The sequence below is a fragment of the Diadema setosum genome, chromosome 21 (assembly GCF_964275005.1).
Source record: "Diadema setosum chromosome 21, eeDiaSeto1, whole genome shotgun sequence".
Taxonomy (NCBI): domain Eukaryota; kingdom Metazoa; phylum Echinodermata; class Echinoidea; order Diadematoida; family Diadematidae; genus Diadema; species Diadema setosum.
Genome location: NC_092705.1, coordinates 998,364 through 1,112,148, shown reverse-complemented (window position 1 = coordinate 1,112,148; position 113,785 = coordinate 998,364). Strand labels below are relative to the sequence as shown.

Below are 113,785 nucleotides of genomic sequence, written 5' to 3'. Positions count from 1 at the left end.
AATCCCAGAGGCTAAAAAGTAATCATTTGAGCTTAGAATGGGTCGACAGTGATATACACGCAATGGTCAGACCAGCATAAACTCTACAGAAATTATTTGCATGTACATGCTGTTTTGAATTCTATAAACCTGCATAACAAGGATATTTGAACAGAAATAGACTTGGGTTCCATTTCATAAAACCTGTTATCAATAACAATTGCCACATTTCTATGACAAATTTGCTCTCAGCCAGTCAGATGCAAGGATTTGAGTAGCTTATATCAACGATCATAACTTGTTACTGATACTGATTGTTTTCTGAAACACGGCCCTGGTATAAAATATATGCCAAATAATGTGATTGCACTTTGTTGAAATGAAACAACCCCCCCCCCCCCTCACTCTAATTTCAGGGCAATTGTTGTAAAAGTCCATGTCATCCCAAGGCTGGAAGAATGACGATGACGCAAATGCTGGCAAGGCCCGTAAGTACATTGTATAACATGCACCTCACGTGCATTTGTGTCTTTCTTCCAGGCAAAAGACATACAAGCAATACTGTGCCTGCAGTGCGTATGTGTTTATTTTATGCTGTGAGCAAAAAAATTGCCGAGTATCATGTATGCAGCATGCATGTACACAAACACTCATGATACACAAATTACATTTCTTAACTACATTGGAACCACCTTCACAGCACAAGAAACAAAACTTCAAGGCACTATAACATCATAACCAATAAATACACTTTTGATTAGTCCCCTATATGAAAACAGAATGAGAGGGAAAAAGGAGAAAGAAATGTGATCTATTTTTCATAATAATGCTCAATATGAGTACGTCATAAATGTTCTGACCTCCTTGTATCACTCATAGTTATATCGTTCAAAATACTTTGTTCAAAGCCATTCATACAAAACATCTAATTCTCCTCCTCCTCCACAGTCTGTTGCTATGGCAATCATGCTTAAAGTTTGGGAGACATCTATCAACAGCAATCACCACTTCGATTCTGAAGGTTCATTTCACAGATAAAAGATCAAACCTTGTTGGGTTTGCATTTCAGCTATTAGAAAACAAAAAGACACACAAAGGTAGAATGAAGAAATAAATGGATGAATTCATTCCTCCATTCATTGTTTGACAGAGAGACATCAATCGATAGATATTCAGTGAGTAATTACTTAAATCTCTGTCTTGGTTGAATAGAAGGTAGACAGACAAATGGATTGATTGATGAATGGAATATAGAAATATAGACAGATTGATTGCCTGATTGAAAAAGAAAAGAAGCCATATTTGAATTATCTCCCCATTTTTTAGCAACCAGACTAGTCTCCCAGCATTCTGTGGAGACCAAGATATTTTAAGCAGCAGTCAGGCTGCCTTCATAATACACACAGGGGAATGCCATCTTTTTTTCTTCTTTTTTTAGAAGGTGGGCAGGCAAATCAATAGATGGCTGACCGTTCATTAGCAGATTCCTTGATGCCCACTATCAGCCCAAACGATTGCTCATCATCAGCAAGCTCGCTGAATGACCTCGAGGTATTGCTTACTGGGTAGACTTGCTGGTGATCGGTAATTCTAGTCGTATTTGGATGCATGCAGCAGGTTAGGAATCCATACTGCTTTTATTCCACCAGGACGAAAGGATGAAGCCCCGTGAGTGCTTGGGGCAACTTGCGGTGGTCAGTACTTTTGGATGGTCAGTATTTTCTAATGGACATACTCAGCCCACTTTAGTAGGGCATTGTGTAAAGTATACAAGCTAGCTGTACTCATCATCAGCTTTATATAAAACTAACGTCTTCCCATGTTTTTTGCTCTGTCTCTTAATCACCCAAACTAAGAAGGGAGAAAGATAAAGTGAGCCCCAACCTTCTGGACGTTGTCTTGTGTTAGTGCTCTAATTTTGGGCAGTATAAAATGAGGTAGTTCTTCCAGAGAGCTTACTGTAACTGACTCCCCCCCCCCCCCCCCCCCCGCAACAAAAAAAAACAAAAAAAAAAAAAATCTCATAGTTTTGTAACCCCTCCAAGTGCAATGAACCCTTAACAGGTTTGTTTTAATATACCCCTTGTCATATAACACAAATCATAAGAGGAACAAAATCCCAAACAAACAAGACAGAGCTGGAATATAAGATTTTTAAAAAGATTGATGTAGATTTGATGTTGTTATTGGATGACTTGATTAGTAAAGAATAATATCATCAATTTTCAAAGCCAAACAAACATGCTGTTCCTTCCATGTGTGAACACTCTTGACAGGGATCTCCGTATTTACTTTTTTTTTTTTTTTGCCTCATGTCATGTTTATTACTTATTTACTGGAGCAGCTCTCACCAATACTGAAATGAAATTTGCTTCTGCTGAAACTCAAAATGCAACAGGAGAATACTGTATGTCTGCAGAAAGGAAAGGGGTGCTAAAAAGAGAGAGCATTCTTCTTCCTTTCCAGAAAAGCTTCCAGTCATCAAACTGGTTTGTTTTAAGGAGATCCCAGATGTCCTTTCAAAGCTAATGTCTTCATTTATCAAATCAATGAATGAAAACAATTAGGAGAAAGAAACACATGTATACAATACTACCACAATGATATATTACATACAACCTATTGCACTGACTTGTCATAAAGAAGCACAGGAACATGTTTTAATTGTAGTCTGAAAAAAACAACAACAACATACTATGATAGCAGAAAAATCAGAATTTCACGGAAAGTTATTTTCGGGTAACAAATAACTTGAAAAAGAATTCCCAAAGTACGATGAACCCAAAATACATGGGTCCTTAAACACAGAAAGCTCTCATGTTGAGTACTGAGCAAAGGGCAAGAGGACTCTATCAACAGGTGGTCTTTACAGGCAGGTTTAACCCTTTGAATATCACAAGCTCCCAGTTTGTTTTGTTTTGTTTTGTGTTTTTGTTTGTTTGTTTGTTGTTTGTTTGTTTGTTTGTTTTTTTTTGGGGGGGGGGGGGCTTATAGACCTGTTAGCATGGGCAGACTGTGTATTGCAAAGGTTGGCCCAATTTGGATACTAGTAGGCTACTCGAGAATGAAACGAACTGTGTATCACGGCATTTTACGCAGCACATGTGCAGCTGAAGAACTACAACCAGAGTAGAACACTATGAATAAGCTTGTGCTTCAATGCACATAAACGCTGACAGCCAATTCTGTTCGGGCAGGCCTGCACTAGTCGCCGTTTTATGATGCACCCCAATGAAGATTGATTGAATTTGGGTTGACCATCTCTCTCCTCCATGCTGCCAGGTCTTTAACAGGCTGGCTATCTACCAGATGTGCTTAACAGGGCAACAAGAGCCATCCAAGAAGACAGCAAATTAAATGTCTGCATTGGTGCAGTCATCCCTGATGCTTATTAACTCGCCAACAAGAGCTATCTTAACCCGTTGAGGACGGGTTGATATTGTTACAACACACATTTCTCATAGACACCTGCCCGAGTATACTCACGACTGGTCTTCAACAGGTTAAGGAGACTGAAAAATTTCAAAAAAAGGAAGTCATGTTGGGTGTAGTGCAGATGCTGATATTTCCGGCAAGTAATTCAGTCAAAAATTAATTCAAAAATGGCTGAAAGCGAAGTGAATGACCTCATATTTTCTGACTGTGATTCCTCGAGAGGCGAGAAACTTTCAAAACTTCACTTTGTGGCATGCAGTCACCAAGCAGTGAAGGTTACATCTTGTCATATTACATAAGCCTAGCAATCAATTAGTGATAACTGCCACCTTGTAGACGACACTATTATCAGCTGCCAGCTTCGTGCGTGCGTCAGGGCTTGTGACGTTCTACTGACGCGAACTGTGAATTGTGTATTATTTGTTTTATTAATGGCTCATTCTCTTGAGCAAAGATGACAATTAGGGGCATCAGAAGAAGGCTTCGAAGTGACGATTAAATGGCTAGTTTGATTGCTTCAGGAGGTTCACCCCAAGAAGTAAAAATGTTGCACTATTGGAAGGAAGGGATGACAGCATAGCATATCAAAACATGAAGGGACAAAATGAACTTTCTTGAAAGAGTATTACCATTTCCAGGTGCATCTAAAGAGAGAAGGTATAAATAACCCTGGCAGCAAAAGATTGCAGGATAAATTGTGGCACATCAAAGAACACTTTTTCTGGTTCAGGCACATCCTCCACTCAAGCAAAGTATTTTGTCTAGATATGGCTTTACAAGATCATCAAAAGCTGGATCGACGTCCAACATGTAACTGCCTCATTAAAAGAAAAATGGTTGCATTTCAAGGATTTCCTACTTCTGTCTGCATCTCTTCTTGATATTAAAGGGAGGGTACAGTTTGGGTTGAGACCTAATTTCAGGTTTCTATTATTTTCTGGTGCATGAGATAATGAGAAATCTCCTATGAAATATGAAAGAGCATTTAATTCTATGAGGAATTTAACATTTATATGATGAAAATCGGTTTTGAAATGGCTGAGATATCAAAAAACAAACTATCCTGATAAAGTGTAGGACCCACACTTTATTACGATCGCTTTGTTTTACTTTGATTTTGGATGTTTCAGTCATTCCAAACCCGATTTTCATCAAATAAACTTTGGCTCTGTACTATATCATAAGTGCTTTCTTGGTATCTCGCAAAAAGTTAAAAGCCCAATTCTCATCTCCACCAATACTGTACCATCCCTTTAACTCTTTCACATTGGCTTTATTGACAACCAGTAAACTATACTGTATGATGCTTTCTCTTGTCTAAAGAGACTCTGGAAAAAAAAAAATTAGGAGGCATCAGTAACGACGATGATAATGATAGTGATAATAAAATCATGGTGATCAGGACGGTGATAGTATTAAATGATGACGATAAAAGCAACGATCGTAATAATACAAATAAAAGTTGTATAATGTGTTTCTATCAGTATTTGTTGCTCGTCTTGGAGCAGGGTGAGGGAGTGACTGACCATTACTGTCACCCAACCATTACCAGGTCTCCATTAGATGTCAGAAGTAAAGCATCCAATCCAAGGACGTCCAGCATGTCCAGCAGAAGTTAAACCACACAATTCCTGCTTGAAAGTTCAGAACACATGGTCTCAATATTCATCTGGTTATGACTTCAGTAACTTTTGACTAATTGTGTTCTGAAGCTTCTGCTTTGTTTGAAGGACCATTGATATTAAATGTGGTATGCATATTTGCCAGTGTTGTAATTCAGAGCTGCACATTAACCCAATTTTTTACTGGTCTGACAGACAGGTCAGACCAGTGGATACCCAGTTTTTCCATGTTTTGCTGCTCCATTCCTGAAAAAGTTACTGGTCCGACAGTGATTTTTACTGGTCGGGAACCATCTCAGACCAGTGTAAGTGTACAGCATTGGATATACGTATTCTTTGCTTTAGATAATCACGCGAAACCACAGCTGCACCTAGAGGGCAGGGATCCTGTTTGTGTTACAAGGAATATCTTGGTAATTTGGTAGAATAACACTGTAATGACAGGTAATTTGGTCTCATATTCCCCACTGTGCCTAACTACTGCATTCCATACCATGCAAGGCCAATAAGCAGCATTTCTCATTTTCTCATGCTGGGAGTAACTGCTGCTAAATCTTGATCATCTTACATGGCCTCAACATTTATCTGGTCATTTTAAACTTGGGTGATATTTTATCAGTTTCGCTCCAAAGCTTTCAATTCACCATAACATTTCAAAGTCTGTACATAAAGGGATGGTATGGTTTTGGTTGAGATGGGGCTTCAGGTTTCGAACTTATTTCTAAGAGGAATTCAAACTTTATTTGATGAAAATCGGTTTTGAAATGGCTGAGAGATATCCAAAAACAATGAGGTCCTAATAAAGGGTGGGACCCAACTTTTATTAGGACTACTTTGTTTTACTTTGATTTTTGATATTTCTACAATTACACAGCTAACTTTTATCAAATGAACTTGGAATTCCTCTTAGAATTGTATGCTCTTTCATATTTCGTGAGTGGTTTCTAATCATCTCCCAAAAAGTTAAAATCTGAATTCCCCATCTCAACCATAACTGTATCATCCCTTTAAAGGACTGCCTTTTTAAAGGATCAATGGCATCAAATCCAATACTGTTGTCAGTTGTAATAAGGAAGTCTTGTTGTAGCATTTCCAGGGAATGTTAGTCATATTTTTGTTCCTGCAAGAGAATGTCTGCCATATTTCTGTCTTCATGAACGAACAGACAATAAATACTCATATCATATCATATCATATTTTCACAGCTACAGTTTCATATTGTTAAAATGGAACCCTATTTACCCTTGAGGTAAATATTCCTTTCTTCAGTCAGTCACAATTGACCACAGCTGTTGTGGGGCTTCTGTGAGTATTACACTGGATATCTTTGTAATTTGGTAGAATAACACTGTAATGATGAGAAATTTAGTCTCCTGTTCCCCGCTGTGACTGACTGCTACTTTTCGTGCCTTGCCACGCCAACGAGCAGCACTTGTAATATTCTCATGCTGGGAATAATCGCTGCCCAATCTTGATCCTAGGCAAGGGATCCAATGAGCCGCCTGCCTGTCACAGGATCCACTCACGCATCAAGCTTTGCTTCATTTCACCACACCACATTATGGTCTGAAACATTTTAAAGCACAAAAGCTTGTCCTTCTTGTAAAGATTGTAACATGCTAGTCTTAGTTCAAGACTGGAACATTTTTCAACTGAATTTCTTTGCTTAGGGCACATGTGGTGTGCAAGGCCTTCAGCCATTCATCGCTGCATTGTCACAAATAAGACTAACAATAATGCACATTTGGTATGATTTTGTATGAATTTGTGTGCTGGTTTGACATTGATTTGATACACTGGTTCCTATATCATCATCAAGAAATCAGATTAATGCTTTCCAAATGATTGACAGGAATATTACGATTTGGTTCTAAAAATATTTGAAAAAAGGCACATGTGTGTAATGAACAAAGAGATACATTAGACATATGCAGAAGAGCTCAAAACAGTTTTCAAAGGAATGCATGATTACAGCCCATTAGGCTGATCTTGTAGACTATCTCAGACAGAAATTACTGAAATGCAAAAATAAAGTCCCTAGGGCATGAATTAGTTCTAATATGACTGCTATCTCTGATTAGAGCCCCTTTATGATAGATGGATCTGTCTTCACAAAAAGAGAACACAAAAACCCTACACAGAAGATAATGGAGCCAGAATGAAAAGCCGAAAATACACACCAGCACTGAGCATTATGCAGACAACACAATTCCATGGAATATTCCTGAAGGACACTTAATTCACCAAATTCTTGGTCACTTTTACTCCATTCTAAATAATACTATTATTTCAACTAGTGTGCCTCAATAACATGTGCCTTTTTCTAACAATCAGGGCTATAAGAGTACTTGCAGCAAAACATCTGAATAAAAAAATCTGAAACTTATGAAAAAAAAAAGGCTGAAGTGCATTGAACTGTGAACATTTCAATGGATCTGAATTGCCAAAAAAAAAAACCTGAAAAGTGTGTTTTGGGCAGACTGAGAAAATCTGAAATCAGATTAAACTCTGAACTCTTGCATCCCTGGACAATTTACAAGAAAGACAGTAGAATGACAGGGCACTGGGTGTCATGCCTTTTAAATGACCTCAAAGCTAAATGAAGCTGTTACAGTAGACTAATGGACAGTGACACAATGTAGCAGAGACTTATTAATGATCCAATCATGTTTTCCGTGTTTGGCACAAAGCGCCAGGCAATTAAGCATTCCTCCACTATAAAGCCCAAGTCTGGGCAATGTGTTCTGCTCTACAGAATTATTTAGTCATTAAAAGGTGTATTGGAATGCCTTAATTCCATGTTCTCCTACATTTAGTGCATTTGCTATGGACAAAATGCCCTAATGTTATGAAATATTACCCAAATCCAAGTGTCAAACTAATAAATGAGCTTTTTCATCCATCTAATTAGAGATACATTCAGTGCCACCACTGTTGGATGAGAAGACTACAACAGTTTGTGATGTCACTATATGACAACGATATGAAGAAAATATACCGGTACATAGAATTCAACATATCTTCATATTTCCAGCAAAATGAAAGCACACTCGACTTTCCTCTTTTAGAATGCAGAGAGAAAAATATTACCCTTATCATGTGCCAGTAACAACAGCAAACAACAGAGAACAACAAAAATATTACCTTTTCATAATTAAAAAAAAATAAAAAAATGAAATAAAAAAAAAATAATAATAAATAAAACAATAAAACAATAAAAAATAAGTTTGTTTAATTGTCTTCATATTTTCTTTATATAGTTGTCCTGCTGTCATGTCCTGCTGAGATGTAACAAGTTTTAAATACAGCCTGAACCACAATATTAAACACCATGGGCATTCACATTTGAAATACCAAGATATCAAACACCATTAAAGGACATTTGAAATACCAAGATAATAAACACCACAGATATTTGTTGTCAACAATCTCATTGGTGAAATTCCAGGGTAATATAGGATAGGGTAATTCACTTGGTACCGGTTCTCATTGCCGAACACCATGGTATTTCTGGCCCAGGAGTACACTTCTCCAAGGTAAGCACTGCACATGCGCATATCTCCCACGAGGAGAGATGTAGGAAGTATGTCAGGTCATGTAAGAAATACACCCCTAGATATGATTGGTGGTATTTTGTGATATGGTTCACACTCAATGACGCTCATGTACTATATAGGGCATACATCTTCATGCATACTTTGAAATACCACCTCAGATACCACAGCATTTCGCTATGTATGTGTATTTCATGGGATATTCTAATTTACATTCCAAATTACTATTCAACTATCATGTGGCATTTCACCGTAAATGTGAACGCACCTTCTTTGATACTAATTTAAATGTCACTGCCTTTATTAATGCCCACACATACAAAATCCTCATCTTCAGCATTTCTACCATGTGAAATTAGTCTTTGAAGTTATTTCTCCATTCCCTATTGTCTAGGCTGAATGAATATTATCTGACGGGCATAAAAATTATACATCAACGCATCTTTATGTCTAGCATGTTTATGAGCACATTTGTCTGTCAGCCAGCATCCTGCATCTTCCTGTCCTTGCGTCCCTGCATCAAAGTTATATGTATGTATTTTTGTGTGAATATAAAGTGTACAACTGTATATGTGTGGGTGTGGATGTGTGTGTGTGTGTGTGTGTGTGTGTGTGCGTGTGTCTAAAGCATTCATAAATTGCTTCTTAGGAGTCCTGGCATATATTTTCATACTTTGTAATGACCTGTAAGTTGCATATTGTTTAATATTTTGCCAAAATAAATTAATGAATGAATATTTGTCTGCTATTGTTGTTTTCAAAGATTCAGAAAGCCACAGGCTCAGTTTCTCATGAGTCATGGAGTAAAACAGGACATTAATGGAGATAGGAACTCCTTTGTGACAACCCTGCACACTACAAACCAGCAACTAAACCAAGACCAAATCAGGGCATCTTACAAGGCACTAACACCCACAGGGATGTTTACCAGGACGGCTGTGTGGTAAAGATGCACTCCTGTAATCTATCAAGAAATGACCCAAGGACCCCTCAACTAATTATTAAGTGTGGCTCCATAAGGGCTATTCCCTTCAGCGATATATCATAGCATGACCTTCATTGGGTAAGTTTAGTTTTCAGTTTGATACCGCATAAGGGGGGGGGGGGTGGGATACCATACTGCATCTTTCATAATCCCCTCCCTTCCCACCCCCTCCCCCAAGGAAAAATGGCAAAAATACCCCAATACCATAACATTCACAAAAATGTATGAGTTTGGAAATCTAAATTTCAAATCCAGAAGATTTATCATTTCACCTATGCTTGTGCACCAGGCCTAGAGGGGCAGATTTCTTACTGCTACAGTATACTTGTGTGCATAATCAATGCATTCATAGTATCATTACAACCACAGAGCGTGCCAGAGGCTTGCCCTACCTAACAACAACTGATGAATGCTAAGTGAATTCCTTCCAACGAAACTTAATTGGAGAGAGCAGGTAAGTAAAATGGTTGGTTACTACCCTGTAGGAAAAGAAGCATTCATGGCATTTCATAACATAAATCAAGGCATTTCTGCAGCATGAAATTTTTGCCATTTGGAGCACACAGCCTTTTTCGCGCCATGAAACTTTCACAAAGTGCCACTGGTATTCAATGCTTAGTGTAGATTTCCCATGTATTTTAATTTTGTGAATCTTGGCTCTCGCGAAATTCACAAAATCAAAATGCACGCAAACATTTCTGGTTTTACAGTACATTACAAAAATGGTCTATTGCATTGTTTTTGTTTTTCTCATGTTCTTTGGCCACGGCATAATACCAAGTTTTAGTCATATCAGTCTAGACATAACGGCCTTGTCAGTTTCCCACAGGGTACATCATGCTGACCCCCTTTATCTACTCCGAACGATGTATTTCAAACACCTCCAGGGGATCATCATGAGCACCTGAAGATAAACTATCAGCTCACTGATAATCCACAAGTAAAGCCATAATGAAGCTCCCATCGAGATAGTCAAGTCAAACATTAATGCACAGAATTGCATTTTCTCCTTTTGTTTCTGTTGGTTTGACTTTCATGTCACTGTCAGCCTATAGGGCTCACACGGATAAATATTTCCCCATAGACACATGTGTTACAATTCAAAATTCAAAAAATTCTGTAAAATAGCTGAGAGAAATTAGGTGTTCCATCTTCACTAACTTGGATACGTGAGACATACCCTTTCACCCATCAAATTTCCAAGGGGGAGGGGGGGGGGGGGTTCTTCGGCTCAAACTCTATCCAAGAGTTCGCAAAGCCAGACTACGAGTTCTCTTCACTCAAAAAAATCACCTAATTTCTGAACATGCACCCAATGAAATATAGTCCCTTCAAATTCCATGAGAAAAGCTTTCATCTTCCAACCAAAGTGCAGTTTGTAGAGAAATTCATACTTAATATCTGCAGCTTTTCAGTTTTTTGCCAAACTTCATTTCTGATTTTTAATTAATTTTTTTCTTCATTTATTTTAGTATCTTTGGTCCGATTCTGTGAAGCGGTCAGGGACATTCCACTTTATTTACAGGTGTGAGCCCTATAGCTAATTGAACTCGTGAAGTTACACTCATACCCCTTTTACACTAGTCACATGGGGGATCACCTGAGAGATTCAACAGGGAACATCCATGAAAATGCTCTTTCAAACTAGCGAATAAGCTCCTGGGTGAATTTCTGTCATCTGCTCTTCTGCAGTGCAAATATACGACATATGGCACATGTGTGAAATGGCCCACAAATGCATATACCTTTGCTTTTCACCCCGCAGTTTACCCGCAATGCTTTTAGTTTCACATAACAGCGTCACCTGGGAGTTCACTGCGGCTCTTGCAAGTTTAGCAGGGATGGATGCAGGTAAAATTTTAACAGTCGCCGAGCATTTTACCCATGACTTTATCCGAGAGACCTTCCATACTGCAAGATCTCCCAGGTGAACCAACAAGATCTCGGCATGAAAGGGGTATTGAGTAAATGTGTGCTGAGCACTGGAGAAGAGGTTGGTAAGTGTTATTGTGTGGTCACTCAATGGTCAGTGGACGGAGTGGAGAGAGAGTGAGAGAAGGAGAGAATGGGGGGGGGGGGGGTCATCTATCCAGTATATCAAATGCGGTGACTTACAATCACACAGGGCTCAGTGCTATTAGAAGCAGGCAAGGTTACAAGTGGACAGGAGAGTGGCTGAAGTGGACAGAACAGTGGCTGAAGTGAGCGGAACATGACCTGTCCGAGAGATATGACGGAAGCTTTCTAGTGTTACTTTTCTTGCGCTACCATAACAAACTCCACTTGGTGCTTCCTGCTCAAGAGATTTCATACAGATTCCATGCCTTCAGAGCAGCACTTCACACTTTGAGAGAATTTCAGGCAGGATTTTTTTTACGAAGATCACACTTCTTGGATGCTGTTTTCTCATATTTTCATCTCCAGGGTATATAATTTCACAAGACTTGATTTTCTTGATGGAAATATTTCATGTTGGGAACTCACTGATCCCTCCAGTGGGAGGAACATGTGTCATGCATTCTGCCATGCCTTGAGGAAATATTGATATCTACATGCTGAACAGTAAGTATTTACCATTGACTGGTCAGTTAATACATGATCTATCAAAATTTATAGCACTGTTGAAAGGAGAGACATATTCTAACATACATTTTCCTTATTTGATTTTTATGCAATCTTCATTTTAGAAACAGACAGAAAGTTGAGTCAAAATATTTTCATTAATCCACCTTTATTTTTTTTTCATTTCACGAGCAAGCACACATACCCAGAATGGTCATTCCAGTCATTGTTGCAGATGACCACTCATTTCAAAAAGTTTGGGAGATTACTGAAAAAGTGAAAATTTTCCTGGGGGTAATTTTTCATGCTTGGCTGCATATGATGAATTACTTATGCTTCAATTCCACAAAAACAAAATACTTTTGTATTATCTAAGCAAAAACATTGGCATGCTTTTATTTTCACACTAGTTTCTGTTTTTGCGAAAGGCACAAAAATTCTCACACCATGAAAATTACCACTTAAATTCTCACATTGTGAAAATTTCCACTTGTATAGTATCTTTCAGGAGGCAAATACCCTAGATGCAATAAAAAGAGTACAAACAAAACAAAAACAGAGCTGTGTATGCTAACACACACACAAAAGTCACAGGCATTTCAGAACATTTCACATATGGTCTCACAGAAGCACAAAATTCAGATTGTGATTAGTGAAGTCTGAGAAGATAAACTCATTCATTTTTTTTTTCTAGTCAGTCAAGATCTCCCCCCCCCCATCTTTTGATTGTTAAAGTATATTTTTTTTCTCTCTTTTTTTCTTTTTTTTTTCCCCAAATTTTGCAATGGTTCAGAGGGTGTGAGTCAATTTTTGTAAATTATTCTGCAAGAGAATTCTGTAACTTTTGGCAAATAAATGTCAACAATAAATAGAATTCTAGAATTAGTAAAGTTAGAAAAACATTCTTGCTATTTATTCATCACATTCCAAAACTGAAACCATTTCTGAATTGAAAGAAATGTAAGAACTACACAAGTACTTCATCAGATCATGGACCTAGATCTATTCTAACTCACTACATGTACAGCATGTATTTCTGCGCTTTATTTTGAAAGTTTTATGTTCACTACACTTTTTCCCCACAATTAAGCATGGTCGCACAATTTCACAACATTAAACATCAAATTTCTCCTGTCAGCCCATGTTGTAGTTAGACATTTAACTCGGCCAAACACCATACACTGATTACTTTATACTCTTTGTCATACTAACTAGGCTTAGCATGCAAACAGCTGACAACCTAAACCACATCTGCCCAACTATCCCGGAACATTGTAGGAGAAAATGATGAGCAGGAATGCCACATGGCTGCCAATCTGTCTGTATTCAAAGACTCTATTTTTTCTTTTTCTTTTTTTTTTCCTTTTGAGACACATGGAAGCTAAAACTTCATTACATCATTTCATTAGTATCTCAGTCTACACTACAGAACATTTGTCCTTGGTAACGGTCCGTTTCTATCATTCACACACTGAACGTCGTTGCAGCTCTATATCTCATTATCAACATATACTAACAGTTTCTAAAGAATAAATTTATGTCGTATGAAATGGGTTATCACTAAAATGAAAAAACAAAAACTTTCACTTTTTCTTTGGATTGTCTCTTAGATGGGGAGGGGTTGATTTACCTGCACAAAATGGGATCTGGGTTATAGACTATCATAAGGCCTCACTCAGTCTTTTGAGCTTCCTGATACGTTGTTCCTGGTTAAGACTTTTGAATCAATCACTACATTGAAGCATTTTGGTGACCCTCCCTTGTCTCCTCACTTTGAGATCCTATTTCCTTATCAATTTTATAATTCATTGCTTTATTTTGCTACGCCATTGTGGCTGTCCTTCCAGTTTATCTGTGTTTGTGTTTGTGTGTGCATATTCCTAAATAAAATGCTGTAAACTATTTCATTTGTTTACGCTGCGTCCCACTCTCCAGTTTGCATACGTACTAAGCTATGGGGGGAGGGGTGGATGAATATCGTCAAATGTTCCACCTTTCTCAAGGAGGAAACGTGGATAATTCAGTGCCATAACTATGTCACGTGACCACGTATCCACGTTATCTGAAGCACTGCATGATTGACGGACACAGTGTGGTTGGAAATATCATGGACCGTCCTTCGGCCTTCACAGACAGACCTTGATGCATGCCAACAGCCTGTCTCTAATCATCAAAGTACCTGCCTTTGATACTACACCCAGTTAGTAAACAGCCTGTTCCACATATTTTGAATTGCAGAGGCTATACACGTTTTCAGGCATTACTCTCCAGTCTGTGAAACATTCCTCAAACAAGCTACGTGTACGTCTTAATTACTCTCTGACACAGACTGTGCCATATGTTACATACTACCACATCACCTGCCTATTCTTCATCACAGACTGAATCAAACTCTACGCATCACCCAAAGCCTGCCTTTGCCCTGTCCTCTATCACAGCAGAGAGAGGGAGAGAGAATTTCCTTGCCTTGTATTCCATTCAGACAGCAGGCTCATTTACACAGACAGAACGTTGAGAAGTTGATCACAATCCCAATATCAAGATTTTTTTGCATCTTTTAGACAGACAGAAATATCCTGTTTATTACAAATCACAATAACTGTCAATCAAGCTGCGCATATACACAAAATCTACCGAAATGGTGACCCTTAATGGGATGAATAAAAAAATCTTCAAGATTATTTGCTCCAGTGTACACTCAATGGGCACAGTGCAAATCATTGCGCTATCTCTCAAATACTCGTGATGATTCTGAAAATAATCACAACATATCTTGGGATATGGATTGCAATGCCGATCATTCTATTCAGTGAGATTTTTACATCTTCACTAGCAAAAAATTGTATGGATTGCAACATAAATCCTGCTAATTTGTATCAGTGTTATTAAAAGCCACTGAAGTGAAGAGTTCTCTGCCTACACCATATCTACTGCACTGAGTGGAGTTTGTTCTCTCCACATGTGGGCAATATGGACTTTTATCACTGGCCCTTGTAATTGGCAATGACCATAGTTAAACAGGATATTTTGAAATCTATTACTCCCACTACACTGGTTGGGTGACTACATCTTTTGATTCTACCTCTCTTTGAATAGAATACTGTACTGCCTATACACACACAAGATGAAAACTGGGGATAATTCTTATAAAAGTAATTGTTTTAAGAATTAGCATGTCTTCAGAGCCACAACATCGGTTCATGCAGTCTAACAACTATAGCACAAGCAATCACTTCTAATGATGCTACATATTTAAAGAATGGTATGATATTGCATATCATTCCTATTACAGTTGTAGTTGTTGTTATTCCATAATTTCCATGAACTGACAGTGATGGGAGAAGAATGCTAGTTTCACACATCAGCTAGATTCCTATTCAGATAATCATCACAGCTCTAGAAACACTTTAACAGTCAATTCTTAATAGTTCAAAGCATTACACATGACATTTTGCATAAAGTGGCCGGGGAATATTAAGGCCAAGCATCCAAAGGTGTAGGATGCGGTAATGCTGGAATCACATGAATAGAATGGAGGCAATTTTCTTTCTGACTGCATGGTCACACACACAGGTGCTTAGGCAGCCAAGAGTTGTGTACGTTGACACAAAAGGCAGCCAGACAAATCTAACCTACAGTCTGATGGTGCCTTTTGTGGGTTACCTTTTGTGATGAAAACCTGTTAATCCTATTTCATTGCCTTGCTAATGCCACCAGAAAAAGAGGAGCACATTTCACAACATTTTGCCCAAATAAAGAGACGTTCCATTATCCCTGCAAAATCATTAAAGTCATCACCACCTGAAATCTTTTGAGTTGATTTCTCTGGATACTAAACAATGTCCAAACTAGCTTTTTTTCCTCCCTTTTTGTCTTTGTTTATTTTTGGATATGTAGTACCATGAAGGAAGTGTGTCTCATGAGATTTTATTTGCTAATGAAAGGTGCTTTTGCATTACTTTGTCTGCAACTAATTTGTTTCATCATGCTTTATTTTCAGGTTTGAGGAGTGAAGGCTAAAGAAAGAGATGACTAAAAGGAACATCCAAACCAGCAGTGATTCTATCTGTTGCTGAGACACCCTTGTCAACAATGGCAACCATGCAAGACCCTGTCTCAATTAGCAGTCCAGTCAGCCCTACGTCAAACTACAGTGCAATGGTCGATGCCAACATGATAGAGGGCGCTGTGTATGGTGATCACAGCTGGGCAGTGGTGCTGCTATTACCCATCATCCTTTGCTCCGTGGTGGGTAACCTCCTGGTGTGTGTGGCCATCAGCAAGGACACAAAGCTGCAGAACCTCACCAACTTCTTCCTCTTCTCAATGGCCATGGCAGACCTCATGGTGGCGCTGCTCGTCATGCCATTTGGCCTCACAAAGGATCTTCTTGGTATGTGGGCTTTACTATTTTTTTCATATAAGTGCTAAATTTCTCACTTTTCCTTAAATATCCAAAACTCCTCACAGATTCAAAGTACTGCACAAAGTACAATTCATAACACGAATAAATAATACAATTATGAGAGGAAAAACAAAAGCACCTTACAAAGTGCTGCAATTTCCTAATTATCCTTGTTAATAAAATAATGAGCAATGTATAAAAGAACTACTTGAATTGTAGCATCTTCAATTTGGTTGTAATTTTTCTCTGCAAAAATCTTTGGTACAATGAAAGATGGTTGTACACTTCAGATACTTCATCAGTTTGCAGAGATTACGATACTTGTATTTTTTTTAATTGTCTATCCTGTTCAACCATACATGTCTGTTTATTATTTCTGCTCCAATTCTGCCAAATGCAGGTTACTGGCCACTTGGTCACACGATGTGCAATATTTGGACCACACTGGACGTCTTCTGCTGTACATCCTCCATTCTTCACATGTGCATGGTGAGCATTGATAGGTACATTGCTATCAGTGATCCTCTACGCCACACCCGGCAACCACGCACCCGTTGTGGGATCACCACCAAGATCTGTATGGTGTGGATGTGTGCGGCTTGTCTGTCCAGCCCCCTGTGCATCATGGGATTCCTTCAACCCGCGACGGTCCTCAACGATCATCTCTGCGCCGTGACGAATATCCATTTCATGATTTACGGCTCCGTCGTAGCATTCTTCATCCCCCTCTGCATCGTTGTGGTAACATACTGTCTGACAACATACACGCTCTACAAGAAGATACAATTCTGCCAGGGAGGGAGTCAAGGGACGGGTGATAGTCCAACGTCTCCGCGAAAAAATCAGAAGACTTATCCACGCTTCATTCTGCATGTGATTAAACGGAATGGCTTTGAGCGCGTTTCCACCAGAGATGTGAGTTGCCGCCAAGAAAGCATCTCTAGTAATGGGGAGCTCCGAACATCTTGTGGCTCATTGGAGTCTGACCACAGTGATAACAGTATTTCACGGAGCCTGCCCTCTCTAGAGCTGCGCAGGACACTGTCTCGTGGAGGCCAGTACGGCATGAAGCACCTCAACACAGAGCAAAGAGCTAGCAAGGTCCTCGGACTCGTCTTTGCTGCTTTTGTCATCGGGTGGACGCCTTTCTTTGTGGCTAACATGATTGTAGCCCTCTGTAGAGACTGTCATGTCACAAACAGGGTTTTCATTGTGTGTACATGGATTGGCTGGGCTTCTAGTATGGTCAACCCATTCATCTACACCACATTCAACAAGAGGTTCCGACAAGCCTTCATTAAGCTGTTGTCTTGCCAGGAAATCCAATCCCAGTCGACGCTCAATCGCAGCCCAACAACGGCCAACAGGCAATCAACTCTCGACAGGTCATCTGCACATGGGGATTCTTGTCGCCGAGGTAACAAGCTATGGACATTGCCTGAGGCCTCAATAGAAAATTCTGTAATATAGGAAGTTTTGTGCCAGATTATGTCACAACGGACACCTTGGAAACTTTGTTCATCTCTAACTGTTCCTACGGTTGGTGTGAGAGTTGCTTCAGTCTACTTACTATATAATTTCTTACTCTCAGACAGTGAAGGCAAACACAGTATGAAAACTCATCTTTTTTTTTAATAAGTTGTGGAAGGCTGCTCACTGTATCACTGTAAATGTCAATATTTTCAAGTGATTGATTTTTTGTGCTGAATGGCTCAAAAACATATTTGCAGGTTTTTGAATTCGCGCTGCACAATTGTCAACCCATTCAAAATCTGCAGAGAAAATTGTGAAGATATTTTTGAAGGTTTTAGAATTCGTGCTAGCCAAAAGCAGCGTGAAATAGGCAAAAATTAATGTATCACAAAAATTTCAACAGTTAATGTATTCAAATTCAGCTGAGAAATACAATTCTGCATGTCTAAATGCAAAATTACTGAAACTTGCCTATTACTATTGAGTAGAGTGCTATAAAAGGTAAATGTTACTATACTAGTTTGCCTACATATGTCATGTGTTCATCTAGTACTACGCATAAGATATTTACAACATTTCTTTGAGGCACTAGCCTTACTCCAGTCTTTTATTCACCAATCAACATTGTCAGGATAGGTCTAGAAGACAACACTTCATGACAAAACAATATATATCAGTCAAATACAATGATGGTTTAATGGATGAAAATCAATACTAGCTTGCTGGCGAAAGGCTAGATCACAGCAGAAAGTCATAACTATTGACAAGTACTTTGTGGATAGAATACCACACGGAAAGAAAGACAAGATGTTAGGCTGCATTGACTTAAAACTTATTGCCTCTTATGTTAATGTACAGCAAGGACTACCAGGTCCTTTTTGATATCTGTGTATAGAGGTAAGATAGAGCTATTTTCTTTAAATGTGTCTCAAAAGTATTTTGGCATAGATACAAAGAGTTGGTTTTCTTGCATTCCTAAATGTAATCTCTCATATTGACTAACGTTGTTGCATAACCTGATGTTATCAGTCTGTCTTATCAAGTGAAAACTTGGCAGGGTATGATAAAACTTAAATACATTTGTTTTCATTCATTTATTTAAATCTATTTATTGCTGTACATATCACTCCCGAGAAAAGTGAGGAAAATTAGATGTATGGAGATAATCCCAGTTTACTGCCAGTGATATTCTTATCAAAGGAAAGACAAAGATGAAGCCTTTAAATGGTGAAACTTGAACAGTACTCATAGGAAACAAGTTTGAACTTTTTCTTATTCCTGTATAGCCCGGGTAATAGTGAAAAACATAATGTTATTGTGCAATTACAAGTGCAAGTTAAGAAAAAAAGCAGCATATTCTTGATCCAAATAAGGTAATCCCTTTAAGTTCAACCTCTAGGCTTTATCAGATTATATTTGTAAGTTTTACAGTAAAAAAAAAAAATCTTAATGAGATATTGATAAAACTGTGCTAAGTAACATTCTAATATTACTTATGTTCACTGTTTACTTATCATGTGGCTTTATGGAATACATGTCTAGATAGAGAATTTCTCTCTATCAAATAAAAGCAAGAAAAAATATACAAAGTTTAATTATCTCTGGTTGTTTCTCACACTTTTCAGTCCATGAACCAATTATTTTGTAATGGCGCTTTATTTAGCAACTACACTGATTCTTTAAAATTCATTTACATGTGTCTACATAGCTCTAGATTGGGAACAAAGTTTGGCAACAATGTAACTATCTATCATTCTTATTAACCATGAAAAGAAATAACTACGACAACATCAACAATGGCATGTAGTAAGACTGGAGGGATTTTAAATTTGAAATCACTTCACATTTTCAATTCCATGCAAGGTGATCTATCAAAGCATGAACTCATGGTTTAAAAAATGAGAATAAAATTCTCTTATTTCCTGTTATTTTCCACAGTTCATAACATCATTTTTCTGTTTCCTTTTTGGATCAGACCATATATCTACATTTTTACTGGAATCTTGGCATACTGTGTGCAGTTGCCACTTCATGTTAAAAGAATAGGCTCATTTTGATTCAGCATCTCACATAGTACTCTGTAAACAAGGCTTGATGGCTAAATCAATGAATGACAACCTTTAACAGCAGAATAGTGTGGAAGTCTATTGTAGTAACTATCCCGCCCAAAAAGGACTCCTGACATATATTAAACATCACCGAACATGTGATCACTGTCAAAGCATGTACAAAATCAAGGCTGAGAAGGACCACGCTATACAAAAGAAATCTAGATTCTATGCAAGTCTTAGGTTCCCTCTAGATCTGCACTTATCAACATTTTTAACCCACTGCCCGCTTCGTCTCCTACAAAGTTTTTTCAGGTCCAGGTACATGACACTGTATACATTTGGAATAAATCTTTTTATTTCTATTTTGGGAAGACATAGCAGCCCACCTGCGAGATCTGTACAACGTACTGGTTGAGAAGCACTGGCCTACAACCAGGGCTCCACACTAACTTTTATTTTTGGTGGCCCAAAGGCAAACATCCAACCTTTTTTGGTGGCCCGATCAGGCCACCAAGTTCTTCATTTCAGAAATTTTGGTGGCCCGACGTGCGTTTTTGGTGGCCCCGGGCCACCGGGCAACCGTTAATGTCGAGCCCTGCCTACAACACAAGGGGGCAGCAAACACTTCACTCTTCAGCAGTCATGGAGTGTGGTCCAAAAGTTTGAGGTTGATCATTTGCGCATGCACACAAACAGACACACACAAACATAAACACACACACAAACACTTCACTGTGCATGTCATACCATGCTGCAAGGGAAAAATACTATCCTCTGAACCAACAGAAGTAGCAAAGATAGAATCAAAGGACAAAGTATTTCTTCCAGACAACATATCTTGGAAAATAGGCTTCAGTACTGGAGACAGCAATAAATCACTACACGCCATCACTACTTCACAAGCCCGTACCATGATAGCTTCAACAAAGCAACAAAAGAAAATAAATTCGGGCAAAAAACTCACCTAAACAGAAGGAAGCCGAGTGATGTGACTGCAGCTCGTCGGACATCGTCATCGACATCGCTGACAGCGAAATGGAGGAGTTTCCTGATTGCTTTGTTGTTACCTGTACCGCAGTAGGCAAGGGCGATGGTGTACATTCCAGACCGCCGAAGGATGGGGTCCTTGTCTCGACTCAAACTCTCTATGAGAGTATCTGCCTCCTCCAGCCTCCCATACATCGTCTACACAGACAGACAGAGTAACTCAATGTTTAAAAATAATGAATACTATGAATACCATCATCATTATCTTTGTAGCCTTCATTAGTGATACATGTATAACCATGTTCACAATTCATCGGTTGAGAATGATAAGGGCGTTAAGGGGCCACTAACACCATGGTTCTAGTGACTTAAAGGGTGTGTACAGTTCTGGTCGAGGTGAGGATTTAGCTTTTAACGTTTTACGAGATATTCAGAAACCACTCTATGAGATGTCAAAGAGCATGCAGTTCTAAGGGGTATCAAAAGTTTATTCGATGAAAATCGGTTTTGAAATGGCTGAGATATCCAAAAACAAGGTGAAACAAAGAGATCCTAATAAAGTTGTGGCATGTCGCCTTCTATTATTAGCACTTTTTTGGATATCTCAGCCATTTGACAACCAATTTTCATCAAATAAACGTTGAATCCTTCTTAAAATTACATACTCTTTCATATTTCATAAGAGGCTTTTCATTATCTCACTTAGGAATGTTCAAAACATGAATCCCCACCTCAACCAGTACTGTACAGTCCCTTTAACTCCCTTAAAATTCTCAACCGACAAATAATCATCATAAATAAATATATTTGCAGAAAATATCATCATCCATGTTATCTCCATCACTCGTTAAACTCTTACTGCTTCTCTATTACAATGTGATCATCATTTGTTCGGTTCTTACGCTTTTACAAAACAATCATACTCGTACTTAATGTACTGCAATCAGTTGTACAAATGTATGTGTCATTTTTACACATGAATTATCAAATCAACAACATCAAAAAATTATTCTGGACTATGTAGGAGACTATTCCTGATGCATGTCTTTCCTTTTCTTTTTGTGTTTATTCCATTTTGGAAACAGTGTTTTGTATATGAATCTTTATCATGCAAATCTGCATACATTGATATCTAACATGCTTCCCGGAAAGGAAAGCACAATTTCATCTTACGTTACTATGTTTAATCTAGAATAAATGACTTAGTGATTGAAACATGGTAAGAGAAAGCAACCATCATTGGTAAATAGAGGTATCGGTCAATAGAGATGCTATACAAAGAAGCCATCCAGACAGATGGTAAACTTACCAGAGCAATACCAAGACACAGGCCTCGAAGAATCTTTTCATGCTGAGTATCTTGAGCATACTGTGTCATCAACACACAAAGAAAATACAAAAAGACAAAAACATGTTTTAATTCACTGTTTGTAAAGAATGACTCTATGTTGAACATCAGGTCCCCCAGGCAATATGCTATACTGACATTTACGCAGATGGGTATATTTTACTTTCTACACATTTTTGCCAAATATTTGTGAAATACTTCTTCATTCATAATCTCAACTCCTTATTTCTCTGTATGCCATAGCCATTCCAGAGTCAAACAGAATTCAAATCATTCTTCATTTTTTTTTGAGACAAACTCGCAGCTAACAGGTAGACATTTAACAGAGAAGATGTAATGTTGCCAATTTGAGGAATACTTACGCTGACCATGTCCTCAATGGCTTGCGCTGATTTCGTGCCCACCATAACAAGTCCCATACCGAGACCAGCAGCCTCACCTACAGAAAGCATTGAGTCACAACATTGCATTATGAAGCTTTCACACATTTCAGGATAAAAAAATCAACATAAATACATATTTCATTGGCTGTAGCTCTCCGAAAGTACGTTTGGACTGATCAATCTGCATGATAATGAATCAAGATAATATCACTATGCACATTGTTCAGTCTGATTATATCTATCAGGGGCGGATCCAGAAATTCTGCAAAATGTGGGGGTGCCTTTACAAAATTAAGGGGGGTGCATGCGTCCCGATTTTTTTATTTCTTTTGTTTTAACAAAGAAAAAAGGGGCACTTGCCCGGTGTGCCCCCGCCTGGATCCGCCACTGTTTATGGAGAGCTATAGCAATAGAAGCATCAATTTATGATTCCATGCTCTCTCTCTCTCTGGAAATATAATTCCTTTTTTTTTATCTGTTTAGGAGCATACAAAGAAAGAGGGAAAAAGAGGTTGGATTTGGAAAACCCAACTGAAAAAAAAGTGTTTCATAATCAGCAACTCTTGAAACAGTACTAAAAGTGCAAGTCTAAAGTTATCTTGTTTCGATATCTATCAAACCTAAATAACCATGTGTACAGGATAACATGTATTCAATCACAACGCTGTATCGATCACATGACTGTCATGTGACTGTCACATGACCAGCTCACCTGTGACAGCATCGTCCTCATACAGGTTAAACTTGAGCTGTTCGTAGACATCTTGCCTGGCGGACCCCATTGCAGCGAGCCCTAGTCCTAAACATCCACCATGTCTAACCATCTGGAAAGGAGGGAAAGAAATGTATCAACTCTAGAACTGCATCATGTTGGACCCCCTTCTCTTATTGCATTAACATATTGTATTACCAGTCCCCAAAGGGTCAAGCTTATAGCTGATTATTGGCGACCATTCTGTATGGTAATTCATAACACATGTATGCTATAATTATGTCACAAATGTGTAATAAAAATTGTTGAAATTGTAGAAACTAGCTATAATGAGTATCATATTTGTATACATCATATTTGATTATATTGCTAAAAAAAAGGAAATGTAAATGATGCCATACAGAGAATAAATAAATCAAATCAAATCAAATCAAAACTGTCAGTTCACAAGGTATGTTATGGTTGATTCACCCCGGCCATAGAACAGCCAAAAAGCGTGGCCTTGTTAGGGTTAAACTAGTCCAGAATGCCTCCTTTAATATGACCATATAAAGAGCCGACATTTATGCCACTACTGATACAGGTAGACTGGGCCTCTCACCTCCGATGTGGCTTCCTTCAGCTGCGTCAGGAGGTACTCAATGATGTTGGCTCCATGGTTGGCATGGATGAGACCCAGGGCGTAGAGACCGCCGCCATCCTGGTAGGCACTGCCTGGGGTGGAATCCTTCGGGAGGTACGTGGACATGAGATTGAGGGCCTCCTTCTCGTGACCCCTGTGGATGACCCCTAGACTGGCTGTCGCTGTGAATTTTGCCCAGTTTGTGGCTCTTGCAAGCCACTCAAGGTTATCCCTGCAATAATTTTGATGAAACAATGAAGCTGAAATGAGTTTGAGATAATGAGCAGAATGTTGTTCCTTCTACCACTCCTGCAAAATAGTATGAACATCATCAATGGAAACATGACACTTGGATAAAAGTGCAACGCAAGAAAAATACATTTTGTACATTAAAACATACCAACAAGCAGAAAAACCAGGAGCCTTTTTTTGATATGATTATTGCATCTGCAATGCATTTTGGTCATAGGACAAGGACACCCTCACTTCATATACATATTGCATTCATTCATGAATTGTGTGGTCTTGTGGGCCAAATTCTTCAGGAAGAACATTTATTTTTTAAATACTAGAACAGCTTTTTTTCTGTCCACTTTTTAAGACACAGGGTGCCAAATTCACACCACAAGCCACAAACTGGTGCACAGTAAGAACATGTTTTGTGGACAAAAATCATATCTTGGTCCCAAATGAGAAAATTGCCCATACAGTACTGAGCATGCTAATTCAAATTTAAGAAAGGAAGACACATTTAATAAATTGGAAATATATCTTCTATCATTTGAAGAAGAAAATGACAACTGGAGATCTCAGTCAACGCTGCTACTCTCATACCTGCCAACATTTTAAGATGAAATATCTTACTCGTGGATTGCAAAAATCTTATTTTATATGCAAACTGAAGTTAAAAATCTTACTTTCGGTCAAATCTTCAGAAAATACACATGAAAGGTATATCTAAATATTTTTTAAAAATCTGATTTCTCTGACAGAAAATCTGATTTTGCTATTTTTAACGTAAAAAATCTTACTGAATCTGATAAAATCTTGCTAGTTGGCAAGTATGTACTCTCTGTCCTGTAGATACATGCAGTGGTGGATCCAGAAAGGGGCACACCATGCGCACGCCCCTCTTTATTTATTTTTTTTTTTAAACAAAAGAAATAAAAATAAAAATGGGGGGAGGGGGGGGCATGTGCCCTCCTTCAAGTTTGCAAAGGTGCCTCCCCTTTACGGAATTCCTGGATCTGCCCCTGACATGTAATCCACCGTAGCCTTACAGGCTGATTTTATAAGAGATATAGTCTAAGCAAAAGCATACCATGTGATATCTATTATACAGCATTTCTCATCAAAGATGATACGCGATACATTCAGAACAGCTACAATGGTTCATATCTAGATTCATCGGTAAAACTTATGGTGATTATGATAATAAAAAAGACAAAAATCATCATTATCATCATCTGCATAAAATACTGCAGTGAAAGAATACCTGAGAAAAGCATCGCTTGTCGTCCCACAGTGCATGAAGGAGTTTGCTATCACTGTCGCATTGTGGCACACAGAATTCCTCACTGAATCCTGCCAACAAAACATTGATAAGAATGACCACATGAATTGAAGAAAATTCTGAATTAAAAGTGTCCCATAAACAACAACAACAACAACAACTATGATTATAAATTTGATAGCAGTTGAAACATGTTCAGTTCAGACATTATGCCAGCTGTCATAACATTCAGTGAAAATTCAAAATCTTATATATTTGATACACATTTGTACTGGAAAGGTATTTTGCATATATTTTTATCATTTCATAAACAAAATGCCAACAACAACTAGAAATGTCGCTTTGGCGACTGGTATGCCTCCGCCATAATGCATGATTTTCCCAATAGGTCTAGATAGTACATGTGGACACTGTGTGATTACATTTTCACAAAATTGGTAAAATATTGGAATGACAAGTTTGTCACAAATGTGTTGAATGTTCACCTTCCTTGACGTAGGTTTAATTGGATGAATAGGAGAGCATGTATCTAGGGATTTAAGGACTTTAACTTGACTTTGACCCATTCATACATTTAGGCATTGAGTAATTTTCAAGGTACAGGTGTGGAGAAAAAGTGCAATTTCTGAATTGAATAGTAAATTGTTACCATTTTCATCTGGCCCTTGACCCTAAAATTCATAAGATAATTACTTTCAGGTAGAACATGCATAATATGTACTAAGTTTCAAGGTAACTTGAGCCACTTCCGAGATATGGAGGAAAAAGTTAGTTCAGCACTTTCACTTGATCTTTGACCTTTTGACCTTTGAGGCAAAAAAAGAAGAAAAAAAAACTTTCCAGAGAATTTCGATTAGGTTGCACATGTATGCATACACCAAGTGTAAAAAAAAAAAAAAAAATAACCCTGCTGGCATTGCATGATAGGAGGGAAATAGTAAAATTTTGAAGTGTTGCACTTGACCTTTGACCCCATGAACCCTACATTCTCTAGATAATCACTTCCAGTCAGTATATGTATATACTATGTTCCATGAAGATACCTTGAACAATTTTCCAAGGTATGGAGAAAAAAAAAGAAGTTTTAATATTTTTACTTTACCTTTTGACCTTTGACCTTTGACCTCATGACTCAAACTTTCACCAGAGAATCTTAATTGGGTAATACATGTATACACTAAGCTTCAAGAAAATCTCTTCAGACATTCAATAGATATGGTGGAAACAGTGAAATTTTATGTATTTGACCCTGACCTTTTGACCTTTGACCTTTGACCTCATGACCCAAACTTTCACCAGAGAATCTTAATTGGGTAATACATGTATACACTAAGTTTCAAGAAAATCTCTTCAGGCATTCAATAGATATGGTGGAAATAGTGAAATTTTATGTATTTGACCCTGACCTTTTGACCTTTGACCTTTGACCTCATGACCCAAACTTTCACCAGAGAATCTTAATTGGGTAATACATGCATACACTAAGTTTCAAGAAAATATCTTCAGGCATTCACTAGATATGGTGGAAATAGTGAAATTTTATATATTTGACCTTGACCTTTTGACCTTTGACCTTGAGCATGTGCACCCAAAAGTTGATAGGCACAACTTCACCCCCTAATACACATACATGCCAAGTTTCATTAGGATACCTCAATAGGTTTCGATAGTTACCTTGTCCACAAAATTCATTACGGACGGACGGAAGGACGGACGGACGGACGGACGGATGGAAGGACGGACAGACGGACAACCCGAAAACATAATGCCTCCGGTACCACTTCGTGGCGGAGGCATAAAAACAATCATGCATGGTTTCACAGGCAATTTATGTTTAATACCTAACTTACTTTTGAGTCCCTTTAAAAACTCTCATTAGAATCAAACAACAATCAATCCCTGGCAAAAGCAATGTATGTGAATTTCCAAGCTGTAGGGTACATAATACTAAAATTACTAAACTTTTGCCCATATTTACCAGTTTTATGGCATTAGTACACACACAATGACAAATAAATGTTGTGCCCTTGGGAACTAGAAAGCGATAAGTCACAAACCTTGGTGTTTTTGAGAATGAGCATGTCTGTCTTGTTGCTGCGTATGAGAAACTGAAGGTGGATCCCTATGGTGATGTTGCCACTCAGAATCTGTGAAAGTTTGTTGACCTTGTCTCTGTGCTCTTTTTCCTCTGCCGACAGCTGAAATTAGGGAGGGTAAAAAAGAATTACCAGCGATAGTTATTAAGTCAAAGGCTGTGCCAGTTTAGCAGAGGTTCACAGCAAGCTGCAAGTTTCCATGGCAACAAGAAACATCTTTGCAGATTGGATGCTAGCTCATCATATAATGATCTTCAGCACATTAAGATGAACTAGAATGGGTAAAATGTGGGCTTATGGCTAAAATCTAGATTCACACTCATCACTTTATAGTTAAAGAGTTATCAGTGTTCAATAGCTATGCAATCTGATTGAACAACCAACCAATACCGTCTCAATAGGATCATGTACAACATTATTGGTAGGATAGGCTGCTAAGTTAAAGGTACTGTTTACCATTGGGAGCAGTGATTAAAAAAAAAATGTTAAGAGTTATCACATTTGATGCATATGTGTAGGTCTGTTGGATCACAAAACATCCTACCAAATAAAAAATTCGCAATTAAGCTTAAAATGTAAAGGAAATATCACTATTTTTTTTCTAAATACATGTAAACAATAACTGTAAACAATTTATTCTAGAAACGATTTTATTATAACTTTTGTTCACATTTTGTGTATTCAACAAATTTTACTTTTATAACATTGATTACACTGATTAACAATTTTACATTGGTTGTTTCTATCCCTAACTCACATTTTAGAACTATTTTGAAGCACTAAAGCTGGGTTGTTGTTTCATCTGCAAATGGTAAATTATGCTTTAAAAAAAAAATGACTTGCTATAGAAATATACCATGATTCAGAGGATATCGCTTACCTCTTCTTCTGCAGGAGGTGCTTGGGAAGGAGTTGTTTCCGTCTTTTCCTTCACTTCATCTACCTCCATGACTTCCCTATCAGTAGGAAAAAAAATGAATAAATAAATGCTTTTCAGAGAGAGCAGCTTGACTTCATGTTAGTCTGTCAGGGAAAAGAATTCATGATAAATACACTTTTTCCTCCATACAAACATGCAAGGAGTTTACTTGCTAACACATTTGCAGCAGTGCAGCAGGCATGCTTCATTATCCTTTGACAGAAACAAGTAATACACTGTCTCCATTCACGGAACAATAAAGTTTAATATTCAACACAAATCTGCATGCAAACACTCAAAAGAGATTTTTCCTGAATCATTTTGGATTAGATGATAAGGCCTATGTGTTCAGGAAAGGGTGACATATCTTGACCAATTTTCACCCTCGGATAACTTGTTAGTATTGTTTTTTGTAGTTGTGTTCCTTTTATTTTTACCACAAATGATTAAAGGGAAGATAAACCCCAAGAACAATGAGGATTGAGTGAAAGCAGCAACATTAGTAAAACACATCAGTGAAAGTTTGAAGAAAATCGGACAATCGATGCAAAAGTTATGAATTTTTGATGTTTTGGTGTTGGAACCGCTGGATGAGGAGACTACTAGAGGTTATGACGTATGAGTGGACTACAATATCAAGAAAATATAAAGAAAATACTACAAAAATCCATTTTTCATAAAAATTACAAATTCCATCAACTTGATATTGACATATGTTAAGGGTAGCAATTATTCCCCCTGCTTTCTGAAAGCGGTTGGTCCACTGCTCTTTCATAATTCTAGAAAAGTGAATTTTTGTTGAATATCCTTTATATTTTCTTTGTATTGTTGTCCACTCATATGTCATATCCTCTAGTAGTCTCCTCATCCAGCGGTTCCAACACCCAAACTTTAAAAATTCATAACTTTTGCATCGATTGTCCGATTTTTCTCAAACTTTCACTGATGTGTTTTACTAATGTCACTGCTTTCACTCAATCCACATTGCTCTTTGGGTTTACCTTCCCTTTAATTGCAATCATTACAAATTACATAACACAAACAGTTTTCCACAGCTCTATGATTTGGTAGTCACTTTGATATTCATACCTCACTGTAGAACACATGTATAATGCAGGTGAAAACCAATTCTCCCAAGATAAGATTTTTGGGGGAGGCAGTTCTGTTGTGCTCACACAAGAAAAGGTTGGTTGCTGACATTTCAACATAAGTTGTAATAAGAGAGTGAAGCCTTACAGTGTGGGCTTTTGTTCTTTACAAGAGTAACAATCAATATTCATTGAGATCTTAGTTAATACATGTATGATAACTACACTTACAAATAAAATATAATTGAATAAAATATGAATATGTATTTGTATCATTTTAACAAATATTTTGAACATAGAGATGAAAGTGGCCTGAGTTAATCAATGAAAGTACAAACAAGACTCCTTCCAATATCTCATAATACAGGGCTGCTAACATTAACACATCAAAATCAGGTAGATTCCAACAAGTTAAATTAGGCAGATATTTGTCTTTTACATGCATACAACCAGGCCCAATAGTATTTTTTTTTTAATTCTCCTGGCAGGTTACCAAAGGATGTTCCATAAATCAGAGATCTTCCTGTAGAATCATTTAGACCTGGTAACTCTGTAACTATGTGGTGTTTTCTCCCAAAATGAGTGAGACTAGCTCAAGCTCACCCTTCTTTTTTGTCCTCCGATGCTGGAGTGGTGGAAGGAGCTGGAGTGGTATCAGTGCTGGGAGTACCTACAGTCTTAAGGGAGGCTTGGACTCTCGACAAGAACTGCTGGGGAGCACTCTCATACAGGTCAAACCCAATCTGAAAGGCCATCAGTGTCTGGTCCTGTGTACATCACACATAGTAGAAAAAAGGAGAATGAAGGTTTTGTAATGCAATGTGTATAATCCAGGGCTTAACAGCTGATGTCGACTCTCTTTGGGGTTTTCCCCCAGTATAATGACCTCATTTCAGGAGCACACTTAATGGTTAGGACTACAAAACAGTGTTCTTGTGGCTGGTGCAAAGCTTGCTGAAGTCATGGTTGGTGCTAAGTTTCCTGTCAAACAACACTCACAGCATACTGTAAAAGCTGCTATTTTCACTTACAGATACTGTCACGAATGAGGAAATCACAGACAGTTTCGCAAGATGTTGTCTCTGTGATTTAATGCCGAGGCTATCGTAGGTGAATGTCACTTTACTGTGCGTGGCAATATTTTCGCATTTTGTTAGATTCGCAGCCCAATAGTGATTCGCAAAAATTATACCCTCGCAAAAATAACAGCTTTTATGGTATATCATGATGTCATGGTTTCTCACCAGAATGGTATTCTTCACTTTTTTTGACGATTTGTGCTTGATTGATCAACCCAATAGTGATTCAAGAAAATAAATCCTTGAACAAAGAACAGTTTTTGATGTACATCATGATGACATGGTTTCTCATCCGAATGTTATTGTTTGCCTTCTTCGCCAATTTACGCTTCAGTGATCACAACTTTTAAAAAAGAAGTCATTATTTCTTAATTAAGTTTGATCAAAATAGCTCAAACTTTAACTTTTCTGCTTCTATTCACACACACACACACACATACAAAAAAACTAGAAATGTCGCTACAGCGACTGGTTATACCCCCGCCAAACAACATTTCATAAGCTTTGGTCTAAACAGCATTTCATAAGCTTTGGTCAAAAAACTGAGGAAGTAGTTAAATCCGCAAGATCTTTCCTTGATTTTCTGCCATTAATATGCCGTTACCATGGCAACGTACTTTCGGGTACTGTCGAAAAATGCGTCTTGCACATCTACAACCAAAGGCACACATCTGTACCAAGTTTCATGGAAATTGGGCAAAAACTGAGGAAGTAGTTTGCAACACAAAATTTTCCATCATTTTGGCTCATAATATGTGAGCTGTTACCATGGCAACATACTTTTTGTCACTGTCAAGAAATGTGTCATGCTGACCTATATCCTAAGACAAACATTCAATATGAATTCCATGAGAATTGGAAGAACACTGATGAAGCAGTTTTGCCATGAAGCATTTTGCCCTATATTTTACCAATAACATGCCGTTACCATGGCAACGCACTTTTTGCCACTGCGGAAATATGTGTCTTGCACATTAACATATTCAGATGAACATCTGTACCTAATTTCATAAAAATTGATCAAAAACTGTGGGAGGAGTTCGCGACGCAAGATTTGTACCCATTTTTGCCAATAATATGCCGTTACCATAGCAACGTACTTTTGGGTACTGTCAAAAAATACGTCTTGCACATTTACAACCCAAGGCACACATCTGTGCCAAGTTTTATGGGAATCGGTTGAAAACTGAGGAAGTAGTTCGCGACGCAAGATTTGCAACGGACCGACCGCCCGATCGACCGCCCGACCGTCCGCTGATTCCTATATACCCCCTTCAAACTTCGTTTGGGGGGGGGGGGGGTATATAAAAAAAAAAAAAAAATGTCATGGTAGACCTTCCCTTCAATGCTCCAATTTGGCCAAAAGCAGAGATAAACGGTAGAAACAGAAAGTTGTTACTTACCCCACCCTCCCTCACAAGTTTGTCAAGGATGTCTGCCACGGCTGGAGCATCATCCAGAAAGATGAGACACTGACAGACGTTGATAAAGTCTGGAGTCTCTAGGTTCAGGTACAGACGAACCAACACACGTAGGATCTATGGGAAGGGAGGAAGAAAGTCACATTTTTTTGATAATCTTTTTTTCTTCTGAAACAATTCTAACAAGACCTTGTAAAAGTCTGGTTACATCTCTGGAAAGAACAGCAGAGGATAGAGAACTGCAGGATTCAGTTTGTATTGACACTTTTGAAAACTAAACATTTTGCTACTAATGAAAGCATTCAACATATTTACAAAAAGTGAGCTGTTTACTCTTATTCATATGGTTGATATTCAACCGTCTATGCCTAATAAATGGAGTTTATCAATAAATAAAAAAAAAAAAACAACCTAATGATGAAAGCAATATAGCCTCAGAGTGCAAGACACTACCTGTAAAATACTTGGGAAAAAACATCAATTCAAATTTCTTATTGAACAAAAGAAAAAAGAACTCAAATTATGCATGATATTATACAAAGATTTCAGGTTTATCATGTTGTAAAAACACTACAGAAGATTGCTAATATGAATATTCCAATACTCACTGTATTCCTAAACGTTCTCATTTGTAGCAATGACATAACTACATCCACACTGTACTTGAGCATGCCTGGCACATCATTCTGTGGGAGAGAGCAATTGAACATCACTAAGAGGTGCTACAGACAGGCACTGAGTTGCTATGGCAAAAATGTCACATTACAGTTTAACAACTAAAATTCTACAGTCACAAAGGATGTGATGAAAAGAATATTACAGAAGGTCGAGAGTGACCATCCCAGGACAATTACAGAACCGTGTAAGGTTATAATGGAAATTTTTATGCAAAGTTACCAATACTGCAAGAATACTAATATAAAAAATTGACATATTTACTTTCATTTATCACATGATATATCTAAAAAATGTGTCCAATGATGAATAACATGACAATTCACTAAACATTTAATATTTATTAGGACACTGATGGAGTTACTTGAAACATTTTACATAGAAATTGATCATATCTATTTTATAAGTTAGTGAATATACACTGTATCTTTACAAGTCTCCATTTAAAATCTTGAACAATGCTATATGAAAACACAATGGAATGCTGTGTAGAACACAATAATTCTTACAATGGGTACATAACACCATTCCCTGTAATTCATCCTAGACAACAACCGATAGTCAGCATAGACAATGTAAACCATGTTTGAAGAATTAAAAAAAAATGCCATTATTTTGATCAAGTCTCAAAGGCAACACCAAAATGAAAGGTAGGTTTTGGCCCTCCCAAGTGGACAAGACAGTGACCTTACCGAGCTACATATTGCCTTCTCAAACTTGTCGACCCGTCTTGTTTCCAGGGCAATGCCAATGGCCTGTTTGTACAATTGCTGCTCAAAGCAGCGCTGGAACATTCGATTCACAATCTCCTCCAGACGGGAGTCAATGGCCTTCTCGTCATCAGCGTGGTCGTGATTGTGCACACGTAGCTTGGTGTAGAAGTCAATGCACTTTGCTGTAATACAGACAATACTACAACATTAGTATGGTATCTTCAAAAATTATCACTGTATCCAATAACAGACTGAAATACAGGCAAAACAGTTCAAATTTACTCACAAGTGAAGGATTTGTTAAATACAAGCTAATTTATGATCACAGCAAATCAATGACGGTCTAAATGAAAATTTATTAACACAAAGGAAGCTAGACATGACTTAATGCATCTTGCAACCACATCTTGACACAACATGAGCCATGCGTAGTAGCTGTTGTTGTCAATGTTCAAATCTCATATTGTATAGTATTGCTTATTTGAAATATGATCTCACAAAATACCACTTAAACCACTTTTTTATTTCAAAATGAGAGTAGGTTTAAAGAACACTAATATCGATAGAGATATCATATCTTGTTGGTTATTTTCAGGCTGTCAGTCAGTTTGCATGTATCACAACTAGTAGATCATGAAGATGAAGACTACTTACATATCGTTGTCTCTTCATACTCCCCCGTAGCATTCACATCAAAGAGGCTGCCAGCTCCAAGGGCATATGTCAGGGATTCCTCGAAAGCCCCAAGGTGGTAGTATACCTGAAATTAATATAAATTGGGGAAAAAAAAAGTGATGAATTTTTTTTTGTAACCTAGTTATCAAGTACTATTGGTCTCAATCATATGCATGATACAAACTGAAAACAAACAAATAAGATCGAGACAATCCATCCCCCTCTACTTACATGATATTGGTTTCCACCATTTCAAATAATATAAAGTTCTGACCTTCACTGTAGAACAAATGAGAACAAAAGAGAACATCTGTTGAAATTAAACCAGGAAGGTAAGGAAAGGTGGGCTCTTGTCTTTGCTCATACAACAATCAATACGACCATATTTTGATAGCAGCCTGTTTGCTCTGTTTTGTTCTCTCTTCTTCTTTTTTGCACCAGTTTTATTACAGACAAGATATGCTGGCACAGTATGCATTGAAATTCCACCACAGATGAAATCTGTCCCCAAACATCTCCAACTAGACCATAAAAAAAACAAGATTTAGTGACACACTTGGGTGAAGAGACACAATCTCTTACCTTGGATGCAACCAGTGCTGCTAGCTGTCTTTGAGGAAACGACTCATCTTCATACAGCATCTCACTGTGGGACAGACATTTGTTCATTATCATTACATGGCTATAACGGATGGCCACAGGGTAGATCCAACACTTTTGTCAGTTTTACACCAGAATCTAATGGGTATGGTACTAAAAATATTCACACAAATTTTGATCATGTCACCTGACTACGTCCACAAAATAAACTTCTGTAAAATGTTGACGGATCAACACAATACAGCAACAGATGACCCTTAGCAGACATGAAATTTTTGCATACTGGTACATCTAAAAAGAACAAGAAAAACAAAACTTTTGCATGTGGATATTGCCACACCAAGTGCATTATTAAGAGGAATTTATTCCTTTCTCAAACTCAACTAGCTATATGCTGTTTATCTTTTGCTCTACAGGATGATCACATGGATTGTTATTATACTGAAGGTACAATGCTGATTTCATAACATGGAAATGCTATCACGTTAACTCAAAAGTTCAGTAAATGTAATTTCATGTCTCTGATCAACTGCATCATGACTCATTTGCTAAAACTGAAAACAAGTTGTGATTAATTTCTGCAGATTAAAAATACCCTGTCATACCACATATCAACTATCAGTCAAGTGCATGATTATACTTACATCTTTTCCACAGTGTCTGCAATTTCAGCCCAGAAGTCATCTACAAGCTGATTCAGTCTTTCCAAGGCGAAGGACTACACTCAAGAAATAACAAGGGGAAACACACAGAGTGTTGAAGTACATACACAAACAATATTTTCACATAAACTGATGTTCCAAAGCCCTGCAGTTAAATCTACAAAATGATGCAAAGTTGAAAAATGCATTGATCTGTCATTTATAATATGTAGGTGCCAAGATGTTGTTAAAGGAAATTCTTTTTAGTTTGTTACTAGCCCTACTTACCACAAAGGGGGAAATATGTATTCTTTGCTTGCAGTATGTATTTTCTGGTTCTTTTCTGAGAATGCTGGAGAAGAACATAGCTTCAACAACTTAATAAAGTGATTGGAAATGTCATGGGATGTCTGAAAGTTGATTCTTTTCGACATTATTACATGCTACTATCATAAACATGCACCCATAGGACAAATGTCACAGTTATCACCGACTATTATAGAACTAAATGCATCAGATGGAAACAGGACTAGAAAGAAGATACATCACATTATTTGTACTACCAAACATCATCCAAAATGACAATTAAAATATTCGACTTAATGACCGTTTCTTTGTTTTACCTGAAGCTTGATGTCTGGTTCATCCAGTAGAGATATCACTCCCCCTGAAAACAAGCAAAATGAAATTCAGCTCAGATTACACTTACAAAAATAAAACATACCAAAAAACAAACAAAAAAATCACTGTCTAATGAATCATTCACCAGCACACTATAAGTCTTGGGGAGCATTTCATGAAGCATTTTGCCAGATTTTTTGAATAATGTATAGTACACCTTGCAAAACATTTTATCTAGTTTAAATACAGATAACGGACTAAATCACAGAAAAAAAAGGCAATGTATTCCAAGTTAAAATGATACACAAAGTCATTACATAATAAAGTGAATATTAAATGATAATGTGCATAAGCAGGCACATTGCATCTGGGTATTATTCAGTTAAAATTGTAGATTCTATATATTTACACACTATCATCAATATGGATACTGTGACCATGACCTCTCAGTGCAAGGAGCAACAGAGAGGGGATTTTCTTCATGTCTACTGCAACTTCACCAACCAACAAGGAAGTTCAGTCCCATGTGTAGGATACCATGTGTGTGTCATCTTTTTCCAAGCAGATGAAAATGGCGGGAAACTCCTCAGCACTCATCATGAAACTGTAAGCTACAACTTACCTCTCTGTCTCATTACTGATGAAGCGTGTTATTAGTGGAACAGTCCCGGCAATACATGGAAGCCTGGCTTATTGTCAGTACCGACTTTTTACTTGTCTGTTTAGACAATTCTTGTGAATTCTTGTGAATTCTTGTGAATTTTGGTGCTTTTTATTTTCACTCTGACAAACCAGCCTTGACAACCACATGTCAGCTCTACTCTGGCAAGCAAGTTTGAGCCCCATAGACATGACTTACATATACCTGTAGTTACAGTTTAGTAGTGTCATCTTTTATCAGGTGATTCCATGATCCTTTCTTAAGTACCTCACCGACTACCTCCCTCCATCAAGTGTATGTTACGTGGCTGCAATAATGATGGCCTTCATCGACAGATGTTGCTTGTTATTGATGCTATCAACATGTCTGAACTTCATCCTTACATGTCAGCAATACCAGCGCAAACATGCAAACGGGTACATGTACAGTTCCTCATGGAAAAATATTCAAAACCCCAGCATGGAGTATCAGCAGAGTTTCTGTTCAAAACAAGTGAACTCTTTTCTTCATGATGTTAAAGGAAATGTGTTCAGTCATCTGCTGAAGCAACGATCTGAGATATGCTTGTCATCCCAAGGTGCGCATGGTAAAGATCATGCTCTGCTGTACCTTAGCCTTCTTGTTCTGGCTCTTTCTTCAGATGTAGAACTCAATCCTGGCCCCAAGGCAAAATATCCATGTCAGATATGTGAAGGAGCCGTCACTTGGAAACAACGAGGGGTTGCCTGTGATTGTTGCCAGCAGTGGTACCATGTAGACTGTATGCACATGGCTACTCCCATTTACGAAGCCCTTGCTAACTCCAATGTTTCCTGGCAATGTGTAGCATGTGGTATGCCCCAGTTTTCAACAAGCCTCTTTGACTCACACATTACAAATACGTGGAACAGTTTTGAAAGTTTACGCAGCATCTCTGAAGACAACTCAAATGAACCTGGCAGCCCTGGCCCTCCTAGAGCCAGTTCTTCACCTCTTCCACAAAGGCGTGCTGTGAAGAAGACTAATCTCTCAACCAGTGTAAAAATAGTTACAGTGAATTTCCAAAGTGTCAACAATAAGAAAGAGGAAATTGCAAATTTGATAGATTCAACAGCACCAGGAATCATCATCGGAACAGAAACCTGGCTCAACGACAGCATTCATACCTCCGAAATATTTCCCAGTACATATGACGTCTTCCGCAAGGATCGTGCTGATGGTTACGGAGGTGTACTTATAGCCATTAACAAGAGATACACTTGTGAGCACATACCAAGCAGATCGGAGTGTGAAGCTTTATTCACTGAGCTACCTCTCAGAGGAAACAAGACCCTCATAGTTGGAGCACTGTATCGACCTCCATCAAGCTCTCTTCAGTACACTGACAATCTCTGCAATGAAATTGAAAACCTTTGCAACAAGCATAAGAATGCTGTTTTTTGGCTCGGAGGTGACTTGAATCTCCCTGACATCAAATGGGACACCCAAGCAGTAGAGGGAAACCAATATATTCATGCTATCAGCAATCGCTTCCTTGAAATGATTGGCAACTGCGGTCTTCAGCAGATGGTCACTTTCCCAACCAGACACAACAAGACTCTTGATCTGTTCCTCTCAAACAGACCATCACTTGTGAATAGATGTACTGCCCACCCAGGAATCAGTGATCATGACATTGTTGTTGTAGACTCTGATGTCTCTCCAAAGAGAAGGAAACCTGTCAAGAGAAAATTACACCTCTGGAAAAATGCTGATCTCCGCAACATGAAAAATGACTGCGTCGTCTTTCAGAAGAACTTCATTGAGAATTTTTCTGTAACCAGTCCTGTTCCAGAGATGTGGTCCGAGATTAAACAGTTCCTTCTACAGCTTCTTGACAAACATGTCCCATCCAAGATGACATCCACCAGATTTAACCAACCCTGGATCACCACTTCTGTGAAGCGGCTCACCAGAAGGAAGAAACGCAGCTTCGTACGTGCAAGAAAATCCCAAAAGCAGAAGGACTTTCTGGAATACCTGAACTTAAAGAAACAAACCAGGATTGCCTGTAAGGAAGCATACAACAACTACCTTACTGACATTGTAAGTCCAGAATCCAAAAGTAATCCAAAGCGATTCTGGAGCTTCATCAATAGCAAACGTTGCGAACGTACTGGAGTAGCTCCTTTAAAATCTCCTGAAGGGATAACATACACAGATGGACATACCAAAGCTGAGATCCTGAATGACCAGTTCATTTCAGTGTTCAATAAGAATGAAAACCTACACAACATCAAGGACAAAGGCATCAGCCCTCATACTGCCATGGAAAATATCACTATCTCAGCAGCTGGTGTCCTTAAGCTCCTCTCTGGTCTACAGACTCACAAAGCCACAGGACCGGATGGACTACCAGCTAGACTGCTGAAAGAGCTTGCTTTGGAGCTGACTCCCATCTTCACAATCTTCTTCCAAGCATCACTGAACCAAGGTGAAATCCCAGAGGACTGGAGGAAAGCAAATGTGGCTCCTGTCTTTAAAAAAGGAGAAAGGAACAAGGCTGAGAACTATCGGCCGATCTCTCTGACCTCCATCTCATGCAAAGTGTTGGAACACATTGTCAGCAGTAGCATAATGAATCACCTTGAAGAGAAAAACATCTTATCAAACGCACAACATGGCTTCCGAAAAAAAACGCTCCTGTGAGTCACAACTCATCTTGGCTATTCAAGATCTTGCTAAAGGGATTGATGACAAACAGCAACACGATGTATTACTGCTGGATTTCTCCAAGGCGTTTGATGTGGTCCCACACTCAAGACTTCTGTACAAACTGCACTTCTATGGCATTCAGGATAAAACCCATGACTGGATCTCTGCCTTCCTCCGCAATCGCACCCAACAAGTCACCCTGGAAGGAGTTTCATCAACCACAGGCCATGTAACTTCAGGCGTTCCACAAGGTAGTGTCCTCGGACCCTTGCTATTTCTTCTATATGTCAATGACCTACCAGAATGCATATCTCCAGATACCACTGTACGCTTATTTGCAGATGACTGCATGTTGTACCGTAACATCAAGTCTGAGGCAGACACAGTCAAGTTACAACAGGATCTTGACTCATTACAGCAATGGGAGGAAGACTGGCTCATGCAATTCAACCCCAAGAAATGCCAAACTCTTCATGTAACCAAAAAGAGACGTCCGATAATCAAGTCCTATAACATCCATGGTCAGATCCTCGATCAAGCTGATACTGCAAAGTATCTTGGTGTCCATCTCACTCAAAACTTGAATTGGAACCATCACATCAATGTCATAACAAAGAAAGCAAACTCAACCAGCGCTTTCTTACAACGCAACATCAGGTCATGTCCAAGAAACACAAAGGAGTTGTGCTACAAAGCACTGGTACGCCCCATAATGGAATATGAATGCACTGTTTGGGACCCGTTCACTCAAGACAATATACACAAGCTCGAGATGGTGCAACGTCGCTATGCTCGCTTCATCTGCAATGACTACAGACGAACAAGCAGTGTTGCAGCCATGCTCCACCAGTTACATTGGCCTACACTTCAAGAGCGCAGGGCTCAACTCAAGGTAGTAATGCTGTACCGCATCAAGTACTCACTCATTGACATACCCCCAGATATCATACACCCTTCTTCATCAACATCACTCCGCGGACACTCTCACAAGCTCTTTATTCCATATGCACGAACTGTTAGCTACCAAAGGACATTCTTCCCAGACACAACCAGACTATGGAATGCTCTGCCCCAGGATACCTTCAACTGCACAACTTTAGCTCAGTTTAAGCAAGTGGTGCAAGATATTCAACTCCGCTAGAAGGGAATGGGATGTTTTTAGCTGCACTCTAGAAAATGTAGTCATTTTAACCTGCACTGTACATAAACACCTCCACACCATGCCTGCCAACAGTACGACAATACACCAAAGGTGGACTGTACTGAACAGGAAGAAGAAGAAGATGACCTTCATTCAGTGTAACATGAAAAACTTCAAAGGGTATCACAGCCAACAGGGCAAGAACTTTACACCACTCATAAACATAGACTTAGTGTCCAGAGCCAAGGTCTACAACTCTACATCAAAACCATTTTGCTGGATTGATGCCCTGTGATGATACACACATTGTAATCAATGCAATGTAAAGTAAAAAGAATTGCAAAGAATTGAGATTGCTGACATCCACGGGCACAGCAGAGTCGCAATTGCGGTGGGCAGTCCGTCAATTCAATTAACAAGCTGACCAATTATGACTCAATTGAATTTCTGTCATATTCTGTTTCTTGACTGCAACTACAAGTTTAACCACTGACACATTGTGGGAGGAACAAATTTTAATTTAGGTCTCTAGAGTAAACAACCCCGTTTACGGCAGGCTTTGTACAGGGTGCTTATTTGCAGCAGAGGCCATTTCATTAATTGATGAAAAGGCCCAAACGGGTGTCACGTTACTGCACTTCCCATAAGTTAACACTTGCGAGTAGACTAACTCATACTTGCCAACATTTTCATTTGAGAAAGCGGTAGAATCCAGGATGCCTATGCGAGCAGCACTACCACTAGCTTGAATGCTTATGAAATCTTTCAAAAGCGGTAGTCTACATACCGCCAAATGCGGTAGAGTTGGCAAGTATGCTAACTCCTCCTGCTTGTGTTCTAAAGTGGGACTAAGCACACATGATGTTCATTAGCTGTTTTATTGATGAATGAAATTCCATCTGTCAGAAATAAGCACCCTGCCGCATACAGGGTTGTTTTACTCTAACACTAACAGTTACACCATGGCGAATCACAATTTGACAAATCCTCTCGAGTCTCAGCCTCATCGCTCACTCTCACCACGCCACTTTAAATTTACACTTCAAATTTCAGGATTTCAACAATTCGTGGACTGTCCTTGAATGTAGGGGGTTCTCCTGCCCGTTATATCGATAATGCAAATACTGTGGCAATCCATCAAGAAATACGATTAAATGATAATGCATGGTGGGAAGGCGAACATAAACACATTATGACTGAATATTCCATTTCCAACTGCAAACTCAGTATGTGGGCCTATGTAATTCATCCAGTGACTCAGCACGAGCTCGTCGACATGGACACACCGTAACACTCCACGCCTCAAAAGAGGGTTCTTACCAAACAAAGTTTGTGTAAAGTGGTGAAATCATACTTACCTGCCGATGTTATCTTCATGGCGGCGGCTTAATCTGTAGCACCTCACTTTCCCAAATTCTTCAAATTAAATGTAGCTGCACCTCTGAGGTGGTCACGATTCTCAGCAACTTTCCACAAAAGACATGGGGGATTAGTGTGATTCTAACGCTGAGGGCGCTCATCTCTCCGTCACAGAGCGGGTTGATATCTATCAACCCGCTCTGCTCCGTCAGTACGGCACTGCGTCAGAAAGTGCTACGGGGGGCTGTCCAGTGCTCACTGAAAGAGTCACTAGACTAGAACCTAGCAAATTTTGTACTGGTATATAAAGAGCTGAGGTAACGATATCAGGCCTAATATACCACTTTGATGCATCCAAATACTAGTAGTAATAAGTTACAACACAGAAATGCATGAAAAATATTCACCTCTGTACTCGAGTTGGGCCACGGCAAAGCAGTCTTTTCGAACGTGCAATTCCACAGCATGTTGGTATTCATATGAATAAAAGCGAAGACAGATCGAATAATATGTTTCGTCAGACTCAGACAATATAAATACCTGTATTATGGACTTTAAAAAAATGTCATATTTAGAGTCACGAAATAGTGATATTGATAACAACAATGGAGTTAGATTCCCTCAAAGGTCTTCTACTGACCTAAACATACATTTTTATCAAATTTCCTTTAGAAATTAAATTAAGATAAAAAATCTTCCAGGTTTCATCAGCTAACAAGCAAAAAACAAAAAACAAAAACCGCTTTCTATAAAAGCCTGATCACATCCTATTTTTTTTTTCGTTCGGGTGCCACTTCCGGGGTCAAAAAGAGGGGGGGGGGGGGGAATGGTTTACCCTATGTATTTCTATGTATTGTGCAAAAAAGTGGGGGGGGGGGGGAGCCCCCTCGGCCCCTGGTTCCGCCGGCCATGTTCAGTGAAAACATACAATCTCAAAACCCGAAACTGTCCAATTCTATATATTTTTGATAAATTCTGTCATCGTTTGTTTCATTTGATAGGCAAAATCATCTCCAGTCTCCACATTTCCACTCTCCACTCATCTCTCCACTATCCCTTATAGTTTCCATTTTCCATCACCGTCGATTCTTTTCCTTTTACTTCAGATCCAAAGTATACGGGAAGTTCTCTCACTTTTTTCATTTTGTTTATCTCACAGTTTATTCTCATTTCCTTATAAGATCGGAAAAATATTAACGGATATATCACGCTGATAGCGCACCTATCTGTGGATTTGAATGTTTTAGCGCAAAACGAGCTAACTTCATTCTTATTAAGTTGAGATATTTGTGATTAAAGCTACTAAAAACAACGAAAATAATAAGAAAATACAGGACATCTTTAATCATAACTTTTAGGATACACCTTGTAATGTCACAATTAGCTGATAAGTGAGGTATACTGGAAGGTTTAATTTTGTTCTATCTGATAACGGACTTCCTTTGAAATGTTCAAAAATGGCACTTAGCTAATTTTGCAATAAGACCCTTCATTTGGCAACGCTCGTGACAACGAAAAGAAAGAAAGATAAAACAACAAAATGAAGCTCAGCCTGTATGAAGAGACTAGAAGGTCGCTGTTGATAAATAGAGTGATGTGCCGACACCTTGTATCACAACCCGGAGTGGCCCTGGCCATAACAGGAGTCTTTCACTTTAGCGCCTCTTCGCCTTTGGCTTTCGGTGACACATCGGCTCCGAGTCGATTCCTTACCCGACACCGCTGGTATCGGTGTGTTCCATCACCGACCTTCTGTCTGTAACACTGAGGAATGAGGAACGATTCGAGTAGAAATGGAGTGTCCATCAGTTTGTCGTCTGTCCAGAAGAAGATGGTTTCTAGCTTTCTTTATTGGCATTTTGCTGAATTGTTTACATGGTAAGTTTGGGGAGAGTTAATTCTGCTTCTTAAAGTGTGTGTTTGAGGGTTTTGTTTGGTTTTGTTTTTCTTGATGCTGTATTATAGTAGGCCTACATGTATTCTGTCATTGCTGTTGTGTCTTTCATATCATGCCTCTCTGTATTTTACTATTTTTGTAAGTATCACTAAAATCACAAACAATAGGACCCACTCGGGTAAACAAAAAGTTGACAAATAAGTTTTTTGATGGAACCATGCTTTGTTAGAATGTAGGCCCTAAGTGCTCATAAAAAACAAACGAAATTAATTTTGATATGCACTTTATATCACGACAAAGAGGGTTAAAAGGCAGTCTGGACGAAAATGCTCCGACGAAACTTTTCGGGGGTCCTTCTATTTTCATAGTATAGGCCTTTATAGGACATTGGCCCTTTCAAATAAAAGGAAGATAACATAATTTCGCCTTCGACTGATTAACAAATTTTCCTACATCGACAAAAATGAACACTGATCAGCGTTTTAATTTCATGAATTTGAATAATTTTGCCTGGTTTTATTCACTTCCCTTTAAGAGGTAACGCAAAATTTTCACGAAAGGAAAAAGCAAGATACAAGGGACACTTACAAACACGTGCAAGTTTCATGGCAAAATACTCACATAAAAAACAAAAACCTGTTTCAGTTGTATCCATTACCCCGTGTTTGATAATGACAACAAATGCGATTCATGGTCACATCGAACGTCTTATTTAAACTCACCAGCGTAACATTTTGTCTTGAATGTCTTGAATGATAATAGATGATGACTTATTCACATTTCATGAGCAAGTTCCGGCGATTTCTGCACTGCATTGTTCAGTTCCCATGATAACAGTAATACGCCACAGACACAGCTTATAATTGCTGCCGTCAGTCGTCAGTATAATTGCTGCTAACCGGTTCTCAAGTTGTGCGATTCCGAGACAGGACACAATCCCATATCCTAATTAGCTGAGTTTAACTCGATTCCATTGTCAAGTTAGATATTAAGATTAAACAATGAATACGAATAGAAATTAATCATAACAGTGAATACTTCGTTAACATATAGTACAAGAAAAAAAAATTGACTACGCAAGTCTCGATTTCGCAAAAACATGTCGTAAAAAAATATGAAAACTAGACTAGGCAAACTTGCGACTCATTCCAGCTTCTTAATTGGTTTGCTCGTGAAAGATATTACAAACTGTGATTTTTAAGGAATCTAGTAAGGTACAGAAGTATACAGAACCGCAGAGATAACCTCTTCTTTTTGATCTCTGTATAGAATACAGTATCTCGCAAAAGTCATCCGAGTATTTCTGAAATGCAAGCGATCAGTGATGGCCCTAAAATCTAATTACCTGCCCTCTGTGGCGGGTGCCCATGTAATGTCCCGGGGACATTTTGGTAGAACACGATGTTGTTTGAGATTCTCACAATTGCCGGGACAGCGTTGCCCGCCGCCTCTCTCATCTCTTTTTCTTCTCTCACCCAGAGATTCTATCATAATCCTTTCCCGTTTTTGCCACAATATGCCTGAAGCTCAATATGAAAATCGAGTACGCTAAGATGACGGAATTAAATGTTTATTCTTCCATATTGGCATTAATTAGCTTCCAGTGTACTAACAGTACATGCTTTCGAGGTCAATACCATCGTAAATTGGATTGAATCAGCTAGGAATCTAGTCTGATTAGCAATATTTGATTGCATTTACCCCGTTTCCCAGCTAATGCTGTTTGGGTGGCATGAAAATCAACAAAACAGACAAAAAGAAAAAAAGTAAAATGTTGTTCAGCAGTAATCGTTAACTGTCTTGGAACCTATTCGTTTAAGCACTGATTTACAAAATACTCGCGATAAACCCTCAGCAAAAGAATATGAAAAAAAGTAGAATCTCTTGATAGGTTTGATTGTCTATCATCAAAGCTTTGAATTCTTCGTTTATCAATGTTTTACAGAAATTTTGAGTTAAGGTCATTCAAGATAGTCCACTTGTTTGGTAATATACAGTTATTCATAATATCATATTATCACTTGACATGAATATTAACAACCTGAGTCTTATGTGATTTAGGCTGGAAAGGAATATTACTCCTCCAATCACCCTTCCCCACCACACACCCGTAAACTCAATTTTACTTTGAATCCAAAGAGCGAACATTCTCGATACGAAAACGGAAGGACAGAAGCGGGAACCGGTCACTAGATAATTACCCACTTTAAGTTAGCTCAGAAAAAGGTAAAGTGCTTTTGTTCTTATAAGGAGTGGACAGGTATCCCAGATAATCTCCGTCTGAAAAAAAAAACAAAAAAAAAACAAACAAACAAAAACAAAAACCAAATATCATCCAAATCATTCAAGGTATTATGATTTTTCAATCACATTTCAGGTCTCGTTTCGGCTTCGCCCGAACAAAAGCAGCTGGTGGAGGACCTCTTCATCAACAACAAGTACAGTAGAATCGTGAGGCCTGTTCTCAATGAGTCCTACACGGTCAACGTTACGCTAGAACTCGACCTCGGACAAATTAATCTTGTGGTAAGTTCCAGATTTTGGTTTGTTCTCTTTGTTTGATTGTTTTTTGACTGTTTGATATTGATGTGTTTGTTCGTATAATGCTCATTCGTGCTCCATTTTAATATATAATGATTGATTGAAGGAAATGAATGTTATCGCTCATCTATCACAATGTTAGCGGAGTTGGGGTACCCCTGGGGGCACAGGTCCCGGTCCACCCCCCCCCCCCCTTGCTGGTAGCTCATAACACGCTTTCAGGTAATTCCACGTCATATCATGTCACTAGATTCACAATTGTGTGTGTGTGTGTGTGTGTGTGTGTAAAGTCATCAACAATCGTCTCCGTATAAATCTGCATCATATGATAATGGGAAAGACAGGGATTTTCTCGAAGAAATATCTCGATTTTTTGTTCTAAGTTTGGTGTAAAATGATGGACAATATTTCCGCGTAGTATAGAGACCGTATAGGCCTATCATGCTGACATCTATGCCCTACGCAGGTGATATAAGCTGGAAAATGCCTGATCATCTAACAGAGTGGTATGCATATCTCTTGAACAAAGACAGAAGATTGTGCAAAACTTTCGTCACAGCAGTTATTAGAGCGAATAAAGACCTCTTTCCCCTTTCACTGACACAGCACAAAAACAATAACCAACCAAACAGTTCGCCAAACAAACAAACAGCATGAGTGGCATACCTGTATTTTTCCTAAAAGGGATATCAATCCCCCTCTCAATAATTCATTTGCAGTTTCTATGACATTTGACACGTTTGCTTTGCAAGAACCAAGAGAAGAAATTGATAATAAAATAATATTATTATTCATTTGTATTAAACAAAACGGAAGAGTATGTTCTAAACAAAACTAAACGAATCCATTCCTTATATATTCATGCACTGAGGAGTCATAATAATATACTAGTAACTAACTTCAGTTGTGATGGTGATTAAGTGTAAAAGATATACAAAATGATCCGTACGTAAACTAGAACACTAGTATAAGCAAATACATTTTGATGCGATTGCCTAATTCATTCAGGAAACTCATGTTAGTGGTAAGAGACGTTACGGACACGGCTTTATCAGCCAGGCTCAGGGGCAAGTTTTTGCTGAAGTCAATTTGCTGATCGCAAAATTCATGAGAAGCATTCAGTCTAATTATTATTTCTCTTCTTCAAGATAATCTGGCGTGATGAAGGTCCCCTATAACGGAGAGAACACAAACAAATTTTACACCCGCCCGTTCGCTATTACCGGCAAAATCATTACGGGTAACATTATGCAGGGAAGCATACTCTAATGGCCGTATAATGCAGCAGAAATCGCATTAGAGACACTAGAATACCTCTCGCGGTGTGTGTAATCGTGTTAGTGACTCTTGGCTAGTTTTCAGCCACCGAGGCAGAGAAAAGAGAACGACCCTCAAAACTAGAACGTATAGGGGCAAAACTGACCTTGTTCAACTCGGAAACGCGATTATTATTATGTTTTCTACTAGATACAATCAAACCCTATCATAACCATTATCTAGGTTATACTACATAATTACATCCTTATATAGTTTTACTATGATATTCATAAAATCATTCTATACTTTATTACATATCACATCTTAAATATCATATTGTACATTATGATCGATCACATATCATATAGATGCATATTATGTTCATAATGTTGATTGTGGAAAATATTCATCACTAAGACGAAGAATGATAAAGTTCATACGTGTATCAGTGTGTGCATAGTCACACGTAATATATACATCGGAATGTATTGGTATACTTATGATAAATGTAAATCTTTTTTTTTTAATCTTTTACTGTGGTGACATACCGCCCCTTTCGGACTCAATGTCTTAAGTTTCTGCATGAGACAATGTCAGTGGAAACGTGTATTTTATCTTCGAACTTAAAAAACAAAACAAAACAAAACAAACTAGTAAAGCTCATAAGACTGATACATTATGAAAATAGAAGTGATGACTTTCTACAAAAGAATTTCTTCAATATCACAAGCAATTATCATTTAAAGACACCTCTCTCTATCTCTCTCCTCTCTTTCACTCTGACTCCCTCCTCCTCCCTTCATCTTCTCTCTCACTCTATCTCTCCCTCTTCTTCTCACTCTCTTTATCTGCCTCTAATGTCTCTATTACAGAACGAAAAGTTTCAGACGTTAAGCACCATGGTCTGGTTGACACAGGTGAGATATGTAAAGGAATATGACATATATATATATATATATATATATATATATATATATATATATATATATATATATATATATACATACATACATACATATATATGTATATATACATACATACATATGTATATATTTCACTTGAAGAGTTTGTTTGCAAAAACCGATAAGTCCATATTTGCCAAATGGAGATATTTGCGATTAAAGGTCAAGAAAAATAGAGAGAATAATAAGAAAATTTTTGCTTCTTTTGACCATAACTTAAAAAATATACCTTTATATGTAGTGACCAATATATCATTTAAAATGTATTATTTTGTACTTTATGACAGAGATCGTACTTCAAAATCTTCAAAAATGGACTTATCGGTTTTTGCAAACAAACCCTTCTCATATATATATATATATATATATATATGAGAAGGGTTTGTTTGCATTATAAGACAATATGATTATTATATGGCAGCATTATGATATAAGAATTTATTTATATATTTTTTGGACATATGATGTTATTCTGATGATGACTGGAGGTTAGAGTGGATATTTGTATTGAATTGAATGATTGATTTGTGTATATAAAGGAAAGGATTGAGAAGATTGGTAATATGTGAAATTGCATTATATATTATATGACACATCAGGTTATTCATATAATAATCGTTCTGTTGGTAGGTCCTGACGAAGGCCCAATGACGGGCCGAAAGCTTGACAAATAAAAGGGAGACTAAGATCGAGAGCAACGTCCCGCCTCAGTCCAATTTCTTTCAACTATATGCATCCAACAATGCGGCACCGCGTACGTTCGGGACCCAGGGAACTATTTCTCACATTATATATATATATATATATATATGCATTGTCATCAACGATTTTCAAACTTTCTGATCAGAACTATGGTGTTAGTTTGTATTTGTTTGTTGGTAGATGTCATTAAAGATTTAAAAAATTACTGCACAGTGAAAACCTTATTCTCTGTCATCAGAACACAATTCGATTTCACCACACCAAAATCAAATTGACTATATAATTATATAGTTGTCTTGAACGAGCGAAAACGAATATAATGATCTGTTACCTTTGACTATAGATGTCTCGCATGTTCTGATTCTATCTACCAAAACACGTCCCAGTGCCCTTCTTGTTCCCTATCATAATTTAGATTTAATTTGAACGTTTAATGTCAACACCCTGTTTGGATGAATGATGTTCTTAAGCGAACACACCATAAACAAATTGATATGCCTTTGCGGAAAATTGACCTTGATTTGTTTTTAACACTAATTCAAGCTGCGGAGTTATAGAAGCACATTGATATCCAAATAATTTTCTTTCAGGCGGGCAATTCGATTGATTGCTCATTCGTCATAATGGTGCAATCCTCTCCCATATCACCTGACGCTAAAATAGTCTGTTTCTATATATCCGTTGTCCTATTTAATCAGGCATGGCTAGACGTCTAATCCACTCTGATCTCACTGAACTGTTCTTAAGCTGAGGATCTCATTTCATCAATTTGTCACATATTATTAGATAACTATGGTCATTGGTGCGTTGTAGACAAGTATCTAAGACGATAAAAAAATCCAATGAGTTTATTTTTGCAAGCTCATGCCTACCATGGTGTTTGAATTGCTAGATATCACTAACCTTGGTCAAATAGGGCTTCAGCTGATTTTTTCCCCTGTAAATAAGGGTGGACAATGAAGTAGAATGAACCTAGTAAAATAATATCTTTGACATCTTCAGATTACTCTCTGACATCACATCAATGAGACTTTTCTAGGCAGAAGCAGTACAAAGTAGACCAAAAGACATAAGTAGACCATAAGACATAAGACTTAGGCCGCGTTCATGCGAATTTCGTAGCCAGAATCACAAACATGAATCATGATTCAAAACGGCGTTTCAAATCACGGTCTCAGCGGAAGAGCGTTCATGCGGGCTTTCGCAATGCTGATTCTGGCTCAGCTCATCCTTTGCCATTGCGCAGCGCACTGCGCAGTTTGACCTTGTCTCTGCAACTCGAGCCAGACCTCCTTATTCCAGCCGTGCAGGCCTTTACATTTTTATTTCGGTGAATACTTTCCGATAAGCTGTGGCATTCAGGCTCTGCCCACAGATCGAGAAACAGATCGAGGAATAATCCTAATTCTTCGTCTCTCCAATTGTTTCCCTTGGTAGACACAGCGCTGCAGCTATTACTTTTATCAACTCAATCGGAGAGTAATTACATGTATTATTATATTAAACAGTTAACGTTAGATACTAGCATAGAATCGGTGTATGGCGTTGATGTAAACAAACAAGTGCAAGTATGGTACCAAAACACGATTCATAAGACGTACACAAGCACGCGAACAGAACTAGAAGCTGTGCATGGGATACCCCATGAGACATGCATGTGCACAGCGCACAATGACGTCATAGAATCATGATTGAAATCACGGTTGCGTTCATGCGGTTTTTGCGATCGTGATTGTGGCAGAATCATGATTCAAAACGCCCTTTTTTCCGCGTTTCAGATCGGCGTTTTGAAACGCGTTTAAATGGAAAAATCGCATGAACGCAACGCAACTAAACACGTTTAGCGACTAAACGTGTTTAGAAACGCAATTCTAGTTTCGCATGAACGCAGCCTTAAGACCATTAAGACATAGACCATTAAGACCATTAAGGCTTAAGACCATTAAGACTTAAGACTTAAGACATAAGACCATTATTCAGACCTATACAGTTAAGTAATATCATCATAATTATATTGCTTGTCATTCAACTCATTACAGAATCATGTATTATTATTATATAAGATCAATCTGTTTTGATTTATTGATACGTGCTGTTTTGTAAGAACCTCCTGAGGGAAATCTGTGTAGCAATCTAACAAAATAAAATGTACAGTATATAATATATTTCAAGATAGATAAAGAAAATACATAAGTGTGAATACTTCGAACATAGAGCTCTGGCACATTGCAATATGATATGTTTAGATTTAGTGTAATTTGTTTTGTTCTTTTTTAATAAATCTATGACTGTGTATGGTAGTTATATTCCAGTGCAAACTAGGTATGCACGACAGAAGAAAATAAATGAGTCATATCTATAATGTTTTAGCTGTAGGCCTAAATATTTGTTTTTATTCAAACCTTCTCTTCCTCACGTTCATGCATGTGTCTTCCGCTAATTGAATGTCTCTGTCTGTGTTGTTGTTGCTGTTTGTTTGTTCTTTTAGAGATGGCGAGACGAGTATCTGATGTGGGATCCTCTAGACTACAACAACCTGACTGTGCTCAGGATACCTGCCAGCAAGATATGGCTCCCAGACACCGTGCTCTATAACACGTAATTCATTTATCTCACCTTACATCCATATCTCTCTCTTTCTCTTACTGCTGCCCTCCACTCTCTACACATCATTATGATTCACAATCTCATGGTATATAATTTCATTATCTATTCTCTCTATTTGGCCGTTAATGTTCCGTTTATTCATTCAGAACTGTTGGTCTATGGATAAAATTTATCTATCTACATACAAACACACACACACACACACACACACACACACACACACACACACACACGTTATGTATGTGCATATCACATATCTACATTAATATATTCATCTGTCTATATTATCTTTCTATCTACCTACATATCTACAGTAATATATTCATCTGTCTATATATCTTCTATCTACCTACATATCTACAGTAATATATTCGTCTGTCTTTCTATCTACCCACATATCTACAGTAATATATTAATCTGTCTATATATCTTTCTATCTACCTACATATCTACAGTAATATATTCATCTGTCTTATATATCTTTCTATCTATCTACATATCTACAGTAATATATTCATCTGTCTTATATATCTTTCTATTTATCTACATATCTACAGTAATATATTCATCTGTTTTATATATCTTTTTATCTATCTACATATCTACAGTAATATATTCATCTGTCTTATATATCTTTCTATTTATCTACATATCTACAGTAATATATTCATCTGTCTATATATCTTCTATCTACCTACATATCTACAGTAATATATTCGCCTGTCTATATATCTTTCTATCTACCTACATATCTACAGTAATATATTCATCTGTCTATATATATTCTACCTACCTACTACAGTAATATATTCGCCTGTCTACATATCTTTCTATCTACACCTACATATCTACAGTAATATATTCGTCTGTCTATAATATCTTTCTATCTACCTACATAGTCTACAGTAATATATTCATCTGTCTATATATCTTTCTATCTACCTACATATATCTACAGTAATATATTCATCTGTCTTATATATCTTTCTATCTATCTACATATCTACAGTAATATATTCGCCTGTCTATATATCTTTTTATCTACACCTACATATCTACAGTAATATATTCGCCTGCCTATATATCTTTCTATCTACACCTACATATCTACAGTAATATATTTGTCTGTCTATATATCTTTCTATCTACCTACATATCTACAGTAATATATTCATCTGTCTTATATATCTTTCTATCTGTCTACATATCTACAGTAATATATTCATCTGTCTATATATCTTTCTATTTACCTACATATCTACAGTAATATATTAATCGGTCTTATATATCTTTCTATCTACCTATATCTACAATAATATATTCATCTATCTGTATATCTTTCTACCTACCTATACTTTCCTATTTTGTCTGCCTGTCTTGCCACAGCATTATGCCCTCACTATACTGCCCTATTTCGACAAAATCAAAGAAGTGACAAAGATACATTTTCTTTCGAAGCAAAATGTACGATAAAAGCCATTTTGCATGTGTTTACATTGATACAGTGCACTGTATTATGTTATGACGTGTAGACTTGGCTAGCCTTTTTTTTTTTTTTTTTTTTTTAGGATGAGGCATCCAAGTTTATACGTAAAACGTATCAGTTCCAATTCTAGAATATTCATAAATCATATTTTGATGATTGTAACTTGCTTGCTGTTTTCAGAGTAGAGCAGAAGGGTGCACGTCACGAGAATGACACCCATGAGTCATACAGCCTATACGAGTTTACAGCCTACGAGTCATTATACAGTTCATGAGTTCGACACTAAGCAAACAAGGCCCAAGAGACCGACACATTAAACCCCGTGCGTGTTGTATCTGTCGAACTCGTGGGCTGTTTTTACCTTGTGTCGGTCTCAGGGGCTTTATTTGCCTAGTGTCGAACTCGTGGGCCATATAAGACTCGTGGGCTGTATGACTCACGGGTGTCGGTCTTGTGGTATTACCCCGTTCAGAATAGCTGAAAAAGAAAATAGAATGTCTCGAACGACCAAAGCACAGCGAGCAAAAAATAATTCATTTTAAATTCAATTATTCTTTATTTGCTCATTCATCTGCACATGTCGCATCATAAGAATTGCTATGTAAAAATGACAACATACAACTCAAACATTGTTTGTATTATCACACATACAGGATAGTATGTAATCGAAACAACATAGATATAGTGAAATATAAAATAAAACTATATAATATAGTTTAGTGTTTAGTGTCTGTATAGATTGCGTACCAGGAATGTATCATTAAATTAAAGGTGAATAAAACAAAGGAAATATTGAATTGATAATTGCTATTACCATGATTACTGTCTGTACTGTAATTCAGAATTCTTGTGTGTTTAACACTAAACAAACAATCACATCTGATTCTTTAATATTTCTTTTATTGGGTGTGTATATCTCTGCAGGTGTGGCAATTAAAGAGTGATATAAATTATCATATAAAAATGTCAAATTTTGTCTTTTTACATCCTATCACTTATCCTCATCGACCATGTTGTCGATGTCGAAGCCGACAAAAAAGCAACGACCAACTGATGACGGTCGAGACACTGACCATCGTGCAGTACGATGGGATGATCGACTGGAGCGCGCCCCTTACGATGATTAGTGAGTGCAACATCGACGTGTACCTGTATCCGTTTGACAAACAGGAGTGTAAGCTGAAGATGGGGTCGTGGCAACACGACCGACGCTACATTGACTACTTGGAGGGAAGGGCTGATGCTGCCAATTACAACTATAACGGCGAGTGGGATACACTCGGTAAGCATTACATTGTGTCCACTGAATGAATCCGCGTTTTTTAGATTTATGCCAAGCGAGAAAAAAGGTTTGAAATACGGGGATGCTACCTTGGGATTATGTTAGATTTTATTGTAAGATAATGATTTGTAAGAGGGAACCAAAGACCTAAATCTCAACTCATCGACCTTGAATAATTGCGTACCCTATACTAACCTCCTTATTTGGTATGACATTATTCAAAGAGTTAAAGAGCAATGTTTGTAGTCTGTACGATTAGAAATGGATGCATCATGAGCGTCGTCCAAATAGCCAATGAATAGCTCAGCTAAAATAGAAAATAATGATTTCAATAGGAACACAACAATGATGATAACGTTAATGATAATGATAATACAAAAAATGAAAATGATAAGAATTATAATAATAAGGATCGTCATTTACAAAGGTATCTTCTGAAAAGCCTAAAGGGTGTTACGATGATGTGTATACACGGGTGCACGTCACGAGGGCCGACACCCACGAGTCATACAGCCTACGAGTCATACAGCTAACAAGTCATACAGCCCAACTCGTGGGCTGTTTTTACCGGCTGTACGTCACGAGACCGACACCCACGAGTCTTACAGCTCACAAGTCATACAGCCCATGAGTTATACAGCTAACGAGTCGTACAGCCCATTAATTAGTTCGACACTAAGCTAACAAGGCTTACGAGACCGACACATTAAGTCCCGTGTTGTATCTGTCAAACTCATGGGCTGTTTTTACCTAGAGTCGAACTCATAGGCTTTATTTGCCTAGTGTCGAACTCATGACTCATGGACCTCTTCTCAGTGTCGAACTCGTAGGCTGTATGACTCGTGGGTGTCGGTCGAGTGATGACTCCGTATACACGTACCGAACAGCTATGGAGATACTTCTGTTTAACATTAATAATGTCACAGAATATCGAACCTGCGCCGCATGAATTTGTATTTAACAAGAATTGATTCCTCACTCCACAGCTATCGTTGCCCATAGCAACATAAAAGTCTACTCCTGCTGTCCAGACAAAGAGTACCCGGATGTAACCTTCACCATCAACATTCGACGCAAGCCGCTGTTCTACATCGTCAACCTGGTCATCCCTTGCGTGCTCATCTCAATGATGTCCATGGTCGAGTTCATTCTCCCCTGCAACTCCGGTGAGAAGGTCTCCCTCGGTATCACAGTGCTGCTGTCGTTGACGGTGTTCATGCTCGTCATCGCCGAGAACATGCCGGCAACCAGTGACTCCATCCCCGTGTTGGGTAAGTAGAACGGAGAAGGGACAAACCCCTTCCACTGCGCAAAGTTAAAGTCCGGCACGCTTTTTTTTTTTTTGGGGGGGGGGGGGTGGGGGAGGAGGGGGGTTAAGATAAGTTGAAGTGTGCAAATCTCGACTATACGCCCACTGACGAAATCAATTTCACATAACCGTCTACGACCGTGATGAAGCGTATCTTGACGAATGATCTTGTTGCTGATGATGCTGATAATATCAAATAGTGATAACAGTGAGAATAATAATGATATATATGTATTTGACACTAATAGCAATATGACAATAACAATTACAATGATAATGACAATAATAATGATTAATAATGATAATAATCGCAACAATAAGCTGAAAACAAATGGAAGAGAAAAAACTTAAGCGACGAGATTTCACTTAGCCCAAGACAGCTTCACCAGTACCTCCTTCTATAAAGCATGACCTGTTCCCAAAGCTTTTAAGAGTTTGTGAATTTTCTTTTGATTCACAGCTCGATACTACATCATCACCATCTTCCTGGTCTCCTTCTCAACGGTGATGACAGTGTTAGTCCTCAGTCTCCACCACCGGCGCGCCCCCGTACCCCGCTGGGTGCGTCACGTCTTCCTTCGGGTGCTCAGCAGCATCCTCTGCATGAGCGTGGACTCCCCAAAGTGCGGTGAGGGTAGTTCCTACACCCATCCGAGTGGAACACCGAGTTTGCACGGGAGCGGCGGCCACTTTGAGCTCATGCCGCAGATCAGCAGCCCCGCCTCGCTGTCGCCTTCCTCCACCGACCATATGCTGAAGGAGGAATCGGCCATCAACCAGACGGGAGACTGTTTCGGTGAGACTGACCCCGGCATGCAGGGAGTGGCCAGCGGGGTGGCTGGCGGGTCTTGTGGTGTAGGACACCATCACCAGCCGCCACCACAGAGATTCTCGTGGAAAGACCGCGCCTTCATGGACATCCAGACCAACCTGAGGTTCCTGGCTTGCCGCTACGCCGAGCGCGACAGAGACGAACAAGTGACGACGGAGTGGCAGAACGTTGCCAGGGTCGTCGATCGCTTCTTCCTCATCATCTACCTGATCTGTGTCGTGCTCATGGACACAATTATGGTCCTCCAGATCAAGTGAAATACTCACTCGAACATCACTCGCCCTTTTTGTCATCTAACAGACAGAACCTATTTCACATTTCCAACGGCACGTTAACAAACATTAGCAGGCCCTTATACCCCTGATTAGAAAGCATCCATGCATACATAGGTCTATGATGTACAAATGTATAAGTAGAAAGGCACACATACAAGCACAAACATATGCATAAATGCATACACACAAATAATTATATTTATACGTGCTATGCATACTACTCATATACCTAAACATTTATACATACACACATACATACACATACACGTAAACACATACAGTACTATCCGTTACGCATAGATACACATTCGTACTGGCATAAACCCTAAATTAAGCGTTATCTTGTATTTGAATCATATGTTGGCAAATTACATTTTGTTTTCTTCAATACAATGTATAATTGAATGAGATGTAATTATAAGTGCATACAAGACACTTGATACGATCTCAAATTGTGATAAAATTGTATTTGGTTTGAATGGTACATGTATTATTGCTGGGCAATATGTATATAAAGACTACCATTATTATGCTAAGATCACACGCAACCGTATGAAGGGTATACGAGGTACCCCATAGGCTACATTCGTCCATATGCAAAGGCGATAAAACTGACAGTGAAAAACACGATCAAAATGGGCGCACAAAGGGAAACAATGTTCTGCATACAAAAAGGATCACACGACAAACGCAGATATAAAAATCAAGAGGGATAGTGCGCGATGATTTTAAGGGCTTATTGATGAAAACGTATAAGTAGTAAAAAGACTGACTTACGAGTGTACATTTGATTTTACCTGCCTGCGAATCCTTTTCTAGGAAAATCAGACTGCTTTCTTTCCTCGAGATGTGGCAGGTATAATTATAACTTATTTCGTTTTTCATATTTTGCTCGATTGGTTTCGAATTGGCCATTGGCGCCATGAATTTATACCGTTACATTGTGCTCTTATTACGCGTCATGCATATTAGCGTCCCCTGCTGATGCTGATCAATAAATGAACGACGCAAACAATGGCAAAGTAAAAGCACGATGCGGGCAGCAAAACTGAAAATCCTGGTAACGTACAGGGGTATAATGGGTCCAAAGAAAGTGAAGAGCGCAAATTCAGTGTTGATATTGACGAAATACGATTTGCAACAGACTTTTTCATCACGATTAACACTTTTAATGTCGCCGCAATCTTATTCATATACTAGTATGTATTTATCATTTTCATTTATTTATTTATTTATTTATTATTTTTTGACTGTGCGCTTGCACATTATTGATGGCCACAGGATAACATCATTTCTAAACACGCGTACCGAACTTTGTAAGGTTCTATAAGCATTAAAGGGACTGTGCAGTACTGGTTGAGGTAGGGATTCATGTTTTGAACATTCCTAAGTGAGATAATGAAAAGCCTCTTATGAATTATGAAAGAGCATGTAATTCTAAGAAGGATTCAACGTTTATTTGATGAAAATTGGTTTTCAAATGGCTGAGATATCCAAAAAAGTGCTAATAATAAAAGGCGACATGCCCCAACTTTATTGGATCTCTTTGTTTCATCTTGTTTTTGGATATCACAGCCATTTCAAAACCGATTTTCATCGAATAAACTTTTGATACCCCGTAGAACTGCATGCTCTTTGACATCTCATAGAGTGGTTTCTGAATATCTGGCAAAATGCTAAAAGCTAAATCTACACCTCGACCAGAACTGTACACACCCTTTAAGACTCATGGCTTCTCTTGACTGACTGGTTCTACGCCCTTCGGTAGTGTGGCTAGTTGTGCTGAACATTATTGCAATTGATGATAAGTTACTCCCTGTACATACAATACATACCACAAACAGATCAGCTCGAAGTTGACAATTGACAATGTTGACAAACTTGCCGTAAAAGTTACAAGAATAAGCTATGCCTAGCGGATGCATTTGACTTCTTTAAGATTTGATTACTGCACACATTGTTGATTGTGTCTTGTCATAACCATGCAGTTTGATGTAATATACTCATAGAACTCACACTGACGGAGATGTAACGCTTTAATGTTCAAACCGCTGGATGAGGAGACTACTAGAGGTTATGGCGTCATATTGTGTGGACAACAATACAAAGAAAATATAAAGGGAATTCTACAAAAATTCACTTTTCTAGCATAATGAAAGAGCATTTGACCAGCAGCTTTCAGAAAGCAGGGGGGGGGGGGTGAATAATTGCTACCCTTAACATATTATGTCAGTATCAAGTTGATGGAGTGTGTAATTTTCATGACAAATGAATTTTCGTGGAATTCCCTTTAAAGTTTCTTTATATTATTGTCCACACATGGCGCCAAAACCTCTAGTAGTCTCCTCATCCAGCGGTTCCAACACCAAAACTTTAAAAATTCGTAACTTTTGCATCGATTGTCCAATTTTCCTCAAACTTTCACTGATGTGTTCTAATGTTGCTGCATTCACTCAATCCACATTTCTCTTTGGGTTTTGGTTTCTTTTAAAGGTGTTGGTTTGTTGTCTTTGTTGAATAAATATACTGTCAACATTGGCTTCTTAAAATAGAATAGCATTAGAATCCTTATTAGTTGAAATCAGGAGTAAGTGGCTGTGATCCCCTCCGAAATCAAATTAAACCGATTGTCCGACAACGATGGCTATACAAATAAATCATTATATATATATATATATATATATATATATATATATATATATATACATATACATATATATATATATATATATATACATATACATGTATATGTGTGTGTGTGTGTGTACATACATATAGTATGTAATTAATGTATGTATATTGTATATGTATATACATATACAGTGTACAAGTGTATAACTATACTCCGTATACGTGTATGTGTGTGCGTGTGTGTGAGACGATGAATAACTACAAACACCAACAGAAACGCACGAGCACATTCGTCTCGTTAAGACACCAAGTCGTCATCATCGTGGCTTCTATAACTGGTTTATTCCACTACTGACCAACAATTTTCCTTTCGCTTTTACAGGACATTACTGGCCTGGCATCGATACACGTTTACTATTGTGACCTAGACAATTCATTAATTTTCTCGTCACGCTTTTGGTTACAGTATATTCATCCTCTGTTGATAGGTGTAAACCAACAAGCGACACACTGTCCGTGAAAATCGTACGGAGATATGCTTTCGGCAGCGGCATGACAAAATGAATCACAGATGCATTGTATTCACTACATGCACTTCAAAGGATATGGTGTACATATAGATGTCAGTACATTATATGTATATGCTCAAGAATCTAAGCTGATGCTAAACCCTAAACCACGCCTTTGGCAGATATGTTTTATTGGCTATGCATATGACAGTGATTACGTAATACACTCGCAGAATCACAGGCCATGGTATCTTTTTTTTTTATTTTTTTTTTTTTAAGAGAATGTCAAATGCCATTCATCTGTTGTTATAAATCTTGTCTATGAACACTGCGTCCATTCCATGCGAAAAAATGAGAAAGCAACTGGTCTGCGAGACTAACAGACGCTAAGTCACTCATGCGGAACATACATGAAGAGTCAATAAAATAAAAGCAACCCCGGCTGGTTGGGTAAAATCTTCCCTGGCCATTTTGGTGAACTGACGCGCTCCAAACCCACGCCCCCAAACAGCTGGGCAAACATTAACTGCACCATACCAAAGCCAAATGCAGATTCAAGAAACTTAAAGGGATGGTATTGGTTGAGATGATAATTCAGCTTTTAACTTTTTGCAAGATGATTACAAAACCACTTATTAAATATGAAAGAGCATACAATTCTAAGAAGAACTCAAAGTTTATTTGATGAAAATTGGTTTTGAAATGGCCGAGATATCCAAAAACAAATTAAAACATAGTGATTGCCTCATTTTGGGTATCTCAGCTATTTCAAAACCAATTTTCATCAAATAAACTTACGAGTTCTTCTTAAAATTGTATGCTCTTTCATATTTCATAGGTTTCTCATTATCTCAGAAAAAAAAAGATGGAAACCTGGAGTCCCCTACCTCAACCAAAACTGTTATTCATCCCTTTAAGCCATGGTGATATTAACAGAGTCTTGAAACGATATTTCAGTGTCGCCTGAATAGGTATGTTTTGCATTATATTATTTATCATTTTATATTACATATATTATCACATTATTTTACATTATGTTTTGTGATTTTCACACAAAACATTTCTTTCAAACCATCTTTGTCACACACGCAACTTCTCCTCTAAACAAACTGAAAAAGTAACTGCATTTGTTACGTATAATAGGGTAAAACAGGAAAGAATCATATACATGTACAATGTAGACATCAAACAGATACAAACAATACAAGTACAGCTGTAATACTTGGTCCAAAAAAAAAACAAACAACAAGTTTATTTACATAACTATACATAAAGTTACACACACATGCAATTTTACAAATATGTAAAGTTACATACATATACACAACTTGACGTCTTTCAAAAAAATATGTGTATTATTGTTCAGTAACACAGAACATTCTACCAGCAATTACCATCACCACATATGTGTACAAATATTTGTATACATATCACTCACTACTGCCAGGATACTGTGTTTTGATATTCGTGGTATAAAAGATACTACGAGGGTATTTATATACACATGTACTAAAGACCTGTATGTACAATTTTCTTTATAAAAACATATCATATATGCATGTATTTATATGACTGGACTATTACTATAATGTGAAATACTGACATATTCACATACGTAATCATTCTCATTACACATTTATAATATACAATGTATTTCACTTATCAGATCTTGGAGAAGTTTGTTGAAGCCATATGCATGAGACAGAAATTTGCCAACGACCTTGTTGTTTGGATTCTTTCACACACACACACACACACACACTCACACAAGAAACTCCACTAAACTTTTGTATGTGAAATGTTTTACAGTGTATGATGCACCCAAATCGATGTCTTTCCTGCTTGTAGATGTTTTCTATCTCAGAAAATATTTTGGCATGCCAGCAGGAAAACACTGGTACATTTTGTAAATGTATAAGCTAGCTTGTACATTTATAAGCTATACCTTGATCTCAAACCAAACACAAAGGCTCAATTTTAAGTAACATCTGAATTACCTTTTATTTTCTGTCAATGCTTACTCTACCAGATGACCTATTTCAACAACAACAAAAAACAAAAACAAAATGAAAAAATGGAAAAAAAAAAAGAATTTGCCAGTGCAGTGGAATTCGATATAAAGAGATCTGCTACATATAATGAAATACAATGTACCTGACATAACAAACTCCTTTCTCCAGTCCAAATGAATTTATTTCCTTTGTTTTGTATGGTTTAATGACTACTGATATAACACATTATTATCCATACAGAGGATTTTTAGAGCCCAAATACAAGTGTTATTTTGTTGACGCACCTCATAACCTCCGACCCACTTAGAAAGTTTTTTGAACTCGACCAATATTTTTTGCCGAGGTGACCAATATTTAATATATTGGACGGCAAGAGGGGGATTCCCCAAAGTTTTTAGAAACTGCACTGTGATTGGCTGAGATACACGAGATGACCCGAAATATGAAGTAAAAACGTCTGTGATTGTTCAATCACGAATTAACTAAAATATTGTTTTTTCTAAAATTCTGTGTTTATACAAACAAATTTTATATATTAATTAGTTAATTTGACGTTGATCTAAGTTTCCTTTGGAATGTACATCAAAATACATAGATCACATAGATCTGGGAATGAAGTGGATTAACTTGCACTGAAGAGTGTACCATACCCCATGTCAGGATCAAGTACAATAGGAGACCATACAGCACTAAGAGACAGAAAGGGTAGCCCCTAAGTGAAAATATTCTGTGCTAAAATCCTCTGTAGGATAATAATGATATTATGATGCTAAGCAAAATATTGGACTCTTCTTCGACTCGTCCAATATTTGTGCATAGCTCATCCAATATTTCCTTGTATTGACCTCAAGGCCATCCAATATTATATAAATATCTGATACATGTACATATAGAACAAATTGTCTTGGTCCCAAGGATGTCATTACACTGAGTTTCCACTGTAATATACAGTACTGAGTTGTTAATCTATGTTAAAATGTGCCTTAGTCTACATGTATTTGGAAACCCAGTACTGCTTCATGAATAAGGGCAACACATACAGCTTGCATTATGAATTTCCCTGAGTTTTATGTCATGCTTTCTCTACAAGTGCCAAAGAGTGGTCAACAAGGGGCTTGATATCTGGTTGCAGTTATTGGAACAGGCTAAAATATTAGACAGACGCCCAAGAAAATGCATAACACTGAAGCCTCCTACAAAAAACTAAACTAAACTAAACTATAAAAAAAGGCCACCTGCTCAAAGTAAGAAATTGCAAATGAATCATACGTGTATTTGTCTGCAAATATGGCAAAAAAATAAAAGATAAAAATGTATACGTGTACTTGGAACACAGCCTATTCACTGCAGTCAAATGTTCAAACACAACAAAGTATTAAAGAGTATCCATGTTAACTCTAGAACTTACAATGCATTTCAGCAGCCCTGATCCCTTGCCACCACCAATGGACATGCATTTGCTATGAACTTTTGGCAAATACATATTTGCACAACATCATTTTTTTTTTTCCATGCAACCTGCTAAAATGACACATTGTGGACCATCCTGATATCAACTACACAGTTTTTGACATGTCAGTAAAATGTCGACTCAAACCCACAGTGTGTCAACAGTGTTAAATCCTACACACAGTTTGGCATTTCACTGAAGGATGCACTTGAAGTTACTCTGCAGAATGGAAGATTTCATAACTTGATGCTTTCGAGAGCAGCAACAGCCATCTTGGCACTAGGCCTCTTACTTGGGTCCTCATGAGTGCAGGCACAGAACAGCTCAATGAGTGCCTGGTACTCTGGGCCTAGGTTCTCCTTTGGCAATGGAGGTCTGGTCCCGAGAGCAGCTTCATATTCAGATTCATCGAAGCTTGTTTCGTCATCATCGTAGTCTCCGTCAGTGTCGCCATCACCAGAGTCTATTCATGCAGGAGAAGGTCATGTGACAATTCTTAGTCGGTGATTTCAATTCAATTTGATTTTTATTTTCCACTCATGGGGTGGAAAACCCTCATCAGCCAAAGGCTGGTTTTCAGAGGGGTCCACACATACAGGTTAAAAATACAAGCATTATACAATGTGTACAATGTACATGTACACATATTACAAACATACATAACATATGCAAAGAACAAAAAAAAATGTATGAACACCATAATTAGCTTGTTTTAGACACAATAGAAAAAAGGAAAGAAAAAAAAATAACAACAAGGCCTTAGAACACGACATGAAGAGAAATAAGGGCATGTGAGAATGAATTTCACATACATGTATGTAAGAGAATCGGTATTGCTGATATATTTTGACTGTGGACTGATGAGTTAAAAAAGAAATGGCTAGTAGGTTGTATACTCTATCCCGTTACGCATCATACATGTACATTCAAAATTATTATATTCATGTACAAGTAGTTGTATTTTAAATGTATCAAGGGAAATATCAAAGGAACCTGTCAAACTTCAAAGGGTGAGGTTTTCTCTTGAAGATCTATAGAGGTCCTTTGTCAGTAACAACTATGATTGATCCTTGCATACCGGTAGTTGCATCATCCTCTTTTGCTCTTTGCTATCCAGGCAGCAATACCAAATGCATGTGTTACTGTAATAGCAAAGTCCAGTACAAATCTGTTGCTTGCTCACAGAGGCACCTACAATGTATTAAATTTCCTTACCTATACTGGCCAATCGTTAACCATAGAGCAAGCAAGTGATAATTTGCATTGCGGCATCATTAGGAGAGCAATACAACACTTGGAATTTCAGACTACATGTGCATCCAAACACACATACACAATAAGACACAGAAAAAATGTGACACACACATACACACACTCACTAAGAGAGAGAGAGAGAGAGAGAGAGCACCAAGGTACATGTACACATAATCACACCCATAGTAAATGGATATACACACTATTAAGCCTTTGCATGCTTTTGAGTACTAATTGGCACATAAAACTCCTACTGTATAATTGTACACACTGTCCAAAGGTTACTGGCACAGAGAGGGTTAATAACATTTGCAGATGAAACAGAAACCCAGCAATAGTGCTTCAAAATAGTTCTAAAATGTGAGTTAGGGAAATAGAAACAACCGATGTAAAACTTTGAACCAGTATAATTGATCTTAAGTATTGTTAGATATACAAAGTAGTGAACAATAGTTATGATTAAGATAAAAATGTTTCCAGACTTAACGATGTACAGTTATGGTTTAATGAGAAACACAGTGATATCTCCTTATATTTTAGACTTAATTGCAAAAATATTCTACAGGGCGGATGTTTTGTGATACAACTGACCTGCACATGCATCAAAAGTGATATCTTGAACATTTTTTTTCAATCACTGCTCCTAAAGGTAAACAGGACTACATCAGTCACAGTGATTTAAACACAGAACAAAACACATGCAAACACAGAGTCACTAATGCACACAAAGAGTAGAAACTTCCATAAGAACTCACAGAGAAGATCCAGGTGTGGGGCTGAGAGGGATATCATCTCCCAGATGACCAGGCCAAAGGAAAACATGTCCGTCTTGTGGCTGATTTCACCTTCCATGTGAACCTCCATAGCATTCCAAGGCTGGGAGCCGATGTAGGAGTCCTTGGGGTTCTAGGGAGGACAATTTGTACACATACACACATCTCCAATTGGTGGAATGGTAATAAGGGTGTTAAGGCAACATCAGCACTAGCAATTAATCATCATCATCATCATCACCATCTTTATAATACTGTAATGATGTTAACAAATAGCTATGATAATAGTGATGATGCCAAAAAATAAAGGATTATAAAACTTCTACAGTACTACTGCTACTCTAATAACTATGATAATCATGGTGATAAAATAACAACATTATTGTTATTATTATCATTATTGATATGGTGGTGATGATGATGATGATGATAATATGGTGGTGTGACCATACTAGTAAGCTAGTAATCATTAGTTATAACCTTTATGTGTTTCATTACTTTTACAAGCCACATTGCCTGTAGAATATAAAATGTAAACATTTCCTACATTCCTCTGACAACTTTGTCTGATGTAACTGATTTCCTACATCTAAAATTCCATTCAAATGAGCTTGGAATAAATTGTGTGGAGTACATGTATACAATTCCAGGGGTTACTATCAAGAAAGAAAAGGTTAAGCATGGTTACAAAACAGTGTAAATGACTAGTAATTCCTATAGATCTAGAATCCATACCGCTAAACCCTTCATGTCGTCCTTGAGCTTGAGGGCGACACCAAAGTCACAGAGCTTGACGGACTCAAAGTCTCCCTTGATGAGGACATTGGCACTCTTCAAGTCGCCGTGGATGTACTTGAATTTATTGTGGAGGTATGAGAGAGCAGATGCCAGCCCCATGGCCACCTTGTAGATCTGCACTGCTGGGAAGGGCCCTGGAGGCAAGGGAGTTAAGAACAAAAACTTGCTTAAATTTAAACAAGCTAAAAGAAGGTTGTCTGGATTGACCCTTAAGTACCTCTAGTTAACTAAACCATCATTTGAAAAAAAAAATTGAAACAAATTCCTGTAAAAGTTGAGATGTTTGTTACTTTTTGTGCAACTGAAACGCACACAAGAATATAACCAAAAATTGTATTGTTTGATGTATATGACACTCTCTGTACACTATGTACATTATATGTAGTTTGATTTTGTGGATTACTAAAATTCATCTTACCCGACCAAGTGCTTACACTTATTCACATGAAAATTTCCACTTTTACAGTAATATGAGAACTCTTGTAAATTGAGTGTACAGCACAGTTGTTAATCACAAATGAATAAAGGCAAATTTTTGTTGACAATAGAGCATTTTATAAAAAGCTTCTATTTTGTGATAATCTTTTACAGTAGAGAGTTAACTCCGCTCACCTTCATCTTTTCCATTCCTGTCTTCAATCATGTCCATTAATGACTGCTGACCATTCTCCATGGACAGACACAAAGTTCCATCAGCAGCATGGCTAAGTGCCTTGAACTCAACAATGTTGGGATGGTCCAGTTTCTGGATTTTGTTAACAAAAGTGATTTAAAGCTCAGGGTAGGATTTGGTTTTGCAATGTTCTTGTCTTTTCATTGACATCATTTTTGCGCAGAAAACAGGAAAGAAATGCACCCACAACCATTGAAAATGTCATGATCAGAGGTTTAGAACTGTAAAATGTGCCAAAACACTGAATGGAAAGGTGGACCTGTGCATTATACAAATAACAATGTACGTGTATTATTATTATTATTGTTATTATTATTATCATTACTATTATTATTATTATTATTGCAGTATTATTATACTCATCATCATCATCATTATCATTATTGATATTTCACATAAGAACTGAACACACTAATTCATTTCTAAACAAGATCATCAGACACAGAATTTATGTGCACTGTCACATCCTGTCTCCCTACAAAGGTTGCATCTGTGTATGTATTTCCAAAGTAAGAGTGAACATTTCAGGGACATCATAATATTTTATTTTCTGTTTCCAATGCGCATTACCTCCCCCCCCCAAAAAAAAAAAAAAAAAAAATATATATGTATATATATATATATATATATATATATGTATATATATATATATATATATATATATATATATACATGATATATATGATTATACTGGTATACATATATTTTAATGAGAGATAACTTTGCCCAAAAACTGCTTCAAACAATGTATTAGAATTTTTGCCAAAATGGAAATTTTGGGGCAAATGTATGTTATGTTGGACAGAGATATATGTACTAACATATGAAGGTCAATCTGAAATATTCATTGAAAACTTTGTTTTGACTGATTAGCCTAATACTGATTAGAACAGATTAGAATAGCTCTAAAATTCTATTGAACATTGTGTTTTTATCATACAATTCCTGGACTTTGTGGTGAACATTTGGACTGATTAAACTGTTGTATTTTGGTCACATTGGGATAAATACTAGTAGTAGCCATAAAAAACAAAGTTTGACTATCACTATGAGTGTATCACAAAATTGACATCTATAAAATTCTAAAAGACACTGTCACTGACCTGCAATATTTCAGCTTCTCTCTTCATTCTCCCTTCAACATCAACAAGGCCGCCACCACGCTGATATTTACTGCGGATTTTCTTGACAGCCCATGGTGATCGCATGGTGCCATCAGGTTTTGGGCTTCTACAGGCAGGATATTGTGTCAAAAGCAGAAATTCACAGCTCTAGCTTTTCGGATAACTTTAATATGGTGTCATACAATGGTGAACAATAACAACTGACTCTACAGTAATTTGATTGACTTCTGAGTTCTGTACCAGTATAGAGGTCTTCTGCAGTATGTGGCACTTAACAGAACAAAATTGATTTGTAGTTGATTCAAACTTTACAAAACATCTTAATTATGGCATCAATCATTTTCAGCTGTGATACTGAGTGTGAGCCAGTGCACGTGCACTCCACCACAGCACAGCTAGCTACAGTGCAGTGCATGAGAGGATATCATAAACAGTCCTGTCTCTTGAGCGCTGCCCTGATTGAATACCGGCGCCTGCATTCTAACCATTAAGAAGTAGCCACAAATATAAACTATGATAGCCTGACCCCTAGCTTACTCACCTTTCCAGAAGATACACAGAAACACCAGTTCCCCAACCCAGCTTCTTCATAAAGGGAGAAGCGGGAATGTTCACGGCATGAGCGGGGGAGTTCCGGGTGGCATTGACGGCGGCGAGTCGACTCCTCTTCGCGGGGTGTACTGGAGTAAGAAAGTCGGTATTTCCCTTCTTCGTTGTGTTTGTTGTTTTCTCCGTCGTTGACATATTCAAAGATATTCAGGTGGGTGTTTGCGAAACTAATTTGGGGAAAGTGAGCAGAGACCTAAAGGTGGCATTGAGTGTCTTTGAAAATGTTTTTTAAATTTAACCAGCGAACCGCCGAAAAGCAATCCCAAACAAATGATTGGACTCCTGCGCATTCCAACGGTTGAGGGCGTTCTTTTCTTTCAGTCAATTAGTCTATAATGCTAAACTTCTGGTGACAGATTAGGGAACATTTTCCCTCCACTATACTCGTGCTGAACTCATGATAGAAGATTTTGTCTGAATTTCGGTGGATCTAAAGTAATTGATTTATGTTAAATATGTTTCAAGCATGGGTAATCATTTACGCTATACCTAGGTTCTGCTGATTTTGCGAAAAAATAGACAGTGAATGGAGAACGCTAGACTAGGTCTGATGGACGGCAGGGGGATCCCCAAAACAGACGCGAACATAATCCGCTGCGGTAGAATTTCGAAGTTTCATCTTACATTCCTGGCCCAAGAGCATGATTCTAAGTGGATTTGCTATAAAAAAGCCTTCAGTTATTTTCAAGGGAAATCATTCAGTGTCAGTGGCGCTTCCGACCGGACGATTTTGAGAAGCACATCTCGATAAGAATGAAGATGTTTGCCTCAAAAGTCTACAAAATGGTGACGAGGTGTTCGACGCTGAGCACTCGCCGCATCTCGGAAGGGGTGATGCCTTCACTATCACAGTGTGCGAAAGCTCGAACTCTTCATGGCCGTATGCTCTGGAGGAGTTACGCCAGTGATGGGCCCGGGCCTGGTGTGGGGCGGAAGACGTTGAACGAACCACTGTGTGGGACGAAATTCCCGCGAGTTGGTGGCATCAGCACTATGATGCGACTTCCATTCCAGCCCAACACAGAAGGTGAGATTTCGACCTAGAAGTTGAACGCAGTTAGTCATGAGTTTTATATCATGCATCAGCAGATGCCACAATTTTATATTTGTTTGTTTGGGAAATGGAACTCTTGCCTTTGACTATAGTTTTCACTTTTGCAGAAATTGTTCTAGGATTATCTGATTGTAGTCTACTCTATGTCAAGATGTGACAGATAAGAAGCCCACTGTGAAGAGACAGATCCCATCAGTATAGGGAAACTAATGATTTGCAAAATGACAAAAATGGTGCACAGAATCCAGGGCTCTTTGGGTTGGGATTATGTTAGGTTATAAAGTTTGGGTATATGGTTTGTTTGTTTGTTTGTTTGTTTTTGTGTTTTTGTTTTCAATTTCTTTTACCCCTCCCCCCATAAAGAAAACAAAAACAAGAAAGGAATCCTGGGCCCCATTTTCACTCAGCCTCTATCCACAATGCTGCCCTCTTGTAGACTGTTGGAATTGATGCTTCAGACAGGTGAAATTTAATGGAGGGCACTTGCAAACTTTTTTTTTTTTTTGTTGCCTTCTTCTTCTTTCTTATCTTCAAAATACTATGGAGCATATGACAAAGATGAACTTGAACTGCCAGTTTGTTTTGAGGTGGAACATGATCGTTCTACTCAGAGCCATATACTCAGCTGGCTAAATAAATGGCATAGAGATTTGGATTTTTTTTTATTTTTGTGACTGATGTAGAATAAGAATGAGTTAGAATAGAGCCTGGCGTAGGCCGTGGGACATTGTCCAATTTATGCTTTTGTCCTTGTAGAAGTCTTCCTCTATGTGCAGAGGAGCATAGCCATGGTCTCATGTGCATACTGTACGAGCTGAAATTTTCACGGGTGTTTTATTTTCGCGAATTTCGCGAATCCCCTTTGAACCGCGAAAATAACAACACGCGAAAATAACAACGCGCAAATAAGTAAGTTCAGTTAGACCCTCGCAGTCGTGAAATTAACAACACGCGAAAATGTCCTCCAAGTAGCAATTCGCGAAAATATTTGTACGCGAAAATGTCCTCCAAGTAGCAATTCGCGAAAATATTTGTACGCGAAAATTTCAGCTCGTACAGTATAAAGCATCTGGTAGTACAGCATATACCACTTACAGAGTCTCAATTCACCTAACATGTTACACTGTTTGAATAAAGCAATATTTAGTATGCCTCTCATATATAGCATTATATGTGAAGACATTAAGCAACTGTAAATATTTGGTTTACTGCTAACAAAGTGAAATGACAAATATGACTCACAGTTTGGAGTCCAAGGGTTACTAAGTATGTGGTCTTTTTTTAATTCAAGCAGGGATGTGGGATCCACCTCCCTGATTCAAGAAAGCATTCTTAAAAAAGACAACAAATTACACCTCATGACATTGCAGATATTTTATTTGATTGCAGAAATATTTCACTTTTTTCATTTGGTCGTGTCTTGTAAAAATGTAGTGATATCTAAATGCAGTGGTCATTATAAATCTTCTATGCTGACTGTGCTGTGATCGTAATTATCATTAGTCCGAGCCCTCAAAGCATATTTTCAAATTGATGGCATTTTCACCAACTGTCTTGTGGTTAGCAGTGCTATCTCTCTCTTTTTTTTTCTTTTCAAGGATTTGGAGTTATGTTCACTTCCCACATACACATACAGGTTTGGATGCTTGCTATGTTGGAGTACCATTGGACATTGGAACTTCTTACAGAACAGGAACTAGACTAGGACCACGTCAAATCCGATATGAGTCCTTCGTTCTTGGACCTTGTAATTATGTGGGTGAGATACCAGACAACATTTTAAAACATATGTTGTTGTTGTTGTTATTTGAATTTATGTGGCGTTTATCATTCCTCGAGGAATATTTACGCCAAATCTATATTCATAAAATTTCTATAGATTTCCAAATTTTACCCTATATTATTTTTCATTTTATTGCAAATAATTCAAAATTAATATATCATATCAAATCAAATAAATCTCCCTCACACTGGCCTCGTTTTGAGTTGCCCAATCGACGATCGTATTTTCTGGCCAGTCCGGCTCGGTACCTTTTTTTTTTTTCTTCAGGTACCTCATTTTTTCTTCAGGTAGTCTTGGTTCCATACTTTTGCATCCTTCAGTATGGATTGGATGAAAGTGACTTGCCTACCTTGGATAGTTCTGCTGTAAAAGAAACAAAAGATTCACAGGTTGTGGTTCTGATAGAAATTGTTCCATAAAAAGGCAAATTGTTTTAATGTGCTATACACCATGTATACTTTAATACACTCTATTTATCATCTCGTCATGATTTAGTGATGACTTTGTACTTATATTCAGGTACAAAGATTGAGAAACGTGTTGCAGGGGCAGATCCAGGAATTCCATAGAGAGGGGGCACCTTTACAAAATAAAAGGGGGCGCATACGCCCCCATTTTTTCTTTTTATTTCTTTTGTTTAAAAAAAAAATAACAAAGATGGGGAGTGCTCCCAGTGCATCCCCTCCTGGATCTGCCACTGGGTTGTATGTCTGTCTGGTGAATGTTGGCCAAAAGCTGCTTTAATTATCGAATGACTGATTTAAAAAGCAGAGATACAATATATTTCCTGCAGGGGCCGCCCCTTTTGAGACACTTCAAGTAGCTGACATCGGGGATGTGACCCTTAACCTTTATGACCTCAAGAAGTCCGTTGAGATGATTCACCAGCAGTACCGAGACATCATAGCCAATGGGTGCAAGCCTTTAACCCTAGGAGGAGACCACACCTTAACCTACCCAATCCTACAGGCCATGAAGGTAAACCTTGAACCAACAGCTCAATTGGAATTGTGTTTGGTAGCCCAACATATACAGTGCATATTGTTATGATGAAATTCTCATTGCGAAAAAACAAAATCGAAATTCAGGTTCCCAAATTATCATGTATATTTCTTTATGCACTGTAGGCCTACTGTTTGGCTATATGTAAAACAAAATTTCAATGAAATAAAAAGAAAACAGAACATCTCGAGGACTTTGTTATAGTGGGTATGCACTGTGTGATATAAAATTCTTGTAAATGCCTTGGTGAAATCCAAGATCAACAAGTTACTGAAGCTACACACAGCTCATTATTAGAACAGAATATACATCTTGTCATGTGTGATGGTTACTTCTGTTCCTTTCCTATTTTGCAGGAAAAGTATGGACCAGTTGGTCTTGTCCACATTGATGCACATGATGATGTTGCAGACTTGATGCTGGGAGAGAAAGTGGCTCATGGGACTCCATTCAGACGAGCCGCTGAAGAGGGTTGTCTGGACTGTCACCGAGTGGTCCAGATTGGCTTGAGAGGGTCTAACTACAGTCCCCCAAATGAACTTTATGACTTTCATAAAAAAATGGTAAGTAACCAAATAAGTACTATGAAGCTAGACTTGTACCACTGTAGAAGACAAAATCAAGATGAGATGTACATAGGCATATTAATATAACATGTCCTTGTCTTGGAAATCAGTCTATCATGCCAGTACTCATTTGTCATTCGTCTTATAATCATTAGTTTTAAAGAGCAATTGCCAATTCTGCTGAACATTTTCATGGTAGTCTAGAGTATGGTTTTTATGATATGTTGATGATACAGTGCACTCCCATTATAACGAACACGGTTGTAACAAAATTCCGGTTGTAATGAAATAAAAATTCAGACCGCAACATTTTCTGCTCTATATTTTTTAATTGTTTATTTGTTCAGTTATAACAAAATTTCGATATAACAAAAGAAAATTGCCACTCCCAAGGACTTCATTTTAACAGGAGTCCATTGTAGTTCTCTTGTGGCAATGTACAAGACAGTTATTGAATTAACATTTGACTTGGAGACTGTGGGGAGTATTTTGAGAGGTCCATAATAATTCATGAAAAAGATTCTAGGAGGAAGTACAATAACAAATTAGATCATGTGCATTTTTCACAGGGATTCCGTGTGGTTCCTGCTCACCAATGTTGGCATAAATCTTTGACTCCACTGATGGAGGAAGTGAGAGGAATTATGGGAGATGGGGCTGTCTACCTCTCATTTGACATTGATGCCATAGACCCTGGGGCTGCTCCAGGAACCGGTATGTGATTACCCTGCCCTCAATAATGGCAAGATATGAAAGCAAGAGTGTAGCCCTTTTTCAAATTCATGAAATTCTTCCGTCGAGATGTTTGTCAATCAGTTGCAAAGAGTGTAGCCCCTTGGATTGAAATTGTGAAGATTTGCATGCATCATATTACTTATGGCACAGTTTCATACTCACTTTAAAGAGAAAAACAAAAGACAGTATGCTGCCATGATAACAAGCATGGTTATTCACTTCAATTCACCAAAATTCAGGTCACAAAATATCTCTTTTCTATCTATGGACTATATATGTATATATATATATATATATATATATATATATATACATATATACATACATATATTTGTTTAGCTCTAGCAAAATTTTGATACACAGTGCACTCCCATTATAATGAAGTCCTCAGGACTTTTGTTATATAGAAATTTCGTTATAGCCGAACAGTAAAGTACATGTATGTAAATTTATATAGATAATCTTTCGACACAAATTCTTAACTGAATGAATTCTTTACTTTGTTGTAACAAGCATTTTGTTATAACAGCATTTGTTAAAATAGGGAGTGCACTGTAGTAAATGAAAACTTGCTGGTCCCGAGGACTTTGTTATAACAGGAGATACTTGTATTCTGTTGCTTGTATTTCAGTATTTTAATGTGATTATTTTTTTTTTCTCAATACACCTAGGTACACCTGAAGTGGCTGGACTGACAACCATCCAGGCCTTTGAGATTGTGCGAGGCTGCAGAGGACTTAACCTTGTGGGAGCCGACTTGGTGGAGGTATGTCAAATGCAAGTCTTTAATGTGTGAGATATGATAACTTTTTGTGTATACTTTTCATTTCATTTCTTTTCATTTCATTTCATTTCATTTCATTTATTTCCACTTTCATAATTGGTTTACAAAATTTGCATAAAAAACAAACAAACAAATAAGAATGCATGGTATCAAAATACTAATATGATAATGGTGGAATCATGAGAAGCACAAATTAGGCTTATTGAAAATGATCCCGCAACAAATATCGTGATGTAAATATGTGTAATCATTTATAATCATTTGTAATGATGAGTGAATGTCAAGTGATGTATTTTATGAAGAGAGTGACATGTGCAGGAGTTCATAGAATTCTGTTCAATATGATAACTACAGAGAGAACTGATGCTTTGCTTTAGAAAGAATTGTCCCTGATTAGTTTTGTGATTCCACTCATAGGTCTCACCACCGTATGATACGACGGGAACCACCGCCCTCATAGCAGCCAATCTACTCTTTGAGATGTTGTGTGTTCTTCCTGGGGTGAAGTATTATGACATCGAGACAATCACTTGGTAATGAAATTGTAGACGTAATTTCCTTTCCTCGATCATTGGCAAGATAAGAAATACTTGTCACCTGTCATTGGTCATGAAAAAAGGTCAGAGTTGTGGATGCCTCTGTCCTGAAGACAAAATCCAGAGCCTACCTCACATTACTGCCTTTTTTTAAAGCTGACAAAGACACATTGAGGGGTATAAGAGAGTTTGAGTGTGCCCTTTTACTGATGTCCATCATATCAAGCCACAGTCACTAGTGTGGCAATTTTTTATGGCTATTGTCATGATGGATATTATAAAACAAAAATGAAGTGTTACTTCTTGGGAGTTTCTTCAACATATATTCCAGGCAATGCTAACTACATTGTACTTCGTGTCACGTACTCTTATTATAACGAGCACAATTTATAACAAAAATTCTCTCTTAAAATTATCAAAGTGTCTTTATGTACCTTACTGTTCTGCTTAAACCTGATATGACGAGCACAATTACATGTATAACAAAATTTTCACTTAAAATTATCTATGTGTCTTTATGTACTTTACTGTTCTAAAAAAAAAAAAAAAAACGAAAGAAAACTGCCAGTCCCGTGGATTCAGTTATTATGGGAATCGCCAGTACACTGCACTTTGAAATTTAGATGCAGATCTGTTATGCAATAAAGTTATGTTATATGAATATTATGCTGCTGATTGCTCCTCCAGTAGAATACTACATGTACAGAGCTATTCAAGAAAGGCATTACCTATTTGACATAGATGCCTTTATGTAGAGTGCAATGAAATAAATTATTTTGTGGTTCACTGTATCTGAAATACATAATGTATTAACCAGCATATTGAAACTGTGTTTTTTTTTTTTAACACCAAAATGCCAATGAAGTGTGATATCCCCATACTTTATACTACAGTGCACTCCCGTTATAACGAACACGGTTATAACGAAATTCCGGTTACAACGAAATAAAATTTAGGGCCGCAACATTATCAACTCTATGTATTTTTATTGTTTATTCATTCGGTTATAACGAAATTTCGTTATAACGAAAGAAAACTGCCGGTCCCGAGGACTTCGTTATAATGGGAGTCCACTGTATTTGTATTTCCTGATTATGGTATAAGTGTAGTATTCTTCATGGAGATGACTGTACAGTATACTGTTTGCAATGAAAGCATTGGTGTACTGATATATCTAGCATGCAATCTGCTGTACATGACACAGTATTGCTGTAAAGGCATGTGAAAACTCATAGGTGCCATTTATGCACTGGCAGATTCAGTAATATTAATTGATGTGTATGTGTGTGTGTGTGTGTGTGTGTGTGCACGCATGCCCGTACATTATTTTCCTTGTTCATATTATGTACTACCGGTAGTATGTGTTTTAGTATGCAAATTATGACAAGGCAGTGAAGAAGCAGGATTATACTAGAAGTTTTGAGATGTTTCAAAGCTGTTTTAAATGAGATAATGAACATTACTGAGGAATTGTGGGATATCATCAAGTTCAGCATTGTGAATACATACTGATAACTACATCATAGTCATAATGTCACATCCTGGGCCCTGTTTCATAAAAGTTGATGTGATAGCAACTCTTGCTGGGATGACAATTGTCATGGTAACAACAAGAATCCAGCTTCCTGATTGGCTGTTGCTACTGGAAGTTGCCATTCCAGCAAGAGTTGCAATCCTAACATCTTTTATGAAATGGGGCCCTGTAATATGAAAGACCATTCATTCTAGCTCTACTTCTAATGCAATTGAAAAAAAACACAGGCTGTCAAAGGACAGGAAAGGATTTACAAGCAAGGCCCAGCCACTTTCCCTGTTCATACTTGCCCTTTTGGAGGCAAGTGAAGTGAAAATATTGGTTGCCTGAAAGTAGCTCTTGGTAATCTTATGCCCTTGGTACATGAACATATCAACTTTCCTACCTCAGTATTTGATAGAAGGTGAAGTCACTTTACAGTTTGAGAGTCATATTCAATTTATTGTCAACTGACATTTATTGGACACCCTGGCAGCTCTAGTATGAAACTCACCATAGGAATTTTTTCCCATAGACCATTTACACATTTTTACAGAGGTGTAGAGCAGAAGTACATGTACAGTACCGGGTAGTTGTAATTCCAAAATATTATCTTCATACCATCAATTCACATGAAAGTGTTCAGGATTGTCTTTTTTTAAGCTATTTTTGTTTTTAACTGGTAAACTCTTACAATATTGATGAGTGCATTAAATTTCACTTTGCTGAAATAAATTATGTTTCTGGTTTGTTTGTTTGTCAGTGTGTGTAAAGGTTGCTCTCCTTCATGAGAAGATATTAGAGCATGAACTACAGCACAATTGTACATAGAAAAAGTGCCATTTATTTCTTCCAAATCAAGAAACGTCTAGTGGAGATGACGCCTGTCCGGTGATTTAGGAGGTCGTAGGTTCGAGTCCTGCTCGAGTATGTTACTCAAATTTTGAGGGACTACAGGTTGGATATTAAAGAGCATTTCTTCTTTTATATTTCGTTCTTAGTCAGGAATGATACTTATAAATGCAGTGATGAGGTCCAAAGTTCTTCTTTTACCCTGTATGCCTCCCTATAAAGAGGGAGAAAATGAAATGGAGGCAGGCATGCAGACACCTCTCCATTGAGGGTCACGTAAAAATCCGCCCGCTATCGATCGCTTTGCTTCCTAAAATGGCGCTCGCACCTGCCCATCGTACTACGCAAAATCGAGAGAGTAGACCCTCATAGGCTTGTACGCTCTTGTACCAAATAAAACGCCTTCAGTTACTTTCAAGGGAAACTTAACCATTCAGTGTCAGTGGTGCTTCCGACCGGACGATTTTCGATGAGAAGCACATTTCGATAAGAATGAAGACGATGTTTGCCTCAAAAGTCTACAAAATGGTGACGAGGTGTTCGACGCTGAGCACTCGCCGCATCTCGGAAGGGGTGATGCCTTCACTATCACAGTGTGCGAAAGCTCGAACTCTTCATGGCCGTATGCTCTGGAGGAGTTACGCCAGTGATGGGCCCGAGCCTGGTGTGGGGCGGAAGACGTTGAACGAACCACTGTGTGGGACGAAATTCCCGCGAGGCGCGCGAGTTGGTGGCATCAGCACTATGATGCGACTTCCATTCCAGCCCAACAGAGAAGGTGAGATTTCAACCTATAGAAGCTGAACGCAGTTAGTCATCAGTTGTATATCATGCATCAACAGATACCACAATTTGTTTGTTTGGGAAATGGAACTCTTGCCTTTGACTATAGTTTTCACTTTTGCAGAAATTGGTCTAACGTTAGGATTATTATTAACTAGATCTACACGCAGCCGCTGTCGCGAAAGTGCTTCGCACAGCGGTCTTGGGGTGTTTCACAACAAAGCTGTTCTTAAAGTTCAAGGCTGCGCTCACATAGAAGTAATTCGGGTATTCGGGCTCTTTTTCGAGGGCACGCGAATAGCTTGAATCGAACGATAGGATTTCCTCACACCGGTTCACATAGGAGGGCGCACTATTCGAAAGTACCGAATAGCTGCGAAAAGTATGGTAGGGGTCCAACCCACCGACCGGGTCCATAACGACCGGCCGCGCATTATAATGGCATTGCGCGTACAGATAGAAAATGTACGCATGGGACTACGCGCAACGGTGTTCGATTCTTCACTGGGCTACGCTACCGAGTAAAATGTGGCGAAAACAACTAAGTATTCCCTCTAAATTATCGAAATTTAGCAAAATCGAATAAGGTTTATCGTGTAACTACATATAACTAGGCCTACCTTTGCTGACTCGTTGTTAGATGTAGAGGCGTATCCTTCCGTAATAAATTTGACGATTTTGACCGCAAAATTGTCACCGCCGCTTGTATGATCGTGCACAGTGCGTTACACATACACATGACATAAACATTTTGTCGCCCGCTTGCGCTACGACCGTACGAGTTGATGCAGAAACGAGAAATGAATACCGTGAAAAAACAAACCGACTCATCTAATCTATTTCAATTACGATGAAAAGTTTCCTAATGAAAATCAAGTCAAATTCATCAAACAGTCCTTCAAAAGTAATATCGAAGGATTCAAAATATATTCAAATATTATTGGGGAAAAAATTACGACTAGAAAAAAACAGCAGCTTGTCGAAAAAACGCGTTTAAGTACGCTTTATACGTATTGTCAATAGAGGGCGGGGTGGTCGGTCGATATGAGCCGGGCAACTGAGTGCGGAAAAAATGACACCCCACGCGTTCGAAGCCGCCATCTAGAGCGCGTACCTCAGATCGCATTTTCAGTGCGCGCTTGTGAATCCGGAGTATTTTCTCCACACGTGAGTAAAATTTCAGGCAAATTGTGAGATTTTTCACGTTTCTATTGATAGAAAAACGTTAGGTGTCCGATATTATGGACACCCAACCATACAGTATGGCAAAGTGGGAATCGAACTTGTTCGATTTTCTTGCAGCGTATAGAACCACGTATCTACCGTCTCTCGTTTATGAAATAATGACAATTTTGGTCTGGATTTGCCCTTTAGCAAAAATAAGCATGTAGACTGACATTCTGATGCAGTTTAGAAATTGTTAATAAGATTTGCTAGGATGTAGGCCTAGGAGGAAGAAATCCTCACTGCATGGGATGGTGAGTTGACGGTGCGGGTGATGGTGTATTCGGGGCACGAATAGCAAATACCGAATAGCGAATACCAAATACTTCTATGTGAACGCAGCCTAAAGGACTTAAGTGCGACTGGTGATCAGTTCTTGTGCTGAATTATTGAGATTCCAATAGGTAGGGCCTATAGCACACAAGAACTGATTACCAGTCGCACTTAAGTCCTTCTTAACTTAAGAACGGCTTTGTGAAACACCCCCATGGTCAGGCTAGGATTATTGATACAACGTAGTCTACGCTATACAGTACTCTATGTCAAGATGTGACAGATAAGAAGCCCACTATGAGGAGACAGATGCCATCAGTCTAGGGAAACTAACGATTTGCAAAATGACAAGATATCCTATGATGCACAGAATCCAGGGCTCTTTGGGTTGGGATTATGTTAGGTTATAAAGTTTGGTTGTATGGTTTTTTTTTATTTCTTTTATCCCTCCCTCCCCCCCCCCCCCCCATAAAGAAAACAAAAAACAAGAAAGGAATCCTTGGCCCCATTTTCACTCAGCCTCTATCCACAATGCTGCCCTCTTGTAGACTGTTGGAATTGATGCTTCAGACTATTAAAATAGGTGAGATTTAATGGAGGGCACTAACGTTAGCAACCTTCTTTTTTTGTATACCTTCTTCTTTCTTATCTTCAAAATACTATGGAGCATATATGACAAAGATGAACTTGAACTGCCAGTTTGTTTTGAGGAGGAACATGATGGTTCTACTCAGAGCCATAGACTCGGCTGGCTAATGCGTAAATGGCCTAGCTAGAGATTTGGATCTTTTTTTTTTTTTTTGTGACTGATGTAGATCATGAGTTAGAATAACCGCAGCAGCGACCCCAATACATACCGTAGAAGATTTATAATGACCACTGCATTTAGATAAGACAAGGCCAAATGAAAAAAGTGAAATATTTCTGCAATCAAATAAAAAATCTGCAATGTCATGAGGTGTAATTTGTTGTCTTTTTTAAGAATGCTTTCTTGAATTAAAAAAAGACTATTTGGTACATACCTCGTATAAACCCTTGGACTCCAAACTGTGAGTCATATTTGTCATTTCACTTTGTTTGCAGTAAACCAAATATTTACAGTTGCTCAATGTCTTGACATATAATGCTATATATGAGAGGCATACTAAATAATTATTGCTTTATTCAAACAGTGCACAGTAACACATACTTGCCAACATTTGAAGAGTTTGTTTGCAAAAACCGATAAGTCCATATTTGCCAAATGGAGATATTTGCGATTAAAAGGTCAAGAAAAATAAAGAGAATAATAAGAAAAATTTTGCTTCTTTTGACCATAATTTCAAAAATGTACCCTTATATGTAGTGACCAATATATCATTTAAAAGGTACAATTTTATACTTTATGACAGAGACCGTACTTCAAAATCTTCAAAAATGGACTTATCGGTTTTTGCAAACAAACTCTTCATTTTCATTTGAAAAAGCGGTAGAATCCAGGATGCCTACGCGAGCAGTACTAGCTTCGCATGTTAACGAAATCTTTCAAAAGCGGTAGTCTACCGCCAAATGCGGTAGAGTTGGCAAGTATGGTAACATGTTAGGTGAATTGAGACTCTGTATGTTGTACTACCAGATCAATAGATGCTTTTAATATATGCACATGAGATGGTGGCTATGCTCCTCTGCACATAGAGGAAGACTTCTAAAGGACACCCAAGCAAAAATTGGACAATGCCCCATGGCCTACTAGTACAGCTGAACTTAAGTACTGTGTTACAGCGCCCCGTACTGGGGTTAGAGTTAGAATAGAGTTACTAGTTTAGTAGGCCATGGCCGGGCATTTTCACCAACTGTCTTGTGGTTAGCAGTGCTACTGTATACGCCGAATATTTCATGAGGTTTTTATTTTCGCAAATTTCGCGAATCAGGTGCTATTCGTGAAATCAAAGACACGCAAAAATATTGACTCTGATTCCGATGTGGATGTGACGTGCGCATGTGTGTTTCTCTGTTTGGTGCAGGACTCCACTATCACGAATTTAACCATCACCTCGTCGGGAATTCCCGATTCACGAAATATATGGCGTATATACAGTATCTCTTTTTTTCTTTTCAAGGATTTGGAGTTATGTTCACTTCCCACATACACATACAGGTTTGGATGCTTGCTATGTTGGAGTACCTCTGGACATTGGAACTTCTTACAAAACAGGAACTAGACTAGGACCACGTCAGATCCGATATGAGTCCTTCGTTCTTGGACCTTGCAATTATGTGGGTGAGATACCTGACAACATATTTTAAAACATAATTTTTTGTTCAGGTAGTCTTGGTTCCATACTTTTGCATCCCTTCAGTATGGATTGGATGAAAGTGACTTGCCTACCTTGGATAGTTCTGTTGTAAAAGAAACAAAAGATTCACAGGTTGTGGTTCTGATAGAAATTGTTCCATAAAAAGGCAAATTGTTTTAATGTGCTATACACCATGTATACTTTAATACACTCTATTTATCATCTCGTCATGATTTAGTGATGACTTTGTACTTATATTCAGGTACAAAGATTGAGAAACGTGTTGCAGGGGCAGATCCAGGAATTCCATAGAGAGGGGGCACCTTTACAAAATAAAAGGGGGCGCATACGCCCCCATTTTTTCTTTTTATTTCTTTTGTTTAAAAAAAAAATAACAAAGATGGGGAGTGCTCCCAGTGCATCCCCTCCTGGATCTGCCACTGGGTTGTATGTCTGTCTGGTGAATGTTGGCCAAAAGCTGCTTTAATTATTCAATGACTGATTTAAAAGGCAGAGATACAATATATTTCCTGCAGGGGCCGCCCCTTTTGAGACACTTCAAGTAGCTGACATCGGGGATGTGACCCTTAACCTTTATGACCTCAAGAAGTCCGTTGAGATGATTCACCAGCAGTACCGAGACATCATAGCCAATGGGTGCAAGCCTTTAACCCTAGGAGGAGACCACACCTTAACCTACCCAATCCTACAGGCCATGAAGGTAAACCTTGAACCAACAGCTCAACTGGAATTGTGTTTGGTAGCCCAACATATACAGTGCACATTGTTATGATGAAATTCTCATTGTAAAACAACAAAATCGAAATTCAGGTTCCCAAATTATCATGTATATTTCTTTATGCACTGTAGGCCTACTGTTTGGCTGTATGTATAACAAAATTTCAATGAAATGAAAAGAAAACAGAACATCTCGAGGACTTTGTTATAGTGGGTATGCACTGTGTAATATAAAATTCTTGTAAATGCCTTGGTGAAATCCAAGATCAACAAGTTACTGAAGCTGCACACAGCTCATTATTAGAACAGAATATACATCTTGTCATGTGTGATGGTTACTTCTGTTCCTTTCCTATTTTGCAGGAAAAGTATGGACCAGTTGGTCTTGTCCACATTGATGCACATGATGATGTTGCAGACTTGATGCTGGGAGAGAAAGTGGCTCATGGGACTCCATTCAGACGAGCCGCTGAAGAGGGTTGTCTCGACTGTCACCGAGTGGTCCAGATTGGCTTGAGAGGGTCTAACTACAGTCCCCCAAATGAACTTTATGACTTTCATAAAAAGATGGTAAGTAACCAAATAAGTACTCTGAAGCTAGACTTGTACCATTGTAAAAGACAAAATCAAGATAAGACATAGGCATTGTTATGTGATGTGATGCTTGTGAATGTTCAGAGACGTCATGTCAAGGCCGACAATCATGACACGATTGGACACAGTAGCTCAAGGTTCAGCCATGTTTAATGTGCAGTGAATAACGATCACTGATATCGGTTGGTGACATCGATAACAATCGTGATATCGTAACATCCCCCTTTCTCTGAAAACATAGTCACACAAACACCATTGTGAACACATTCCTGTGGGGGTTACAGACTCTGTAGTAAGTTTCTTAAACATACATTCCAAACACATTTGACCTTGGTATCCAGGACGAAACAACTATGTCATTAACATTTTTACTTTGGTAATTATATCCGTGTAGTTCCAAGGTTGACTCAAGCATTAACATATGTGGTGGAATTGTCTCAAAATAAGAGTATGACTGCATATATATATCTGGAGTTGCTTTTTCCTAGCATTCTGTCTGTGTTCATTTATACCAACACCAATCACTGGATAACATTACAAGTTACCACAAGCATGTCCTGCTATTGTCATATGAACAAAACGTTTGGAAAACACTGTGAACCTTTAACTTCTGGCTAGTGTTACAACTGTGACTAGCATCTACAAACATCATTTAAACAACACAACTCTTCGGCCTTTCATTCAACACTTTTGGCCTTGAACTCATATCCAACTTTAACACTGTTTTATTTTTGGTATGAGTCTTACCAACAACTTCTAACTCTTACATTGTTTGTGACATATGATTTCTACATATTATACATTCTCCCTTTTCACACATGAATTTGAATGGTGTGTATCTTATACACCAGTCAAGCATTTACCATATCATGCACAATTTAAATGATTAACAACTTAAGGACTGTGCTTGACTCTGGTCTGCATCTGTTTCTCATGAGTATTTATGTGTGTTGGTATCTGGTTGGCTTACGGATCTTACGACCGTACCTACTGACCATGGGAGTGGTACTTGAGGTTGTGTTCTGACTGCGATTGTTGTTTGTGTTCTGTGTGTCTGTGTGAGGGTGATCTCGATGACCCGGAGGGGTCTCTACGACAGACTAGCTGTCGTCAGCAAAATGTACACGCTTTCTGGGTGTAGGTGTACTGCTGGCTGGTACATCTCTCAGGTGAGAGCGATTGCGTCGTAGAATCGAACCGTTGGGTGTTGACACGGTATACGACCTAGGTTCGTCACACACCTGTGTGACCTTGGCGGGTATCCAGGTGTGCTCCTGAGGGTGTAGAACGCGAACTTGCTGTCCTACATGTAGAGGTGGGAGTTCCTCTCCTGCATGCTTGTCATGCGTTTCCTTCATCTTTGACTGCTTTCCAAGAAGGCATTCTGTAGTTGATGAATCTCCCGTGAGATGATGGCTCGGAAGGCTGGTTCTGATCGGTCTGCCAAACATGAGTTCAGCCGGTGACTTCATACCAGAGTCAATAGGAGTTGCTCGGAGGTGCAACATCGCTACTTGTGTGTCCTGACCAGTCTTCGCACACTTCTGTAAAGTGGACTTTACAGTTCGCACCATCCGTTCTGCTAGGCCGTTGGAACGTGGATAGTGGGGTGACGAGGTCGTATGTGTGATGGACCACTTCTTGCACATTTCCTGGAAAGGTCTGCCGGTGAATTGTGTGCCATTGTCGGACACAATTTCGGCTGGTGGACCAAACAAACTGCACAGTACACTCATCACACCTGCTACAGCTGCACTGGACGTTTCTTTCAGCTTGTAGATCACCGGGTACTTGGAGTAGTAGTCTGTAACAAGAAGGTATTCCTCCCTCTGGAATGTGAAGAGGTCTGCTCCGAGCTTGGTCCATGACGATGGTGGTACATCGTGTGGGATTAGCGGCTCTTTCTGGAGTCTAGCCTGGAACTCCTGACATGCTCCGCAATCCTTCGTGATCCGTTCTATGTCTTTGTTGATCCCTGGCCAGAAGACTGTTTCACGGGCAAGCCGTCTCGTCTTCTCTATGCCCATGTGGCCAATGTGAAGTTGTTCTAGAATGTCTTCTCTCAAGGCTTGGGGGATGACAACTTGTCTGCCTTTGAAGATAATTCCGTGTGACACTCCCAACTCATCTCTGTATGGCCAGAATGTTCTCAGTGTTGTGGGAATTTCCTTGATGGAGTCAGGCCATCCGTTGGTTACGAGTTGCCACAGCTCCCGCAGGATGTGGTCACTTGCTGTCTCCGTTTGGAGCTGTTCCCTCTTGCTCTGACCAAAGGAAACGAGGTCGATGTCGAGGAGGTCTTCGGCTTCCGTGCAGATTGTCTCTACTCTGATGTCAACTGGTATATCCTGTGCTTCCAGCGGATTAGGGAGCCTGCTGAGAGTGTCTGATAGTATCATCTCCCGCCCAGGCTTGTACTTTACAGTACAATTATATCCCTGAATCTTGATCAACAGCCTCTGGAGCCGAGGAGGTGCACTTGTTATTGGTTTCCGCCAAATCATTTCGAGTGGTTTGTGGTCTGTTTCAACCGTGAATTCCTTCCCGAAGAGGTACGTATGGAATCGGCTAATTCCAAAGACCAGTGCGAGAGTCTCTCGCTCGATGTTAGAATAATTCGACTGTGCTGGAGATAAACTCTTGGATGCGAACGCTACAGGTTCGGCGTTCTGGAGGAGGCATGCACCAACTCCCTTCGTGGATGCATCTACTTCCAATGTTGTCTCCTTCCGTGGGTCATAGTACCTCAAGCAGACGTCCTCAGTAATGGCGTCTTTGAGCGCTTCAAAAGCATGATCATGGTTGATGTCCCACAAGAATGGGGTGTTCATCCTTAACAATTCTCGGAGAGGCGCTGCCTTCTCAGAGAAGTTCGGGATGTAAGCGGCTAGGTACGTGAACAACCCAAGACATCGCTGGACGTCCTCTTTGTCTTTTGGCGTTGGCATTGATTTGATTGCTTCTACCTTCGTCGGATCCGGCCGAATGCCACTCCTCGTGTACAACGATCCGAAGAAGCTGATCCTGTCTTTCTTGATTGAACACTTGGCGCTGTTGAACACAAGGCCTTCCTGCTGGGCTTTCTCCATCAGGAGCTGTAGATTCTTGTCGTGTTCTTCCTCCGTGCGACCAACTACCGCGACATCATCAGCAATGCATATGCATCCAGGTATGCCATCGATGATTCTGTCCATGTGTTGTTGGAAGATGTCCTGACTAACACATAGTCCAAATGGTAACCTCTGGAAACAGTATCTCCCAAAGGGCGTTCTGAACGTTGTCAATTCCTGGCTCTTGGCTGCTAGGTGGATGGACCAGTACCCAGACTTAGCGTCAAGTTTGGAGAAGTACCTTGCTCCTGCAAACGTCGGATTTACTTCCTCCAGTGTTGGCACTTTGTGTGGACAACGTTTAAGTGCGTTGTTGAGTCGTTTAGGGTCAAGGCACAAACGAATTGAACCATCTTTCTTCACTGTCGTCGTCATGGAACTGCACCAGTCAGTGTGGTGCTCAATCTTGCGGATAACACCATTTTGTTCCATGGTTTGTAGTTCTGCCTTGATCTTATCCCGTAAGTGTACGCTACACTTCCTCGGTGGATCAATCGATGGCTGTGCATCATGCTCCAGGTGCAATGATGCTGTTCCTCTGAAGTTCCCGATCCTGTCGAATTGTGCAGGATATGCTGCCTTCAGGTCGCCTACATTCCTGATGATGCGTGATGGTGTATGGTACTGCAATTCGTGTATCGTCACAATTGCCATGCCGTGGCAGCCTGGCAAGCCTAGGATGGCAGGACCTGGTACGTCAACCACATAGAACGTCTGAGTGTTCCAATCGGTGCTCTTGTATCGGCACATGAGGTCGATCGTGCCGACACAGTTGATTTGGCTGCCGTTGTATGCAGTGAGTCTCGTCTGTGTGTCTTGAAGGACGGATCTCCATCTGTTGCTGTACATATTCTTGACGATCCGCAGAGGTAGGGTGTTACCGCTTGCCCCAGTATCCACCTTTAGTTTGAGGATATGTTGGCCTGCTTTCTGAGGGCAAACAATATCATCTTCTACAAAGGCTTCTGTCCTAGTTGTGTTGTATGTGAGTTGTGGTTTGCTAACGTCAATCACATCAAACCTTTGTGTTTCTGCAGTTGCCTCATGGCGAGTATCATCAAAGCTGCCTCCATGTGCAGTTATCTCATCAACAGGATCTTTTCGATTGTTCCTGGACTTGGAACGTCTGTTTCTCCACTGTTTGGATGAGCTGCGTTTGCCATGTGTCTGTCTCTTAGGGCTTCTTCCTCGCTGTTTCTGTGCTTGGCGACACATCTTTGCCCAGTGTCCTACCTTGCCACATGAGTGACAAGTATCCTTATATGCAGGACATCTGCGAGGTGGGTGCTTGGTACCACAGTTGCCACACGCGTGCTGACCTTTCTTGTAGTGTGTTATGGCACCAACACTTCTGTCTATGTCCATAGTCTGCAGAGACTTACGACCAGCTGCCAGTGCTTCGTACTTCCTTCCCTCGAGTAGGATTTTGTCAATCGTAAATCCCTTTGGTTGCTCAAGGAGGGTCCTCTGCAGTTGCTCACAAGGTGTCGTTGCGATGACCAGTTCCATGATCCGTTCCTGGAGTTCTGACAGTGAGAAGTCGCATTCACGAGCTTTGTCGCGACAGCGAGTCACGAACTCATCAATATTTTCATCTGATCGTTGTCGATAACGCATCAACTCGAGGCGATGAATACGGAAATTGACATTGATCTTCAACTGGGCCTCGATCGTGGACCATATTTTCGCAGGATTATCTAAGTCATCATCACTCAGGCCAGATGTATTCAGTCTACGGAGACCTTCGCCGCCAAGGGCAATTTTGATTTTTACAGCCTGCTTCTTGGAGTCTGTGACCTCTTGGTCCTGTAACACAAGTGACATTCTTTGCCTAAAGACTTTGAATTCGGCCAGGAGGTCTGACCCCTTCCATACCATTTCAGGGTATCGTGCCATCTTGTACCGTATGACTGATACGAACACCACAAATAGGTTTTCAATCTATGGCACACACAAAAAAGGAAGGGAAACCTGGTACTATATAGTATGCTACACTATACTGTATCAATACAATGGCGTCACGTATGTAGGATGAACTTTTTCATCAAAGCAACAATCACTGTATACAAGAATGGACTAAGTTAAGACACTCTGAATTAACTCTACACTCTGTTCTATCTTTGTCTACTGCCTGCTTAACGACGAGGTGGGTGTAATTCAGTCCGCAATATAACTCAGTTATACCACCAATACATAGAACATACTGTTAATTACAGCAGTAACCGGCTGAAATGCATCGTTAGCGGCAACGTGCGACAGCATAATAGGCGAGTGAATTACAAATCATTGCAATAACACATACTACACATATAATAGGCCTACTCAATGTCCCAGTGTGCTCGTACGTGTGCAAACTAGCGCTTCAGTGTCGGTTCGGGATAGGTAAAATGATACACCCCTGAAGCACACCCGTATACAGCCACACTGTTTTACATATACATGCTATGTATATAATACTGCTGGGACTGCAACGTAGAATCGTACAGCCACTATGTGTACTAGTACGATACGGCAAAATATGATTTGAAGACCAGAACTCAGTCTCAGACTGTATAGACTATACTAGTCTACCAGTGCATAGGGTCTAGACAAGATTCTATAGATAATTATCTATAGATCTAGGGCTAAAATGCTCCGCGTCTAGAACAGGCACATTTGGTAACCGGTACAACACATCCACTGACTCAGCAAATTCACTCCATAGACTCATAGGCTAGCGTAAAAAATGAGATAATGTGTACGTTACCACAGGTTCTGCCTCCTTTTGCGATGCCTTGAATCAAGATCACATCTCTTTATACACGAGATAGGATAACTGTGGAACATATGCACGTTAATGGTTACATGTTGATACAAACGTTACTATACTAACGTTAGGCATCACACAGACTATGTTATTGTACCATTCATTCACTCAACAAACTGGAATCTAGCATGTTCTGTATTCTACCATTGCTTTGAATGTTTGTGTTTTAGTGTTCATTCATCTCATATTTGCCATGGATTCCGTCTGGTAGCTGAGTCGTCATCGAGAACCGGTAAGCCCACAGTCGATAGACCTGCTGCTCAGCATGCATCGGTGCGACGTCACCTCCCTGGCCTGCTACCCTGCGACGCTACCGACTTGCGCGTGCGATACTCGCCCTGGGCTTGGCCTGTGAGACTGCGTGTTGCGCTGGCTCCGATGCGATGCAACGCGATGCGATCGGCGACTCTATCCCATTCGGTAGAACTGCGTGCGGTGCAATGCTGTCATGGCACTGCTGAGGAACTGCGTCGTGACCGCTGTCCAAAAGCTCGGCGTTGTAATCGGCGATGCATACACTCCGCCTCACACGGGTCCGATCCTGACAGGTGATCACGCTGGCTGTCGATGAACTAGACGGCAAAGTTATGACGGAAATGCTGCAACGCATTGCCTGCAGGTTGCCATTCCATACGATATATTATGCTCCCTGGCAGCTAAGCGTCCGACTCAGATCGTTCGATCTCCATTCCAAGACCGGTCGCAGCTACTGCGTACTGTAGTTCCATACGCTTATCGTGCGCGTATTCAATACTCAGCATGCAGCTCAGTTACTCGGACAGCTACAGCCTGGCATTCACTGGTGCACGGTATTGGTAGACCGTCGGTCCTTGTGGCGAGTTCTAATGGCGAAAATACATGGCCCTGGAGGGGACAATGGCGATCTCAGGCGTTTTGTCGAAGTCCACAACGCGCTGCCACCATGTTATGTGATGTGATGCTTGTGAATGTTCAGAGACGTCATGTCAAGGCCGACAATCATGACACGATTGGACACAGTAGCTCAAGGTTCAGCCATGTTTAATGTGCAGTGAATAACGATCACTGATATCGGTTGGTGACATCGATAACAATCGTGATATCGTAACAGGCATATTAAAATAACATGTCCTTGTCTTGGAAATCAGTCTATCATCCCCATAGGCCTACTCATTTGCTATTCATCTTATAATTATTAGTTTAAAAGAGCAATTGTCAATTCTGCTGAACATTTTCATAGTAGTCTAGAATATGGTTTTTATGATATGTTGATGATACAGTGCACTCCCGTTATAACGAACACGGTTAGAACAAAATTCCGGTCATAATGAAGTAAAGATTCAGACCGCAACATTTTCTGCTCTATGTTTTTATGCCTCCGCCAACGAAGTGGCCGAAGGCATTATGTTTTCGGGTCGTCCGTCCGTCCGTACATACGTCCGTCCCGTCTTGTTTTTGTCGATATCTCAAGAACCGTGTGGTTGTTTTACATCAAACTTGGTATGAGGGTATATCCTGGGGGGATAATACTTTGTTTGGATTTTTGGGTCACGAGGTCAAAGGTCAAAGGTCACTGGTTATTTTGTGAAAAAAAGGTTGAAAATTCATGTTTTTCTCCATATCTCGCAAATGGTTCAAGGTATCTTCATGGAACTTAGTATATATGCTTGTTCCAATGGGCAGTGATTATCTAGGGAAGTTGGGGGTCATGGTTCAAAGGTCAAGGTCAACTCCTCAAAATATCACTACTTCCCTTATATTTATGCAATGCCTGAAGGTTTTTTTTTTTTTTTTACTTGATGTATACATGTATTACCCAATATATATTCTGTGGGAAGTTTCTTGCCAAAAGGTCAAAGGTCAAGTGAAAGTGCTGAATTGCACTTTTTCCTCCATATCTCAAAAGTAACTCAAGGTATCATCATGAAACTTACACATTTATGCATGTTCAACCTAACAGTGATTCTCTTTGGAACTGTGAGGTCAAAGGTCAAAGGCCAGGTTTAGATAATGCTATTTTCCCATTTGATACTGAAATTATACTTTTTCTCAATACCTTGAAAATTACTCAATGCATAAACTTATAAAAGGGTCAAAAGTCAAGTAAAAATCATCAGTTCCCCAAATACCTGCACTCTGACATTTTAATCATTCATCCAATTGAACCTAGTTCTAGGAAAGTGAACATTCAGCACATTTGTGTCAAACCTGTCATTTTAATATTTTGCCAATTGTGTGAAACTGTCATCACACATTGTCAAGACATTGTACTATAGACCTATTAGGAGAACCATGCATTATGGCGGAGGCATATCAGTCGCCGTAGCAATATATCTAGTTTTAAATTGTTTATTTGTTCGGTTATAACGAAATTTCGATATAACAAAAGAAAATTGCTGGTCCCAAGGACTTTGTTATAATGGTAGTCCACTGTACTTCTATTGTGGCCATGTACAAGACAATTATTGAATTGATATTTGACTTGGAGACTGTGGGGAGTATTTTGAGAGGTCTATTATAATTTATGAAAAAGATCCTAAGAGGAAGTATTTACACATTAGATCACATGCCTTTTTCACAGGGATTCCGTGTGGTTCCTGCCCACCAATGTTGGCATAAGTCCTTGACTCCACTGATGGAGAAAGTGAGAGGAATTATGGGAGACGGGCCTGTCTACCTGTCATTTGACATTGATGCCATAGACCCTGGGGCTGCTCCAGGAACCGGTATGTGATTACCCTGCCCTCAATAATGGCAAGATTTTAAAGCAAGAGTGTGGTCACTTGGATTGAAATTGTGAAGACTTGCATGCATTATATTTATACCTATGACACAGTTTCATACTCGGTGTAAAGAGAAAAACAAAAGACAGTATGCTGTGATAGTGTGCTATGCACAGTGTGCTATGATAACAAACATGGTTATTCACTTCAATTCACCAAACTTCAGGTCCCAAAATATCTCTTTTTTATCTATGGACTATATAAATATAAATATGAATATATATATATATATATATATATATATATATATATATATATACTATATAAATATAAATATGAAATATATATATATATATATATATATATATATATACTATATAAATATAAATATGAATATATATATATATATATATATATATATGCATAGATTTGTTTAGCTCTAGCAAAGTTTTGATACACAGTGCACTCCCGTTATAATGAAGTCCTCAGGACCAGTGGTTATCTTTCGTCATATCAAAATTTCATTACAGCCGAACAGAAAAGTATGTAAATGTATAATGATAATCTTTCGACACAAATTCTTAACTGAATGAATTTCTTACTTTGTTGTGACGAGCATTTATTATAACTGCGCTTGTTATAACAGGAGTGCACTGTATTGAATGAAAACTTGCGGGTCCAGACGACTTTGTTGTATCAGGAGTTACCTGTATACTGTTGCTTGTAATTCAGTATTTTAATGTGATTTTTATTATCGTTTTTATTACACCTAGGTACACCAGAAGTGGCTGGACTGACAACCATCCAAGCCTTTGAGATTGTACGAGGCTGCAGAGGACTTAACCTTGTGGGAGCGGACTTGGTGGAGGTATGTTTAATGCAAATCTTTAATGTGTGAGATACTCTATTCGCCGTTATTTTCGCGTAGAGATATTTTCGCGAATGACGAGGTCATAGACATTTTCGTGTGGTGTTGTTTTCGCGAATTGACACCGACGCTTACGTTAATGCTCTATCAACAAAGCGCATGGAGACAATTTCGCGTGTTGTTAAATTTGCGATCCAACTGCAATTCGCGAAATTCGCGAAAATTAAACCCTCGTGAAAATAACGGCGTATAGAGTATGATAATTTTTGTGTATACTTTTCATCTCATTTCATTTCATTTCATTTATTTCCTCTTTCATAATTGGTTTACAAAATTTGCATTAAAAAACAACAACAGACAAGCAAACAAACAAGAATGCATGATATCAAATAAGATAGTGATGAAATCATGTGAAGCACAGATTAGGCATGTAGAAAATGATCCCGAAACAAATATCATGATGTAAATATTTGTAATAATTTATAATCATTTGTAGTGATGAGAGAATATCAAGTGGTGTATTTTATCAAGAGAGTGACATGTGCAGGAGTTCATAGAATTCTGTTCAAAAGGATACCTACAGACAGAACAGATGCTTTGCTTTTAATAGAAAGAATTGTTCCTGATTAGTTTTGTGATTCCACTCATAGGTCTCACCGCCGTATGATACGACAGGAACCACCGCCCTCATAGCAGCCAATCTACTCTTTGAGATGTTGTGTGTTCTTCCTGGGGTGAAGTATTATGACATGGAGACAATCACCTGGTAATGAAATTGTAGACATAATTTCCTTTCCTCGATCATTGGCAAGATAAGAAATACTTGTCACCTGTCATTGGTCCTGAAAAAAGGTCAGATTTGTGGATTCCTCCCTCCTAAAGGCAAAATCCAGAGCCTACCTCACATTACTGCCTTTTTTTAAAGCTGACAAAGACACATTGAGGGGTATAAGAGAGTTTGAGTCTGCCCTTTTACTGATGTCCATCATATCAAGCCTTCGTCACTAGTGTGGCAGTTTTTGCTGCTAGTGTCTTAATAGATGTTATAAAGCAAGAATGAAGCGTTACTTCTTGGGAGTTTTTTCCAACATGTATTCAAGGCAATGCTAAAATACTTTGTGTCATAGTGTACTCTTGTTATAACGAGCACAATTATAACATAATACTCACTGAAAATTATCAATGTGTCTTTCTGCTTTAACCAGAGTTTGATATAACGAAAGAAAACTGCCAGTCCCGTGAATTTTCTTATTATGGGAATCGCCAGTACACTGCACTTTGAAATTTATGTGCAGATCAATCATGCAATAATAAAATTGTTATATGAATATTATGCCGCTGATTGCTCCTAGAATACTACATGTATAAGTACATTCAAGAAAGCCATTACCTATTTGACATAGATGCCTTTATGTAGATTGCAATGAAATAATGAAATAAATTATTTTGTGGTTCACTGTATCTGAAATAATGTATTCACCAGCATATTGACAACTTTTTTTTTCTTTTTTTTTTTTTTGGTTGGAACACCAAAATTCCAATGAAGTGTGATATCCCCATGCTGTGTGACATTTCATGATTACGGTATAAGACTTTTCATATGATATGTAGTGTTCTTCATGGAGATGACTGTATACTGTAGGTAATGAAAGCATGTGGGTACCAATACAGTGTATAAAGTACATGTACTAGTATACAATGTACACTTATCATGCAATCTGACACAGTAGGGATTGTTGCAAAGGTGTGTGAAAACCTGTGGGTGCCATTTATGCTCTGGCAAATTCAGAAATACAATGTATTAATTGTGTGGGTGTGTGTGTGTGTGTGTGTGTGTGTGCCTGTATATTATTTTCCTTATTACTTCCGCCAAAGGCGGTTTGTTTGTTTGTTTGTTGGTTTGTTTGTCCATGTGCAAAATAACTCTACTCAAAAAGTTGTGAACGGATTTGGATGAAACTTTCAGGAAAGGCTGAGAATGACACGGAACAGGTGATTAAATTTTGGAAGTGATCCGGGAATTTTTATGGATTTTATGAAGGATTTTCGATATTTTGGCCGGTAGGGTCAATGAACTTGGGAGTTCCATACCTGCCAACATTTCAAGATGAAATATCTTACTTGTGGATTGCTTCAGAACCTTGTAGATGTAGATGCCGTAGCTCTCCTTCCTCTTCCTATATATGCAAACTGAAGTTAAAAATCTTACTTTTGGTCAAATCTTCAGAAAATACACATGAAAGGTATATCTAAATATTTTTTTAAAATCTGATTTCTCTGACAGAAAATCTGATTTTGCTATTTTTAACGTAAAAAATCTTACTGAATCTGATAAAATCTTACCAGTTGGCAAGTATGGAGTTCAAGCAGCATATTCTTGAAGTTTTCATATGCAGACTAGAGTGTTTGCTCTAGTTTCTGGTCCAAGGTGAGGTGTGCCGCGCAGCTGGCATTGATGACATAACAAAAGCCTTCTATTTTGGGAGATCGGGCGATTTTCAGGATACTATGGGTAGAAATCCCTGATCTCTACAGAAGAACAAGATCAGTGGTTGAAATGAGCTGCTTGGTGGAGGTCTGCGCTCTCAGAGTGCTTCTCTAGTTCATATTGTACAGTGTATTATGTGTTTTAGCATGCAAATTATGACAAGGCAGTGTCTTAATAGATGTTATAAAGCAAGAATGAAGCGTTACTTCTTGGGAGTTTTTTCCAACATGTATTGAAGGCAATGCTAAAATACTTTGTGTCATAGTGTACTCTTGTTATAACGAGCACAATTATAACATAATACTCACTGAAAATTATCAATGTGTCTTTCTGCTTTAACCAGAGTTTGATATAACGAAAGAAAACTGCCAGTCCCGTGAATTTTCTTATTATGGGAATCGCCAGTACACTGCACTTTGAAATTTATGTGCAGATCAATCATGCAATAATAAAATTGTTATATGAATATTATGCCGCTGATTGCTCCTAGAATACTACATGTATAAGTACATTCAAGAAAGCCATTACCTATTTGACATAGATGCCTTTATGTAGATTGCAATGAAATAATGAAATAAATTATTTTGTGGTTCACTGTATCTGAAATAATGTATTCACCAGCATATTGACAACTTTTTTTTTCTTTTTTTTTTTTTGGTTGGAACACCAAAATTCCAATGAAGTGTGATATCCCCATGCTGTGTGACATTTCATGATTACGGTATAAGACTTTTCATATGATATGTAGTGTTCTTCATGGAGATGACTGTATACTGTAGGTAATGAAAGCATGTGGGTACCAATACAGTGTATAAAGTACATGTACTAGTATACAATGTACACTTATCATGCAATCTGACACAGTAGGGATTGTTGCAAAGGTGTGTGAAAACCTGTGGGTGCCATTTATGCTCTGGCAAATTCAGTTCAGTTCAGTTCAGTTCAGTTTTTATTTCTGCATTTCAAAATCAATACAAATCCACAAATCAACAAAATACTTACATAGTCATTTACACAGCTAATATTCGTAACGTTTGGATCTTACATACATTTTTTTTTTTTTTCAAGAACGAATATCATATATGAAAGGAAGCAATAGGAAATGATAAAAATGAAATGCAGGGGACCATCATCATAAGCTAAGCTTGACGAGGAAGATGGCCCCAGGTAAAGAGATACATAAAGAAAATCTTGCCACTCACTGAGTGGGGGGGTAATTGTGCAAAGGGCACAACGAAGAGATACATAAAGAAAATCTTGCCACTCACTGAGTGGGAAGTAAATTGTGCGAAGGGCGTGCGGTGCAGTGCGGTGTGCATTGTGTTGGGATGAATCTTGGTTTGTACGTTGAGTGTTATTTTGTGTATCAGTGTGATGAGGTGAATATTACTTCAGTTATGGCCGTGAACTCATTGTTTAGGGTGTTTGTTGACCAGGTGGTATGAATATTTTTATGTGTCAGAAGTATACTGGATTATGAGGGTGTTTTTTAGTTCTCGTTTAAAAATGTTCAACGACGTACGTTGTTTTAAATTAGGGGGTAAAGAATTCCAAATATCTGGTCCATTGTGCTTTAAAGATTTTTGAGCTAAAATGATTCTGGGGTTTTCGAGATGGTAATCGGACGACTGACGTGTTGGATATGAATGAACGGTGAAATTTGGAGTAAAGAAGCCATCAAAAATTTTTGGAAGACAATTAAATGTATATTTATACATAAAAACAGCAGTTTGAAAGGTGTGAAGATCCTCAATTTTCAATGTTTTTAGTTGATGAAATAGGGGATTGGATGGGGATAAGTAACGGGAATTGGTAATCAAACGTACAGCACGTTTTTGGAGAGTAAGAATTGGATTAATTTTAGTTGAGCCACAGTTTCCCCAAACGATATTGCAGTATGTGATATGTGGTAAGATTAATGCATTGTATAGAATAGTCAGGGAATTTTGAGAAATGAAGTTTTTCAGTCGATATAAAATTCCTACAGTTCTTGAGACGGACGTGTGGATATTATGAATGTGATCGTTCCAAGTTAAACTCGAGTCAATTGTGATTCCTAAAAATTTAGTAGATCTTACTTCAGTTAAAGATAATCCATCAATATTGATATTATAACTGCTGTTAATGTTCTGTGAAGCAGTAGGTTTGAAACGTATAAAATTTGTTTTAGAGACATTAAGGGATAATTTATTACATATAAACCATCGGGAGACTTTGTCTATTTCCGTGTTCAGAGTATTAAACAGTGTTTCGAGGTTCTCATGGGAGTAAAAAATATTAGTATCATCCGCAAAAAGTATAAATTTAAGAGTTTTTGATGTATTTATTATATCATTAATATATACAAGGAACAGTAGGGGGCCAAGAATTGATCCCTGGGGAACACCACATACAATATTAGAATTCGGAGATTTAGATGACTTAAATAGTACATATTGCTTTCTGTTGGATAAATAATCAATAATCCAAGAAAGTGCTAAACCACGAATACCATATCTTTTTAATTTGTAAATTAATATATCATGATCTATGGTATCAAAAGCCTTTGATAAATCCATGAAAATTCCTATAAAATGTTTTTTATTTGCAAAAGATTCAGTAATCTTATCTAACAATTGAATTATAGCTAAATCGGTGGAATGGCCCTTTCTAAATCCAAACTGATTAGGTATAAGTAGGTCATTTACATGAAGAAAAATGTACAGGCGTTTATGAATAATTTTTTCCAGAATTTTAGAAATACTAGGTAATAACGATATTGGTCTATAATTTGTTAAAAGAGAAGGGTCGTCTTTTCTTTTGAAAATTGGAACTACTTTCGCAATTTTTAATGAGTTCGGGCATATTCCAGAAGACAGTGAAAGATTGAAAATGTAAGATAAAGGTGTGGTTATTTGTTTGATGATTTTCTTCAGTATATAAACACTTATTTCATCATGGCCACTAGATCTACTTGGCTTTAATCTGTTAACAATCTCCAGTATTTCTTCCTCATCTGTTGGGGTAAAGAAAAGGGATTTGTCGCAGTTTGGTGGAAGAAATTCAGTAAAGTTTGAATGAACATGTTTGTTTTTTATTTTTGAAGCTAATTGGGGGCCAATATTTACGAAGTATGAGTTAAAAGCATCAGATATTTCATCAGGGTTTATGAGTTCTTTGTTGTCATTATAAAAAACGGACGATGTTTCCTTATTATTTTTACCTGTTATTTCATATATAGTTTCCCATAAACCATTTACGTTATCCTTTTGATTATCAAACTTATCGGAATAATACATTTTACGAGAAATACGAATCAAATTACTGAGTATATTTCTATACTTTTTGTAATCTGTAAAATGTTTTGTATTGTGGGTAGTAATCGCCAGTTTATACAATTTATTACGGGTTTTTATTGAATTGATGATTCCCTTTGTAATCCAGGGATGTTTGTTCTTTCTGCGTGTTTTTTTCTTAACTAAAGGAATGTTTTTTCGATAATAATATAAAAGTTTATCTAAGAAAATATCATAAGCTTTATCGGCGTTATTTTGAAGATACACTTCTTGCCATTCTTCCTTCACTAAATCAAGATTAAGTAATTCGATATTCTCGTCTGATTCTTTTCTGTACATTATCGGCCTGGGTTTTGAAATACTTTTGACGTTTTCAGAATAACGAAGAATAATGAATATCGGTAAATGATCAGATATATCATAATATAAGATACCATTAATGAATTTATTTACAGAAAAGTTATTAGAAAAAATATTATCCAACAAGGTTTTAGATGTTTGGGATATTCTTGTTGGGTTATCAATATGGGAATGGAAAGCATATGAAAAAAGAATAGTTTTTAATTTTACCGCTAAAGTATCTATTTTCGTCATGTCAATATTATAGTCGCCCATAATATAAATTTCCTTATTTTCTTGTGTAATCGTGTTGAGGCATTCATCAAAATTTTCTAAAAACATTTCGGTTTTATGATTTGGTGGCCTGTATATAACACCAATTATCTTATTTTTCATTTTATCATTAATGATTTCCACAAACAGACTTTCACAACCTTCAATATCAATATCAGTTCTTATTTTTACTCGCAATTCGTTATATATATATAGGGCTACCCCTCCCCCTCTACCTCTCTTACGATCAGAGCGAAATATTTTATATCTATCAAGGCTAAACAAATTTGGAGACATGTGCCCTAGCCAAGTTTCAGTTATACCGATTGCGGAAAAGGGAAAATTTTGTAAAGAAAGAAGGAGTAATTCAAATGAATCAAAATTTTTGTTTAAGCTTCTAGCATTCCAGTGGAATAAGCTAAAATCTTTAATGGGGTTATAATTAGTGTCATCATTCCTATTTGTGGAATTGCTACAGGAATTATTAACATGACTTGCAGTGGAATCAAGTGAAGATTGGAACATATTATTGAAATCCGAAATAGTGTAGTATTTACTGTGATTACTTATGATACCCTGGTCAGGATGATCGTTGTTATGAGTCATGAGGATTTGAGTGCAAAGTTGAGAATGGTTGTTCTGGGGCCATGTATTTTGTGTAGTACGTTGCAATGTCTGTGCGTGAATGTAAATGTGAGTGTGTGCATGTGTGGGGGTGTGCAGTGCATGTGCGTTGATAATAACAATAATGATACTGATACATTTTTACGTTATACAATAGAACAAATATTACATCATATAGTCTCGCTAAATTTATGTCTACAAAAGTAAATGGAATCCTCCTCCTAACGTTGGTGAGGTAAATTCGTATGCGTAATATGAAATAACAATGATTATAAAAGAAGACAAGGCGCTTCTATGGTAATAACAGAAATATAATTACTCCAATAATAGCATATGAACGAGGTGTTCTAACAGTTAAGGTAAAAAAAAAATTAGATTGGTTGTTTTACAGAGTCATGCTGACAAGCCCCTTCGAACGTCTATGCATTTACGTAGAGATAGTTTGTGAAGGTGAGACATGAAAGAGGAATGTACATCTGGAGAAAAATTCTTGTGTCAAACTACAATGAAAGGGTTCACAAGTTTACAAGAGTGCAAACGGAACATTCTTGAGTGATTTATAACTGTGCACGGACACAGTCTTGACAAAAATAAAGAATTTTTATGTTATACAATAGAACAAATGTTACATCATGTAGTCTCGCTAAATTTATGTCTACAAAAGTAAATGGAATCCTCAGAAATTCAGAAATACAATGTATTAATTGTGTGGGTGTGTGTGTGTGTGTGTGTGTGTGTGCCTGTATATTATTTTCCGTATTACTTCCGCCAAAGGCGGTTTGTTTGTTTGTTTGTTGGTTTGTTTGTCCATGTGCAAAATAACTCTACTCAAAAAGTTGTGAACGGATTTGGATGAAACTTTCAGGAAAGGCTGAGAATGACACGGAACAGGTGATTAAATTTTGGAAGTGATCCGGGAATTTTTATGGATTTTATGAAGGATTTTCGATATTTTGGCCGGTAGGGTCAATGAACTTGGGAGTTCCATACCTGCCAACATTTCAAGATGAAATATCTTACTTGTGGATTGCTTCAGAACCTTGTAGATGTAGATGCCGTAGCTCTCCTTCCTCTTCCTATATATGCAAACTGAAGTTAAAAATCTTACTTTTGGTCAAATCTTCAGAAAATACACATGAAAGGTATATCTAAATATTTTTTTAAAATCTGATTTCTCTGACAGAAAATCTGATTTTGCTATTTTTAACGTAAAAAATCTTACTGAATCTGATAAAATCTTACCAGTTGGCAAGTATGGAGTTCAAGCAGCATATTCTTGAAGTTTTCATATGCAGACTAGAGTGTTTGCTCTAGTTTCTGGTCCAAGGTGAGGTGTGCCGCGCAGCTGGCATTGATGACATAACAAAAGCCTTCTATTTTGGGAGATCGGGCGATTTTCAGGATACTATGGGTAGAAATCCCTGATCTCTACAGAAGAACAAGATCAGTGGTTGAAATGAGCTGCTTGGTGGAGGTCTGCGCTCTCAGAGTGCTTCTCTAGTTCATATTGTACAGTGTATTATGTGTTTTAGCATGCAAATTATGACAAGGCAGTGAAGAAGCAGGATTACACTAGAAGTTTTGAGATGTTTCAAAGCTGTTTTGAATGAGATAATGAACGTCACTGAGAAATTGTGGGATACCATCAAGTTCAGCATTGTGAATACATACTGATATTAAACTACTTCATAGTTATAATGTCACATCAGGGCCCCGTTCATAAAAAGTTGATGTGATAGCAACTCTTGCTGGGATGACAATTGTCATGGTAACGACAAGAATCCAGCTTCCTGATTGGCTGTTGCTACTGGAAGTTGCCATTCCAGCAAGAGTTGCAATCCTAACATCTTTTATGAAATGGGGCCCTGTATGAAAGACCATTCATTCTAGCTCTACTTCTAATGCAATTGAAAACAATACAGGCTGTCAAAGCACAGGAAAGGATTTACAAGCAGGGCCCAGCCACTTTCCCTGTTCATACTTGCCCTTTTGGAGGCAAGTGAAGTGAAAATATTGGTTGCCTAAAAGCAACTCTTGGTAATCTTATGCTCTTGGTACATGAACATATCAACTTTTCTACCTCAGTATTTGATAGAAGGTGAAGTCACTTTACACTTAGAGAGTCATGTTAGATTTATTGTCAACTGACATTTATTGGACACCTGGGCCCTGTTGCATAAATAACCTGAGAAAAACTCGGGTTAGAGGCGGGTGCCTACCTGAGTTTCATGGTTAGTCAATTTCTCTGGTTAAAAAAACTAAGGTTACGGTCTATCGGCTTTCTTTTATTCAAATAAACTTGGACAAGGATAAAATGCAGAAGTGCTAGTGATTTTCTCAGTTTTATGCTCCGCGCGCAGCTAGCGATCACCGCTACGCGCTGTCTAAATGTACCATGTACAATGTACTGTACATGACAGTATCGCGCTGTATGCTGTCGCTGCCACACAAACATGTAGTATAACGAGTAGCGGTATGTCCGCTAGCGAGCCTGCTAGTGCTACAAGCTTCCCGATAGCCAATCTGGTTCTAATAAGTTTTCGGAAATATTAAGTTATGAGTTATAGGGATTCATCTGTGATTCTGGTGCAATACGGCCTTATGGAAGCTGAGATATCGACATGGATACGAAAGTGCAAACGCCCTACACATCTACAGGCACAGGAAGTACAAAAAGGGTGGTCGATATGTAGTAGGGCTACCATACCTGTAGGACCTATGTAGATCTAACTCAACTGTTTAATACGGCTACATCTAACCGTTAACCTCGGGGGGCTCCTTCACACAGATTTGCAACGTTAGCTTCGTTCGCGCTGGTCGCAGTGAGTTTGTACTAACGGTTACATCTAGTCTATGCCTGAGTCTATGTTACAGCTACTTGCAGTAGATCTTCCTCTAATACTATTGAATCTACCTCTTTGGTGCTACCTTCATTCACGTATCTAGGGCTCTAAAGTCAGGCCTTCTAGAATTTAGAACTAGATTGTTCCAGAGTCTAACGTTATATCTAGTTCTAGTATAGGCTACGTCTAAGTGTCTAATGAGTAGATTCTAACTAGGAAGTAAGAACCTAGCTGGATCTAACGTCAGATCGATTAGTACATTGATAAAGCCTAAAGGTGATACTGTAGATAGAACTAATTTATAATAAGAGAACTAGATCTAACTGTTAGGCCTAGATCTATAGGAGAGTCTACTAACTGTTCTACTGCGTTTCTGACTCCTGCACCGAAATCTTCCCAGAAATGAATGAACAAACAGTGCGCAGTAGTTCTAGTCCAATTCCAAACTGAATTGTTTCCAGAATGGTAGCCTTGGTAGCTCTGAGTCTAGGTGGGGCTAACCAGAGAAATTTAGATTTAACCTTTGGTCAGAGAGCTAAGGTTAAATAACCTGAGTTTCTTGAACATTAACCCGAGAAAAAAAAACTATGGTTAAGCTTTATGCAATAGAAAAACTCTGGTTAAAAATTCTTAACCAGAGTTTCTGGATTTAACCATGAAAAAAACTCTGGTTAAGGCTTTATGCAACAGGGCCCTGGCAGTATGAAACTCACCATAGGAATTTTTTCCCATGGACCATTTACACATTCTTACAGAGGTGTAGAGCAGAAGTACATGTACAGTAGCTGTAATTCCAAAATATTATCTTTATACCATCAATTCACATGAAAGTGTTCAGGATTGTCTTTTTTAAAGCTATTTTTGTTTTTAACTGGTAACTCTTGCAATTGATGAGTGCATTAAATTTCACTTTTGCTGAAATAAATCGTGTTTCTGGTTTATTTGTCAGTGTGTGTAAAGGTTGCTCTCCTTCATGAGAAGATATTAGAGCATGAACTACAGCACAATTGTACATAGAAAAAGTGCCATTTATTTCTTCCAAATCAAGAAACGTCGTGTAATCTAGTCAATGACAATATTACACTATATCATCGTTACGCATGTACATGTACAGTGTACAGAGAAATTTCCTTACAAATATACAGTGCATTCCCATTATAATGAACACAGTTAAAACAAAATTGCAGTTACAATGAAGTAAAAATTCAGGCCACAATATTATCCTTTCTATTTATTTCTATTGTTTATTTGTTCAGTTATAACAAAATTTCGATACATCAAAAGAAAACTGCCAGTCCCGAGGACTCTTGTGATAACAGGATTCCACTGTAATGACATAACAAACTCTCATAAACAGTAACTAATTTTGCACCAAATTTCAAAGTTCCTTTGAACACTATTTGGATTACATGCATTTCAGACTCCACAAACATCATAAAAAACAAATGACCTCACAGGTTCCAAGGAGTTTGTGCACTTTGTATAGGAAGATAAGTGTATAGTCACTTCTCTTTTTCATCAACATTCAAATTTTATCATTTCAAGACACTCACAACAGGGGCAGTTTTGTTAGGTGAAATTGCACAAAATTGCTATAAAACATAGAAATGACAAAGAAATCTCGTATATATCACATACATGTATGTACATTGTAGACCTTGTTCCTCACAAAGGAGTTTGCATGTGAATAACAGTAGATTACAATATTGTAGCTGCAGCAACGATGAAGGAATCTTGGGAGCTAATTAGCCATTACTTCATACACCTGGAATAAATGATATCAAATAAATTCATATTGTAATTGAACTACACTGTACAATTTATATGCAATTGCATGAATCGATGGACAGATGGATCCTGCCACAAAAAACAAAACAAAAAACATACGTGTATGTCCATATGGTAGACAATAAAAAAGATGGACCTAAAACATCGTAACAAAGTTTTAATGTTAGGATTACCGACCGACCTGCAGCAATAATTCCATATGTAAATAAAATTATCAAAATTCTCATAACTCTCTAGGCACATTCGCTAAGAATTACCATTTTCCAAAGATTGCGTACTTGCACCTGGTAAGCCCTACCCAGTTGATTGCATTCATATAAAATGGAAGACATTGACAATGTGCACAGTGTGCATATTTGTGGCTGTGCTAGAAATAATTCACAAACTTACAGTCGCCTGATGATTTACATGTTGAGTTTTTTAGTCTTCTAGCAGCACATGACTGAACTGTGATGTACAAGAATAGCCATGGATAGCCAAGGTTGGTTAACCCGTTGAGGACGTTTTGATTTTGCTACAACACGCATTTCCAATAGAGGCTTGCCCGAGTATACTCGGGACTCGTTCTCAACGGGTTAAGATTATTGCTATACATAGCCTACAATGTATTTCAGATTAATACATATGTATAAAAGCAATGAATGATTCTGGTTCAACATGTATTTACATTGTCACATGAGTTGGCCACAGTCCAAGAACCCCGTCATTCCTAGGTAGCTACTCTCATTGGCATAACAATGATAAAGATTCCATTGATATGGTAAACATGGGCAACATGGTACATGTATGACATACATAGCTTTGCTTTCAAACCCATAACATTTTTTTGCACTATTCTGGCTACCATTTTTTTTTCTCCACACCTACATCACTTTTTCCACAAGTACTGTAAAACCAGAAATTTTCGCATGCATGACACTTTCGTGAGTGTCGCGAGGAGCCAAGATTCATGAAAGTAAAATGCATGCGAAAGCTCCTGTCTGCACAATGTATTTAAAGGGATCGTATAGTTTTGGTTGAGACCTAATTTCAGGTTTCTAACTTTTCTTGGTGAGATAATGAGAAACCTTTTATGAAATATGAAAGAGCATGTAATTCCATGAGGAATTCAACGTTTATTTGATGAAAATTGGTTTTGAAATGGCTGAGGTATCCAAAACAGAGCGATGCTAATAAGTGTGGGACCCATACTTTATTACGATCGCTTTGTTTTACTTTGTTTTCGGATGTTTCAGTCATTCCAAACCCGATTTTCATCAAATAAACTTTGAATTCCTCTTAAAGTGGTATGCTCTGTCCTATTCCCTAAGTGTTTTCTTGGTATCTCGCAAAAAGTTAAAAGCCCAATTCTCATCTCCATCAATACTGTACCATCCCTTTAATGCCAGGGGCAACTCGCAAGTTTTAAGCCATGAGCAGGCTGTTGGCTTCAATTCATGGAAGTAAAAGTATTACAGTTTTCAACAAAAGTTACACCTTGTATTGGATATCTGCAGAACACTGGTAAGATGTTTGGAGTGTATCTGTGAGAACTCTTTATGCATTGTCTGTATGTTTAATATTGTGTCTGTAGAGTGTATGTTAAGTGTCTGTCTGGTATCTGTATGATGTATTTTAAATGTCTGTAAGGGTTTTTTTTTTAAATAAAATGTGATATAGATTATTATTCATCCAAGTGTAATCTCCAAAATTCTTATGAATCACAAAGTTGGAAAGGCTTCCTTTAAGGACCATTCCTCCATTGGAAGAATGCCAGAAGAAACTGATTGTCAATCGGTGAATAGTCGCAAGATGTAAGTTTCCTTTCTAGTTTTGTGATTAATAAGAATTTTGGAAGTGTACAGTGTATTTTAAATGTCTGTATGCTTTCTTCCCACTTGTTGGATGTCAAAAGCCTCTGCAAACAGTCCTGCTCTTGTCTCGCAAGATGACATCTTCTAGTAGTACTTAACTCCTGGAAGCACACACAGCATTTCAAAGAGTAGGTGAGCCCCTGTGTATGCTGTGATACCGGTAGTGTCATAAGGCGGGGACACCTGTTATGGTAACAATATCATGCAAAAGAAAATATATTCTGTGAACAAAGGGCAGGGGAGAATGACGAAGACATACACAGCTATGACAGCAGTATTCCACAGATTCTTAGGTGGCAGACTTTTTTTTCCCTATCTTTATCAAGTTCATTGAATATATGCAGCAGTCTTTTCCCTTTAATACACCACTTTAGCCAATTATGTTACAGTGCTGCTAATAAGGTAAATATGAATGAAGTTTTTGCATATACCTCTTTCTACACTGTGACACACGACTAATGGGATAGCTTCTTTTGCTGTTGTTTAACAGTAAAATCTGCACTAGGTTAGGACTAACTCTGGGCTAAAAGTACAGGGGGTGTTTCATAAAGCTGTTTGTAAAGTTACGAACGACTTACGAGCGACTGGTAATCAGTTCTTGTGCTAAATTATGAAAATTCTGATAAGTAGGCACCCTATATAGCACATCAGAACTGATCACCATTTGCTCGTGAGTTGTTCATAACTTTATTAACAGCTTTATAAAACAAGGCCCTGGTATTTTAATACTGGTCCTGCAGCTACCTCAGCATTATGAACCCTATCATTTCCCCTGCCAACTATACCTCATAAGATGTCAATGACATGATAAATTGGGGGTGTCTAGTGGCTGTTAAGGGGATGGAGACTGATTTTATACCACTCCCCCTCCATCTCTCAGCCTGGATCTTGATGTATCCAGTAGTAGTCAGCTTTTTTGAAAGATAGTGGAGGGATGAGCTTGACATGGGACTTGTATATGTTACCGTGACAACTACTCACCTCTACCAGGTCACACCCAACCAAGTTAAGCCCCCTGCAGCCGCGAACAATCTCAAGAGCTTGGACAGATGTGAGCCCACCAATCTCAGGGGTTCCTGTAAAGTGTTTCCATGGAAATTTGATTTTGAAGAATGCATACAATCTTCACAAAAATTCACTGCTATGTTAGCATTTTTAAACACTTAAAACATAATTGTCATTGAATATGATTTCATAAATTATTCACTGTGCACTGATTTATCTATAAATTCAATGTGTATAATGGAGAGGACACAATTCATGCCACAATGTTCAGAGAATTCATCTCATGTAAGGAGTAGGAAAAAAAAAATATGTTGGCTTGAGTTTGTAAAGAGTCGCCTCCTAGCATTTTGTAATGTCCTCTATATGCTTTAGCATCCCTATGTTGTACACCATCTATTCATACACTATCAACTGACTTACACTGCTGCTTCCATCATGTTTGGTCATATAAATTATATGCATCATTTACAGCTTGTCATTGATAAAGAAAGTGTTACTGTTACCTGTCCCTGGAGCTAGACCTGGATCAATGGCATCAATGTCAAAGGAAAGGTAGACCGGTCCACTTCCCATCATGCCCCTGACTTCCTCCATCAAAGGTGCCATAGACTTGTACCAGCACTCTTCAACTGGGACTACTCTGAATCCCTGCATGAAAACCATGTCTAAAATGAGCAGATTCTCTTCTGAATTAAGGAAGGGACAGAGCACTTTGAATGATAGTTTTTGTTTGTTTGTTTGTTCTACCTCCTCTGTCCTTATGCTAATGCCAACATTGTGTCAGTAGGAGGACCGGTATTATGTATTGCTTGTTTCTTGATGAGACATTAAAAACAACAACAACAACAACATAACAAAACAAACTCATCAATGTCAGATATTGGAATCGACATGATGTGATATGTGCTCTACAAATTTGTATGGTATCCTAACAAAACTGACAGATGCATAGAATACTTCTTACATTTTGAATGGCAGATTTCAAATATATTTGCTCTTCTACTGTGGACATCATAGTGATGATCCAAAATTTAATATACAGTTGTATACATGTATATCCAATGATCAATGAGATTACAAGGAAAATGCATTATGTACTATTTCTGGATTCTTTGTTTCTTTATATATATATATATATATATATATATATATATATATATATATATATACAATTTGTATTTATATTTGTGAATGAAATGTTACAAATTTTATTTTTCATAAAGAGATCTCATTGGGGGCAGAGAAAAATTAATGTTTTGCTCATCAAATTCACTAGTCATTATTTTGCACCACCTGTGAACAAAAAAAAAAAAAGAAAATTCTGTGCAAGAAATATCTCTGCGATGTTACTCCTGACTGTTTAGTCCTCAGAAAACACCACTTAGGATGACTCACTTGCATTTACAGTGACATAAACTGATTGATATATATAAATATATATATATAATTTTTTGGTGATTTCACTCATGTTTCTCTGAGGGGATGGTATAGTTTTGGTGTAGATAAAGGTTCAGGTTTCCAACTTTTGTGTGTGTGTGTGTGTGTGTGTGTGTGAGATAATGAAAAACCTCTTATGAAATGTAAAATTAGCATGTTATTCTAGGAGGGATTCAAAGTTTATTTGATGAAAATTAGTTGTGAGTGACTGAGATATCCAAAACAAAGGGATTCTAATGAAAGGTTTATTAGGATCGCTTTATTTCACTTTGTTTTTGGATATATCAGCCAATTCAAATCCAATTTTCATCAAACAAACTTTGAGTTCCTCTCAGAATAATAGCTCTGTAACATTTCATATGTGGTTTCTTGGTATCTCGCAAAAAGTTAAAAGCTCAAACCTCAGCTCACCCAAAACTGTACCATACCTTTAATCTTGTGCTTTGAAATCACAAACTTTTATCAAACGTCAGCATCACATTTCTACGAGGAGGACAGGCATAAGAAAGTAGAAATAAAGCTACTGGCTTGTATGACAATGAGGAGGGCTCCCTCTGTTGTCTGTCATTTACCATTTCCTTCTGAAAATCTTCGCTTCCCAGGGAGGGGCTATACTGTGAGCCCCTAAGTCCAATCTGCACCACCCTCTTACAGTCCAGACATCCATCTTCCACCGCCCGGCGAAATGGGGTCCCATGAGCTATTGGCTCCCCAAGCATTGATTCACTGACATCTGCGTGGGCGTCTACATGAACCAGACCAACTGGACCATATTTTTCCTGCAACGAGTCAAAATTTTGTCGGATGGGATAACCTTCTGAAATATGTATGATACAGAAAAAGGAAGAATCATTGTAAAACTTTGCTACCCTCTGTCAATACATTTGGATGTCAACCATAAAACCCCACTGTAAATGTCATGGTTTAATTGATATTACAACAAAAATGCAAAGATAGCAGAGCATTTATGATGGAAATTGAATGTGAAAGCCATTATGTGGACAAGCCTTGAATACCTGCACCAGTATACAGAAATGTGATACAGTTAAACTCGCTTAAGTCGACATCGCATATGTCGAATAATCGCGCAAGTCGAAGATTTTAAAAAGTCCCGATTTTTCCCCATTGACTTACGTATATTAATTCACTCACAAGTCGAATTTTTTAAGTCGAATACTCGCCTAAGTCGATGAAATTCCAAGAACACTTTCACGGAAAAACCATTGAATTCACTGTGCCTAAGTCGAATAAGATTTTATTGTGTAATAAATCACTGTCAAAATCACGAGACACCAGTTTTTGTTTACATACAGTATATACCAAAAGAAACTTTGCGTTAATAAACATTAACCTTTCATTAACGTAAGCGGTTTCGCCTGAATCGTTATTAACGCAAACTAACGATCGGGAAAATCAACATTTGTAGTAATGATGAGTAACGATCCCAAGCGCAAATTAACGAAGTTTCGTTGACATTAACGATAGGTAACGCAAGAACTCACGCGAGATTTTGGTTTCCGTTACCCAGACCTGGTGAAAAGACGACGTAGCCCCTGCCGAGTGTAGCGATTTAGCGGAGTCTTTTCGCGAATCGAATCACGATTTCGCGAATGGTTAATATGCGACCGGGGTCACCAAAAATGCACGCCGGGCCACCAAAAAAAAAAAAAAAAAAAAACACCACAAAAAAGGGCCGGATGTTTGCCTTCAGTTTTGGAAATGAACAGCGGTAACAATCGGCTCCATAAGATGGTAGAATAAATGTCAGATGTTTGCTCTTAATTTTGGAAATGAATAACGGTAATATTCAATGCGGATAAAGTGTCTTGCTGAAGGGCAAATATCGGGCACACCGCTCCAGCTCTCGGCTCCAGAGTAGACAACATACATGTACATTATGATTGTGTACGCGTGGTGTAACTGTAAGTCGATTTTTTTCGACTTACGCACAAGTCGAAACTCGCCTAAGTCGATGTGTTTTGCTCAGTCCCGAGAAGATCGACTTATGCGAGTTTAACTGTATTTCATTTCTAACATCCAGCCACCCTGAAAAATAATCATCCATTGTCATTTCACTGTCCTTTCATATTTTTGTTGCTGCTCTATAATCATAATCACCATCATTATCGTACTAATTATCATCATAATTTACTGTCGTTATCAAAAATACAGAGTGTTCATTTGTACCTTCACTGCCTTGAGAATGGGGTAGGTAAGGGTGTGGTCTCCCCCTAGGGTTAAAGGCTTGCACCCATTGGCAATGATGTCCCGGTACTGCTGGTGAATCATCTCGCAAGACTTTTTAAGGTCATAAAGGTTGAGGATCACATCTCCAATGTCTGCAACTTGGAGGGACTCAAATGGAGAGGCACCTATTGAAGAATGTAATTCAACAAGAATCAAAGCTTTTACCACTCTTTTATTATGTTGACTCAACAGGAAAATTGGTTATGATATTAAAGTAAACCTAACATATGTAAACATACATGGGAAAGCAGAAACTCTGTACAATTATTCTACTGTTGACTTATGCACAAGTCTGCAAAATGCTGACTTTAATGCATTATATGAGCTTACACTGTATATATTTCACCGTATCTTTGGTTACCCTTAGTTGATGAAAGCACGTACTATGTTTGTAGGATACAACTCTCAGAATAAACAGAAAGACAAATTTAGGCATGAATCTCAAGTTAATTCATATGTTCACAGGTCAAAACATATGATCAACTTACTGCACTGACATCTGCCTCTAATATCTTGCAAGTGTTACTAGACAAAACCAAATCTACCACATAAATTCTTTTCTTACAGACATATACTTGTAGTCAAATGCCCAAGGGAGTCTCCTCACCAATGCTGTTGCAATTTCTGAGCAGAACAGATTCAGTACGGATCTGACGGGGTCCAAACCTCGTCCCGGACCGATTGGAGGTGCCGATGTCGAGAGGGATACCCACGAAGCAGGCGTCGAGATCTGGAAGATATCAATGCATCAGACGTACAGAGTTTTAGCAGCAACACTTTGTAATTAGTTTTATGCAACAAAAATAAAATGTGTGAATTGATAAATGCTTATAGCTGTTGGAAACTTGCATGGTCACTCCAGCCATTCTCTGGAGGGTACAACCGAGGAGATACACTAGGCGAGGTTTGCCTAGTATCTCCTCGGTACAATTCCAACCAAATTTTGCATAGTCCCATTTGACTTATTCGGAGATAAAATGAGCAACTTGATTAATTAGATATTGTGCAAGTGTGGTTGAGTTTATATTTGCACTTGTAAAGTGTACTCCCATTATCACTAAGTCCATGGGACCGACCGTTTCCTTTCATTGTATTGAAATTTCATTATAGCCCAACAAATCAATGGTGGATCCAGAAGAGGGCGCACCAGACGCGTGCCCCCTCTTTATTTTTTGTTGACAAAAGAAATAAAAAGAAAAAATGGGGGGTCCTCCCCTTTACAGAATTCCTGGATCTGCCACTGCAAATAACGTGTATATAATTATAAAGATATACAGGTGACAATCTTGGGACCTGAATTTTACTTCGTTGTATCCTAAATTTCGTTATAACATGTTCGGTATAACAGGAGTGCACTGTATGTATGTGTGTGTGTGTGTGTGTGTGTGCTGTGTGTGTCTGGGCATGGTGTTGTGGGTGTCATGTGTATGTGGTAGGCCTATGTGTGCATGTTGAGTGTGAGTTTTGTGTGGTGGTGGTGGTGGTGTGTGTGTGTGTGTATGTGATGGTGTGTGTTTACCAGTACACATAAATTCTATGAATCGTTGTAGTCATGTGGATTGGTTGAGGTATTCTTACTCCAACCAAGAACAATGGTATCCCCTTCCTAAATCATGTATCACTATCAGTCATTTCATACATATCAGATACTGGTAAAATCTTCACAAACAAAGATTATCAGAGTCAATTCAGTACAGTTCAAAAGGGGCAAAGCTTTGATGGAAATTCATCCATTCATTTGAATCATAGAATGCCAAAATGTGATAAATTTTCAATTTTCAGTATAAAACACCCTAATTATCATCAGCACTGAAACATTTTCCACATAGAGCATAAATATTTTCCATGAGAGTATACAAGAATAAAAAACAACATTGTAGTTGGGTAGTTGGCACCCATGTTATATACAGCAAACAGCACTGATTCACCAAGTAACCTTTGGATAGCGAGTTTTAACTCTACCCCCCCCCCCTTTGTCAGTGTCACGTTCTAACAAAGTACACAGCAAAGTGCATCCCACTGTGATAAAACAGATAAAGAGTTTCCTGCAGTATCATACCAATTAAGCCATTATATACTCAATATCAGACAACATAACAAACCCAAGCTTCGTGGTGTTCCTGTTAGTGCATGAATGGGAAGTTGTATATGTTGTAGATCTATATAACGCAATTTATCAACAACAGATTTTACAAACTTGTGCATACAATTAACTAAAAATGATCAGAATTATACATAAAGCTCTATATGTGAAAGCTGTAATTCCACACAATGAGTTCTAATTATTGAATAGGTATATGAAATGTACCTCTATGATCATAGCATACAACTTTTCTGAAGAGCTGTATTTGCCATTCACTACTCAAATTTGAGTACAGGTATTTAAACAAAGATTCTGGTTTATACCCAATAGCCAATCTACTTTTTTTTGTTTGTTG

General features: G+C 38.2%; 7 protein-coding genes across 7 annotated transcripts in view; 4 read left to right on the top strand and 3 right to left on the bottom strand.

The window, feature by feature from the left end:
* The first annotated feature begins 16,229 nt into the window (after positions 1 to 16,229).
* On the top strand, positions 16,230 to 18,012 carry LOC140244800 (5-hydroxytryptamine receptor 2B-like). The gene is made up of 2 exons (XM_072324414.1): positions 16,230 to 16,530; positions 16,943 to 18,012. Exons 1-2 carry the CDS (start codon positions 16,230 to 16,232, stop codon positions 18,010 to 18,012), a joined length of 1,371 nt encoding a protein of 456 aa, XP_072180515.1.
* A 3,014-nt stretch (positions 18,013 to 21,026) lies between these two features.
* Positions 21,027 to 42,106, bottom strand: LOC140244546 (26S proteasome non-ATPase regulatory subunit 1-like). The gene is made up of 17 exons (XM_072324172.1): positions 41,993 to 42,106; positions 36,162 to 36,205; positions 35,542 to 35,615; positions 34,880 to 34,943; positions 34,277 to 34,382; positions 33,602 to 33,804; positions 32,843 to 32,920; positions 32,217 to 32,351; positions 30,338 to 30,501; positions 28,608 to 28,683; positions 27,689 to 27,829; positions 25,614 to 25,702; positions 24,098 to 24,350; positions 23,497 to 23,608; positions 22,764 to 22,840; positions 22,363 to 22,422; positions 21,027 to 21,251 (listed from the first exon to the last, which is right to left on the bottom strand). Exons 1-17 carry the CDS (start codon positions 42,009 to 42,011, stop codon positions 21,027 to 21,029), a joined length of 1,920 nt encoding a protein of 639 aa, XP_072180273.1. The 5' UTR covers positions 42,012 to 42,106.
* A 1,427-nt stretch (positions 42,107 to 43,533) lies between these two features.
* On the top strand, positions 43,534 to 57,125 carry LOC140244799 (neuronal acetylcholine receptor subunit alpha-10-like). The gene is made up of 7 exons (XM_072324413.1): positions 43,534 to 43,675; positions 46,268 to 46,416; positions 48,561 to 48,605; positions 51,841 to 51,950; positions 54,474 to 54,727; positions 55,714 to 55,998; positions 56,497 to 57,125. The coding sequence occupies exons 1-7, from the start codon at positions 43,534 to 43,536 to the stop codon at positions 57,123 to 57,125; spliced, it is 1,614 nt and encodes a 537-aa protein (XP_072180514.1).
* A 6,175-nt stretch (positions 57,126 to 63,300) lies between these two features.
* LOC140244554 (lymphokine-activated killer T-cell-originated protein kinase-like) lies at positions 63,301 to 69,206 on the bottom strand. The gene is made up of 6 exons (XM_072324179.1): positions 68,909 to 69,206; positions 68,347 to 68,473; positions 67,183 to 67,315; positions 66,508 to 66,704; positions 65,755 to 65,905; positions 63,301 to 64,208 (listed from the first exon to the last, which is right to left on the bottom strand). The coding sequence occupies exons 1-6, from the start codon at positions 69,109 to 69,111 to the stop codon at positions 63,982 to 63,984; spliced, it is 1,038 nt and encodes a 345-aa protein (XP_072180280.1). The 5' UTR covers positions 69,112 to 69,206; the 3' UTR covers positions 63,301 to 63,981.
* A 239-nt stretch (positions 69,207 to 69,445) lies between these two features.
* Positions 69,446 to 77,678, top strand: LOC140244198 (guanidinobutyrase-like). Its single transcript, XM_072323830.1, has 7 exons — positions 69,446 to 70,003; positions 71,667 to 71,789; positions 72,607 to 72,791; positions 73,172 to 73,378; positions 73,951 to 74,095; positions 74,788 to 74,882; positions 75,318 to 77,678. Exons 1-7 carry the CDS (start codon positions 69,730 to 69,732, stop codon positions 75,435 to 75,437), a joined length of 1,149 nt encoding a protein of 382 aa, XP_072179931.1. The 5' UTR covers positions 69,446 to 69,729; the 3' UTR covers positions 75,438 to 77,678.
* Positions 77,679 to 78,302: 624 nt separating this feature from the next.
* Positions 78,303 to 94,082, top strand: LOC140244515 (guanidinobutyrase-like). Its single transcript, XM_072324145.1, has 7 exons — positions 78,303 to 78,579; positions 82,219 to 82,341; positions 82,894 to 83,078; positions 83,459 to 83,665; positions 92,166 to 92,310; positions 93,081 to 93,175; positions 93,826 to 94,082. Exons 1-7 carry the CDS (start codon positions 78,303 to 78,305, stop codon positions 93,943 to 93,945), a joined length of 1,152 nt encoding a protein of 383 aa, XP_072180246.1. The 3' UTR covers positions 93,946 to 94,082.
* An 11,973-nt stretch (positions 94,083 to 106,055) lies between these two features.
* The window catches only part of LOC140244262 (guanidinobutyrase-like), a 9,044-nt gene continuing 1,314 nt past the window's right edge, over positions 106,056 to 113,785 (bottom strand). The window contains exons 2-7 of the mRNA XM_072323901.1: positions 111,955 to 112,077; positions 111,288 to 111,472; positions 109,673 to 109,879; positions 108,167 to 108,311; positions 107,640 to 107,734; positions 106,056 to 106,841 (exon numbers count right to left, since the gene is read on the bottom strand). Coding sequence (XP_072180002.1) covers positions 106,743 to 106,841; positions 107,640 to 107,734; positions 108,167 to 108,311; positions 109,673 to 109,879; positions 111,288 to 111,472; positions 111,955 to 112,077 — 854 coding nt within the window. The 3' untranslated portion in view covers positions 106,056 to 106,742. The remainder of the gene's footprint in view (positions 106,842 to 107,639; positions 107,735 to 108,166; positions 108,312 to 109,672; positions 109,880 to 111,287; positions 111,473 to 111,954; positions 112,078 to 113,785) is intronic.

Excerpts from the sequence above, each read along its gene's own strand:
- LOC140244800 (XM_072324414.1), top strand. The coding sequence starts at position 16,230 with ATGGCAACCATGCAAGACCCTGTCTCAATTAGCAGTCCAGTCAGCCCT. Across the intron at positions 16,531-16,942 it reads CCTCACAAAGGATCTTCTTG|GTTACTGGCCACTTGGTCAC; the intron begins GTATGTGGGCTT and ends TGCCAAATGCAG.
- LOC140244546 (XM_072324172.1), bottom strand. Across the intron at positions 33,805-34,276 it reads GTATGAAGAGACAACGATAT|CAAAGTGCATTGACTTCTAC; the intron begins GTAAGTAGTCTT and ends TCTGTATTACAG. Across the intron at positions 22,423-22,763 it reads CCATTGAGGACATGGTCAGC|TATGCTCAAGATACTCAGCA; the intron begins GTAAGTATTCCT and ends TTGATGACACAG.
- LOC140244799 (XM_072324413.1), top strand. The coding sequence starts at position 43,534 with ATGAAGCTCAGCCTGTATGAAGAGACTAGAAGGTCGCTGTTGATAAAT. Across the intron at positions 46,417-48,560 it reads TCGGACAAATTAATCTTGTG|AACGAAAAGTTTCAGACGTT; the intron begins GTAAGTTCCAGA and ends TCTCTATTACAG. Across the intron at positions 51,951-54,473 it reads GACACCGTGCTCTATAACAC|CCGACAAAAAAGCAACGACC; the intron begins GTAATTCATTTA and ends TCGATGTCGAAG.
- LOC140244554 (XM_072324179.1), bottom strand. The coding sequence starts at position 69,111 with ATGTCAACGACGGAGAAAACAACAAACACAACGAAGAAGGGAAATACC. Across the intron at positions 66,705-67,182 it reads CAGGAATGGAAAAGATGAAG|GGCCCTTCCCAGCAGTGCAG; the intron begins GTGAGCGGAGTT and ends CCTTGCCTCCAG. Across the intron at positions 64,209-65,754 it reads CCCACACCTGGATCTTCTCT|ACTCTGGTGATGGCGACACT; the intron begins GTGAGTTCTTAT and ends CTGCATGAATAG.
- LOC140244198 (XM_072323830.1), top strand. The coding sequence starts at position 69,730 with ATGAAGATGTTTGCCTCAAAAGTCTACAAAATGGTGACGAGGTGTTCG. Across the intron at positions 71,790-72,606 it reads TGGACCTTGTAATTATGTGG|GGGCCGCCCCTTTTGAGACA; the intron begins GTGAGATACCAG and ends TATTTCCTGCAG. Across the intron at positions 72,792-73,171 it reads CAATCCTACAGGCCATGAAG|GAAAAGTATGGACCAGTTGG; the intron begins GTAAACCTTGAA and ends CCTATTTTGCAG.
- LOC140244515 (XM_072324145.1), top strand. The coding sequence starts at position 78,303 with ATGTTTGCCTCAAAAGTCTACAAAATGGTGACGAGGTGTTCGACGCTG. Across the intron at positions 82,342-82,893 it reads TGGACCTTGCAATTATGTGG|GGGCCGCCCCTTTTGAGACA; the intron begins GTGAGATACCTG and ends TATTTCCTGCAG. Across the intron at positions 83,666-92,165 it reads ATGACTTTCATAAAAAGATG|GGATTCCGTGTGGTTCCTGC; the intron begins GTAAGTAACCAA and ends CCTTTTTCACAG.